Source organism: Ochotona princeps, chromosome 17 (assembly GCF_030435755.1).
Source record: "Ochotona princeps isolate mOchPri1 chromosome 17, mOchPri1.hap1, whole genome shotgun sequence".
In the NCBI taxonomy this organism is placed as follows: Eukaryota; Metazoa; Chordata; class Mammalia; order Lagomorpha; family Ochotonidae; genus Ochotona; species Ochotona princeps.
In genome coordinates, this window is record NC_080848.1 from 53,800,690 (window position 1) to 53,931,302 (window position 130,613).

The 130,613-nt window shown below is 57.1% G+C and overlaps 13 protein-coding genes across 24 annotated transcripts; 5 read left to right on the forward strand and 8 right to left on the reverse strand.

Moving 5' to 3' along the window:
- Nucleotides 1-528: 528 nt before the first annotated feature.
- Nucleotides 529-14,227, reverse strand: NLGN2 (neuroligin 2). 4 transcript variants are annotated; one of them, XR_009246981.1, is made up of 8 exons: nucleotides 10,329-12,763; nucleotides 7,185-7,235; nucleotides 4,901-5,050; nucleotides 4,552-4,737; nucleotides 4,234-4,426; nucleotides 3,354-3,950; nucleotides 1,512-2,694; nucleotides 529-1,367 (listed from the first exon to the last, which is right to left on the reverse strand). XR_009246981.1 is itself a non-coding variant. In XM_058676407.1 (8 exons), exons 2-8 carry the CDS (start codon nucleotides 10,789-10,791, stop codon nucleotides 1,821-1,823), a joined length of 2,514 nt encoding a protein of 837 aa, XP_058532390.1. In that variant the 5' UTR covers nucleotides 10,792-11,038; nucleotides 13,302-14,227; the 3' UTR covers nucleotides 529-1,820. The 4 variants fall into 4 exon arrangements, 3 of the variants coding, with proteins under 3 accessions (XP_058532390.1, XP_004594863.3, XP_058532389.1); XM_058676407.1 differs by adding an exon at nucleotides 13,302-14,227 and having other exon boundaries at nucleotides 529-2,694; nucleotides 10,329-11,038; XM_004594806.3 differs by having other exon boundaries at nucleotides 529-2,694.
- A 561-nt stretch (nucleotides 14,228-14,788) lies between these two features.
- Nucleotides 14,789-15,846, forward strand: TMEM256 (transmembrane protein 256). The gene is made up of 4 exons (XM_004594807.3): nucleotides 14,789-14,938; nucleotides 15,148-15,179; nucleotides 15,433-15,513; nucleotides 15,605-15,846. Exons 1-4 carry the CDS (start codon nucleotides 14,854-14,856, stop codon nucleotides 15,746-15,748), a joined length of 342 nt encoding a protein of 113 aa, XP_004594864.2. The 5' UTR covers nucleotides 14,789-14,853; the 3' UTR covers nucleotides 15,749-15,846.
- Nucleotides 15,847-26,388: 10,542 nt separating this feature from the next.
- PLSCR3 (phospholipid scramblase 3) lies at nucleotides 26,389-30,761 on the forward strand. Of its 2 annotated transcripts, none has more exons than XM_058676412.1 (8): nucleotides 26,389-26,950; nucleotides 27,162-27,322; nucleotides 27,605-27,840; nucleotides 27,932-27,974; nucleotides 28,083-28,306; nucleotides 28,447-28,608; nucleotides 29,933-30,094; nucleotides 30,266-30,761. In XM_058676412.1, the coding sequence occupies exons 2-8, from the start codon at nucleotides 27,316-27,318 to the stop codon at nucleotides 30,320-30,322; spliced, it is 891 nt and encodes a 296-aa protein (XP_058532395.1). In that variant the 5' UTR covers nucleotides 26,389-26,950; nucleotides 27,162-27,315; the 3' UTR covers nucleotides 30,323-30,761. The 2 variants fall into 2 exon arrangements, with proteins under 2 accessions (XP_058532395.1, XP_058532394.1); XM_058676411.1 differs by having other exon boundaries at nucleotides 27,166-27,322.
- A 211-nt stretch (nucleotides 30,762-30,972) lies between these two features.
- Nucleotides 30,973-35,686, reverse strand: TNK1 (tyrosine kinase non receptor 1). The gene is made up of 12 exons (XM_004594809.2): nucleotides 35,446-35,686; nucleotides 35,289-35,359; nucleotides 34,979-35,170; nucleotides 34,713-34,868; nucleotides 34,325-34,608; nucleotides 33,903-34,176; nucleotides 33,346-33,440; nucleotides 32,914-33,078; nucleotides 32,630-32,712; nucleotides 31,949-32,238; nucleotides 31,761-31,856; nucleotides 30,973-31,674 (listed from the first exon to the last, which is right to left on the reverse strand). Exons 1-12 carry the CDS (start codon nucleotides 35,606-35,608, stop codon nucleotides 31,561-31,563), a joined length of 1,983 nt encoding a protein of 660 aa, XP_004594866.2. The 5' UTR covers nucleotides 35,609-35,686; the 3' UTR covers nucleotides 30,973-31,560.
- Nucleotides 35,687-49,433: 13,747 nt separating this feature from the next.
- On the reverse strand, nucleotides 49,434-50,860 carry TMEM95 (transmembrane protein 95). Its single transcript, XM_058676467.1, has 7 exons — nucleotides 50,576-50,860; nucleotides 50,333-50,389; nucleotides 50,110-50,190; nucleotides 49,977-49,997; nucleotides 49,762-49,866; nucleotides 49,587-49,674; nucleotides 49,434-49,467 (listed from the first exon to the last, which is right to left on the reverse strand). Exons 1-7 carry the CDS (start codon nucleotides 50,850-50,852, stop codon nucleotides 49,434-49,436), a joined length of 663 nt encoding a protein of 220 aa, XP_058532450.1. The 5' UTR covers nucleotides 50,853-50,860.
- Nucleotides 50,861-52,058: 1,198 nt separating this feature from the next.
- Nucleotides 52,059-52,947, reverse strand: KCTD11 (potassium channel tetramerization domain containing 11). Its single transcript, XM_004594810.3, has one exon. It carries the CDS (start codon nucleotides 52,782-52,784, stop codon nucleotides 52,083-52,085), a length of 702 nt encoding a protein of 233 aa, XP_004594867.2. The 5' UTR covers nucleotides 52,785-52,947; the 3' UTR covers nucleotides 52,059-52,082.
- Nucleotides 52,948-53,996: 1,049 nt separating this feature from the next.
- ACAP1 (ArfGAP with coiled-coil, ankyrin repeat and PH domains 1) lies at nucleotides 53,997-68,711 on the reverse strand. Its single transcript, XM_004594811.2, has 22 exons — nucleotides 68,216-68,711; nucleotides 67,613-67,670; nucleotides 60,818-60,937; nucleotides 60,600-60,653; nucleotides 60,422-60,480; nucleotides 60,004-60,187; nucleotides 59,859-59,903; nucleotides 59,671-59,766; nucleotides 59,516-59,590; nucleotides 59,325-59,434; nucleotides 58,057-58,108; nucleotides 57,862-57,962; nucleotides 57,223-57,346; nucleotides 56,909-57,120; nucleotides 56,428-56,497; nucleotides 56,230-56,324; nucleotides 55,971-56,140; nucleotides 55,416-55,588; nucleotides 54,982-55,091; nucleotides 54,788-54,898; nucleotides 54,435-54,484; nucleotides 53,997-54,196 (listed from the first exon to the last, which is right to left on the reverse strand). The coding sequence occupies exons 1-22, from the start codon at nucleotides 68,266-68,268 to the stop codon at nucleotides 54,096-54,098; spliced, it is 2,223 nt and encodes a 740-aa protein (XP_004594868.2). The 5' UTR covers nucleotides 68,269-68,711; the 3' UTR covers nucleotides 53,997-54,095.
- A 113-nt stretch (nucleotides 68,712-68,824) lies between these two features.
- Nucleotides 68,825-71,913, reverse strand: LOC105942345 (uncharacterized). Its single transcript, XM_058676413.1, has 9 exons — nucleotides 71,464-71,913; nucleotides 71,172-71,276; nucleotides 70,983-71,051; nucleotides 70,663-70,751; nucleotides 70,359-70,568; nucleotides 69,683-69,838; nucleotides 69,452-69,589; nucleotides 69,072-69,221; nucleotides 68,825-68,947 (listed from the first exon to the last, which is right to left on the reverse strand). Exons 1-9 carry the CDS (start codon nucleotides 71,874-71,876, stop codon nucleotides 68,904-68,906), a joined length of 1,374 nt encoding a protein of 457 aa, XP_058532396.1. The 5' UTR covers nucleotides 71,877-71,913; the 3' UTR covers nucleotides 68,825-68,903.
- A 612-nt stretch (nucleotides 71,914-72,525) lies between these two features.
- On the forward strand, nucleotides 72,526-83,587 carry NEURL4 (neuralized E3 ubiquitin protein ligase 4). 2 transcript variants are annotated; one of them, XM_004594912.2, is made up of 29 exons: nucleotides 72,526-72,972; nucleotides 73,571-73,991; nucleotides 74,193-74,258; nucleotides 74,381-74,679; nucleotides 74,802-74,913; nucleotides 75,003-75,091; nucleotides 75,513-75,585; nucleotides 75,706-75,970; nucleotides 76,187-76,368; nucleotides 76,618-76,703; nucleotides 76,825-76,987; nucleotides 77,184-77,382; nucleotides 77,462-77,538; nucleotides 77,641-77,719; nucleotides 77,992-78,161; nucleotides 78,263-78,394; nucleotides 78,748-78,893; nucleotides 78,972-79,196; nucleotides 79,279-79,377; nucleotides 79,471-79,632; nucleotides 79,818-79,982; nucleotides 80,352-80,510; nucleotides 80,807-80,986; nucleotides 81,072-81,159; nucleotides 81,257-81,364; nucleotides 81,486-81,630; nucleotides 81,791-81,903; nucleotides 81,974-82,139; nucleotides 82,932-83,587. In XM_004594912.2, exons 1-29 carry the CDS (start codon nucleotides 72,688-72,690, stop codon nucleotides 83,134-83,136), a joined length of 4,659 nt encoding a protein of 1,552 aa, XP_004594969.2. In that variant the 5' UTR covers nucleotides 72,526-72,687; the 3' UTR covers nucleotides 83,137-83,587. The 2 variants fall into 2 exon arrangements, with proteins under 2 accessions (XP_004594969.2, XP_058531640.1); XM_058675657.1 differs by having other exon boundaries at nucleotides 72,527-72,972; nucleotides 77,992-78,167.
- A 378-nt stretch (nucleotides 83,588-83,965) lies between these two features.
- On the forward strand, nucleotides 83,966-86,207 carry GPS2 (G protein pathway suppressor 2). Of its 2 annotated transcripts, none has more exons than XM_058675430.1 (10): nucleotides 83,966-84,116; nucleotides 84,350-84,459; nucleotides 84,545-84,657; nucleotides 84,734-84,813; nucleotides 84,892-84,974; nucleotides 85,117-85,270; nucleotides 85,364-85,453; nucleotides 85,538-85,617; nucleotides 85,704-85,799; nucleotides 85,924-86,207. In XM_058675430.1, exons 1-10 carry the CDS (start codon nucleotides 84,023-84,025, stop codon nucleotides 86,188-86,190), a joined length of 1,167 nt encoding a protein of 388 aa, XP_058531413.1. In that variant the 5' UTR covers nucleotides 83,966-84,022; the 3' UTR covers nucleotides 86,191-86,207. The 2 variants fall into 2 exon arrangements, with proteins under 2 accessions (XP_058531413.1, XP_004594870.1); XM_004594813.2 differs by having other exon boundaries at nucleotides 85,920-86,086.
- Nucleotides 86,208-86,297: 90 nt separating this feature from the next.
- On the reverse strand, nucleotides 86,298-90,607 carry EIF5A (eukaryotic translation initiation factor 5A). Of its 4 annotated transcripts, none has more exons than XM_004594812.3 (6): nucleotides 90,403-90,607; nucleotides 88,521-88,706; nucleotides 87,475-87,579; nucleotides 87,203-87,334; nucleotides 87,039-87,111; nucleotides 86,298-86,926 (listed from the first exon to the last, which is right to left on the reverse strand). In XM_004594812.3, exons 2-5 carry the CDS (start codon nucleotides 88,683-88,685, stop codon nucleotides 87,049-87,051), a joined length of 465 nt encoding a protein of 154 aa, XP_004594869.1. In that variant the 5' UTR covers nucleotides 88,686-88,706; nucleotides 90,403-90,607; the 3' UTR covers nucleotides 86,298-86,926; nucleotides 87,039-87,048. The 4 variants fall into 4 exon arrangements, with proteins under 4 accessions (XP_004594869.1, XP_058531417.1, XP_058531416.1 ...); XM_058675434.1 differs by lacking the exon at nucleotides 90,403-90,607 and adding an exon at nucleotides 90,037-90,189; XM_058675433.1 differs by lacking the exon at nucleotides 90,403-90,607 and adding an exon at nucleotides 89,643-89,814.
- Nucleotides 90,608-110,109: 19,502 nt separating this feature from the next.
- YBX2 (Y-box binding protein 2) lies at nucleotides 110,110-115,626 on the forward strand. Of its 3 annotated transcripts, none has more exons than XM_004594814.2 (9): nucleotides 110,110-110,547; nucleotides 111,083-111,146; nucleotides 112,472-112,505; nucleotides 113,383-113,472; nucleotides 113,909-114,193; nucleotides 114,329-114,432; nucleotides 114,632-114,809; nucleotides 115,070-115,152; nucleotides 115,247-115,626. In XM_004594814.2, the coding sequence occupies exons 1-8, from the start codon at nucleotides 110,271-110,273 to the stop codon at nucleotides 115,118-115,120; spliced, it is 1,083 nt and encodes a 360-aa protein (XP_004594871.2). In that variant the 5' UTR covers nucleotides 110,110-110,270; the 3' UTR covers nucleotides 115,121-115,152; nucleotides 115,247-115,626. The 3 variants fall into 3 exon arrangements, with proteins under 3 accessions (XP_004594871.2, XP_058531415.1, XP_058531414.1); XM_058675431.1 differs by having other exon boundaries at nucleotides 110,210-110,547; nucleotides 114,617-114,809; XM_058675432.1 differs by lacking the exon at nucleotides 115,070-115,152 and having other exon boundaries at nucleotides 110,209-110,547; nucleotides 114,617-114,809.
- Nucleotides 115,627-116,303: 677 nt separating this feature from the next.
- On the reverse strand, nucleotides 116,304-121,382 carry SLC2A4 (solute carrier family 2 member 4). Its single transcript, XM_004594815.2, has 11 exons — nucleotides 121,093-121,382; nucleotides 119,702-119,818; nucleotides 119,426-119,598; nucleotides 119,201-119,325; nucleotides 118,967-119,082; nucleotides 118,689-118,851; nucleotides 118,392-118,579; nucleotides 118,120-118,224; nucleotides 117,919-118,020; nucleotides 117,276-117,479; nucleotides 116,304-116,840 (listed from the first exon to the last, which is right to left on the reverse strand). The coding sequence occupies exons 1-11, from the start codon at nucleotides 121,123-121,125 to the stop codon at nucleotides 116,637-116,639; spliced, it is 1,530 nt and encodes a 509-aa protein (XP_004594872.2). The 5' UTR covers nucleotides 121,126-121,382; the 3' UTR covers nucleotides 116,304-116,636.
- Between the last annotated feature and the right edge of the window lie 9,231 nt (nucleotides 121,383-130,613).

The following is a 130,613-nucleotide window of genomic DNA, read 5'->3' on the forward strand; positions in this document are numbered from 1 at the left end:
CATTGGGAGGGCTTGACTGCTTAGAGAACAGCTAGGCCAGGCAAGGGGAAAGGGGAAGAAAAAAACTAGGTTCCCATGGGTGGGGCTGGGAGGGGAAGAGACAGTCAAAGGCAAAGTTCTGGGGGACTCAACAGCAGGGACTCTGGAGTGGGGTGTCAGTGGGACGCAGCACCTGCCCCCGCCTCTGGTTTGGCACAACCATCTCAGGAGCTGGCAGCAGAGTTGTCTCCCTGCTGCAATGTTCCTTTAACCCTTCTGTAACCCCTTCCTTTCTCCAGAGGTGCCACCTCAAGGCCCTCAGGCTGGTAACTCACTGTTTCCTTTCACCTTCCTGCTGGTGTCTGCCCCAGGCCCGGCCCCAACAGCCCCCTCCATCTGTTCTCTGAGCAGCTGACCTCATTCTCTGCCCAGCCAGGCCAGGCCGCCTCTCTGGCTCCTTTCCTTCAGCCCTGGGGGCATCCAAGGGAAGGGGGCAGGTCAAAGAAGGGGGTGGTCTGCTGAGAGGCAGGAGACAGGGTTGGGGGCAGGGCTGCAGCAAGAGGAAGGGAGGTAGAAGGAGGGATGACTCAGGGTGGGGGAAAAGAGACACAGGTGGACGCCCCCTTAGCTGCTATACCCTACCCTCTGCTTCAGTTCAGGGATTTTAGCGGGTCCTTGGCACATCTTGGGGGGGGGGGTCTTATTTCCTTCAGCCCACCTCCACAGTTTGGCACAAGAGGAGCCTTCAGCTCCCAAAGCAGGGCTTTGGTCAAACATGCACAAACACGCACAGCCTTGGGGTGTGGCCCAGGCTACGCACCCCATCACCACCGCCCCAGTTCACATCTGCCCAGAAAGGAGAGCCTGAGGCTTCCCTCAGGGTCTGTCAACTTGTCCCTCCCACTCCCTAAACCCCAATTTGAAGTTTGTTCCACCTGCAGTGTGACGAAGGTACGAGTTGGGGGGGAGGCAGGGCGGTGCTGGGGAGAGCAGGGACCCTCTGCCTGGGAGAACACGCATCTGCATGCAAGAACATGTTTCCACTGTGTCTCAGACCGGCCTGGGGTGGGGGCGGGGGGAACTGAGTTTCTGAGAGGTCCTGTGCTGGGTGGCCTAGGGCTTTCTCTCTCTTCCACCTGTCCCCCCAGCCCGGCAGATGTGTCTGTCCACTGCCCATCGTCAGGGCCTCCCCAGGAGAGAACGGGCTGCTTGACTTGTGCCACGGCGTTGGGGAGGGGGAGGAGAGAATCATGCTTTGCTGGGGGCTGGGGTGGGCTTTAATTTCCTCGATGGTTCCCAGGTACCACCCTGTGTTGGCTGGTGGCTTCCAGGGTCACCGCGTGTGAACACATCACTTCCAAGGGTTTCCAGGGGCTGGGGTGGAAGAGCTGGGTGGGGTGGGAAGAGATGGGAGAAGGCATGTGGGATCGAGATTCTGGGGGTACAAATCCCCGCGGGGGTTCCTTGAGGGGGGCCAACATGTGTCCAGGGCGGCGCAAAAAACCTCACCCTGCACATGGGAAAACGCCCACCTCGTGAGACGCCTCCACGTTTCTAGGCACCCAAGACTGGCGTCCCTTTGGAGGAGGGAGACATGACCCCCCTCTCAGGTGTTCTAAGGCCCAGATCCAGGGAGGAGCTTGGGCCTCTCAGCGTGGGAAAAACACGCATCCGCGAGAGGATGCTGCGTCCACCTCCACGCTGTTCCACGGCGGCTGCGACGCAGGAGGGCTCCTTAGGCGGCGGGGCCGGAGCCAAGTCCTTCTCCCTGCCTTTGGGGGTGGCCTGGGCTGGGCTGGGCTGGGGAGAGCTGGGGAGGGAGGACCTCCCCAAGCCGCCCCCTATACCCGAGTCGTGGAGTGGGGGTGTGGTAGCGTGTTGTTGTGGCTGGTAGCGGTGGGGGGAGGCGGCGGGAAGGGCCCAAAGGGGTGGAGGGAGGGGGGTGGCGGAGGTGGGGGTGGCCCCAGGCCACTTGGCAGCAGGGTCAGGGCCCCGGGGGCCAGGAGAGGCACATCGTCCGGTGCCCGGCGCAGGGCGAGGGTGTAGTCGGGCGGGCAGGCGGGGCGCAGAGCCTCAGCAGGGTCCGCCCCGACACCGCCACCTCGCTTGAGCTGCAGTGACACCAGCTCCTCCTCGGGGGGCAGCTCGCGGCCGGCAGCGGGGAGCAGGGAGCCCCCGCCAGGCACTCCGGATCCGGAGCCCCCAGGCGGGCTAAGCCGCCGGCACCGCAGCTCCTGCCGCCGGTCCCGCTTGTAGTAGAGGGCGGCAAAGGCAAGGATGTTGAGGAACAGGAGCGAGGCGCCCACGGCCACGGTAACACTGAGCTCTGTAGAGTAGTCCCGGGAGTCCCCAGGGAAGCGGTCGTAAGCCCTGGGGCCTGGCTCGGGCTCCGGCTCTGGCGGCAGGGTGGCAGGTGGCGGGGGCCGGCGTGTGCCTGGGGCACCATTGGGTGGCCGGGGCGGCCAGCGTGTGGCATAGGGAGGCAGGCGCGTGGTGGTGGTGAAGAGCTCCGTGTGCAGGTTGTGCAGGTGGGGCACCAGCTCCAACCAGAAGGCCACCTTGTTGGCTCGGTAGTTGTCACGCACACGGGGCTTCAAGCCGATGTGCAGGTACTGCTTCTCCTTGCTATTGAACTTGCTCCACACCACCTCCTCAAAGCGGTTGGGCTTGGTGTGGATGAACTTGGTGTCCTGGGGCACCGGCTGGTTGGGGTCGCTGTGGGCACAGGAGAGCGCAGGGTAAGAAGTGAGAACGCAGGGTGTTGGGCGGGATACGTAGAGGGAGAAACTCAGAGAGAGAGATAGCAGGAAAGCCAGAGACACACTGGAGAAAGAAGGACAGTCTGAAATGAATGTGAAGAAACTGGGGTGGAGGCAGCCAAGAAAGACACAGAGAGCTGAGACAGAGCAAGACAGAGGGACACAGCCTGGGGTGGAGAGAGAGCCCAGAGCGACACCTGCCAGCAGCCAGAGAGAGCGGCAAACGTTCGAACAGGCGCCAGAGCAGAGAGAGGCAGACGCTACCACTGAGTGTCCTTAGACACACATACGTGTCCGCGCGCACACACACAGGAGCAGTGAGATGGGCAGCAGTCAGGTAGGAATGAATAATGGACGTTAAGTCGAAGCCCCCGAGCCAGCCCACCCCCACAATGGAGCTCAGCTCCTCAGTCTGACTGCCAAAACTCCCACACTCAGCTCAGCGCCTGCCATAGGAAAGGCCATTCAGCAGGTGTCTGAGCGAGGAGGGAAGGCGAGAGCAAGCGTCATGAGGAGTGATGGCCCAGTGGAGGAGGAAGTCGGGGGTGGGAAGCAGGAGGGGGAACCAGCTGAGGCTGGACAGAGAGTATGCTGCCTGGCACCTGTGGCCCTCACCCGGTCTTGGCAAAGTTGGTCCAGTAGGTCATGACCACGGCGCTGAGCATGACGTCATTCTTGGAGAAGTTGCAGGGGAAGAGGTCAGTGGCGCCCACCATGGGTACGCCGAAGACGTAGGGGAGCTCGTCCCCATGCGCTGCGTCCGCCCACTCAGGCCGGCCCTCGGCCTGGCAGTGGTGGTAGAAAGTGTAAAAGTAGACAGGCGACTGGTAATCAGCGTGCAGCTTGGCTGTGGCCACGGCTGGGGCCACCCACTGGTGGTCAGTGAAGAGCGCCAGCAGAGTCTTCCGCCGCATCTCGCCATTGTCCCGGTCGGCCCAGTCCGTGTACATGAACTTGATGGTCTCCCGCAGCACATCTTTGCCCTCCGGGTAACCATACAAATTGTCCACAAAGTTGGAGACGGTGAAGTCAAAGGCGCTGGCAGACACGCCGTCCTCGCTCTCTGCTGAGTCCTCCACAAACTTGAGGCCTTCTCCCTGGTTGACGCCGATGAGCATGTCATAGTTGAGGAACTCCCCCTGTTGCATTAGGATCTCAGGGTCGTCGGGGACCACGTCGCCATCCACCACGGGCCCGAAGGCAATATGGTAGCTGGAAAACAACATGTACTCTCACCAAGCTGTTCATTGGCCTCAACAGGCAGGTACCTCCCTCTGCCTGCCAGACCCTGCGCCTCTTTGGGGAGTCTTTTAAAGCATTTTACAACCCCCCACCCTACCATGTCCAGTTGCTCTATCTCAGGTACCTTTGCCGAGGGCAGGCTTCCCAGGGGTCAGCAGCAGGGTCCTCCTGAGGTCCACACCTCTTCCCTGGACCCCCTTGGAACCAGCAAGGAGAGTGACTGCCTGGACCCAGCCCCATCCCAGCCCCATACCGGGCAGGCTGCACATCCTGGTCCACCAGCTCCCGGGAGGACTTCCGGCGCAGACACTCCACGGCCTCAGCGCTGTCCTCACGGTCACAGCCCACCTTGGCTGCCAGCAGCCGCGTGTACTTGAGCGGCTGGTAGTTGACAGACCAGCTGGAAATGGCGGTGCCACTCTGGGCGATGGCCTTCTGGAACAGACCTGGGGGTGGGGCGGGGAGGGGAAACAGGAAGACTTCAGACCGGGCTATGAGCATCAGCCATGGTAGGGGGGAGTGGACAGGGAGAAGGAGGTGCGGGGGGCAGTGGGGGAGCAGCTGCTGATACCTTCCGAATGGTGGGAGAGGATCAGAAGGTTGACGCAGGAGGCCCCTGCTCCAGATCCAAAGATGGTGATACGCTCGGGGTCACCCCCAAAGTGGGCGATGTTTTCACTGAGCCAGCGCAGGGCCTGGATTTGGTCCAGGAGTCCATAGTTGCCTTTTGCAGCCTGGTCCCCGGTGCTGAGAAAACCTGGGGTTGGAGAAGAGAAACAGGCTCCATCTGGAGATGTCACAGAGCAACCCCATTACTCCTTTCTGGGTAGCTTAGCCTTGCCCAGAAAGCCATTCTGCTGGATTATGAGGAACCCCGCCCATCCACACCCCCCACTCCAGGGTAGGTGGTCTGCCCTCACCGAGCACCCCCAGCCGGTAGTTGAGTGTGGCGACAATGACGTTGCCGTAGGCGGCCAGGACTGAGCCGTCGAACATGTTGCCAGTGCCCTCCATGTAGGAGCCGCCATGCAGGAACAACATCACTGGCTTCTTGCCTGAGTCCCGGATATCTGTGCGTCAAGGCAAGGAGGGAACGGGTGGGCCAGGGGATCGGGGACAAGAACACAGTCAGCCCAGTAACAGCACTCCACTGCCTAGCTCCAGGCCTACTAAGGACCAGACGCCTGGAGCTCAGGGAACATATCACTACCTTCCCTGGTGGCAGGGGTGTGGAGGGGGCAAGACCGGATTCCCCTCACCCCTTCCACAGCTAGCTTTGGTGGAGGGCCCCTCCCTGCCCCGCCCTGGGTCTGTCCCCACAGCACAGCTCATGATGCTGAGTAGATCTTTCAAGAAGCCCAATAGAGGTCAAGAGCAGGAGGGGGGCCCTCCTCCAGGGCGTCTGCTGGATCCAAGGACCCCCCCAACACCTTTCTCACACACAACAAATCTCTTTCCTGCTAAAGGAAAAGCAGGCTCCCTAGGGTTAGAGCTAGAGCTAGAGATGCTGGGAGGTCCCTGGCTTGGCCTTGGGCCTGAGAACCACATGGCACCCTGGTCTGTGGGTGAGGGGGTGCCAGGCCTTTAGGGTCCCTGGGGGCTTGGTCTCCTCCCCGCCCTAATTCCTTTCTAGGTCACCTCCCCAGTTACCATGACAACCCCAGCCTAATTACTGTGGCAAGAGAAAGCAGGGTGGGAAAAGCGCCTGCTTAATGAAGTCCAGGTGCAGTTCTCTAGACTGGAACCCCACAAACTAGCCTGAGTGCCAGTCCTATTTGGGACCACCTCCCAACCCCCACCACACCATTGCCATCTCCCGGAGGTGCCTTTACTCATGGTCCCATGTAGCCGCCCCTTGAGATGTTCCTTTGGGACTCAGGGATGCCTGATACCCAGCAAGAGTGGGAGTCAGCAGGGACCTTCCAGGGTCCCCAAGGTGGTCATCCCTTTCCCTGTCTTCATCCCTCATGGGCCAGGGGCTGGGGTCCCTGCAACCCCACAGGCTTTCTTCTGCCTCAGCACCTGCCACGCACCCCTGGGCTTCCACCACTGGCATTGATACCTGTCCCATTCCCTTTAAACTGCTGGAAACTCTTCCTGCTGGAAGGCTGGAGGGTCAACCTGCAGGTCACTAAGACTTGTCTTTCTTGTCTCTTTGACCCTTAGACCTTCTCTGCAGCCTCCACCCTCCTGACTTCCTCTGGTCACAGCCCCCCATCCCTCTGCCCCCAGATAGCAGTGCCTCCTCTGCTCTCCCCTAACGAAGGGGAGGGGCATCCTTCGCTCCCTTTAGAACCTACCCTGGCCTTCCAGAAGTCTCTGGCTAGACTCTCTCTCTCTAAGGTGCTCCCCACCCTCCCCCCCACCCCTTTCCCAGTATTGGGGGGGAGGGGGCTCAGAAAGGGAAGGAGCAGGAACAGGGGCTGGGACAACAAGAATTCAAAACCAACAACAAAAACCAGGATCAAGAAAGAAGAAAGAAAGAAAGAAAAAAATAACAACCAAAAAGCAAGAAGCTCTCTGGGAGGGGGGCCATTTCAACAAGAAAAGAAAAAACAAAAAACAAAAAAGATCCATTTTGGGGGGAAAAAAGAAAAAAAAAGAAAAAAATTCTTTGCATTTTTTTGTTCCAAAATTTTGTGGTGAAACTTCAAGATCTTGGGCCTTGTTTTCAAAAAGTGCCAGATTGTGTAAATGGCTTTAAATGCTGGAATTTTCTGTCTCACAGGTTTTTTTTTTTTTCTTTGGAAACTGTAGAAGGTTTCAGATGTTTCTATTGTGTCAATCGGCCAACTTTCAAATTCTCTTTCAAGTGTTGATTTGCTCCAGATTGAAATTATCTTTCAAATGTTACCATTCACAGGTTTCAAAACAGTCCAAATTTCTCTGACTCTAACCATCTGATCCAATTTTTTGACATGCCAATTTATTTATTTATTTATTTATTTTTGCCACCTGACTTTTGCCGTGTTTAGCTGGTTACCTACTGGGTCCAACATTGTTCAGATTCTGTTTGAAGTTTTCAGAACACTTTTTTTTTCCAATTGTTACAAGTTTTTTTCTTTTTCTTTTCTTTTTCATTTTAGTGGGGGAGAGCAACTGAGGGGCCTTGAGGGCTGCAGGGGGGGACATTTAGTGAGGGGCAGGGCCGTGGAAGTCCTCTCATAAAGCAATCACATGCAGTAGCGGGATTTTTAAATCTACCTGTGTCTGGCGGATTGAGCGTCGCCTCGTCACGTTTTTTTGTGAGCGGACCTAAGACCGGGAACACAAAACAGAGAAAAAAAGGACAATTTTGTGGGGAAAGATGGGGGTGGGTTGGAGGAGGTGGTGGATGGGGAGGGGAGGAAAGAAAGCAGAAAAGGGGAAGGTGGGGGGAGGCAGAAAAAATAAGCCAAAAAAAGCAAAATTTGTTTGCAAGAAAAAGAAACCAAGAAAAGTGAAAAACTTTTTTCTCTACAACCCAAACTGTGTTCCCCTCCCCGGAAAAAGTCATGCCCCAAAGAAAATGCAGGTTTTTGGGGGTGGGGTGGGGTGCCTGGAGTGGGCTGAGGCCTGTCTTAAGACCAATTGGCTTTGCTGGGCAGGACCCGGATTGTCCGTAATTTTGCTAATGGCTGGAAATGAAACGGTGTTAGGGAAGGGCGGGAGGGAGTGGGGTGGGGTGGGGTGGGGGGTAGTCCCAGAAGACCAAGGCCTCACAGGCCGCCTGTCAATAAGGCCCCCCCCAAGGGCCAGCCAAGCACCTGCCTGCTGCCCCACCCAGGCTGCAGAGAGGAGGGGCTGCAGCCCTAGGAGCTCTGCCTCTTTCTGGACCACTGGGGAGGGGAGAGGGCAGGAGGAGGGGTGCCCCACCCCTCAGAGCCCCAGGGAAGACCTTCCACTCCCTGCTGGAAAGCTGCGGGTAGGTCAGCGAGGGCTGCCCACCAGCTGCCTGGCCAGCCTCCTCGGTCCAGCATTTCAGTCCCATTTGTTCTGCCAGGCCTGGCTTCTCTCACCCTGCCTTCCGAGTGTGGCTGAAGCAGGGAAAGGGATGAATCAGGTCTTGCCCTCCACTCCAAACTCTTCTTTCTGCACTTCCCTCCCCAGCCCTGCCTCACCTCAGCCTCCTTTCCTCCCTCCTTGAATGGCCAGCTCTCCACCAGAGCCCCCCAGCCCCGCTTCCGCTCCCCTACCAGAAAGCCCCCACCCCTCTGGCTGGGAGTTCACTCCACAAGGCACGGAGAGGACATTGTGCACCAGGAAGCAGGTGCAGGGAGCCATCCAGTCAGCTTCAGCTTTCCCTTCCACGGGTGGTGACCCCCTAGAAACCCCTGAGCAGGGCCTCTTCTTTTTGAGATGGTAGGAAGGGGGATGGAGTCAGCAGGCATGTGTGTGCATGAGATCATGAAGTGTATGTGTGTGTGTGCACGCGCATACCCGTGTGCCTGAGTCAACTGCTTCCAGAGCTGGTGTGACACCTTGGTGAGATCACCTGAATGTGTCAGGCCCCAGGCAGGCCTGCAAAAAGCGATGGTTAAAAATACAGCAGGTGTGGGCCAGGGTGGAAAGGGGGCAGGGAGGAGGCAAACACGCCATCCATGTGCAGGTGTTGCTGTGGTGGACAGTGCACTGGGCCAGGGTGGCCATGTCCACCAAGGGGAAAGGTGGGAATAAGAGTCCACAGGTGGGCTGTGTCAGGAGGAGAATCAGTCCTCTGTGTGCAGGTCCTGGGCTGAGTGAATGCTAGGAGGAGGTCTCTGGGACACAGGAAGGCACACAGAGGAGTCTAATGCATTGGGGAGGTATTGGGGTACACAGTCTGGGGGCTGACAGTTCTGGGGATTTGGTCAAGATTCAACTAGACGAAGTCTCTGTGCTTTGTGTGTCTACAGGTGGATGGAAGGTGTGGCTGATAGGGTGAGGGACAGGATGGTAGGGTGTGTGGCTGGTATGAGGGATTTAGGGTGGCACATCCTTTTGGGAGGTATGGGGATGGATTGGGACACATGAGTTAGCATGTGATTGATTCTAGAAGATTCTGGCGCAGGGTGTGAAGGGTTGCAGCACCTGATCCAAGAGTAGTGTGCACAGGGTAGGCAGGTGCTATTGCCAACTGAGGTGCAGTGCAGCGCAGCTGATCTCTAGGTGGCAAATAGTGTTTAAGAAGTGCTGCAGGTGCTGGGAACCTGGATGTGAGCAGCCTGCTGGTTATGTGAAAAGAAGCTGTATGTAAAAAAAAAAAAGAAGCTGTATGTACAGGGTATATGATCTGTGTCCAGGGATGTGGGGAGGGGCACAGATCTGTGCACAGTGGGCACCCAGGACAGGAAGTGCAGGGGTCTGCTCTGCAAAGGTACTAGAAATTGTGCCACGAGGAACACACTCACTGGGGGCAGAGGCTGGCTAGGTGCAGTCATGGAGACTCAAGAGTATTTGGGGGGAACTTGTGGAGTGCTGCAGGGGTGACTGGGCTCCAGAAGTGCTGGGGTAGCGGGGATGAGGTGTCAGAAGGGATAGTCTGGTGGGGTGGCCGGTGTCAGCTGTTGCTGATCAGCCCTTGTGGTTGGCTGGAAGGCATTCTGGTGTGTGGAAGGTGGACAGGTGGAAGAACAGTCTAGGGAGTGTGTGCTGGGGGATGGGGCAAGTAGGGACTGCCCTGCAGACACCTGAAGTTCACTGTCAAGATCAGCAGCTGGACAGCACCCTCCTTCCACCCCTCATATTCTGTGGCAGCTGGAGAGGCCCTTGGCAAAGAGCTCCAGGGGTCCTACAGGGGCACACAGAGGGGCTAGACTAGGAAAGACAGTGGCACTGCCCAAGGGCACCGAGCTCAGCAAGAGGTCTGCACTGATGATGTGTCAGAAGCCAGACTTCTGCCCTGCTGGCCTGGGAGACAGGAAGACTCTCCATTGTCCTTGAGATGAGATTGGCCCTAAAGTGACCCAGGCCTGGTGGTGGGAGACCCGGTAAGGTGCACAGTGCACATCTGGGCAGGGCGCAGGGGAGAGACCTCCCTTGCCTCATCCCCCTTAGTGTCCACATTGAGCATGGGCAGCGGGATCCATGGGCCTCTTTGAGCAGTGGGTGAGTAGGCCTGGCTTGGTGCCTGCTACCTTCATCTGGCATGGCTCTCTATGGATGCAAAGCACTTCTGGGGGCAGTTGTCTGCCCGCTGCTCCTGGGATGATGCTGCAGGTACTCTAGCCAGGTAGACTCCACAGGGATACTCAGAGGCTGCGGGGGAGCCCAAGGACCCGGCTCCCGGCCAGCCCTGCTCTGGGTGCCTGCCGGTCTGTCTGTGTGTTTGTGGGTTGTGTCCACGGAGGGGAGGTGGGTGTGCCCAGTCTGGTGCCCGCGCCCCCTTACCGTCCTCGGTGGGTACGTAGAGGTTGAGGTAGAGGCAGTCCTCGCTCTGGTTCTGCACATAGGTAGCAGCTGCCTCCAGGTTGTCGGTGAACCACACGGGCAGCATGATGGCGGGGAGCGCCCCGTGCAGGTTCTGCGGGCAGGCGGGCGGCAGGCTGGTGGCGTTGCGCACGCCGGGCCACGAGGCGGGCGCCTCAGGCGGCTGGAAGCGGCGGGCGCCCAGGGGTGGCGTGGCGTAGGGCACCCCCAAGAACTGCACCACGGGGCCCAGGATCTCGTTGTTAAGCTCACGCCGCACGCCGCGGACGCGCCCGTAGGCCGTGTTCACCACTGGGAAGCGCTCCTCGCCGAGGCTGCCGAGGCCCAGGCCCGGGCCGCCCGGGGCGCTGCCCCCGCCGCCGGGACCCCCTCCCCCCCGTTGAGCCCCCGCCAGCCCCACCAGACACAGCGCCAGGAGCCACATGCTGATCGGGGGACCCCCCTCCCTCCCCGGGACCCCCCCCCTCGGAGAGAGAGAGAAGGGGGGGAGAGGGAGGGAGGCCCCCCTCGCCCCTGAGGGGAGGAGGGGGCGAGGGGGGGAAAGGAGGGAGGAGGGGGGACGGGGAGGGATCTGGGTTAGATGGGGCAGAGAAGGGGTCTGTTCCTCTCCATGGAGGGGGCAAAGGGTGGGGAAGGGGAAGGAGGTGGGAGAAGATGCTGGCAGGCTCGACCTGCGGAGACCGGGTAGTGGGTGGGGCGTGCAAGATACAGACAGACAAACGGACAGACAGAAAAATACAGCGGAGAGGGCGGGGAAGGGGAGGGCCATTGGATGGGGCAGGCAGGGAGGGACGGGGAAAGAAGACAAGTGGTTAGTGTCTTGGACTTAAGACCAAATTGCCCCTTCTTCCACCCGCAGTCCCCGCCCCTCACCCAGCACCTCCCACCTCTCCCTTTCTCCTCTGGGGACCCCAGCCATAGGCTCAACACCCGCCTCCCAGCCAGGCAGAATCTCCTCAGGGCCTCAGGAGCCTCACTTCCCACCTCCCCGGGAGGGGATGAGACAGACAAGGAAGAGAAAATAAAAAATACCAAGTAATTAATTAGCAGGAAGTGGCGGGTTTGTTTATATGTGTTAATTACTTCTGAGCTGTAATTTCATGGCACTGAACCCCCACCCTAGGCCAGGCTTGGAGCCCTTTCTTGGGACTGCACAGGCCCCAACACACACCATTTCCCCCAAGGATCTGTGCTTCTCCCCCAGGGCCCTCTCCCCTCCCTCCCTTCCTCCCTCAGAAGTTGGGGTGCCTTAAGGCAGGGGTTAGAGGAGGGAGGGGATGCTGGAGGGGCAAATCCGGGGACAGATGCGTGATCCTGCAGCCGGTTGCCGGGCGACGGGATGCTGCCCCGCAATGTTACCTCGGCAACCGGCTGCAGCTTTAACCCTGGTTGGGGGGGTTGGTTCTGGAGGAACAGCAGAAGGGACCGGCTTGGTTGTGGGGTCCATTTGTGGCAGGACAGGGAAGGCAGAGGGATGAATCAGAATGACTAGCTTCCCCGGCCTTAGCACAGAGGACAAGTATATATGTTGAAGGGAGGGGGATACTGGGGGCCATCCACAACCCCCCAAAAGACCTGCCTCTCGTTTCCCTTGTTGGCCAATCAGAGCCCAGCCCTAGTGACCAGGCCTCTGGAGAAAGGATGGTGAAGTGGGCTTGAGGAGGTATCTCAGAATCCTATGGACCACCCCCTCGCACAATCCTGAATGGCCTGGGAGGCCTGCCATCCCAGACACTTCTGACAAAAAAAAATTTTTTTTTGTACAGCATTTTGACCCAAGTCCTGAGGTTGGGGGGGGTAACCTCAGCTTTCTTTGTATTCCATCCCACCCGTTCAGTTCACCTCCCCTTCTCCCTGTAAACCACCCCTCCAAACTCCCACACTCCCTGCTCTGCTACTGGGGTGCTCAGGCCGAGGGGCAGGTGCCCCCCCCACCCCCCACCAGCCGCCGAGCTGTTTGCTGACGCGGGGTTTTCGGAGCCAGGCGCCAGCCCGCGGGTGGCTCTCTGCAGGTGTCAATTTATTCCCGAGCCGAGGACACAGGAATCCTTAGCACTCACACCCAGCCATGCCCTCCCTCTGCTGCTCCTCCTCAGCTCCTGCTCCCCCATCACCTGCAGGGGGCTTGGGGTTGGCTCACCACCCCCTGCCCATGCCAGGCTAGGCTTGGCCACCAGGGCCTGGCAACCCCCTCCCCCTGTGGTCAGCCTGTCACCCTCTCCCCTAAGGCACTTTGGGCCCCTGGCCCCCTCCCCCTAGAGCCAGCCTAGTCCCTGCTTCCTGGGCACCGGAGCCTCCGGCATCTGCCTTTTCCGTCTTCTCCCTCGCCTTGGCCTCTTCCAGCTCTTGCCTTCAGTCTCCGTCTTTTTCCATCTCTCTTTCCACCCCTCTCTCCTTGGTGTTCCCCCCACCTCCTCCAAACAGCTCCCCCAAATTTCTGCCTCAAGACCCCCAGGTCTCTCCCTAGCTGTCTCCCCCATTTTCTCTCCTCATCTCTGTCTGCCACATCTTGCTTCCCCCTCTCTTTCCTCCCCATCCCTTTCCCTTGCTCTCTGTGTCTCCCCGTTCCTGCCCAGGCCTGACTCCCCCCACACACACACCAGCCCGGGAGAGTTGAGGGACGGGGGGGCTCAGGCCGCAGGCCCCCCCTTTCCTGCAGTGGGGAAAATGGCTTGGCCAGGAAGAGGAGGAGGAGGGGGAGGGGGAGATGGGAACACACGGGGGTCTGTGGGCCCATTCAAAGGATCATTCATGGACTGGAGAGAGGCAGAGACAAAGAGACCAAGACGCAGAGACACGGCTAGAGCATCCCTAGGCGGAGACGCGCAGACAGAGCAGGCTGGGGGAGACCGGGCGCAGGGAGCAGAGGGGGAGAAAGGAGACCCCAGTGGACCGCCACGCAGCCCCCGCCACCCGGTCCAGCTCAGCTCCTACCTGGCTCAGCCCCGGGGCCGTGGTGCCTCCATCCAGGGCTCGGAGTTAGGGGGCGGCCGGGCTCAGGGAGGGGGGCGGTGGCCTCCAAGCCCCCGCGCGGCCCCGCAGGCCCAGCCCCCGCCCGCAGCGCCTCACCCGGCGGGGGAGGGGGATCGCCCCAGCCCCGGGGGGCGGGGCCGGGATCCAGTCGATCCCTGGGTAAAAAAAGAGAGCTAGGGGATGGGGTCAGGGGAGAGCCCGAGAACAGGGAACCCCGCAGTGGGGCAGAGCAGGGAGGAGGCAACGGGCAGGGATGGGGTTGGGGATCCACTGGCTCAGTGGGCTGGCTGCGAGGGACCAGAAGGCGGTCCAGGCAGAGGATCCTAAGGGATCGGGTGCCGGAGGAGGAGTCTACGGCAATCCCCAGGGGCCCGGGGCCCCGGAGCGCAGGATTCGCGGTGCAGGGGCAGGGATCCAGCCGGAATCTTCGGGGAGGGAGGGGGAGGAGGGATCTAGTCGATCCCGAGGGCGGGTGGGAGGGAAGGGGGGAGGTCCGGGGGAGTCCGAGGAGGACGGGAGCCGAGTCCGGAGCCCCGAGGCGGGGGCCGGGGGGGGTTGGCGCTCAGCACCCGGGAGGCCCAGACTCCTGGCTCCGCGCGCCAGGGCCCGGCCGCCCCGCATCCATCCCAGCCCGAGAGTGATGATCCGCCGGCGGAGCAGCCGCAGCAGCCCCGCGCGTCACGGCGCGGCCGCCTCCCCCGCCCCCTGCCGGGAGAGCGGCGCACACCCCTCGCTCGCAGCCGCCCGCCCGCCCTCCGGAGTGTGGGGGGATTGCGAACGCTGGGAGGGGGCGGGGGTGGACGGACGGACGGATGGACGTGGCTGGCCGGGGCAGGGTGGAGGTGCCCTCCCCCTCCTCCCGCTCTCCCACCCTCCGGGCTGTGTGTGTGTGTGTGTGTGTGTGTGTGTGTGCGCGCGCGCGCGCGCGCGCGCGCAGGGGGGCGGCGGGGGAGGGGGGGTCTGGACCAATGGGGCGGAGCCTCCCAGGAAGGAGGCGGAGCTTTGAGTCTGGAGGGGAGGGGCCATCGTGGGTGGGCGGGGTTTGGGTAACTGCAGGGCTGCCTGTTTTGGGGGAGTGGGTCTGGTTTGAAAGCTGAGCAGGAGGAGCCTGCGGGGCAAAGGGGCGGAACTTCGCGTGGGGACCGGGATCTTTGGAAAGCGGCCGGAGTGACGGGAGAGTGGGGGGCGGGGATGGCTCCAAGAGGCGATCGACTAGGAAAGTGGGCCAATCCGTGACGCAAATCCTCTAGTCCCGCCCTCCCCAAGCCCGCCCCCCTACTGCCCCCGCTCGTCCGCTCCTCATTGGTTCTGGTTTCTCCGCCCCGCCAGAGCGTCTGCTCCACTCAGCAGCGGCTTTACAGCGGCGCCAGGACCTGGGTGAGGGACCCAGACGCCGAAAGGAACACGGTCTGGATTGGACAGGCCGTGGACTCGATTTGCATGGGCGATCGGGATAGGCTGGCTTCGTGGGCGGCCCGGGCGGGGTGCGTCGGGCGCGTGACCACCCGCAGCCATGGCCGGGCTGGGCGCTGCTTTCCGCCGCCTGGGCGCCTTGTCCGGAGCCGGGGCCTTGGGCTTGGCCACCTACGGGGCGCACGGTCAGGGGTCTGGGGAGTGTGTGCAGGTCTGGTGGAGGGTGGCCCCAATCCAGTGAGCAGCAAGTCCCTCAGCCGAGGTCTACAGGCGGGAGACTCTCTGGGCGTCGGGGTTAGGGGCAGTCCTCGTGTCCACCTGGGTCCCCTGCCGGGAGGGAGGGAGGACGGTCGGGGCAAGCACTAGGGCTGGTAACCTTTACCTCTCTCCACAGGCGCCCAGTTCCCAGATACCTACGGCAAAGAGGTGAAGTAGCTGCCCCGGGCTCCCCGACGAAGGCGTAGAGTCTGGGGTTTCTGTGGGAAGTTGGGGGGCGGTGTGGAAGGTGCAGGTCTCTGAATAGGGCTGCGGGTGTTGAGATGTGGGTGCCCGAGGCAGCTGGGACTTGGAGAAGTGTAATTAACCTTTGACCCCCACAATGCCACAAGGTTGGGGTGAGGTTGGGGTACCGACCTCCTGCGTGCCTTAGCAAGCCCTGCTGGGTTTCTTTCCACTCCAGCTCTTCGACAAAGCCAACAAACACCACTTCCTACACAGCCTGGCCTTATTAGGGGTGCCTCATTGCAGAAAGCCCCTTTGGGTAACGTGCCCCCTGCCCTGACCCCACCCGCTCTCCCCAACTTTTCTCTGTCCCCTCACCCCCCTTTTGACAAGCCTGTGTGTCCCTTTAGGCTGGGCTGCTGCTAGCCTCGGGAACCACCTTGTTCTGCACCAGCTTTTACTACCAGGCGCTGAGCGGAGACCCCAGCATCCAGAATGTGGCCCCTGTGGGCGGGAGCCTGCTACTGTTGGGCTGGCTTGCCTTGGCGCTTTAAGATTGCTTTGTATACTTGCTGGCGTGTCCCTGTTACTTTTGGGGCGTGGGGGCCTTGGGGAACAAGAAGAAAATTAAAAGAGAAAGGCAAATGAAGAACACTGCGGTCCTGGTTCCTCTAACCTTTTGGAGGAGGACGGGTAGGGATTCCACTTTTGAGCACCATGGGAGACCTAGCGATGGCTTTGGGTGCTGGGCTTTAATTCTCAAGTTGGAATTGTTACACTGTTCTTAACCTGGCAAGCATCAGAGTGGGGAAAGCTTGGAATCGTGCAGATTTCTACCAAGACCACTTAGCCCGTGGTTCTGATGTTCACTAGAATTCAGAGGGGTGTGGTTGTCAGCCCTGCCTCGCAACCAATTTATTGTATTGAGGGTTAATGCAACAGGGTGCAGGTGGAGTATTGTTTGTTAAATAAAAAAGATTAGGGTTCAAGGCAGGGACAGAATGACACATCTGGGGGATGAGAACATGTTTCACAGCCCTTGAGATGAAGTGTATGAGGCCGCAAACCAAGGAACTTGAGTGGACGCAACATGGGACAGTGTCGGCCAAGTTTCTGAGTTGGGCAGGAAAGGAGGGAGAAAAAGTGACAAGGCAGGTTTCGGGGCACTGCTAGCATGTAGACACCCAGAGATCCAAGCCGCTTCTGGTTCGCGCCCCACACACCCACAGTAGCTGGGAATAGGTCCAATGGGACTAGGGACTTGGGAACTCAATCTTGGTCTTCCATGTAGGCGGTGCGGACCCCTTAACTCTTGAAACCAGCTTTTGCTGCCTCCCAGGGTCTTGAACCCCAATACGGGATAATGAGTGTCCTAATCTGTGACTTAGCTGGTAGGCAAAAAAATCTCACCCAAGGACCCAGTATTTGCTCATGTATCAGACACACATCAGAAGACAGGCATTGGCCATTTCCTTAGGAACTTTCCTGCCACATAGTTTACAAACAACTTCACACACAAATATGTTGGGGTGAGTGGTGCTAGGTGACTGAAGGAGAAGAATAGGGAGATGGTGGGACAGCTGGATGGCTGTCTCTTTAAATGGGAAGCCTGGCTAACTGGACTCATGTGGCTAACCTAAGGGGAGCTAAGCCCGAGGCTGAAAGGACAGCTGACGAATCAGGCCAGCAGGAGCAGCTCCAAGTCCTCAAGGCTGGAGAAAGCAAACGTTAAGAGCAGGCCACGCAGACAGGAGTCTCGCAGTCAGACTCTGCGATGCGGTAAGTCACCACAAGGTTTGAGACATCCATGATTTATAACCCATGTGATGTACTGAGGGATGTTATACATTTTTCAGAAGGTATGCGTTCCAAACTGCAAGCCCTTTCTTTAGATGAAAGATGTTTTCAGATGTTGTGATAAAACAGGTTAAGGGCCTGTCTGCGATACTGCATCAGCACCAGCTCAAGTCCTGAATGCTCTGTTTCCCATCCAGCTCCCTGCCAGTGCACCTGGGAAGGAGCAGAGCGTGGCCCGGCTGCTGGAGCCCCTGCCACCCTTGGGAGAGACTTGAATGGAGTTGCTAGCTTTTGCTATGGCTGTTTGCAGAGTGAACAAGTGTGTGTGTCTCTCCCTCTTTCTCATTCTGCCTTTCAAATAAAGCTAATTTTTTGGTAAAAATTTGGTTTTTTATTATTTACTTAAATTTTTTTTTAAATTAGAAAATCAGATATACAGAGAGGAGGAGACATAGAGAGGAAGATCTTCCATCCAATGATTTCACCCCCTAAATGGCCACAATGGCCGGAGCTGCACAGATTTGAACTCAAGAGCCAGGCGCCTCTTCCGGGTTTCGCACGTGGGTACAGGGTTTCAAGGTTTTGGCCGTCCTCAACTGTTTTCCCAGGCCACAAGCAGGGAGCTGGATGGAAAGTGGGGCGCCAGGACACAAACCGATGGCCATATGAAATCTCACCATGTGCAAGATGAGGACTTTTGCCACCAGGCTACCATGCTGGGCCCAAACTTTTTTTTTTTTTTTAAAGATTTATTTATTTTACTACAAAGTCAGATATACACAGAGGAGGAGAGACAGAGAGGAAGATCCTCCGTCCGACGATTCACTCCCCAAGTGAGCCGCAACGGGCCGGTGCGCGCCGATCCAACGCCGGAAACCTGGAACCTCCTCCGGGTCTCCCACGCGGGTGCAGGGTCCCAAAGCTTTGGGCCGTCCTCGACTGCTTTCCCAGGCCACAAGCAGGGAGCTGGATGGGAAGTGGAGCTGCCGGGGTTAGAACCGGCGCCCATATGGGATCCCGGGGCTCTCAAGGCAAGGACTTTAGCCGCCAGGCCACGCCGCCGGCCCCAAACTTTTTTTTAAGATTTCTTTTTTTAATTGGGAAGTCAGATTTACAGAGAAGGAGAGACAGAGAGAAAGATCTTCCAGCTGCTGATTCACTCCTTAAGTGGCCACAATGACTGGAGCTGAGCTGACTCGAAGTCATGAGCCAATAGCCCCCTCCATGTTCCACACGCAGGTACAGGATCCCAAGGCCACCCCCCACTGGCTTCTCAGCCACAGGCAGGGAACCAGATGTGAAGTGGAGCAGCTGAGACTGAACTGATGCCCACATGGGATCCCACTGGATGCAAGATGAGGATTTAGCCATCAGGCTATTGCACCAGGCCCTAAATAAATCTTTTAAAAAGGAAAGTTTTTAGATACTCTCCTTTATAGTACTTTGCATACCTTGGGCTCAGTGTGATGGCTCAATTGGCTTATCTTCCTCCCCCCCTTTTTGTAAACGATTTATTTATTTTTATTGAAAAGTCAGATATACAGAGAGGAAGATCTTCCGTTCGATGATTCACTCCCCAAGTGATTACAACGGCTTCTGCTGTGCCAATCTGAAGCCAGGAGTCAGGAACCTCCTCCAGGTCTCCCATGTGGGTGCAGGGTCCCAAGGCATTAGGCCGTCCTCTACTGTCTTCCCAGACCACAAGCAAGGAGCTGAATGGGAAGTAAAGCAGCCAGGACGCGAACTGGCGCCCATGTGGGTTTTGGCGCTTGTAGGCAGAGGATTAGGCAGTTGAGCCATCATGCTAGCCCCAGGTGCTCTGTCTTGCACTCCAGTCTCTGACTAGCTTCTGACTTCTGTACCAGCAGCTTTCTAGGCAGCCATGAGGCAAGAGTTTATCGGAGGCCCATGGAAGTTCCTGGTTGGCTTAGAGTTGCAGTGGATCAGCGGGAGGGAGGCCCTGTGCTCAGGGGCCAGCTCTGCCCAGGGCACTCGGATGCTGCTGAGCTGCATGTCCGTGTCCAGGGAGGTAGCACACATTTTGAGGTGCAACAGTAGAGGATCACAATATTTCTTCATTTTATTTGGGGGGAAGATGTTATCTTCATTTCTTTGAAAGGCAGAAGGACAGAGAAAGAAGGAGAGAGAAAAGTCAAGATTTCCCACCTGCTGTTTTTTTTCTTTTTTAAAAAAGATTTATTTATATTTATTGGAAAGGCAGGTATACAGAGAAGAGGAGAGAAAGAGAGAAAGATCTTCCACCCAGCAGTTCACTCCCCAAACAGTCACAACGACTGAAGGTGTGCCAATCCGAAGCCGGGAACCAGGAGCTCCTCCAGGTCTCCCACGTGGGTGCAGGGTCCCAAGGTTTTGGGCCGTCCTCAGCTGCTTTCCCAGGCCACAAGCAGGGAGCTGGATGGGAAGTGGAGCCGCCGGGATTAGAACCAGTGCCCACATGGGATCCCGGCATGTTCAAGGCGAGGACTTTAATCACTACACTATCATGCCATGCCCCCATCTGCTGTTTTTTTCTTCATATGGTTGCAATGGCCAGGCTGAAGCCAGGAGCTAGGAAATCCATCCAGGTCTCCCACATGGGTGGCAAGGGCCCAGTTACCTGGTCATCTTTAGCTGCCTTAACGAGATGTTAGCAGAGAGCTGGGTTAGAAGAGCAGCAACAGGGACGTGAGCTAGATGTATGATGTGGTGCCAGTGTTGCAGGTGGCAGTTTGATACTGTAGGTCACAATGCTGGAACTGATTTCATTTTCATAATGATTTATTTAATTGTTATATGAAAGGCAAAATTACAGAGAGAAGGAGAGAGAGTTTTTTTTCAAGATTTATTTATTTTTATTTGAAAGAGATACATTGCTGCTTCAAATCCCAGCTGGTCTACTTCTGATCCCACTCCCTGCTAATGTGCCTGGGAAAAAAGCGGAAGATAGCCCAAGTGCCTGGGCACTGCGCCTACATGGAAGACCAAAAGAAGCTCCTGGCCTCTGGCTGGCCCAGCTCCAGCCATTGCTACCATTTGAGAAGTGAACCACTGGGTGGAATTTTGAGTGTGTGTGTGTGTGTGTGTGTCCCTCTCTAATTCTGCCTTTCAAATAATAAAAAGAGAAAGAAAAGAAAAAATAAAGGCAGAGGGAGAGAAGGAAAGACCTAGATGAAGATCTTCCATCTTCTGGTTCACTTTTCCAAAGGCCACAACAGCCAGAATTGGGCCAGTCTGACTGGGAACCGTGAGCTTCCAGGCTTCCATGTGAGAGCAAAGGCCCGAGCTGGTAGGCTATCCTCGGCTGCCTTCCCAGGGTGCCTGAGCAGGGAGCTGGACCAGAACTGCAGCAGCTGGGCTACAGCTGACACCTGTGGGGGATGCTGGTGTCACAGGCGAAGGCTTAACCTGATACGCCATAGCACTAGCCCCCGGATTTCATGTTAGACCTGCATGGTTTGATATAGCAAGTCAAGCTATTGCTTGGCCAGCAACCCGTATCGGGATACCAGTTTGAGCCCTACCTGTTCTGTTTCCAATCTAGCACCCTACTTAGGTACCCAGGAAGGCAGCAAATGGTGACTGAAGTGCTTGGGCCCCTACCACCCACTGTAGATACCTAGATGGCCTTCCAGTTCCTTGTTTCAGCCCAGCCCATCCACTGTTGTAGCAATCTGGGGAGTAAACCAGCAGATGCAAGGTCTATTTTTCTTCTGTGTGTCATTCTGCCCTTTTTTTTTTTTAAAGATTTATTCTTTTCATTCTGCTTTTCTTTTAAAAGATTGATTGATTGATTGATTGATTTTAATTGGAAAGACAGATCAGATTTATGAACAGAAGGAGAAACAAAGAAAAATCTTCCATCTGCAGGTTCACACCATCAGCGGCCCCAGTGGTTGGAGCTGAGCTAATCTGAAGCCCGGAGCCTGTTACAGGTCTCCCAGCAGGTATGGGGTCCCAAGGTTTTGGGCTATCCTATACTGCTTTCCCAGGTTATAAGTAGGAAGCTAGATGGGAAATGGAGCAGCCAGGACAGGAACTGGTGCCCTAATGGGATCCAGGAGCTTGGAAGGGGAAGATTTAGCCTTTGAACCGTCACTCTGGGCCCTCTGTTTTTCAAATAAGATAAAAAAGAGGCCCCGGTGTGGTAGCCTAGTGGCTGAAGTCCTCGCTTTGCACACACCAGGATCCCATATAATCCCAGCTGCTGTACTTCCCATCCAGCTCCCTGCTTGTGGCCTGAGAAAGCAGTCGAGGACAGCCCAAAGCCTTGGGACCCTGCACCCACGTGGGAGACTAGAAGGAAGCTCCTGGCTCCTGGCTTGGGATCAGCTCAGCTTCAGCTGTTGTGGGCACTTGGGGAGTGAATCATTGGACTTAAGACCTTCCTCCTCTGTCTCTCCTCCTCTCTGTATATCTGACTTTCCAATAAAAATGAAATAAATCTTTTTTAAAAAGGAAGAAAGGAAAGAGAAAGAAAGGAAGGAAGGAAGGAAGGAAGGAAGTGAACCGGCATGGTGGCCTAGCGGCTAAAGTCCTCACTTTGAGCGCACCAGGATCCCATATGGGTGCCGGTTCTAATGCTGGCTGCCCTGCTTCCCATCCCTCTCCCTACTGGTGACCTGGGAAAGCAGTTGAGGATGGCCCAAAGCCTTGAGACCCTGCCCCCACAAGGGAAACCCGGAACAGGCTCCTGACTTGGGCTCAGCTCAGCTCTGGCCGTTGCAGCCACTGGGAGAGTGAATCAGCAGATGGAAGATCTTTGTCTCTCCCTCTCTCTGTAAATCTGCTTTTCTAATATAAATAAATAAATCTTAAAAAAAAAAAAAAAGGAATGCCTGGAGCCCAGGACTGCTGGGCAAGCAGGGAATGAACAAATAGAGTCGGTACGGAAAGGGTGTGACACTGAGTCAGTGTTAAATCCTCCTCCTTACATCCCACTGCAGCCTGTCCTCTAGCCCGCTGGCTCAGGTGGCCCAGATCAGCCTGTTTGTGGCCCCGCCATGGGCCCTCCCCTCGCGCTTTGCCAGGACACTACCATATCACACCTCAATTTTTGTGAGCACTTCCTTCCGCCCCTGCCTCTCTACAGCCTACCCTTGACAGAGCAGTGTGAAAGAAAAAAAAATCCTTTATGTTTGAACTTTGATTTTATTTTTTCAAAGGCAGAGAGACAGGCAGATCAAGGCCTCCCAACTGCTGGCTCACTTCCCAAATGCCTGTGAGTGGGTCATGCTGACCTGGAGCCAGGACCTCCACCCGGGTCTCCCACGTGAGGGAGGGGCTTCCCAGTGTACACACTATCCGCAGGTTCACAATCAGGAGTGGAGTGGGAACTCCAGCCCAGTCATTCTCACGTGGCATGTGTTTGTCGCAACACTGGCTTAACCACAGTGCCAAACACCTGTCCAAGGGATCCTTCTAGCACAGTGGTTCTCAGCCTTGGCTGCATGCTAAGATCCAGGGTATTCTCAGGAAGCTCCTAGGTCTGCACCTCACCCAAGATACTCAAATCTCACTGACACAAAGGAGGACCGGGCAGACATAGGACTTTTGTTGTTGCTAACATACACTTATTTTTTGGGCCCGGCAGCGTGGCCTAGCGGCTAAAGTCCTCGCCTTGAGTGTGCCGGTTCTAATCCCGGCAGCTCCACTTCCCATCCAGCTCCCTGCTTGTGGCCTGGGAAAGCAGTCAAGGACGGACCAATGCTTTGGGACCCTGCACCCACGTGGGAGACCCAGAAGAGGTTCCAGGTTCCCGGCTTTGGATTGACACAGCACCGGCCGTTGCGGCTCACTTGGGGAGTGAATCATCGGACGGAAGATCTTCCTCTCTGTCTCTCCTCCTCTCTGTATACCTGACTTTGTAATAAAAATAAATAAATCTTAAAAAAAAAGATTTACTTATTTTTTAATTGGAAAAGCAGATATACAGAGAGGAGGAAAGACAATCTTCTGTCCGCTGGTCCACTCCTAAAATGATTGCAATGGCTAGAGATGAGCCAATCTGAAACCAGGAGCCAGGAGCTTCTTCTGCGTCTCCCATGCAGGTGCAGGGTCCCAAGGCTTTGGGCTGTCCTCGACTGCTTTCCCAGGCCACAAGCAGGGTGCTAAATGGGAAATGGAGCAGCCAGGATATGAACTGGTGCCTATGTGGGATCCTGGCTTGTTCAAGATAAGGATTTTTTTTAATTATTTATTATTTAACTTCATTAATTACATTGTATTATGTGACACAGTTACATAGGTACTTGGGTTCTCCCCACCCCTCCCCAAACCCTCCCACCATGGTGGATTCCTCCACCTTGTTGCATAACCACAGCTCAAGTTCAGTTGAGATTCCCCCATTGCAAGCGTATACCAAACATAGAGTCCAAAATCTTATTGTCCAGTCAAGTTCAACGGCTTCTTAGGTATAGCCTCTCTGGTCTGAAGACAGAGCCAGCAGAGTACAAGATAAGGATGTTAACCACTAGGCTATCGCATCAGGCCCAGAAGAGGTGTTTCTTGCAATATCCCAGATAGGCTGGCATTGTGGCATAGACTGCTAAGCCTCCATCTGCACTGCTGACATTTCCAGTAAAGTGCCAGTTCCAATCCCAGCTGTTCCACTTCCAGTTCAGCTCTCTGCTAATGGGCCTGGGAAAGCAGCAAAGGATGGCTCGTGTGCTTGGGCCCTGCCTCCCGTGCGGGAGGCCTGAATGGAATTCCTGCTTCAGCCTGGTCCAACCATGGTTGTCGGGGGCCTTTGGAGAGTGAATCAATGGATAGAAGGTCTTTCTATCTTTCTCTCTGTGTTATTCTACCTTCCAGGTAGATGAAAATAAACTTGTTTTTTTTTTTTTTAAAGATTTATTCATTTTATTACAGCCAGATATACACAGAGGAGGAGAGACAGAGAGGAAGATCTTCCGTCCAATGATTCACTCCCCAAGTGAGCCGCAACGGGCCGGTGCGCGCCAGTCCGATGCCGGGAACCAGGAACGTCTTCTGGGTCTCCCACGCGGGTGCAGTGTCCCAATGCATTGGGCCGTCCCCGACTGCTTTCCCAGGCCACAAGCAGGGAGCTGGATGGGAAGTGGAGCTGCCGGGATTAGAACCGGCACCCAAATGGGATCCCGGGGCTTTCAAGGCGAGGACTTTAGCCGCTAGGCCACGCCACCGGTCCCAATAAACTTGTTTTTAATGTCCCCTCATTATAGCCAAACAGTGGACAATTCTGCCTTAGGACCATGATCCTTGCTCTTGTCCTACCCTGAAAGTCAGTGTGGTTCGACCCCTCACTTTCTTTATTTTTAAAATCTTTAAAGGGCCCAGTACGACAGCATAGTGGTTAAAGTCCTTACCTTGAACGCGCCAGAATCCCCATATGAGCACCAGTTCTAATCCCAGCAGCCCCGCTTCCCATCCAGCTCCCTGCTTGTGGCCTGGGAAAGCAGTCAAAGACGGCCCAAACCTTTGGGACCCTGCACCCAGGTGGGAGACCTGGAAGAGGTTCCTGACTTTGGATTGGCTCAGCTCTAGCCGTTGTGGTCACTTGGGGAGTGAATCATCGGATGGAAGATCTTCCTCTCTGTCTCTCCTCCTCTCTGTCTATCTGAGTTTGTAATAAAATAAATAAATCTTTAAAAAATATTTAAAAAAATTATTTTGGGGCCCAGCACAGTAGTCTAGTGGCTAATGTCCTTGCCTTGAACATTCAGGAGCCCATATGGGTACCAGTTCTAATCCTGGCAGCCCCACTTCCCATCCAGCTCCCTGCTTGTGGCCTGGGAAAGCAGTAGAGGACGGCCCAAAGCCTTGGGGCCCTGCACCCAGGTGGGAGACCTGGAGAAAGCTTCAGTTTCCTGGCTTTGGATCAGCGCAGCTCCAGCCGTGTGGTCACTTGTGGAGTGAATCATTGGGCGGAAGATCTTTCTCTCTGTCCTCCTCTCTGTATAGCTAACTTTTCAATAAAAATAAATCTTTAAAAAATGGAAAAAAAATTATTTTGGCCCTGGCACAGTGACACAGCGAGCTAAGCTGCTTCCTGCACCATCAGCATCCCATGTGAGAGTGCCAGTTTGAATTCTCACTACTTACTTCCCATCCAGCTCCATGCTAATGGCTTGGGCTCTTGCCATCCTCATGGGAGACCCAGATACAGCTCCAGGCTCCTGGCTGCATCCCAGCCCAGTCCCGGCCTTTGCACCACTTGGAGGAATGAGCCAATAGATGGACACTCTCTGCTCCCCCACCCCACTTCTCCATCACGCTTGTTTTTCAAATACATAAATCTTTTATGTATTTATTTGAACTTTCCGTCCTTTGTTTCATCCCTCAGATGCTCTCATGGTCAAAGCCAGACCTGAGAAGAAATCCAGCTTTGCTGTGGGTGGCAGGAGCCCAGCTGGTTTGACCCATGCTGTGGTTTCCCAGGCTGAGCACCTGCAAGAAGCTGGAGTCAGACACAGGCACGGAATACAGGATGTGGCGTACTGGCAGTTTACATTTTTTTTTAAAAACGTATTTATTTTGGGCCCGGCGGCGTGGCCTAGCGGCTAAAGTCCTCGCCTTGAAAGCCCCGGGATCCCATATGGGCGCCGGTTCTAATCCCGGCAGCTCTACTTCCCATCCAGCTCCCTGCTTGTGGCCTGGGAAAGCAGTTGAGGACGGCCCAATGCATTGGGACCCTGCACCCGCGTGGGAGACCTGGAAGAGGTTCCTGGCTCCTGGCTTCGGATTGGCACAGCACGGGCCGTTGTGGTCACTTGGGGAAGATCTTTCTGTCTCTCCTCCTCTCTATATATATCTGACTTAGCAATTGGAATTGGCTGCCTCCCCTAGCTCTCCTATGGGATGCTGACGTCACAAGGCGGAGGATGGGCTTGTTGAGACACGACGCCGCCCCCACCCTGCACACCTGCATTGTTCACTTTTGGAAAGGGAGAGCAGGGATCCTTCATTGTTCCAGACAGGAGCGTGCACTCTCGGGTTGATTCTGTTTATTATCTGCAGTGGCCACATAGGTGGACACTGGAGCATCTGTCATGTGGGCGTCTGGAACCCTTAACTGATTGAGCCATCACTGCTGCCTGCCAGAGTGCGCATTAGCAGGAAGCTGGAATTGGGAGGAGAGGCCAGGAATGGCACTCAGGGGTCGTGCACCCCACACTAAGCACCGCCCCACACTGGCACATCATCTTTCTACAGTATGTACTTAATCCTTGCTGCCTTTGGGGCCAGGGACGTCTGTCTGTGCACCTGTCCGGCTTATCTCTCTAAACTCCAAACTCATCTTTTGCTCTGCTTTCCCAGGCCACTGGGTCCAAAGGACTGCTCTCTAGGGTGAGGGGAAGTCTTTTCTGATAGTTTCCCCACTTCCTGACCTCCCCTCACTCCTCCTGACACCGTGGCCACCTGTCACCAGCGTGGCCGGGGGTGCCTCCGTGGATGACGGCTGCGCCAGGGCGAGAAGGCTGGCCAAGTCGCCTCAGAGAGGTAGACCCGGAGCCAGGCGCCCGCGCTGCAAGCCAATGGCTGAGTGTGAAGGGTGTTCCGCTGCGTCAGCGAGGCCCGAACCGCCCTTGGGAGGAGGAGCCCCCGACTCCAAGGCGGCGTGGCGGTGGGAGCGCACGCGGCCTCGCTTCCCGTCCAGGGGCGCTGAGCACCCCGCGCCCGCCGGCCGTGGAGGGCATCGCGGGTGGCTAGCTAGCTGTGGCTCCGGGCCGTTCGCTCTTCTGCGGCCCCCGCAGTAGGAGCGGAAGGGGCGGGGACGCCGGTGCCGCCGAGGCGCGCCGGGGGGCAAGGTCCGCGGCCCCGGGGCCGGCGAGGCGGCCTCCTGCGCGCAGCCGCGCCGCACCGCGCGGGCCGGGGGCGGGGCCCGGCCGGGTCGAGGGGCGGGGACGGGCTCCGGGCCCGCCTCCGGCAGCTCCCCGGAGCCGCGGAGCTCGCGGCACCCCAACGATTCTGGGGGGCTCCAGGTGAGCGAGGGCACAGCGGGGTCAGGGAGACGTCGGCTGAAGTCGCGCCGTTCTGTCCGTCAGCGGCTCCCTTCCGTGCTGCCGTCCGCCAACAGTCGCCCTCCGCGGAGCATGGGAGAACAAAGGCAGGGGGCGGTTCTGGGGCCCCTGCGGGGATCCAGGGTCCCAGGTGCCCCGCCCCGCCCTCTGACACTTTCGGTTTCTCCCCGAGTCAGAGGCGCCACCCTAGAGACCCTGGGCCGGCGTTGGGCGCAGCTGCCTCCGCGCGTTTGCCTGTCGGTCCCTGTGTCTGTCTCCGAGCTTGCCTCCGCTTCCACACCTAACCCGCCCGGACGCCTTCATCCCGCGAGCCCTCGGGCCTCTTCATGGCAGGTAAGGGGGCGCCAGGCAGGGGTCTCTGTTATCCCCCCGTCTCTCGGATTTGGGTGTCCGGTGTGGAACGCATCCCCCAGGAATGTGCTTCGACTGGCCGCGTGGGCCCCTCCCTTGCTCCTGGGGAGCCGCCGCCCTGCTCCCCTGCCCATCCCTCGGCGCCTTCCCCCACTTTCTCCTCTACTGCGCTTTCCCCGCTTTCCCCGGGAGTGGGGTGGGGAAGGCTGAGAAATAGGGATCAGGGCTGCCGGTGCTTTCCTAATCCACCCCTGCTCCCCACAGGCTACGTGCCCCCCACGGGCTATGCGCCTTCACCCCCACCTCCCTATCCCGTGACCCCTGGGTACCCGGAGCCCGCCCTGCATCCTGGACCGGGGCAGGTGCCGGTGCCTCCCCAGGTGCCTGCCCCAGCGCCCGGATTTGCCCTCTACCCTTCCCCAAGCCCTGTGGCCCTAGGGCCTGCTGCCTCCTATGTGCCATTGCCCGGGGTGCCTGCTGGCCTGGAATTCCTGGTGCAGGTGAGTGGCAAGGAGGGCAGGAAGCTACCAGGGAGGGGACCCAGAGCAGAGGCCTGCCAGCTGATGGGAGTGCCACACTTGCTCTTTTCAGATTGATCAGATCTTGATTCACCAGAAGGCTGAGCGAGCGGAAAGTAAGTGGGAGATGGGATAGGCTGGCCCTTGTGACCATGCATAGCAGGGCTGCTGGGCTCCTGGGTGACATGCCCTGGCAGCAGCATGTCTCACCTACCCGCTGACAGCGTTCTTAGGCTGGGAGACCTGTAACCGGTATGAACTGCGTTCCGGGGCCGGGCAGCCCTTGGGCCAAGCGGCCGAGGAGAGCAACTGCTGTGCCCGCCTGTGCTGCGGCGCCCGGAGGCCGCTGCGCGTGCGCCTGGCCGACCCCGGGGACCGCGAAGTGCTGCGCCTGGTCCGCCCACTGCACTGTGGCTGCTGCGGCTGCTGTCCCTGTGGTCTGCAGGAGGTGGGCTGGGGAAAGTTCCGAAGGAGGTGTGCAGACCTCCATGGGGGCATGGTCTGACTTCTGAGGGAGATGGGAGGTTTAGGGGAGTTTGGGGTGCGGTGCCTCAGTTTGGCGGTGACAGAGCCCACTCTCCACTCCAGATGGAGGTACAGTCTCCACCAGGCACAACCATTGGCCATGTGCAGCAGACCTGGCATCCCTTCCTGCCTAAGTTCTCCATCCAGGACGCCGACCGCCACACAGTCTTGCGGGTAGTAGGACCCTGCTGGAGCTGCGGCTGCGGCACAGACACCAACTTTGAGGTACCAGCTGGGAGGGGACCGGGGACCTTTGCCCACCCAAGGGGGCAGCTTTCACCACCATGGGGTGGGATGGTGGAGTGAGGTTAGATCACGGGATGCCTACCCATGGGATTTTAGGAGCGTGGCAAGGTGCTGGGGGCTGTTCACTACCCTGTGTGTGTGGGGGTGGGGTGGAGGATGGGGAGTGGAAATCTAAGACTCCATTGTGTTCAGCAGGCCCCTGGCTGAGACCTGAAGCAGGCATGGATTTAGCCCTGACTTGTCCTACCAGGTCCTAATGCCCCCTCTAACTGCAAGTCCTGGTGATCCTCCTCCCCACCCCTTGCCATGCTGCCTGTCCCCAGGGTGGGGAATCCACGTGAGGAAGCCTCCAGTTGGGCTTGGGAGAGTGTGTTGGTGTCTAGAAGGCAGGTCAGGCCTCTGGGGGAAGATTGTCTGGGCAGACAAAGCAGAAGGCGCTGGTGGACCTGCCAACGAGCCTGATGAGGTGCTTCACCCAAGGTTACTTTTAAACATGAGTCACGTTCCTAGCCAGAGGGAGGCTTGTGTGATGGGAACCAGCTGGGGAAGCAAGAACTGGGCGTCCTCGCCTGGGAATGGGCCGCCTGTGGGGTTCTCATAGGGCTTGCGGTCTCACACTGTGAAGGATGCCTGCTTGGGCCAGCCCACTTGGGAGTGCAAGGCTAGCTAAGGCAGGGGGTTGCGGGGACGTGTCCGGAGCTGGAGCAGAGTTGGGGTTAAGGAAGCGACAGACACAGAGGGTCATCACTCCCTCTGCAATAGGAAAGAGACCAGGAAGTCCGTGTGAGTCATTCCCTATTGTGTAGCAGGGCCGGCCCCTCCCCGCAGCCAGCAGGCTCCTGTCGTCCTGGATGAGGTCTGCCTTTAGTGCTGGGCAGGGCCCCCCTTACTTTGCAGATGGAAGGAAAAAGTACCCCTGTCCCTCATGCCCATCTGGGCAGACACAGGCTTTGAGGCCTTCTTAGCCAGTACAAAATGCCAGCATTTGGGCAGCCTCCTTCCTCTTCCCAGCCTGGCTATTCTGTGTGGGACACAACTGCACCACCGCGAGGCAGCAAGGGACCAAAGAGCACCAAAGGAGACAGCAGGGAGCCATGTGCTGACACCAGGACCCTTGCTTCCACTTTCCCAGGCGCTAATGTTCATCCATCCTCTCAGTACAGCAGGACCCAGGGTGCCCCATGTCCCGTGGACACTCACAGTGGGATCTGGGTATCCAAGAGTCCACACGTGGCGAGTATGGGCGTGTGTGTGTGTGGGCAGGCAGCTCAGACTGCTTGCATGTTCCCCTCTCGCCCAACAGGTGAAGACCAAGGACGAATCCCGCAGCGTCGGCCGCATCAGCAAGCAGTGGGGGGGGCTGCTCCGAGAAGCCCTCACAGACGAGGATGACTTCGGCCTGCAGTTCCCCCTGGATCTGGATGTGAAGGTGAAGGCCGTGCTGCTGGGAGCCACGTTTCTCATTGTGAGTTGGCTGCCCCTGCCCCTTCTCTGTCCCCGGAAGCTGATTGTACTGGCTGGTGTCTTGCAAGGAGCAGGTTAGGGTTGGAGGTCATGTTGGGGGTGGGGGATCTGGGTAGTGGTGGCTGAGTCGGGCTGCCGGCCCCATCTCCTGCTAACTGCGGCTTCCCCTTAGGACTACATGTTCTATGAAAAGCGAGGAGGCACTGGGCCCTCTGCCGTCACCAGTTAGAGGCTGTGACAGGACCCCCTCGTCCCCAGCAGAACTGAAGATGGTCGCGGGCCTCGCTGGGCCTCACCCTGCTGAGCAGTACTCCCTTTCCTCCACATGCACTGTAGGGGGACACAGAGGCTGGGGTCTTGCGTCCCCACTCTCCTCCCTCCCGCCCCCGCTTCCCTGGCCTTCTGTGCCTGGGGCTCTCCCAAAAGCATATATATGAGGACCCATGCCTGCCCCGCCCACCACTCCCTCCCAGCACCCAGGCTATCTGGCTTCCAACTGTCCTCCTCACTCCAGCCCCCTCCCAGAGCATCTGTTCCAAAGAAGGCTTTTGACACTTGAGGACTCGAGTTTTACAACAAGGGCCAGGCCGGGGAAGGCAGACATGGCGTCCCTCTCCTACGTCAGCTTGGCTAGTTAGCTCAGCCTCGGACCCTGGCCCTTGGAGGAGGAGCTGCCCCTCGTCGCCAGCAGGCGTTAGGACTGGGCCACAGTGCCACTTCCCTTCCCCTCAGGTCCTGCCCAGAGCTGGTGCTTGCTGCAGCTTCCTGTGCCTTACTATTTAACCACCCCCCTTCCTTGCCTTACCCCAGGAAGGAGGCTGCATATTTGTATATTCTATTCATAAAAAAAAAACTTTGTAATTTTTTGAACATTGGAAAATGTGTGTAATGGGGCGGGGGGAGAAGGAAAAAGTGTATAGGAGGAACTTTGAACTGGGGGGCTGGGGCAATGGCTAGCATCCACCCACCCTCAATAATCCATGTTACTGCATCAGAGCAGTTCCGGTCACCCATGTTGGCCCTGGACCAAATCTGAGCACCTGGGTCCCCCGGTCATGCTGGCCACTCCACCATCCGAGGTGGTGGCCCACAGAGTCAGTGAGGTAGCTGGGGGCGGCTGTTCCCCTGGTTCAGCCTGGGCACTTGGACATTTTTCCATAGGGGAGGGCTTTTCCGTGGGTGTGATGGGCAGCAGTTCCTTTTCCTCCAAGCCTTCCTCTCGTCTGGGGATGTGGCAAGCACACAGAGGACTCTCAGCCCAACTCAGGGGCCTTGAGCCTTCAGAGGCCGAGGGCAGAGTAGGGAGGGAACATTCCTGGGTGCCCTTGGACTCCTCCTGCACCTGCAGGTGGAACCTCCCCAAGTTAAGTCTGCTGCCCCTGTCTTAGCTCTGCCTGGTGCCATGTGGTCAAACCCTGAGAGGCCCAGGTTTTCCAATGCTGGCGTCCACACCCAAGGAAGCAGAGCTCAGGAGCGGGCCAGGACATAGCGGCTGGCAGCCGACAGGTCCCAGTGGTAGTGCTCCAGGATGCGGCGGCAGTCAGCTCGGGACCGGCTACTCAGGTTGAACAGCTGGTCAACCTGTGGGAGCACGTGGGAAGGCCTCTGGGTGCAAGGTCACAGAGATGGGAGAGAACTCAGCCAGGGAGCAAGAAATTTGTCATTACCTTGAGGTTCTGGATGGCAGAAGCCACGTCTCCCCCTGTGGCTCTTAGAGCTGCTTGGCACTCCCGGTAGGTGACCCCATGAACGCCCAGCTCCACCTGCAGAGAGAGGGGAAGATGACAAAGCCTTCCTCGGGTCCCTGTCCTGTAGTCCCTTCCAGACACTGGCTCCCGTGTCAGTGAGTGCTCACCTCTGCGATCTTCCTCTGAAATTCATGGTCAGACAAGAAGCTTCCAGATGGGCTAGCAGCTTTACCGGTTCCAGGCCCTGCCAGGCGGTGATTTGGGGGAGGGTCTCTTTTGGGCCGTTCCCTGGGGGGCTGGCTTGGCTGAGAAGAGCTAGAGGTGATCAGTGGGCGTGGAGGCAGGGCTGGAAGTCCCAGGGGCACAGCCCTGACGTGTCGAAGTTCTGGGGGGCTTGAGCCACCCCCTGTGGGGCACGGGCCCAGGGACAGAACTGACTCCAGACTCTTGGAAATGCCTGCAGCATTGAGAAAGAAATGACGTGAGAGGAGACAGGTGCCAGGCCCTGCTGGCTTCCTGCTCCGTCTTCATCTGGGCTTGGGGGCTGGGTGTAGAGTGGGTGGTGCTGTTAGTCCACCCTGTCCCTGTGGCACTCCAAGTGTTAGGTGACACAGTGAGACAGGTGTGCAAACAGGCTTCACAGCCTAGTTAACCAAGGGCCCAAAGAACAGAAACCTGGGCTGCGGTGGGAAGATGCTGGTCAGTAAGGGGAAGACAGGTGCTAACTGAGGTGTACCAGGCAGAACCGGGGGTGGGGAAAAGACCCCTAGCAAAAGGTGAAGGGTGGGAGGACAGAACTGAGGTGTGTTTCCAACCTCAGACACCCACAAGAACCCCGGCACACCCACCTTTCGTCCTGAGCAGGGGTGCGTTCCTTCTCTGGCCCCCGCGGGCTGGAGGCAAATCCCGAGGCTTCGTCTTCTCTCTGTCCCTGCACAGGGCCATGGTGTGGGTCATCCCCACTCCACATGGGAACAGCTCTTCCCAAGGGGCTCCCAGACCCCAGGCTGACTCCCCCAGTGGGACTCCCCTTCAACCCACCATGGTCCCCCACCCAAGCTTCCCTTAAGTTGTTGGTTCTTGTTGATTTCCGCCCAGCCCACCTCTGTTCCCCAGCCCTTTGGTGCCTCACCCTTCCGGAACTCCCCGGCGTCGCTCAGCCCTGGCAGGGGAGCCTCTGTAGACTGGGTGGGGAGCTGCCTGGCCCCCCACATCTGCCAGCGTCACTGCTGAGGCAGGGAAGCTGCCCACCTTGCAGGTGCGACTGTTCTGGCCCTTCCACGTGGCGGAATCGGGGCTGTGGAAAGAGGAGCTGCTGAAGGGGGTGGGGGTGACAGAGTGCCAGCCCACATCCGGCTCTCTGGGGCTGCAGCTGCCGGGGGAAGACAGGCTCCGTGGGCCAGGAGTGGGGCACCAGGGAGCAGGGAGACAGTGGGGAGGGGAGGAGATGGCAAGATCGGGGGTTCTGGGAATTGGGGAGGGGCCAAGCGCAGACCATGAGTCAGGAAGTCTGGGCAGGAGGAAGTCATCCCCTGGGGTTGCTGGGGAACCCGAGGGCTGTTACCTGCCCTCGATGATGGTGATAGGGTCACCAGGCTCCATCCGCAGGGCACCTGGCTCTGCGACATCCCGTATACAGTGTCCCTCAGAAGGCCAGGCCTATGGAGACAGAAGAGGGTGGCCCAAGTCAGAGGTATAACATGGGAACAGTGCTGCCAGCCAAGCCCATACAGGGGTGTGCTCTGTGCTGATCCCAGGCTGTGGCTGTCTCTGTTCCCTGGCTGTCCTGTGCCAAGCTGGACACAGCCCAGGGCCTGGGGAGCAACAGAGGAGGACCCCTCAGAACTGCCTCCCACACGCAGTGGGAGAGTCACAGCCCTGCACCCCCACTGTCTACACCCTCGTCCACATTTCTCAAGCTGCAGGTGCTGCTCCCCCAAGACTTTGCAGCTTCATCAGGGCCCTCCCCCTCCCACTCTGGGCCAAGCCTTGGGTCAGACACCCACAGCGAGCTACCACTCTCCAGCTCTGGGCCCCAACCTGCCTCCCCGGGTGCAGGTGGGGGCTGCACAAGGATAGGTACTGGGCCTTGTGCCTGACTGCGGAGTTGAGGGGTCGCACCTCTTGCAGCAGCTCTTCCAGGTGGGAAAAGCTGGGCCGGTCAGCCGGGTGTAGCGCCCAGCAACGCAGGGCCAGCGCATAGAGCGCCCTGGAGCAGAGGGGAGGCCGGGGCAGCCGAGCTCGGTCCTTCTCCAGCCGCTGCAGGATGAGGTACGGGGGGACTCCGGCCCAGGGCTCCTCGCCGGCGGAGAACATCTCCCACAGCGTCACCCCAAACATCCACACGTCGGAGGCAGAGGAGAAAGCTCCCTCACGCAGGCTCTCTGGGGCACACCTGCGAAAGCAGAAGATGAAAGTGGGCCTCTGGAAGCCCCTCACAGCCCGTCTAAACGCTCCCATGCCCCCAGCCCAAGTCCTTTGGCAGGCCCATCCCAGCCTGCCCAGCGCCCCCTCCAGCTCCGCCCGCCGGGGGCAGTCCTCACCAGGCGTAGGGGATGGGGCGTGGCCCGCCCATGACGTAGCGGCCTCTGGGACCGCGCAGCGGCCGCACCAGCCCGAAGTCGGCCACCTTAATGGTGCGCGGCGAAGCCAGAAGCAGGTTGCGCGTGGCCAGGTCTCGGTGCACTAGCCCGCAGGCCCCCAGGTACGCCATGGCCGCTGCCAGCTGCCGCAGGAAGAGGCAGAGCAGCGCAACGGGCAGCAGGGGTGTCGGGGCCGGAGCCGTCAGGCGCGCGTGCAGGGAGCCCAGCGGCGCCAGCTCCATCACCTGCAGGGACCAAGGCATGAGCTCAGAGCCAAATCCAGGAGGCCTTGCCCGCCCGCCGGCCTTCTCGGCCTTCTCGGCACCGCAGCCCGGGACCCCACGCTCACCATCTGCAGGGGCTGGCCCAGGACCAGACCGTGCAGACGCAGCACGTGTGGATGCTCCAAGTTCATCATGACCGACACCTCGCGTAGGAAGTCCCCCAGCTCCGTGCCCACGGGGCCTTCGGGACCCACTCGGAGGGATTTGATAGCTACGGAGACCTAGAGGCAGGGAGAGGTACCCTCAGGTGAAATGGGGCAGGGACACAGCAGGAGAGGGCTCTCGGGACACAGGGGCTGGCTGGACTGCCCCAGGTGCGCCGGACACTTACACTGTGGCCGCCGGGCAGCGTCCATACCCCCCGGTGCACCACACCGAAGCAGCCCGAGCCCAGCAGCTCCCCTCTGCACACAGCCGACTGAGGGATGAGACACTTCAGTCCCGCCTCCGGCTCAGGCAGGCCAGCCACGCTCTGTGCTGCTACAGTGGTCTCCTTGTGTTCGGGGGTAAGACCCCCGAGGATCTGAAAGGAGGACAGGAAGTCAGAGGTGTGCTCAAGCCTGCCCACCCCTCCCAGGCGGTGAACTGGCTGCAGAAGCCTCTCTGATCCTCCCACCTGCCACCCCACAACTAGCACACACCTTGTAGACCCAGTTCTTAGACTTCAGTCCTGAGCGGTGCCTCTTGAGAGCTTCAGCCAACCTGCGCTGGGCTGAGAGAGGCTGGTGTTAGGGCATGGGGAGGGGCCAGAGCAGGGTGGCCCCTTGAGCAGCTGGCCGGGAGGGCGGGGTCCCTTACCAGGCCGGCCCATGCCAATGCCATCCAAATCCTCCGGCCTCACAAAGTCGAAATGTTCTGGCCGAGTGACATTAAGTTCCTCTAGGATGGGCCGGTAAAACTGGGCCAGCTGGACGTCACGGAGCAGGTGCAGGAGCCATGGGGAACCGGCATCTGGCAGCATGTTGGTGGCAGGAGGAGCCCTGGGGACCAAGGCACCTTCCTCCACATGGGCTTGCCCAGGCCTAGGATGCACACATTCCTAGCAACAGGTGCACAGGGAACCAGCCAGGGTGTCTGCCACTGCCACACACAGCCCTCCAAGGAGGGCATCCTGCAGCCCAAGGCCTCCTTGTCCCCCACTGCCCACACCCCTGAGACCTCAGTCTCCCAGCTGTTCATAGGATACACCACAGGGATGCTGGCACATCATGGCATGTGGCCTCGATGTCTGTCCAGCCAGATACACCACCCAAGCTCTAGCACTACAGCCTTCCTCACATATATCTTAGTTGTCCAGACACACTGGCCATATATTATGCCACATGCATTTAGTAGATATACACACTCACACACACACCTGCTAAAGAACATGCCCGAGACACGCAGGTACACATCTTCTCACACATCCAGCTGACACATGCCAGCATGCGGTCACCTAATGCCCACACACCCGTTCATTTACAAGGGTGTGTGGAGAGGAGTCAGCCTTGTGGCACAGAGTTCAACTGCCGCCTGTGATACCAGCATCACACATGGGGGCGCCAGTGCGAGTCCCCGGTGCTTGGCTTCTCATCCAGCTCCCTGCTAATCTACCGGGAAGGCAGTAAATAATGGTCCAGTGTTTGTGTTCCTGTCACCCCCGTGGGAATCTCGGAAGGAGTTCCAGACTCCTCCTGCCTTCCGGCTGGGCCAACCCTGGTTGTTATAGCCATTTAGGAGTAAGCAAATAGATGAAAGATCTTTCTGTTTCTGTCTTTCCTTGTCACTGCCTTTCAAATAAATAAAACTGATTTTTTTTTAATGAAAAGAATTAAGTTTATGAGAACATTAAATAAAAAAAAAACTGCTTTTGTTTTGGTGCAAAAATGTTAAAAGCCAATCCACAGTTTTTGCATAATAGGACTTTTTGGAAATGCCCTGGCAGACAAGACACTGAGTAGACCTAAACAAAAAACACAGCATACACACACATCAAGATATGGTGTCCACACACACCTGGCTCACACAGATGCAGTCACCCCAGATAGGCCCAGGGTCACTGCCCCTTGGACCACCCCTCTTCTTGCCACAACATTTTTTAAGTGCAGGCCGGTGCTGCCTAAGCACGGGTCCTGCTGGGAAAGCCACCTCGGAGCAACAGAAGCTGGGTGCACCAGCTCCACACTCACCTGCACCCCCCTCAGGCACAGCTGACTCACAGCCTACAGCAGCGCCCAGGGAACTCCTCCAACCTTATTAAACATGGCTCGAGGTGCCCTGGGCCACAGCGGACGGCACAACCACTCTCCCTCACACACACCCAGCAGTCAGCCACCTTGCCCACTTTATAAGTGAAGCGAGGGAGAAAGCAGAAGTGGTGTCCACTGCGGAAGCAAAGAGCCCAGGCTCTGTGATCACCCCGCGAGACAGGTAAGGTGGGAAGGGGACAAATCTCAGAGCAGGGAGAGCAGGAGGAAGCTCGGTCCTGGCTGGAAGGCCCTGCACCCCGCCGATGCACCCCCCTCCCCCCCCCCACCCAAGCAACAGCCTGAGCGGGACGCGCCAGCTGGGTCCCGACCCTCACCTGCCAAAGGCGGAAGCGGCGGCTAAGGAACCTCCCAGGGCTGCCGGGGCTAAAATCCCGAGGAGGGCGGGATCCCAGGCGGAGGAGGGCGGGACCGGCTAGCCCAGGCCCGAGGCTGGCCAGGGCCGCGCCCCCTGTTTCCAGATAGCTGCGGGGGCGGCCCCTCCCTCCTCTGGCCAGGTCACCCCCAGGACCCCTCCCTTGCTGTGTCCCTCAGCCCGCGTGCCTGACCCCCATTTCCCAGCCCTCCCTCTCCTTCTCTGGGGCCTGCCCAGGAGGGCTCCACACAGCCGGGCCCCCACCCGTGGGTGACTGAGCAGCGATGGAGATGTGCTACCCGGGTCCTGGAAGCCTGAGGTTGACCCATTCCCCACCCCATGCGTTCCCAGCACCCTTCCAGCACCTGAAGAAATGCCAGGGAGTGCAGGGGAGGGTGGCTTCGGGAGTGGGGCCAGGCCAGGGCAGAGGGACGCAAAGGTGCACTGAGGCACCCCTAGGCCTGGAGAGAGCTTTACATTAAGCATGAAATCGCTGTGTATCTTGGGGTACCCCATCCCACGGTGCAAACTTTCGAGCCTTGTGCGCAGGTGTGGGGGGACTCACCCTGGGGCCCTGAAGAAACCATGGGCGAGCTGCCTCCTGGCCTAGGAAAGGGTGCCTGGATCCAGCAGCTGCCCCCAGGGCCTCCGAAGGGGGTGTGTGGGACCTCCCTTCTTGTAAACAGGCTCAAGAATGTTGCAGCATCGATAGGAAAATCTTAATACAGTTCTGTTGTATTGTTTTCTTGCCAATTCCCTTGCCCTCCTCCAGCGAGCTGGCTGCGGCTGCTGTGACTGCTGGCTCCACAGCTGGTATCACTGATAATCTGAGTGCCTTGCCCACTCCAGGGTTACAACCAGAGAATAGTGTCTGCGCATGACAGACGCGATGCGGCTTGGACCCAAAGAAGTATGCTCAGAGACCGGCGCTTGCGCACTGAGACCCTGCTTGAATTGCATGCATCTCATAGCCCGTGTCCGGAGTCTGGTCCCTGTTGCACTTCTGATGCCAGCTTCCTGCTGTGAGCACATTGGGAGGCGGGAGGGGATGGCACAAGAACTCGGCTCTCTGCCACCCACACACGAGACCCAGATGGAGTTCCCAGCTCCTAGTTCTGGTCTGACCCAGCTCTGGCTGTTGCAGGCATTTGGTAGGTGAACCAGCATCTCGAGATGACAATAAATAATATTTTAAAAGATTTATTATTTTATTGGAAAGGCAGATATACAGAGAGAAGGAGAGACAGAGAGGAAGATCTCCCATCCGATGATTCACTCCCCAATGGCCAGTGCTGCGCCAATGCGAAGCCAAGAGCCAGGAACTTCTTTCCAGCTCTCCCATGCAGGTGCAGGGTCCCACCAAGGCTTTGGGCTGTCCTTGACTGCTTTCCCAGGCCACAAGCAGGGAGCCCACAAGATGGGAAGTGGGCCCACCAGGATTAGAACCTGCTCCCATGTGGGATCCTGGCGCCTTCAAGGAGAGGACTTCAGTCACTAGGCCATCACGCCAGGCCCTAAGATGACTCTTGATATTTTGTGATTTTGTTAAGATTATCTCTCTATATGGATTCCTTCCTATTTATTCTGCTCTCTCTCTATATATATATATGTATATATCTCCACATATACATACACATATATACATATATGCACTCTATATGTACATACTATATATATACACACACGCACATATATAGATTTATTTTTATTTGAAAGGTGAATTTACAGAGAGAACAACACACACGCACACAGAAAGTGAGAGTTCTTCCATATACTGGTTCACTCCCCAAACAGCTGCCACAGCCAGAGCTGAGCCAATCCGAAGCCAGGAGCCAGCAGCTTCTTCTTGATCTCACAGGTGAGTGCAGGGTCCTGAACACTTGGACCATCTTCTGCTGCTTTTCCAGGCTATAAGCAGACCTGGATCAGAAGTGGAGTATCTGATGACCATATGGGAGGCCAGTGCCAGCAAGCAGAGGATTAGCCTGTTGAGCCATTGCATCAGCTCCTATTGCGTTTTGTTTGTTTGTTTGTTTTGTTTTTTAATGGAAAGGCAGAGCTATGGAGAGAGAGATTGAGAAAGGGAGAGGGGAGGGAGAGAGAGATTGAGAACCTTCTATCTGATGATTCATTTCCCAGATGTCCACACTAGTTAGAACTGAGCTGATCTGAAGCCAGGAACCAGGAGCTTTTTCTTGGTCTTCCATGTGGGCGCAGGGTCCCAGGGAATGGGCCATCCTCTGCTGCTTTCCCAGACACATTAGCAGGGAGCTAAATCAGAAGTGGAGCAGCTAGCTGGGAAACAAACTGGTGCCGCTTTGGGTTGCAGACGCTGCAGATGGAGGCTTAGCCTAGTATGCCATGGATCCTGGCCCCTCAATAAAACTTTTATTTATTTATTTATTTTTATTCGAAAGTCAGATATACATAGAGGAGGAGAGACAGAGGAGGATGATCTTCTGTCCAATGATTCACTCTCCAAGTGACCGCAACGGCCGGTGCTGCACCAATCTGAAGCCAGGAGCCAGGAACCTCCTCCAGGTCTCCCACGCGGGTGCAGGGTTCCAAGGCTTTGGCCCGTCCTTGACTTCTTTCCCAAGCCACAAGCAGAGAGCTGGATGGGAAGCAGGGCCACCAGGACTAGAACCTGCACCCATATGGGATCCCGGGGCGTTCAAGGCGAGGACTATAGCCGCTAGGCCACAGTGCCAGGCCCAAAACTTTTAAAAGTGTTACTGAAGACACAGAGCAAACAGAACTCTCAGGTTGTGGGTCAGAGGTTGAAGTGGTAAAACCATTCCAGAAAATAATGTGTCAGTTTCTTAAAAAGTTAAACATACTTGCTATACAACACAGACATTGTATCCCTTGGTGTTTACCCAAGAAAAAGGAAAAATATAAACCCACACCCCGCCAAGACCTGAGCTCAACTGTTTATTCTAACTTCACTTGCAAGAGCTATAAAGTGGGCAAAGCCCAAATGGTTCTCAACCGGTGAATGGCCAAGTCGCGAGACATCCGTACACTGGAGTGTGAGTCAGCAGGAACAAGGGTGCGAACCCGTGACACACACACATATTATGGAGGAATTGTAAAACCCTCTCACTCAGGAAAAGACAAAAAGAGTGCATACTGCGTGGTTCCATCATATAGACGTCTAGGAAGTACGGGTAGGAGTGACGGAAGCTGAGCGGGGGTGCCCTGGGAAATGAGGGAGGGAAACTGGCTTAGCAAGGAGCTCAGGGAGCTTGGAGGCCACCGTACTCCTCACTGTGCTCACATCGAGTTTTGATGCAGATGCCTGGCAGACAACAAGGCAGTGGTTACACAGAGGACACCCTGTGTACCAGTACTAGGCCTGGAGTCATGCAAAGACCTGACCCCAGGTGCTCATGTTTTGTTGTCCCTTGCAATGTTGCCTGATTTCTTCTTCCCACAGGAGAGCTACTTATCTATCCTTTGCTTGGAACTGTTATGGGCTGCTCTGAACTTGTGAAAACTCAGCTAATCACTTTTGGGCCCAGCGCGATAGTGTAATGCTTAGGCTCCTCGCCTTGAACGCCCCGGGATCCCATATGGATACCAGTTCTAGCCCCAGCTGCCCCGTTTCCCATCCAGCTCCCTGCTTTTGGCCTGGGAAAGCAGTAGAGGATGGCCCAAAGCTGTGGGACCCTATATCCATGTGGGAGACCCAGAAGAGGCTTCTGGCTCCTGGCTTCCGATTGACTCAGCTTCAGCCGTTGCGGCCGCTTGGGGAGTGAACCAGTGGACGGAGCATCTTCCTCTCTGCCTCTCCTTCTCTGTATGTCCGCCTTTCCAATAAAAAAATAAATAAATCTTAAAAAAAAAAAAAAAAAAGAAACTCTCTCTGTTTTGACGCATCATCCTGCGAGATGCTGGCTGCCCTGCCACGATGATAAAAATTCAGCTCTGTGTGACGACTCATGCTCTCGGCTACTTCAGCTCTGAAAAGTACGTCACTGCGTTCCCCATTATATTCACATTGGGTTCACGCTGCGTGATTCCACGTGCGTCTGCATCTATCAAAGGCCTTCAAAGCGCATGCTCTAAGTATGGGGGCTTATGGAAGGTTAATTTCTCTTTTTAAAAAGGGGAGGGTCTTTCAAAAAAGGGAGCAGCTAAGTCCTGGTCTTGAACGCGCCAGGATCCCATACGGGCGCCGGTTCTAATCCCGGCAGCTCCACTTCCCATCCAGCTCCCTGCTTGTGGCCTGGGAAAGCAGCTGAGGACAGCCCAAAGCCTTGGGACCCTGCACCCGCGTGGGAGACCTAGTGGAAGCTCCTGGATTCTGACTTCGGACTGACTCAGCTCCAACCATTGGGATCGCTTGGGGAGTGAATTAGCAAATGGGAAGATCTTCCTCTCTGTCTCTCCTTCTCTCTGTAAATCTGACTTTCCAATAAAAATAAATCTTTAAAAAAATGTATTATTAATTTATTTATAGTTAGAGTTACAGAGAGAGAAATAGGCACACCATCCTGATTGAGGCTTGGGCACAGCCTAAGCCAGGAGCAGCCAGGACACAAACCAGCACCCATATGGGATCCCAGCACATACAAAGCGAAGACCTCAGCCACTAGCCTACCACACCGGACCCTTTTATCAACATCTTAACCACTAGGCTAAATAACCTCCCTCAGTAACAACTTAAAAAAAAATATTTATTTGAATGGTAGAGTGACAGAGACAAACACACAGAGACGGATTGGGACACAAACACATATACACTTACACACAATGAGAGAGAGAGAGAGAAAGAGAGAGAGAGAGAGTACTTCCATCTACCCTCCCACTCCCCAGATGGGTACTACAGCCAGAACAGGACCAGGCTGAAGCCAGAAGCCAGGAACTCCACCTGGGTCTCCTAGGCAGGTGACAGGAACCAAGTACTCAACCTATTATCCACTGGTTTCTAGACAGGAAGCTGTGTCAGATGACCTCTAACACTGGTATCACGTTTGGGCACCAGGTCCTGATTCCTGGCTTCAACAGCTGTGTCAGTCTAAACCCAGGAGCCAGAAGCTTCTTTCAGGTCTCCCATGTGATGCAGGGTCCCAAAGCTTTGGGCCGTCCTCAACTGTTTTTCCAGGCCACAAGCAGGGAGCTGGATGGGAAGTGGAGCCCATATGGGATCCCGGCGCATTCAAGGCAAGGACTTTAGCTGCTAGGCCACGCCGCCGAGCCCTGATCCACTTCTGATCCAGCTCTTTATTACTGCGCCTGGGAAAGCAGCAGCAGATGGCCCAAGTGCTTGAGTCCCCGCCTGTGGGAGACTTAGATGGAGCTGTGGGCTCCCGGCTTCACCCTGACCAACCCTGGATATTGCAGCCATCTGGAGAGTAAACCAGCAGCTGGAAGATTTGTGTGTGTGTGTGACTCTGCCTTTAGTAAATTGAATAAATCTTTGGACGAAAGCAACAGCCCACAGGAGCAGCATTCTCAGCCCAGGGCAGTCAGAGACTGGGGAGAGAGAGGAGGGGCTGAGGACATGGGCACGCTGCCCCTGCTCGCCGTGGGCCGGCCCCAGGAGGCTGGCCTTGCGGCAGAGGCCTCGAGAAAAAGCAGCTTAAAAAAACAAAGATTTATTTTTTATTGGAAAGACAGACATACAGAGAAGAGGAGAGACAGAGAGGAACATCTTCCGTCTGATGATTCACTCCCCAAGTGACAGCAACGGCTGGTGCTGCCCCGATCCAAAGCCAGGAGCCAGGAACCTCCTCCAGGTCTCCCACGCGGGTACAGGGTCCCAAGGCTTTGGGCCGTCCTCGACTGCTTTCCCAGGCCACAAGCAGGGAGCTGGATGGGAAGCTGGGCTTCAGGGATTAGAACCTGCGTCCACTTTGGATCCTGGGCACGTTCAAGGCAAGGACTTTAGCCACTAAGCCACTGTGCGTGGCCTGAGAAAAAGCAGCTTTCCCCAGACTTGAGTCTTCTGAAACTCTAAGTAGGGGTCTTCCTCCCATGGCGATCCATCCCCTGAGGCCTGCAGACACCCCTGGACATGCGTCCTGCTGTTTGGCCTGGCACGACCTGGCGTGACCCTGCCAGCTAAAGGCTGTGTCTCAGCACTTCCCCATGTTTGGCAATCTGGAAGCTCCACAGAGTATATAGTTTTGGGGTTTTGGGAAGTTCCATTAGGCAGGCACAAGATTCCATCCTCAGCTTGTGACACCTGGTCTGTCTTCTCACAGTGGGGAGTGGGCCTGACACATGCAGGTCCCAAGGCTTTGGGCCGTCCTTGACTGCCTTCCCATGCCACAAGCAGGGAGCTGGATGGCAAGTGGAGCAGCCAGTACATGAACTGGTGCCCCAATAGGCTGTTGGCACTTGCAGGTAGAGGATTAGCCAGTTGAGTCACTGTACTGGTTCCTCAAATAAATTGAAAGCCAGAAAGAGAGAAAGAAAGAGAAGGGAAGGAAGGAAGGAAGGAAGGAAGGAAGGAAGAAAGGAAGGAAGGAAAGAAGGGAGGGAGGGAGGGAGGGAGGGAGGGAGGGAGGAAGGAAGGAAGGGAGAGAAAAAGAATTAAGAAAAAGAGAACCCAGCCTAGTCCTGCCAGGCCACTCCCCAGTGCTGGAAAAGGCAGTCAGGCCGCAGCAGCATGGAGAACCGCGGACCGCGCAGGGCTTGCTAGCTGGCTGTGTGCCCCAGGGCTTGAGAAGGTGTGGGAGCTGTCAGGGCCACTTCCTGTTCTGTGTGTTGTCCCAGGTGCTGTGGGAGAAGAGAACAACCTGGCGGGCAACGAGTGGCTTAACAGGCAGTGCCTAGTCCAGCAGGCTGGGGGACTGACCATTGGCCCACCATGGGCTATTAGGACCTGTGCAATGTCAAAATCCTCAAGTTCAAAACCAGCCTGCTCATGCCGGGTGCGGTAGCCCAGTGGCTAAAGTCCTTGCCTTGCACATGCCAAGATTCCATATGAATGCCAGTTCGTGTCCCAGCTACTCCACTTCCTTTCCAGCTCCCCACTTGTGGCCTGGGAAAGCAGTCAAGGACAGCCCAAAACCTTGGGACCCTGCACTTGCCTGGGAGACCCAGAAGAAATTCCTGGCTCCTGGCTTCGGATCGGCTCAGCAACGACTGTTGCAGCCACTGGGAGTGAGCCATCAGACGGAAGATTTTCCTCTGTGTCTCCTCCTCTCTGTATATTTGACTTTCCAATTAAAAACTAAAATAAAATAAATTAAATGGGCCTGCTCTAGATCCACTGGACACCTAGTCCCACCTAAGCTTACCCTGGCCAAACTAAACCCAATGTTTCATGTGGCCCATGGGCTGGGTCTCCCATCCCTGGTCTAAAGGGAAAATGGGTAACGCCTGATGTAGCAGGTGCCACAAGAGCGCGGTGGGATGACTGGGATGAACTTCCCCACCCCCAGGACTCCAAGAGGAATTGTTCAAAGCCAGGGGGAGCAGTGTGGAGGCCTAGGACCAAGCCCGAACAAAGGCAGGGAGACACCAACTATTTGAGTAACTCCCGGTGATTCAGTGCCGCTGTTGGGGCGGGGCTGAGTGGGCAGTGCTGAGAGACGGAATTCCAGGTACACGGGCACCAGGTCCCAGGAAACAGTACAGCAACAGCTAGAGCACACACTGATGACTCTGAAGTGGGTCTGGGGCGTGTGGAGGAGGCAGAGGGTGTGTGTGCTGCAGCTGCCCAGGGCAGTGGGCGGGGGGCCAGGGAGGAAGGTGAGTCAGGACCGGTACACCAGGGAGGCCAGTCAGGTGGACGGTCAAGGCAGTTCTAGGTGTGGACAGCTCTGACCCAGGTTACAGAGAGACAGGGGCAGCACAGGGTAGAAGTTGAGGTCAGCAGAGCTGGGTCCAGGCCCCCAAAGGGAGGAGCTAGGGAAGGCCTCTAAGCAAGAGCAGAGGAGGGCTCACACTACGCAGGGGCATATCAAGCTAGTCCTCCACCTGTGGCGCTGGCACCCTATATGGACACCATTTCCAGTCCCAGCTGCACCACTTCTAAGCCAGTTCCCTGTCAGTGTGCTTGGGAAAGCAGTAGAGGACGGCCCAAACCCTTGGGTCCCTGCACCCATGTGGAAGACCTGGAGGAGGCTCCTGGTTCGTGTCTTCCAGTTGGCTCAGTACCAGTCATTGTGGTCATTTGGGGAGTGAACCAGCGAAGTGAAGCTCTTTTGCTCTCTAACTCAAGTAAATTTTTTTTAATAAATCTTTTTTTAAAAGATTTATTTATTTTTATTGCAAAGTTAGGTATACAGAGAGGGGAGACAGAGAGGAAAATCTTCCATTTGATGATTCACTCCCCAAGTGGCCGCAATGGCTGGAGCTGTGCCAATCCGAAGCCAGGAGTCCAGCACTCCTTCCGGGTCTCCCACACAGGTGCAGGGTCCCAAGGTTTTGGGCTGTCCTTGACTACTTTCCCAGGCCACAAGCAGGGAGCTGGATGGGTAGTGGGGCTGCTGGGATTAGAATCGGTGCCCAGCACTGGGGGATAATTCTGTCAAGTTAAACTGCAGAACCACCTTAAGAGTGCATAATGGGGGCTTGGCGGCGTGGCCTGGTGGCTAAGGTCCTCGCCTTGATCCCAAATGGCCGCTGGTTCTAGTCCCGGCAGCTCCACTTCCTCTCTATCTCTCCTCCTCTCAGTATATCTGACTTTGTAATAAAAATAAAATAAATCTTAAAAAAAAAAAAGAGCATAATGGGGGGGGCAGTGGGAGTGGCCTAGAAGGGAAATAGTGGGCTCCTCCCTCTAGGGTTACCACTCCCACTGGAGGGCACAAGAACCAGGACTGGGGCTGGGGTGGCTAGACAAAAGGGCACCCAACGGCATGTGTGTGGGCTGGATAGTGAAGCAGGTTGGGTTAAACTAGGCTTCAATGCCCATTGATATGAGAACCGAATGGGATGTGGTACAGACTGGACTAGTTTGCTGCACATACCGGCAAACCAGGGTAGGGGGCAGGCCTGGTGGGGGTTATTGTGGGTCACTCCAACTAGGCTGCAGCTCCCACTGGTTTATGTGAGGGCCGAGTGTGTGCTGGGCAGAATCAGGCTGGACTGCAACACCCATTGGTTCCAGTGAAGACAGGGATGGAAACAGAACCAACCCAGCAATTGCAACCACCAGCTGTTTGGGACGATGGACTGTGCCGGGCCCCATACTTGCTAATACACACAAGAACCTGGTCTGGGTTCACCTCAGACAAAGTTTCTTTAGGGATCCCCTCAATCAAACTGCCGGACTCAGAACCCTAACCATGAAAAGACAGAGGACAGAACAAATCAATCAACTACCCCAGTCATATGTTGGCAGTGAAAAACTGGGCAAATGAAGACTCTAAGATGGACTATGTCAACCAGTGGATTCTGCAGCAACTTCATTGTACTTGGAGTGGCAAGATTGGCAGCAATTCATAACTGTTGAACTATCAAAACCACTTGAGCAAGACCCTCGGACATGCCCCACATCGGGGACCTGGGATGGGTGGGAGACTGGGTAGGGCTTCTCCCTTTACCTCCCCCTTTATCCCAGATATAGAAAAATATGTGTGGAAATGATAGTCTTACCCACTTTCCTGTAGCCCTTGAACCTTTTTGCCCTAATTAACTATGTAAAGATTGTCAAAGATATAATAAAAAATATGGGGAAAAAAGAAGAATCGGCGCCCATATGGGATCCCGGTGCATTCAAGGCGAAGACTTTGGCCGCTAGGCCACCGCACCGGGCCCTCAAGTAAATCTTATACAAATATATATTTTTTTGTCTTACTTGAAAGGCAGACAGACAGACCGACGGATTTCTTATCAACCTGCTTACTTCCCAAATGCCTGCTAGGGCTGGGGCAAGGCCAGACTAAGCCAAGATCTGGAAGCTCAGTGGGAGTGTCCCATAGGGGTGGCAAGAACCTAATTAATGCAGCCGTCACCTGCCACCTCCCAGATGTACATTAGCAAGAAGCTGATGGCAGGAGCTGAACCAGGATTTGAACCCCAGCACTAGGATACGGTGAGGTATCCCAACTGGCTTCTAACCTAAATGCCTGCCTCTGCTTCAATAGAACGAATAAGTCTTTAATAATAAAAAAGTTTGAGTATTAGAAAGACAGATATACAGAGGGGAGAGACAGAGAGAGCTTCCATCCACTGGTTTACTTCCCAAATGGCTACAAAGGCCAGAGCTGAGCTGATCTGAAGCCAGGAACCAGGAGCTTCTTCCGGGTCTCCCATGTGGGTACAGGCTCCCAAACACTTGGGTCACCCTCTGCTGCTTTCCCAGGCCATGAAAAGGAGCTAGATTGGAAGTGGTGCAGACAGGACACAAACTGGCACCAGTATGGGATGTCAGCACTTGTAGGTAAAGGATTAGCCACTGAGCCACTGTGCTGGCCTCTAAATTGCTTCTCACACGGCTGCATCAGCCAGGGCTGTGAGTCAGGCCAAAGCCAAGAGCTACAAACGTCACCCTGGTCCCCCAGTGGGAGGTAAGGGCCTAAGTACTTGAGCCATCCTCTGCTGCCTTCCCGGGCTCCTTAGCAGGAGGCTGGATCCGAAGCAGCACAGCCTGAACAAAAATCTGGACTCGTCTCTGCTTCTGTCTTTCCCTCTTCTTTGTAGAACTGTGACTTTCAAATAGAATTTTTTAAAGATTTAATTGTTTTTAAAAGATTTAATTGGAAAGGCAGATTTACAGAGAGACAGAGATACAGATAAAAAGATCTTTTGTCTGCTGGTTCACTCTCCAAGTGGCTGCAATGCCCAGAACTGAGCAGATCTGAAGTCACAAGCCAAGAGCTTCTTTTGGGTCTTCCATGCAGGTGCAGGGTCCCACGGCCTTGGGCCGTCCTCGACTGCTTTCCCAGGCCATAAGCAGTGTATTATTTATTATTTTCTCAATAAAAGGCAGACAGAAATCTTCCTATCTGCTGATTTACTCTTCAAATGACGAGCACATGTTGGGCCAGCCTGAAGTCAGGAGCCAGGGACTCATCCTGGTCTCCCACGTGGGTGCTGGGGACCCAAGCACATCTTCTGCTGCCTCCTAAGGTGCCAGACTCGGTGCTCGAGAACTTGACACATGCCTCGCATGCAGCTTGACGCTGGTACCGCCACACCCACCCCAACAGGCTCTCTCCCCTCCATCTTCAGGCCACGCTGACCACGGCCCCTTGTGCTGTGCCACCACTCAACTCAACTTAGACACCCCTGAAGTGGTGCCCTCGAGGCCTCCAGGGCACAGTTGGCTGGGAACCTTGACCCTGCTTTGAAAACCAGGGGGCCCTAGGTGGCAACTGTCGCCTGTCACTGGTAACAGACCCCACTTGGCATGGGTCACCTCCTATCCCCAGCCAGCACCTCCCAACAGGCAAAGGAGCCAAAGGCCCCAGCTTCTCTACCCCAGGCCCTCAATACCTTGCATGGGGAGACTTCTTTGCAGCGAGGAAATGTCCTAGGTCTCTGACCGTCAAATGTCAGTGGCCCAGCCCTCCCTGCCCCCAGCAAAACAAAGCTCTTTCTCTCCAGACATTGCCGGCTCACTGCTCTTGTTGAGGATGGGGGAGGCGGACCTGGAGGCTCCTCCATCCTCCCTCCGCCCCCATCCTCCCTCCGCCCGCCCCAAGGCGCAGACAGATTCTTGAGAGAGCCAAGGCAAGTGGAGACGACTGAGCAACGAGTTGAGTTGGGTCCAGGCTTCTCAGAGCTGCTGCTCACACAATGCAGACGGCGTGTGCCAGCGGCTCTGCCTGATGTGGTCTGACTCCAGAGGGAGGGAGTTAGTTCTCCAGAAGTCTTGAATTCCGGGATTCCCAATCAGTCATGGGGGGCGGGGGCAGGAAGGACAGAGAAGCTTCTGGGGCAGTCGCCCCCACTTTCCAAGAACAAAGAGGGGGGCGGGGACGAGGGTGGGAAGGTGGTGGGGGTGGAGGAGCGGGGATTCTTTCCTTCTGTAGATAATTTCCTGGCAGGGCTGATTGCTCTGTGGGATTGGTAGAAGGCCCGAGGGGAAGGCCTTTCCAGCTATGAGTGCCTGGGTCCCCAGCGGCCATCTGACACTGGGGTACTGGGTGCATCTCGATTTTAGGGTCTCGAAAACTGGGACTTGGTGGGGGAGGGGGAGCTGGCTGGACCCTCTCCCGGAAATGTGGAAGCTGTGGGTACTTGCCTCTTGGTTGGGGGTAGGATATGTTGTGGGCATCTCACCAGGCACCCTCCGCTTGCAGCTGGCGGGACCTGCGGGCAGGCAGAGGATGGCAGAGAGGTGGTGAGAGGAAGGGGCTGGGAGGGAGGGTGGGCAATGGGAGGTCCTAGGGAGGCCGCCCTCCCTGCCCAATGCTGACATCACAACTTACTCCACCTGCAGGATGACAAAACCAATCAACAAGGCAGCTCCTGAGACGGACAGGAGCAGGATCCTGGCTTCCCAAAGATCATGACTTCCTAGAGGGGTCCCGGGTCTCAGTCAGTGATCCTGGGGGATCTGGGCAGGGTGGGAGCGCTGGGAGGGGTGGAGGGAGGAGTCTGGACCTGGGTAGCAGCGATGGCGGGGCCAGCAGGGCACCTCAGCAGCCTTGCAGGTGGAGCAGTTGTACAGGATTGTGCTGCCCCCTGTAGGCGACAGCTGGAGCGGCACTGGGCCGAAGGCGGGGAAGCCCGGGACGCGCCCCTTCCCGCTGCCTCAGTGCCCGGCCGGCCCCCAGGCTCGGTCCGCAGCCCCGACGGCCCGTTCCCCGGCCACTTACGGCAGACAGGAGCACAGAGGGCTGAAACGAGACCGGCAGGGGTGCGGTGCATGAGCCGCTGGGTCACCATGCCTCGGCCCTTAAGAGCCTGGCCACCCCTCCCCCGCCCCCCCAGCCAGCAGGGGACCTGTACCTTCCCAGATGTATTGGGGGATTTGAGTCTTCTGAAGCCATTGCCAGTAAGGCGGGAGGAGAGAAAGAGACCTTTTGATCTCTGGGGAAGCAGAGAAGAGAGAAATCGCCCTGGGCCCCTCCTCCATGACCCTACCACCCTCCCTCCATCTTCGTCCCTGTTGCCATTTCCCCCTTTGGTGCCCTAAGCCCCTCTGTCCTGCCTGCCTTCCCCTTGGCCTCACCGATGACCCGCAGGACCCTGTGAGTCTTCTCTGTGACCTTGTTCATGGTTACCTCATCTGCAGAGGCCGAGGCCAAGGCCAGCGAGGCCCTCACCACCAGCCCAGGGGCTTCTTCCCCCGCCCGCACTTTCCCAGGGTTGAAGCCCAAGGACATGCGATGGGGGCACAGCCAGGAAGCCACCTGCCACCCTCACCCCCTTGGGAGGTGGAGTGATGGCGGCTGACCCTCAGCTCTGGTCTCACCCAGGGCAAAAGCTGAGAAGTCTGGGGAGGCCCACTCCTTCCACTGGGGCTCCATCTGGCTGATGAGCCGAGCCAGGCGGCCAGACAAGTCTCTGTCCTGGAGGCGGCAGAAGATACAGGCCTTTGTGGCTGTCAGGAGTACCCCAGCCAGTGCCAGTCTCCACATGAGGCCTGCTGGGGATGCGGGGAGATTGGGAGCAGGCATCACCCTGGGCGTACTGAACCCTCTCCTGCTTCCAGCCCTTTGCTTGGGGGCCTCTGGAGTGTTCCAGAACATTTGTGGGTTCTAGAATGTTCCAGAACCGTGTGAGTTCTCATCACTGGGGCACAAGGAAATGGAGTCTGGAAGAAGTGAGAGAGCCAGTATTTTAACCTGCCGTCAACAGTCCTCATAAATGTATGCTTCCAAAAGCAATTTTATTAGTTTTTTTCCTGTCAGTCAAGAGCAGTGATGAATAATGAGTGGCTTCTCCAGTGGAGTTTTGTGTGTGTGTTCCACTCATGCACAGGGACCCCCAAATCCCATATCCAACCCCCTGCCCTAACTCCCTCCTTGCCCTAGCCAGCCCCAGGCCTTCCCAGGCATCTCCGAGCAACACTCCCTGGGTTGCCTTGGTGAGTCCCACACAGGCCTGGGAGGCCAGGGGGGAGTCCAGAGACTTCTCACAGCTCACCAGGAAGCTCTGAGTGACTCAGGCCCCAGCAGGCCCCTCCTGCTGACCTGAGGATGCAAACGCGTCAACACACACACACACAAACACAAACACACGCCCTGTGATTAACCCAGGAAGCTGCTTATAGACACACCTGCACCTGGCAGTGGTGAGGCGGCCCCAGCGGGCCTGGGCTTGTAAGACCACAGGCTGCTATCATGCAGCCTGGAGTTGGCTGTGGGGACCCACACGTCTAGACAGTGCACTGGCTGACATGCACGCTCGCACGCACGCTCACCGGAAGGCAGAGCAGGACCACGTCTTCTTCCCCTCCCCCATCCCAGTCAGCTGGCTCTATCATCATTATGGGATCTTGGAAGCAAGAACTTCAGGGCCCGGGTGGGGGGAGCTCCAACCCCATTGGTAATGGGGATTCTCCTAGCTCCCCTAAGAGCCAGCCTAGAGTGGAGTATGGCCTTTCTACCTCCTTCTGTAGGCTGAATTGGGATACAGCAGAGAACCTGCCTTCCCAGTATTCCAGAATGTTCAGACCCAACCCAACTGAGTTCCTCCAGGAGCTGCCTGGGCACAGAGAGGCTGTCTCCTTTTGCCCATGGGAGAAGCTGGAGGTGCCCAGCCTTCAGGTGAGAAGCCCGAGGAAACATTCCTGCCCCGCCCAGGGTCAGCACCACTGGTCCCTACCCTAGTGCTCCTCCTGAGTGCTCAGCAGGCTCCTACCCACATCCCCGCTCCAAGCAGGTGCAGCAGAACCACCTTACGGCTCCCAAGAGGGGGGGGGGGGCTTTCCTTCCATGGCCGCCCGCCCGTTTCTGTGGAGCTCAGGGCTGCCGTCTTCAGTGCCGGATGAATCGCAGAGAGCGGGAATTGAGCAGGTCTTCAGGGTCAGGGAAGACAGAGTCCAGGCGGAAGCCGTGCTCCAGGGCCACCCGCAACACCTCTTCCAGGAAGCTCGACGTGCCCACCACCTCCCGTGGGTTCCCTGGTCCCCCGGTCCACAGTGGCTTCAGCCCCAGTCTTCCATACTCGGCTTCGGGGAGCTCTGCCGGGCGAGGGGCCCATTCCAGGTGGAAATGTGGGCCTCCCTCCTCTGCCCTGTCCGCCTCAGCTACTCCAAATCGGGCCCGCAGGGCGCCTAGACACTCAGGGTCGGTGCAGAAAAGGTTGGCCCGGAAGGTATCCACCTGCACAGAGCTCAGCTCGTAGTGGTGTGGACCCCTGCGGGCAGAGAAGTGCACCAGGCGGGGGCTGCCATCCACGTCGGCATGCAGCAGGGCGGCTGTGGGGGCCGGGGTCCCCCGAGAAGCCTCCAGCTCCCGCAGGGCATCCAGGAGAGGCCGGATCTGGTAGAAGTCGGCTTCAGCTTTGAGAAGCGCAGTTTCTCCGTAGCCACGGGGTAGGTCCAGGCGGCCCAGGCGCAGGAAATTGAGGATGTGGCGGAAGGCCTTGCCATCCCTATCGATGAAGTACTGGCCCCCCCCTTGGGGGCTGAGGCTGGCCGGCAGGGGAGTGTCCGCCCTGAACATGGCCCCCAGCATGGAGTCTGGGAAGCGGGTGAGGGTCTCCAAAGTGGTGGAGTACAGTGTGCCCCCCACATTCAGGGTCACTGGGCCCCCAAAGGAGGGGGCCGGGGAGGGTACGGGAGGAGGGGAAATTTTGGGGGTACAGGAGATACCAGAAGGAGAAGGGAAGGCAGAACTTTTGGGGAGTGTGTGTAGAATTGGGTGTGTAGAATTGGTCAGAGTCGGCTGGAGACGCAGATGGGGGTACAAGGTGGTGAAGTGTGGGGCTCACCCCTACTCCCTCGGTGGGGGTGGAGGGCTTTCTTCCAGCACAAAAGTTCTGGAAAGCCGGAGAGAAGGGATGAGAAGAGCGCAGTCGGAGGGGGAGGCAGCTTTCCTGGCAGTGACAGGCAATTCCTCCGAGATCTTCCAACAGTGGCTTTGCAGAATCCAATCAGCAGGTGACAGTGGTGAGCTTTGGGCCAACTCTTGGAAGGGCTCAGCTTCCGAGTTCCTGGGCAGATCGATGTCGCGGTAGTTGAGTCCAGGCAGGGCCGGTTGGAGGCCTGGCCTGGCTCCGGGCACGGGTCCCAGGGGATGGAGGCAGAGGAGCTGACCAGAGCAGATGTATGGGTTTGGAGGTAAGCGGGCGCAACGAGGCTCCGTCTGAGCTGGGAGTGTCCCAGGGAGCTTCTGGAAGCAGGCGGGAGGCTCCGCACTCGGTGCCGCTGGCCTCTCTCCGGACTGCAGCCGAGGTCCTCTCCGCCCCCAGGAAGTGGCCTAAGGGCAGCGGCCCAGGGCTCTTTAAGGCCCGGCCCCGCCCCCGGCGCCCCGCCTCCCGCCCCCGTGCCCGTCCCCGCCGGGCTGGAGGCGGGAGCCGCGAGAAGCCGGCGACCGGAGCGACGGGGCGGACGGGCTGGACCGGCCGGAGGCCCGAGCCGGTTGACTCAGGCGCGTCGGCCCGGATGCGGCCCCGCCAGGTGTGCCCGACCTCACGTCTGCGGCCTGGGCGGGCCGGGGCCGTCCATCCCGGCCCTTCGAGCCGACCGGCTCCCGAGGGAATTCCCGCGGGGGCGGGTGCTGAGCCGCCGGATTCCGGGGATGCCTGCTCCCCGCACCCCGTAAAGAAGGCCGGCCGGCCACGTCGTGGCCTGAGCTCCAGGGCCTCACCCCATCGCCGCTCGCAGCGGCCCCAACCCCCTCCCGGGCCCGCGGGTGGCACCCAATAAGCTCACTCCCAAGGCAGCGCCAAGAACCGATGCTTTAATGGGGCAGGGGCGGTGGGGAGCCGCAGCTGGGGGTGGGGAATGGGGCCCTGGAGGCCTTGGGCCGGGGTAGGGCAGGGGATCAGAGCGTGTGCAGGTCGTGACTCCGCCGGCTCAGCTTCTCCGGGTCATCTGACGCCATGAGAGAGAAGTCACGGAAGATGTCGAGATAGGTCTCATCTCCTGGAAGGGTTGGAGAAGGGCTGGGGAGACCACGCGGCTCTGCCTGCGGGCAGCCGGCACTGGGCTGGTCCAAACCTGCTCTTCAGGAGAGGGTAGGGGAAGCTCGTGCTCCCTCGTGCTGGGGAGGGGTTGGGGAACGTGGCCAATACAGATGTGGGTTGGAACCAAGTGTCAGGATCCACCAATGCAGGCAGTCACCAGGCAGGGGCGTGGGGCCTGGCCTGAGTGGATACTTTACCTGCCTGGCCCTGGGCGGCTTCGGCCTCTCTCATCTTTGCCAACCTTAGCCTGAAGGAGAGGGAATTCAGGAATGAAGAGCTTTCCTTCAGCCCCCCCACCCCAACTACCCATCCCTGGAGTTGGCGTTGTGTGGCATTCCTAGCGCATCAGAGATGTCTGCCCAAATGTGGCTCCCTGAATGCCAGCTGCCAGGATGAACTTCCTCAGATCCTGCTGGTCCCTGTTCCTGGTCCACCCCCCCCATGCTAGCATAGAGCATCCTTCCGGCTCTGGTCCCACCTGCGCCGGCCCCGCCCCAGTAAGTAGGCTAAGGTGGGCTAAACACTAGCCCTGCCCCTCAGGCGCTCTTACAGGGTGACGATGTCAGCATTGGCTGTTTCCATGGCGATGGTCAGTGGGTCTTTGCCTTCCAAGTCCCGGGCCCCCAGATCGGCCCCCCGTTTCAGGAACAGGCAGGCGAGCCTGAGGCAATAGACATGCTCAGAGGAGGCACTTGGGCCAGCTTGGCTGGGGAGCCTTCCTCTCCCAGGGGCTGCCATCCCTACCCAGTGTGGCCAAGTATGGTAGCGTGGTGGAGGGGGCCCCGGCCCGCACTGTCTGCTTGGTTCACACTGGCTCCGTTCTGCAGCAGGAACTCGCAGGCCAGAAGCGAATTCTGGATCAAGAAGTGGACAGGACAGGTTAATGGGTGTGTTTGTGTTAGGGGTAGATTCCGACATGTTTCAGGGGGTGGCGTCGACTCAGGGTGAGAGGGTGGGGTGTGGTAAGCAACTACATGTCAGACTTGACTTTAACTCAGCTGTCCAATCCAGAGCACACAGAGGTTAGTAACTTGTCCAGCCTGGACACCAGCTCAGGCTCTGCCTCCAAATCACACACTCTCAACTCCATCGTTGCCGATCTGGCCCCACAGGCAGGAGGGATGGGAGTAGTAGTGAGAGGAGCCGAAGGGTGACTGGGGGGTCTGCATGGCTCTTACAGCAGCTGTGGCCTGGATCAGGGGTGTCGCATTCTCGTGCCCCCCATTGACCCAGTTGACGTCCGCTCCATGGGCAAGGGCATCGGCCATGGTGGGAAGGGATGGAGGGTGGCCGGCGGCTCGGAACAGCAAGGCACCCGGGTGTAGGCTTCCCAGGTCATCAGAGGGGGGCTCTGTAAGGGGGAGTGAGCTCTGAGTCTCGAGAGGACCCTCTTCACAGGTTCTCCCTCTGTGCTGTGATGGGAGAGGCAGGATTGTGGAAGGGCAATGGGTGTGGGCAGGCCAAAGTGCGCGCGTGCCTTGGTGCACGGCCAGCATGACTCAGTGCGTCCTGGCCCAGGCCCCTGGCTGGTTGGGTGTCACAGGTGAGACAACCGGCCACACTCCCATCCCCGGCTTGCTCATGCTGCTCCACGCTGCATCCCATTCTCAGTGCCCCTCCCCACTGTGACCCCTGAAACCGCAGTCTGGTGTCCCCCACCACACACACAGAGGTCCTGGCACCATGTAGAGCGCACAGCAGGTGCTCAATGCTTGCCGGCCAGCCCTATTTACCTGGCTTGGATCTGAAACTCCCTGACTGGGGCCTGATGAGAGGCTTTGGGGGTACAGGAGGATGTCCCCTGGGGGTTCCCCGGCTGACCCTTCGTCCTCGGATCTCAGGAAGCTTGGTCAGGAACTTCTTTTCCACATATTTGGCGTGAATCCAGGCTTCCTTCTCCTGCCTGGAGGGGGAAGAGAGGACGGGGCGGCGTGCTCACTCCCACCCTATGCTCTCCCTCCTCTCCCACTGTGGAGGTGAGCTCCTCCTCACCGGGAGCAGCTGGGCCCTGGCTTCTTCACGGCCATGGCCTCCACACGGGCCTCATAGATCTGGTTGATGACCACGTTTCCCAGCTCACACATGAGCTGCAGGCGGCCGAGACAGAGAGGCAGACGGAGAGGGGCTAGGGGTTCAGTATTCCCAGAGAGGAGGGCCACCCACTTCCACCCTTGCATTAGCCCAGGCTACCTTCACCAGTTCCGGTTCCCAGGAATCCAGAGTCAGAGACCGGACTTTGGAGAAATGAACCCCGAGGCTCCTGGGGGGCAAGAGGGGACAGCGTCAGGCCCTCCTGGCTCAGAGGCAAGGGCTGCCTGGGGGCCACGCAGGGATGCTGTGGCCCTGGCACCTCCACCCAAGTATGCCTAGTCCCCGCCCTCCCCCTACTCTCCTGTGTCTCATATTAAGGCCCTAAACCACCCCCTTCCCTCAGGACACTCTGGCATGGACAACTCTCTCCCTCCTTTCAGCAGACCACCAACCAGGATGGCCAGGGCCTCAGGGTCACACCACCTCCATCTCCTCGGCTCCCCTACCCCCACCCCAGTGCTTCCAACCAAGCGGATCAACTACTCTGAGTGTCTCCTGCCTCTGGCCACACCAGGACACTGAGGCACTGGGCCACCTGGGTCTCCCTCAGGCCCTCCCACGTGGGGCCCAGGGCAGTAACCTGTGGATGCCGGAGCACTGGATGCAGAGGGTGACGCCAAGGTTGATGCTGGCCCACTCAGGGGCTGGTTCCCGGCAGTCGCAGCACTGGGCGTTGCCATCCACGCTCTGCACCTGGGCCGCCACCTGCCCTACTCCTCCAGGCTCCCTTCCTCTGGCTGTCCCGCCAGAGCCCAGGGTGGCAGCAGAGCCCATGGCCAGGTATCCTGAACCCTAGTGGGGGGGGCAGACAAAAAGAAAACTCACACAGGCAGGGTGAAGGGGTGGCCCCAGTTCCCAGGGTGAGCTGGCTCTGCCTCCCCCAAAGGAGGTTACCTGGCCTGGCCCCCTGGGGCTGTCTTCCAAGCGAGCCTGGCTGAAGGCGGAGGCGATGCTGCTCTGCACAGCGCTGACCCACAACTGCAGCAGGCGCTCCGAGTCGGCCTGGAGGAGGCAGGACCTGAGGGGGAGAGGCCAGTGGGGGACGGAGAGAAGGCTGGCGGAGTGAAATGCAGACATCCCCTGCCCCCACTGCACTACAGCAGGACTTCTGAACTTGAGCTTTTCTACGGTGCAGTGGCACACCCATCCAGCCACGCAGGGTTTGGCCTTCAGCATGGTATTCAATCAATTACCTGATCACTTTCAGCTTACTTGGAGGTAGGAGATAGCACCTAGATGTGGGCCAAGCTGTGATGCCCCAGTCCAGCGTACTGAATGTATTTCTGGCTTCAGGCATTTTCACCTGATGCTGGGTTTATCAAGGCAGAGCCTCAGAGCAAACAGAGAAGTACTGTCCTCCTCCATATCCCCTCTTCACCTTCTCTCCCCCAGGGTCTCCTGGGGCAGCCGATGAGGGCTGAAGGATGGAAGCTATGTGTGTGTTGGGGGCGTTGGAAGCACCACTGTGACCAGCTGTGCCTTGCTGGGTGGTAAATATTTCGACATCATGGGACACCATGGGCCAGCACTCACTTGCTAGTGGATACCACTTCAAAGCAAAACCGCCTCTCGGAGTCTGGGCAGAGCTTCACGGTGCAGAGTCGGAGGTCGTCCACCACCACAGTCACTGGGTCCTGGCAGGAGCAGGTGACCAGGGACAGGTGTCCAGCCATGGGCAAGGGCTGGGCCTCCCAGAGTGGCAGTCAGCTGGTACCCGGGTCTACCCACCTTATACTTCTTCTGGTAAACCAGCTGGTTGCTCTGAATGGTGAACCAGCGTCTGTAGGGGACAGAAACAGGTTGTGGACCCAGAAGCCTCAGGGTGAGGCCTGGGACAGGGCGGGGGAAGCAGAGGAAAGGCTGGGCCCTTCTCCCCTTAAGAGATTTGCAGAGGAGAGAGAGATCTGGGCTGACCGTCCCATGAGACATTCCAGAGAAGGGGAGATGGCTGTGCAGAGTGGGGTTCAGCTGCTTTATTTAAGAGGACAATTCTCCAGCAGATGGCAGTAAAATGCCTTTTGTAACTGAAGGAATCTGTTGGTGAGGGAGGACTGCTGTGGTACTGAGAGTTAAGTGATACAGCATCCCATATGGGTTCTGTGTTCCAGCTGCTCGGCTTCCCATTCAGCTCCCTGCTAAGAGCCTGGAAAAAGCAGCTAAAGACGGCCCCAGTGTTTAGGCCCCTGACACATATGTGGGAGACCTGGAAGAAGCTCCAGGCTCTGGCTTCCGTCTGGCCTAGCCCCAGCAATTGCAGCCATGTGGGGAATGAATTAGCAAACGGAAGAACTCCATCTCTGTCTCCCTCTCTCTGTAACTCTGCCTTTCAAATAAAGAAATCTTGAAAACAAAGGCGTCTACTGCTGCCATTTTCTCTCTTACACGGCCAGGGACAACGCAACAACAGCACTAGTTGGCTGCCAGGTGAATTTAGGCATCCACCTCGCTGGGCCGAGGGATGCCCAGGGAGCTGGACGTGTGCTCTGAGGTGGCCTGTGGAGATCCACGGCCTGATCAGAACAGTGGCCGCAGTTTGGAGGGGTTTCACTGCCCCAAGACTCCACAGGAGTTAGCTATGGTCATGGGATGGGAAGGAATCCAGTCAGAATGTGTCAGCGCTCAACCACAAACCCGAGGAGTTCCCCATGCCCCTCAGACTGGACCCCAGGTCCCTACAAAAGCCAACAAGGTTCTACAACGATGCATATCCCCAACAGCTCGGTTTCTTCCTCCTTCCCTCTATCCAGGTTGTGCTGGCACCCTCTTTAGCCTAGAACATTCTCCAATCACCTTCGAGCCTTTGCTCAAAGCCAGCTTCCCAGGACCCACCATTACCCGGCTTTGCCAGCCCCTTGCTTGCTTACTCTCCACACATTACACACAGCCGGCCTTGGCACCAGGTTTCCTGTCTGTCCTGACTGAGGGCCTTTGGTCTGCTCTGCCTCGCTGAGCGTACTGTCGCCTGGGTGCACCAGACCGCAGCGGCCCCTCCTCACCTGCTCCAGGTCTTGAACGCGTTGCTGGCACGTTTGAAGAGATGTCCTTCCATGACCAAGCCACCAAGCCCCTGCTTCAGGCTCGGCTCTGGCTCCTCCCCACCCAGCTCCTGCGGGGACGCAGAGGTGACAGGATGACTGAAGTGGACCATGGACAAGCCAGCGGGGCTCTGGGCCTTGCCCACTCTCACCTTCTGTTTCAACAGCACGTGCCGCTGTTCCATGTCCCTCCGCTCTCGTGCTGAATTCAAGACCAGCTGGTGCAACTGGGCAGAGAGGGGGTGTCTCAGACGCCTGTGTCTGCTCCAGCCTCCCTCCAGCACCTGCCATCCCCCATAGGTCCCACCTGTGCACCCAGTTCTTTGCGATACTGCGCCAGCCGGCTCAGCTCCTCATGGCCCTGCTGGAAATGGGTGGCCTGGGCTTCCACCAAACGCAGCACCTGCAGGACAAGGGGGACAGGGAAAAGGCTTCCCTCCCTCCGTCCACCTTGCCCTCTCTGTCCACCTTGCTATGGCCACTACCACAACTCACAAATTCCATGATGTCAAACTTCCTCTTGTCTTCAATCACATTGATCTGAGGGTCCAAAAAGACCTCAGCTTCAGTCTTGAAATCAAGGCACCCCCCACCCCCTAGCCTCACTGGGCACCCTGGGATGACAGGTTGGGGCAAGCACCTGCAGAGCATAATCCAATGCCCGTCCCTGGTACCCAGCTCGAGCAGTTCTCAGAGCTGCCCCCGCCTCTTCAGCCTCCTGGGCCCGGCGCCTGGGCACCTCCGCGTTGTGGATCAGGGCTGCCTCCAGGCTCTCAGCCCCTCGCCAAAAGTCTCGCCTAGCCTCCCGGAAACCACGAAGACCTCTGAGGGTGGTGGTGGGGAACACCTGGCATCACGAGGTGCCTACCTGTTACCCGCCCCAGCCAGGAATGCCCAGGATGAGCCTGCTCTGTCCGGTGGGACATGCAAGGGGTTCCCTGGAAGAACAGGGCCCTAGGACACTCCCCGACCCCATCCCCATGCCACAACTCTTATTCAGGGAGGTCAGCTGGTGACAGCAAGAGGGCTGAAGGAAAATAAGCCCCCTCCCCTCTCACTCCTTGACCAGGGTCTGGATTTGCTGCTGTAGCGTGTGCTGAGTGGCATCCAAAAGCTCCTGGGGAAAGCAGAATTTTCAGGTGAAGGTAAGGACCACACACATAGCTTGGCCCTGACCTCCGCCTTCTACCTGCCTCGCCCCCGACCTCTGCATAGCTCCTTGCTTCCCCTACTCACTGCATGGCTGTCCAGTTTGTGGCTCAGGCTCACAGTGAATTTGTCCAGGCACTCCTGGGCAAAAGGAGAGATGGAGAAAGCACCAGGTATGGGGTGGCAAATCCCTTCATTCCAGAACCCCTTCCTACAGGGTGGTCAGGCTGGGTGGCGGCTTCTCATCCCTGCTCCTAGCCTCCCCCTCTCCCCTCCTCCACCCTGGGAACAGCCCTTCCACATACCGCCATCATGGGCTCCGGTGGGCCCAGGCGGGCCAAGTCACAAATGCCAGCAATGAAGGCCCGGCCAGAAGCGAGGTATTGACGCCCACTCTCCAGGAGCCCAGTGCCCAGCTTGAGAAGCTGGGAGAGAACAAGGCCAAGCAGCAGGTGTGATGTCAATAACTCCCATGGTCCCCTCTCGCCCAGGGTCCTACCCCTCCTTCCAGACCTTGCCTGCCTCACTTCCAGCAGGGCCCAACGCTCTCCACTCCTCACCCATACCTCATCTGTTCCCATCTCTGCCACTTGGCCACTGCTGCCCACTCCTCCCAGCTTGTCTCTAAGACCACTGTCAGCTCAATCTCATAAGTCCTTCCTGTGTCTCTCCCTGGCCTGGCTGCCTGCCAAGACCCAGAGTGGCACCACCTCCTCTTGTCTGGCTACACATAGCGTCTGGAAATCTCTATGTGACGGATGTTCCATGTCTTCCTCAGCTTTACTGAGTAGGGTCACCCATTTTTTTTTTTTTTCGTGTGTCAAATTAAGGTACGTTAGGTATGCATGAGTTAACATGAGCATGATAAATGTCAAATAAAATAATGTTGGCCAGCAGAAAAAAAAAAAAAGGGTAAAAGGGGCCATCCAGTGTGTGTTCCAACAACATTCCCTGTACTCACTGGACCTCTAAGCCCCAGCGTCGGGGTCAAGGTAGGAGGCCAGGGTGTATTCCTGGAGTCTATCCTGTGTGGCCTCTTCAATGGACAGAGAGATCTGATAAACTGGGGGGCGGGGACGCATGAGGCTAGAAGCAGGTGGCTAAGCCAGGATGCAGCTTCCCGGCCCCTAGACCTCGTGACCGGCAGGGCTATGACACAGTGCCCCTGCAGTCACGTCTCACCAGACACAGCAACCATCCGAGGAGGTCCTGGACTCAGCAGGGAGGGGGCAGGAGCTCAGCAAGCCTGGGCTATGAGAGCTTCCCTGCGCTGCTGTTAAGCCCACAGGTATGTCTGGGGGCTTGTGGAAGCTTCCAGGAACCACAGACTTCTAGCGAAAGACGCGGTCAAGACGCTAAGCGAGAGGCAAGCTTCCGGTCAGTGGTAAGGCATACCCAACACACACTGTGTGGAGCCAGAGCGCTTGTTCCTCACCAACCCAGGCCCTGCTGTATGCAAGCCAGGAAATTTCCTAAGGTAGTGCTCCCATATGGCAGAGCAGTACTCAGCCAGACAAAGGAACTATGGACACATGCAACAACACAGAAAAGCTTCAGAAGCATTGTTCTCAGGTGTAGGGGCAGCCAATCCTTTGTGTGTGTGTGTGTGTGTGTGTGTTAAGGTTTATTTATTTTTATTGGAAAATCAGACAAAGATTTCCGTCCACTGTCTCATACCCCAGGTGGTTGCAATGGTTAGAATTGAGCTGATCCAAAGCCAGGAGCCAGGAGCCAGGAGCTTCTTCCAGGTCTCCCACACAAGTGCAGGTTCCTAAGACTTTGCGCTGCCCTTGACTGCTTTCCCAGGCTACAAGCAGGGAGCTGGATGGGAATGAAGCTGCCAGGACACAAACTGGCGCCCATATGGGATCCCAGCACGTGCAAGTTGAGGACTTTAGCCACTAGCCTACTGCACTGGCCCACGGCCAATTCTTTTAAAAAGATTATTTATTTGAGAGGCAGAGTGACAGAGACAGGGCGGTTGGGAAAACAGAGATGATGTCCATTGGCTGGTTCACACCCCAAATGGCCTCCACAGCTGGGGCTGGGTCAGACTGAAGTCAGAGACCTGGAACTCCATCCGGGTCTCCCCGTGGGTGGCAGGGGCCCACCTGGGGCTCACTTGGCATTACAAGTGGTGGCCTCACCAGCTATGTCACATAACACATTTAGGAGTGCCTGGTTCGAGTCCTGGCTCCTTTCCCTCTGATCGAGCTTCCTGTAAAGGTGCACTCTGGGAGGCAGCAGTGATTCAAGCCCTTGGGTCCCTGCCACCTGTAGAAGGAGTCCTGGCTTCAGCCTTGCCGAGCTGGCTGCTGTGGCCATTTGGGGAAGTGAACCCATAGATGAAAGATCTTTAGCTCTGTTTCTCTTGTCTTTCAAACAGAGTGAAAATAAATAAAAAGATAAATAAATAAATTAATTAATAGCCTTTTTGGAAGGCCACATACAGGGGCCAGTACAGCGCTTTAATAGGCTGGTCTTCTGTCTGTCAATGCCAGCAGTTCACATGGGCCGCCCTTCCAGGCAGCTCCCTGTTAATGACTTAGGAACGCGACAGAGGATGGCCCAAGTCCTTGGAGCCTTACACTCATGTGGGAGACCCCGAAGAAGCTCCTGGCTCTCAGCTTCAGACTGGCGCAGCACTGGCTGCTGCAGCCATTTAGGGAGTGAATCAGCAGATGGAAGATCTATCTCTCCCTCTCTGTGTAATTCTTATTTTCCAAGTAAAATCATATATTTTAAGAAAATATTTTAGAGGTCTCATACAACTTGATTCAATTTCTGCATTCTAGAAATGACAAAGCTATTGAGAAGGAACTGGTGGTCACCGTGGACTGTAGAAGGAGGAGGCATGACTGAGTTCCTCTGTGCTGATAGGAATTTTATATTTGTAGTACTAATGGTCACATATGTGGGAAAACACCATAGAATTCCACACAAAGGGGTCCAGCCTGGTAGCCTAGCAGCTAAAGTCCTCGCCTTGCATGCATTGGAATCCCATATGGGTGCCAGTTTGTATCCCGGCTACTCCACTTCCCATACAACTCCCTGCTTGTAGCCTGGAAGCAGTAGAGGATGGCCCAAAGCCATGGGACCTATAAAGGAGACTCAGGAGAAGCTCCTGGTTCCTGGCTTTGGATTGGCTCAGCTCTAGCCATTGTAGCCACTTGGGAGTAACCCAGCAAATGGAAGATCTTTCTGTCTCTCCTTCTCTGTAAATCTGACTTTCCAATAAAAATAAATCTAAAAGAATCTTGATTGAATTTGAACTGTAATACTGCACCAAGGTGGAGGAATCCACCAGGGGGGAGGGGCGTGGGGAGGGGTGGGGGGATTCCCAGAGCCTATGAAACTGTCACATAATGCATAATAATTAATAAAAAAAAGTAAAAAAAAAAATCTAAAAAAAAAATCCATACAGACATAACCAAACACACAGAGTATGTGTACTTTACTGTGGAGCGTACATACTGTGCAAATACTAATTTCCTGACTTGGGTAAAGCCCTAGAATTATGCAAAGATGTCTCCACTGGAGGAGCTGCGTGAGAGGCACAGAGAATCTTTGTCCTTATTCCTGCCAAGTCTATAAGGTACTCAAATTACAAAAATCATACAGGGCCCAACAACATGATTCATTTGGCTAATCCTCTCCCTGCAAGCTCCAGGATCCCATATGGGTGGCAGTTTATTGCCCTGGCTGCTCCACTTCCCATCTGGCTCCCTGCTTGTGGCCTGGGAAAAGCAATGGAGGATGACCCAAGGCCTTGGAACCCTGCACCTGCATGGGAGACCTGGAAGAGGCTTCTGGCTTCTGGCTTTGGACTGGCCCAGTTCCAGCTGTTGCAGCCATTTGAGAACTGAACCAGCAGCTGTAAGAGCTCTCTGTAAGTTTGCCTTTTTTTTTTAAGATCTATTTATTTTTATTTGAAAATCAGATATACAGAGAGGAGAGATTCACTCCCCAAGCGGCCACAACAGCTGGAGCTGAGCCGATCCGAAGCCAGGAGCCAGGAGCTTCTTCCAGGTCTCCCATATGGATGCAGGGTCCCAAAGCGTTGGGCCATCCTCAACTGCTTTCCCAGGGCACATGACGGGAGCTGGATGGGAAGTGGGACCACTGGGATTAGAACCGGCACTCATATGGGATCCTGGCACGTTCAAGGCAAGACTTTAACCACTACGCTATCGTGCTGGGCCCTGTAAATTTGCCTTTCAAATAAACAAATTAAAAAAAATTCTAAACAACCTAGAAGAGGTCCTTCTGCCACTTACATTCTAGTGGGTAAAAACATACAGAAAAACAAGCTGGGGAGGGGGAAGCTGCTGGGAGTTACCACAGTGGTTAAGCCACTGCCTAGAACACCCCTCCCACATCAGTGCCCGGTTCAAGTCCCAGCTCCTCCACTTCGAACCGAGGTCCCTGCTAACGGGAAACAGCAGATGGTGATTCAAGTAACTAGTTGGGGTCCTCCCACTCATGCATGATCCAGATGGAGCCCCAGGCCCTTGGCTTAAACCTGGCCAAGCTCCAGCTGTTATGGGCATTTGGGATGTGAGCCAGCAGATGGAAGACCTTTTTCTATCACTTTTTCTTTTTCTCGCTGTAAAATCTGCCTTTCAGGGCCCAGCGCAGTAGCCTAGCGGCTAAAGTCTTCACCTTGCATGCACCAGGATCCCATATGGACACCTGTTCATGTCCCAGAGGCCCCGCTTCCCATCCAGCTCCCTGCTTGTGGCCTGGGAGAGCAGTAGAGGATGGCTCAAAGCCTTGGGACCCTGCACCCACGTGGGAGACCCAGCATAAGCTCCTCACTCATGGTTTCTAACTGGCTTGGCTCCAGCTGTTGCAGCCACTTGGGGAATAAATCAGCAGATGGAAGATCTTCCTCTCTCCTACTCTCTGGACACCTGACTTTCTTTTTCTTTTTTTTTTTTTTTTAAGATTTATGTATTTTTTTTTTAAGATTTTATTATTATTGGAAAGCCGGATATACAGAGAGGAGGAGAGACAGAGAGAAAGATCTTCCATCCAATGATTCACTCCCCAAGTGAGCCGCAACGGGCCGGTTCTGTGCCGATCCGAAGCCGGGAACCAGGAACCTCTTCCAGGTCTCCCACGCGGGTGCAGTGTCCCAAAGCTTTGGGCCGTCCTCGACTGCTTTTCCAGGCCACAAGCAGGGAGCTGGATGGGAAGTGGAGCTGCCGGGATTAGAACCGGCACCAATATGGGATCCCGGGGCGTTCAAGGCGAGGACTTTAGCTGCCAGGCCACGCTGCCGGGCCCAAGATTTATGTATTTTTATTGGAAAGTCAGATATACAGAGAGGAGGAGAGACAGAGAGGAAGATCTTCCATCCAATGACTCACTCCCCAAGTGAGCACAGCGACCGGTTCTGTGCCGATCCGAAGCCAGGAACCAGGAACCTCTTCTGGGTCTCCCACGCGGGTGCAGGGTCCCAAAGCTTTGGGCCGTCCTCGACTGCTTTCCCAGACCACAAGCAGGGAGCAGGATGGGAAGTGGAGCTGCTGGGATTAGAACCAGTGTCCATATGGGATCCCGGCGCGTTCAAGGCGAGGACTTTAGCCGCCAGGCCACGCCGCCAGGCCCTGGATACCTGACTTTCCAATAAAAATAAATAAATCTTTAAAAAATAAATTAATCTGCCTTTCAAATAAAAAAATCTTTTAACAAATATATTTATTTGAAAGGTAGAGAGACAAGAGACCAAGAGTAAAAGAGAAAGAGGTCTTCCATCTACTGGTTCACTCCCCAATGATTTGCAAAGCTGAAGCTTCTTCCTGGGTTTCTCGTATGTGTGTAGGGCCCAAGGCTTTGGGTCATTCTCTCCTGCATTCCTAGGATATAAGCAGACAGGTAGATGAGAGTGGAGCTGCCAGGACACAAACCAGTGTGCATATGAGATGCCAGCCCTGAAGGCAGAGGATGAGCCTGTTACACCATCAAATATACATATATATATATGGTGTATTTTTATTGGAAAGGCGGATTTACAGAGGAGAAACAGCAAGATCTTCCATCTGTCAGTTCACTCTCCAAGTAGCCACAATGGCTGGAGCTGAGCCAATTTGAAGCCAGGAGCTTCTTCCATGTCTCCCGTGCAGGTGCAGGGTCTTAAAGCTTTGGGCTATCCTGTGCTGCTCTCAGGCCACAAGCAGGGAGCTGGTGGGGAGTGCAGCAGCCAAGACATGAGCTGGCACCCGTATGGGATGCTGGCACTTACAAGGCAGAGGATTAGCCAATGCAGCCATTGTGCTGAGCCCCTTCAAATACATTCTTTAAAGATTTATTTTACTTGAAAAGCAGGTTCATAGAGAGCAGAGACAAAGAGAAAGATATTCCATCTACTGGTTCACTATCTAAATAGCTGCAATGGCCAGAGCTGAGCTGACCGAAGCCAAGAACCAGGAGTTTTTTTAGGGTCTCCCACATGGGCGCAGGGTCCCAAGCCTTTGGGCTATCCTCTATTGCTTTTCCAGGCCATAAGCAAGGAGCTGGATGGGAAGTAGAGCAGCAGGGACACGAACCAGCACCCATACAGGCTGCTGGCACTACAGGGCGGAGGTCACCTATTGAGCCACGGCACTGGCCCCAAATAAAGAGCAGCTGGGAGGCAGGGAGAATGACAGATGCAGCACGGTGGGCAAGCACAGCTCACAGTCACACATCCTACATTGCGTGGAGAAGAGAGGCAGTGGTGGGTACTCAACAGAGAGAAGACAAACAGTGCTGGAAATGCTAGTTGGCTGACTTGACCAGGGTGCAGTGTTTACATGTGCTGACATGGTGCACTGTGTTTAAGAATTATTAAACAATAGCAGAGTGGGGTGGTGAGCGAGGGCCTTCCTGTCCTAGTGCCCAGGCTCTATGCAGGGGCTCTGCCAATATGGCAAGCAGCTTCAGGAGCTGAGCGTGGCCCCAGGGAGCCTTGCTTTCTTAGGGTCCTGGGCACCTCTCTGCTTCTTATCCACCCAACACGTTCGGCATTTAATACCCTAGAGCTGCTGCTCAGCTCCCCAGCTTCCCCCGCCCTCTCCTACTTGGCTCCCCCCGCCCCTTCAGGCCAGGTCAGTCACCTTTTCCAGGCGGGTCTCCAGCTCGGACACCTCGGCTTCCACCAGCTCAATGGAGGCTCTGGGAGAGGAGACATGGGGTCACGGACACAAAGCTAAGATCTGGAGCAGGGCCGACTGTTTGTCACATCATGATTACTGTGTGGGGTGGTGGGTACAGACTGAGAAAACTGCTAGGGCTGGGAGCCCCTCACCCTGCCCCTCTAGTCTGCCAAGTTAGGAGCAACTGTAGGGAGTAAGGCGTGCGGGTGCACAGCAGGAAGGGTAGAAGGAAGGTGGATGTGGCCAGGACAGGAAGTTGCTAACCGCCCCAGAGCAGGTGCTGGGGGAGGGGCAGGGGTCCTGGTGGGAGGGAGGAGGGGATGCCAGCCTGGAGGGGAGCTGAAGAGAGAGGCTGGAGAAGCTAGAGGGGGCTGACCAGGGGCAGAGAACATCGGAGAGCCGTAGCTTCAATCCACTTGGGCCCATGGCTCTCTTGTGCCTCAGAGGCCTGCACCATGTTGGGAGACCTGACCCAAAGAAAGTCATGTATGTCGCGAGGTATAGGGGGTGGGTGGGTGTTGGACTTGCCCTTTCTTGGGCCCCTTCAGACCTCCAGCCACTTACCGGAAGCGAGGTGAATCCTTGAGACACTCCTCGAAGTCCAGCTTGACCGTCATCTTGGTTCAGCTGCACTGGGAGCCCAGGAGACGGGCAGGTAGGGATGCCGGCCGAAGCCCTAGCCACCCCAGGAGGGGCAGTGAAGGCAGAAGAGGAGAGGGTCCTCTGCTGATGGGGCCTAGAGGTGCCTAAGGGAAAGGGGTGTCCTAGGAGGAGCTCTCTCCCCACACTTGCAGGCAGAGCTATTAGGGTGGGGCCTAGGAGGGGGGAGGGAACCCTAGATCAGAGAAGCCGCGGCCCCGCCCCAAGAGACTATGAGCTGTCACTTTCCTCCTGGCACCCTGGCCTCTTTCTGCTTCGGCGAGCCTGGGGCCTCATTTTGGTTCCGCAGAGCCTCTGTGACTGAGAAGCTGTGTGACCCTGGGCAGGCGCTGGGATCCCGCAGCTTGCTCATCAGGGAGATGGGAAGGATGCTGGAGAATGTATGGTTTACTCAGTCACAGACACTCCAGGCTGTTGCGTAAGCTGATACCCTGGGCTGCCCCCAGCCACCTTCCGTTCCCTGAGAGGGGCTGCACAGGCTTGGCCTGGCACCCCCAGTCACAGCACTCCAACTCCTGCTCTGCTCTTTATTATCTACCCTGGGCTGGGGTGGGATGAGGGGGCGCACCCCACCCCCAGACGCTTTCCGCCGTCAGATCTCTTCCTTCTGGGTCCAAGGAACCTGTACGGTTTCATCTGGAAAGAGAAGAGGCAGGGTTGGGAGCTTACCTGCAGCAGGCAGACTCTCTAGGACCCAGCCGCTCTGCCTCTCTGTTTCCTTGGCCAGTACAGGCACCCCTTTGCCTCTGCCTGGGCTTACATTTATGCCTTCTGTGGCTGGAGGGGTCCAGGTGGCTTCCACGTTCCTTCTTGGAGCTCCCCGGGCTTTGAGGGCTCAGCTCCTGGGCCCCAGGCCACTGCACCCAGTCTAGTACCTGTGACCTTCTCTCTTGGGATGATGTGGTGATTCCTGGAGTGGGGTGGGTACAGGAGCACACAGAAGTTGAGGTGAAGGTTGGAGTCTGCAAAGGAGGCCCAGCAGGAGAGGGTCCCCACCCCTTCCGGGCCTCTGTGAATACTGTGGGTCTTAGCCTCTGGGATGCTTAGGGATGCTCTTATTACCTGTTATTGTAGGATTGGGGATGGGGGACTGGGCGACAGGAGTGTGTCACCTGGGAGATGGTGGCCTGCTGTCCTCACCTGGCTGTGAAGATATCACCATCATGGTCAGGGAATCCTCGGTGGGCTGGCGCTCACTTAAGGAACTGCTTGTGGAATCCAGCAGGCGGACCTCAGTGCTTAGGGGGCTCTCCCTCCGCCAGGTCATGCCTGTTGAGCCTGGAAGCATTACCAGATGTGGGGTAGGGTCTCCAGTGGGGGTGCTGGCTCCTATCCCTCCCACACCCAACATGGATCCATCCCGGTGCTCACTGTCCTGCCGCTCGTCTTCCATGTCAAGCTCTGGATGGAAGTCAGATCTCAAGTATCTTCTTTGGGTGAAATACTCCTTGCGTCTTGGACCCATCCCCTGCTCCACAGTCACAGGACCCGAAGCTGGGACCGACCGATTTCCACAGGTAGAGTAGCCTGAGCAATTACCAAAGCAGCCTGAGCCTTGTGGTCAACAGGTACTCTCTGTCTCCCAGCAGCAACCCTGTCCCCTGGAGTGTCCCTGTCCCCTAGGTGGCACCCCTGTCCTCTGGGTGTCCCTGCGCCCCAGGAGCACCCCTGTCCCCGGTGCGTCCCTGTCCCCCCAGGGGCATCCCTGCCCTCCCAATGTCCACTGCAGAGGGCAGAAATCCTCGCCCCACTTACTCCTCTGATCCCTCCCTTCAGTAGGCCCTCTATCTCCACCCACCCAACCCCAGCCTTCTTGGTCTTCCAGTTCCCCAGCAGTTCACCATTTCTGGGGGGGCATCCTGAGCGAGGACCCTACTCCTCTGTCCCCTTGGAGCCAGCCACCTGCCAGCATTTCCTCACCAGCAGGCAGCAAGGTTTTGGGCCGATTGCCCCCAGAGCAGACAGACTATAGTAGAAAAGTGAGGTGCAGGCCATGGGCCCTGTGCCCTTGAGTCCCTGGAGATCGTCCTTTGTGGCTCCTGCTCACCTTTGACCCCAATGCTGGCTTGCTCTGCTGCCCCTCTTCTCTGCAAAGGTAGGGGCTCTGGGCTCAGCGTCACCTGATGTCCACTGCTGCTGACATTGGCACTGGGCCCCTGGCCGGCCATGTTGTCCTCCAAGGGCAGGTTTTTCTGAGGCTTTAAAGCCTTGCCTTCACTGTAGTGCATCTTGCGTTGCTGGGCAAAGTCCTTGGAGTCTGTGGGTCCGTGTGGGTGCATGGCTGTCCCAGCAGGCTCCAACAGCAGACTCCCTGTGCCTTCCCTCCCACCCAGTCCCAGTCCTTGTCTTACATGGCTTGGAGACATCAGCAGCAGGCCCTGGGCTCCTGTTATCACCATACTGGAGGACCTTGGGGAGCAAATTGTCCATTGTTGCAAACCTGAAGAGGAAGGAGAGTAGCTGGGGGCACCAAAAGCAGAGAATAATTTCGGTGTGTGTGTTGAGGGGATGGTGCTGGCTGATTGTCCACCACTATCACCACCTCATCGGTGCTGGCCAGGCCCAACAAGAATAGCAGCACCTTCCCAAATCTGGGGGATCAACAAGTACAAATTTCCCCCAAACAGAGCCAAGTTCTGAGTTCAGCAGTGATCTTGGGCAGGACTCTCACCTCTGCTCCAGCATATCAGCGGTCACCTTGGGGGAGGACCCCGCAGCCAGGTTCTCATCGCTGTCTTCCCTGCAGCAGAGGGGGAAGCAGCACTGAGAGGGAGGCACCAGGCGGTCGCCAGCTGGAGGCTCCCCACACCCCAACCCCACCAGAGAGAGTGACCTGAGGGGACCGGGCTGCGCTCAGCACCTGCGATAGGGAGTGCTGGGCTCATCCACCTTCATGAAGCCATAGTCCTTGTCAGCAGGGTGGTAGGTGGCCCGGATGTTCATTTCATCCCAGTGCTGGGCCTTTCTGAGGGGATGGGCACAGAAAAAGAAGAAGAGACTTTCTAGAAGTGGCCTTCCTTCAGAGCGTTCTCACACCGCAGGGCAGATGGGGTCAGACCCAGCCATAGGCAGCACTAACACAGCCGGGATGTGTGCGGCACCTCATCTCCTACTCATGGTGGGTGGGCAGGGGAGGGCGGGCTATTTCTTACTTCTCTGAACTGGGAGATCTCATCAAGTAGGGGCTGACTTTTAGGATGCCCCGGTGTTGGTCCACATTCAAGTCTTCAGAGTGCAAGCAAGTCGATCCCGATAACGAACTGCATTCTGAACTGTGCACCGCGGGGTTCCCGGGCCCCGGGCAGGATGCACTAGTTCCAGGTTGGGGGACGGGATACCCCGCCACACAGAAGGCACACTTGCGGCCAGGCACCTTCCCAGGGTGCTGACCGGCCCCAGCACTGAGGCCCCCTCCCCCCGTCAAGGGCCGCCTTGACTCGGGACTGTACACGACAAAGGTCCCGGGGGGCTGAGGGTGCTGAGAGCCAGCCTCGACTGTTCTGGCCCTGACGGTCCTGCCCGGAGACTCCCCGCCGAAGCGGACGGCAGCCCCGAGCTTCTCCATGGCCCCACCAGGGGGCCACTGCCTGACGCCCCGCCCCGCCCCGCGCGTCTCCCGGCCCTAGGCCCCGCCCAGTGGGCGGGGAGTGCGCGGGCCCCGCCCCCGTGCCCCACGGCCGCGGTGGGGGCGGGGTCAGGGCCATGTTGCGGGCAGCCTCAGGCGGGGTACCCGCCGCTCACCATTTCCCTTTTTGTCCAACCCAAAGGCTTTCTTTGTCTCTGTCCCTTGTTCCCGCCCTTCTCCATCACCGCCCTCATCCGAATCAGCCAATCAAAGGCTTGCAAGCCTGGCCGGGGGAGGAGCTAGGAGTCTGGATTGTGACGTCACAGTCCGCCACCAGCGCCAGGACCGGAGGGGCTCCCAGCGCCTCGCCGGAAATAACGCTACGGTCAACGTCCCTCCCCTGCCGTAAAGCAGGATGTCCGAGGTGTGGCCTCCCTCAGGGGGCGGGGCCGGCAGTGCTGTTGTCGCAAAGCCCCTGGGTCGTAAAGAGGCCTATGGCCCCTCACTGTCGTAAAAGCGCCCTCCCCGAGTCCTCCCTCCGTTCCGAGCAGCTCAGTCATCACGCCTTGCCGTAAAGCAGCCCCTCTCTCCACCCCCGCCCCGCGCCGACCCCGTTGTCCTTTCTGTTCCCCCCACCCCATGCCCGCCGTGCTGTCGCCAGTTCCCTTAGCCCGAGGTGCTTCACTGCCCGGCTGTGCCGTAAAGCATTCCTGGCCCCAGCCCCGGGCCGTATTCCCTCAGGGTGTCTGTCTCCCGCGGTTGCCACGGTGCCGCCAAGCGCGGCTGTCGCGCGGCCCCGGTGTCAGCGGCGATGGCGGCGGGGTCGGGTGGGAGCGGGGGCTCCGGGGGCGGCCCCGGGCCGGGGCCGGGCGGGGGTGGGGGCCCCGGCGGGAGCGGCCCGGGGCCGGGGTCCGGCGGGGCGGGTCTGGGCAGCGGCGGAGAGCTGCACCCGCGCACGGGGCGCCTGGTGAGCCTGTCGGCCTGTGGGCGAATAGCGCGGCGACAGCAGCCGGGCCAGGAGTTTAACCACGGGCTGGTGTTGAGCCGAGAACCCCTGCGCGATGGCCGCGTCTTCACCGTCCGCATCGACCGCAAGGTGCGGGGCTGGGCGGGGGGCGTGTGGAGCGGGTGGAAGGGCGGGACTGGGCAGCCCTGCGTTGCTGGGTCCCGAGAGGGAAACCAGAGACTTGCCCGGGGTGGTGGGCAGGAGCGTCCCGGATGAAAGGCGCCGGGGGCTGGGTGCCCTGCTGAAGAGAAGCAGAGGAGCGGCGTGGGGTGGGGAGAGGCTTTCCTGCAGGTGGAGGATGCAGATTTGGGCTGGGGAGGGAGCGAAGGGCCGAGGGGTAGCCAGCAAGGCGTCACGGGAGGGGTGTGTGTGAGGCCAGGCCTTTGGGTTTGGGAGGAGAGTGGTTCGGGGCGGAGCTGGAACTTTGACAGGTCAGAGGGAAGCCAGTGAAAAGGAGCAGTGACAGGTGTGGGAGGACAGGGCTCCTGGGGAAGCTGGAGGAGGCAGGATGCTGGGTGGGGCGTGGGGAAAGGGACGACGGTGCTGCAGTTCATCCCGGGGCAGAGTCCAGGAAATCGGTGGTGGGCTTGAGTGTCTGGGTTAGCTTCAGTGTCAGTGGCTCATGGGGATGTGGGGACTCGGTGATGGCTGGCCCTGAGCCTCTCTCCACCACCCCTGTCATGTACAGGTCAACTCCTGGAGCGGCTCCATTGAGATTGGGGTGACAGCGCTGGACCCCAGTGTCCTGGACTTTCCAAGCAGCGCCACGGGACTAAAGGGGGGCTCATGGGTGGTGTCGGGCTGCTCGGTGCTGAGGGACGGACGCTCAGTGCTGGAGGAGTACGGCCAGGACCTGGACCAGCTTGGCGAGGGGGACCGCGTGGGCGTGGAGCGCACATCCGCTGGGGAACTGCGGCTCTGGGTGAATGGCCGGGACTGTGGCGTGGCCGCCACGGGCCTGCCTGCCCGGGTCTGGGCTGTCGTGGACCTCTATGGCAAGTGCACCCAGATCACTGTGCTGCCCCCGGAGCCAGGCTTCTGTCCCCCAGTGCCCCCGCCCACCCCTCCACTCGAGCCATCGGCTGAACAGGGGACTTCCGGGGAAGAAGGTGAGGACCTAGCCAGGGCTAAAGCAGAAGGATGGGGCTGTGGAGACAGGGTGGAAGGGAGGTCCCCAGCAGTGACAGGACAAGTGGGGTGTGGGCAGGGCCAGTCCCAGTCCCTAAGTCTGTTGACAGGGCTAGCAGGTGCTGTGGGCCCTGGAGCAGGAATTGAATGCTCATTCCCCTCCCATCCTACCTGGTCCCCAGCCTTCATGGTATCTCCAGCACAGGCCCGGCCGGAGACGTTTCCTAACAGCCTTGACTCGCACAATGGTGAGGGAGTTGGGGGGAGTCCTGGGAAGGGGAGCGGGCAGCAAGGTGGAGCATGGAGGGGCCCCTGAAGAGGTCCAGGGCCAGGAGGGCAGCAGCCCTGAGGGTGCGTCCTGCTGCCGCAGATTTGGCCAGCATGGAGCTGTCGGAGGTGGTGAGTAACACCATCCTGTCTGCCTACGATGGGGGGCTCCTGAACGTGAGCCTGAGCTCCCCGCCGGCCGGGGATGGGCCGGCAGCCAGCGCTGCTGCCACCTCACCTGTGCTCACCTCCAACGACGCCCTGCTCTTCCACGAGAAATGTGGCACCCTCATCAAACTCAGCAACAACAACAAGACGGCAGAGCGGCGGCGGCCCCTGGATGAGTTCAACAATGGTGTCGTCATGACCAACCGTCCACTGCGGGACAATGAAATGTTTGAGGTGTGTGCCTGTAGGGTGCCTAGCTTTCTTGGAAGTACTGATCGGGGTGCTGGGAAGCCTGGAAGGGGGCCCTCCTGTGTTTATGTTCCCTGATCTCCCTTTTACCCGTCTCATGGCCCCAGATCCGCATCGACAAGCTTGTGGACAAGTGGTCAGGATCCATCGAGATCGGGGTGACCACGCACAATCCCAACAGTCTGGAGTACCCAGCCACCATGACCAACCTCCAGTCAGGTAGCAGCCCTGGGCAGGGTTGCAGGCGCAGGCCTGGGCTTCCCTGAGGGTAGCCTGTGTTGTAACCAGGGTGGCACTACCTTCCCCAGGCACCATCATGATGAGCGGCTGTGGGATCCTGACCAATGGCAAGGGCACACGGCGCGAGTACTGTGAGTTCAGCCTGGATGAGCTGCAGGTGAGAGCGCAGAACCTCCAGCACTCTCCAAGGCACACAGGCATTCCACATCCCTGGCCAGCCACCTGGCAAGGGGCTCCTCGGGCCCAGAGCCATTGCCTTTCTGTTCTGCCAGAGGACGTCCTAGCAACCTCTAATATGAGCCATCCCGAATGCTTTCTGGATGCAGACTTGTAGGAGTTGGCCCCTGTATGTGGTTTCACTCCATGTCCGACTCGAATGGAATGTTCAGGACTTGCAGGAGTGTTCATGGCCACATGTGGCGGACAGGGCGCCAGAACCTGTCCTCCAGGGGGATCTGACACCAGCACAGACGTCTTTGGCAGCTGCCGTCCTGTGCAGTGGGTGGTGCCAAGCCCAGCCCCGCTCTGGGCCCTGATGGGTTCAGTTCCAGACTCAGCTGCTGTTCTGCTCCAAGCAGGAGGGTGACCACATCGGCCTCACAAGAAAGTCCAACTCTGCCCTGCACTTCTTCATCAATGGCATTGACCAGGGTGAGGGGCTGCTCCCATGGGCACTGTGGCCAGGGCTTTCCATGAGAGAGGGAGCCTGGGGTCGGGGACCCCACGACTGATTCTCCCTGCCGTCCCAACCCTCATTCTTCACCACCACAGGTGTGGCCACCCCCCTAACACCCCCAGTGGTGTACGGGGTGGTGGACTTGTACGGGATGGCAGTGAAGGTGACCATCGTCCACAATAACAACCACAGCGACCGTCTGCGCCGCAACAATGCCATCCTGCGGGCACTGTCCCCTGAGGGCGCCCTCCGGCGAGCTGCCCCTGCAACCCAGGCGGAACCCGAGCGCCTGCTCTTCCACCCCAACTGCGGACAGAAGGCCGCCATCACCCACGAGGGACGCACGGCCCTGAGACCCCAGTATGGCCCACGGGGTGGGGAGAAACCTGCAGAAGGGGCTGTGATGGGCTGGGTGGGCCGGGAGCCGGGTGGGGGCAGGAGCAGGGGTGGGTGAGAAGCAGGAGGCAGAGGGAGTCAGCTCTGGGGAGTCTTGGATGGAAAAGGGGATCGGGAGCTTTCAGCTGGTCAGCCAGGGCTTGGGTGTTGGGATCCGACTGTCCATGTGCTCCCGCTCAGTGCCACTGATGACTTTAACCACGGCGTGGTGCTGAGCAGCCGAGCCCTGCGGGACGGGGAGGTGTTCCAGGTACGCATTGACAAGATGGTGGACAAGTGGGCTGGCTCCATCGAGATCGGCGTCACCACACACAACCCTGCCTACCTCCAGTTACCCTCCACCATGACCAACCTGCGCTCTGGTGAGCTGCCCCAAGAGGGCAGGGCTAGGATGGGGTCTCCCAGCTCTCATTGTCTCCCAGATGTCTGGGCAGTGCCGGATGGGCAGGACTGAGCTGTTGCTGCTGCCCGGGGAAGACAGCTGCTGTTGGGAGAAAGGCAGAGGGGGCTTTGAGCGTGGAGCGTTCACAGAGGGGCTGCCAGGCAAGGGAAAGGGGGTCTTCCTTTCCTCTCATATCCTCTGCCACGCCTTGTCCCCACCCCCACCCCAGGGACCTGGATGATGACTGGCAACGGCGTGATGCACAATGGGACAACTATCCTGGACGAGTACGGGCACAACCTGGACCGCCTCAAGGTGGGGAAGTGAAGGTCCCGGCCAGGCACGGCAGTGAGGGAGGTGGCCGGGGGTGCTGATGCAGGACCAAGCCAGGCAGGAGCTCTGCCTGACTCCTCACTCCAGCCCCCCTTTTTCCAAGGCAGGGGACACGGTGGGCGTGGTGCGGCGTGAGGACGGGACCCTCCACTTCTTTGTCAACGGGATGACGCAAGGCCCCGCTGCCTGGAACGTGCCTCCTGGGGTCTATGCCGTCGTTGATCTCTATGGCCAGGCGGCCCAAGCCACCATCGTGGATGACGTGGGTGAGGGCCGGGGCAGGGGGCCCAGGCGGCCCAAGCCACCATCGTGGATGACGTGGGTGAGGGCCGGGGCCGGGGGCCCAGGCGGCCCAAGCCACCATCATGGATGACGTGGATGAGGGCCGGGGCAAGGGGCCCAGGCGACCCAGGCGGCCTCAGAGACGCCTGGCGGTCTGATGGGTGGCATCTGCTCTTGCAGAGGTGCCTCCAGTATCTGAGCCCCTCCCGGAGGGGAACAACCAGGTGTCTCCAGGCTCCCCATCCTCCGGGGCTGGGGGCTCTGACCTGCGCTTTCACCAGCTGCACGGCAGTAATGCGGTCATCACCAACGGGGGCCGCACTGCGCTCCGCCACAACTGCCGCAGCGAGTTCAATGATGCCATCGTCATTTCCAACCGGTCAGTCCCCAAACTCTGCTTCCCCATAGCCCAGCTTCCACCTCCCCGGGGCCTCTCTGACGGCCACGCTCCCTGGCAGGGCCCTGCGGGATGGAGAGCTCTTTGAGATTGTGATTCAGAAGATGGTGGACCGCTGGTCAGGCTCCATCGAGGCTGGTGAGGGATGCGTGTGTGTGTATGTGTGCACACGCATGCATGTATGTGTGTGCTGGGGGTTGTTGAGGGGCCTGAACGTCACAGTTCTGATCTGCTCCCCAGGAGTGACTGCTATCCGACCAGAAGACCTGGAGTTCCCCAACACCATGACTGACATCGACTATGACACGTGGATGCTGAGGTTGGACTTCCTGCTGCTGAGTGGGTGGGACTCTGGCTGGTGGTGGTCTCGGCAGGGGCAGGGCCAGGGGAGTTTAGTAATATGAGCCCTGCTGGGGCTCAGCCCTTCCTCCTGCTAGGATGGATTCTGCTTTTCCCTGGGGGGCACCCTAGGATGGGGCTTGAGGCCCAGGCCCAGTTCCCTCGGTCAGGTTCTGACAAGCAGAGACTGAGCAGGGGGCCCAGTGTGGGTGTGAAGGTAGGAGGCTGACCATGCCCCTGCTGCCCCCACAGCGGCACTGCCATCATGCAGGACGGTAACACGATGCGCAACAATTACGGCTGCGACCTGGACGCACTGGGCACAGGCGCGCGCATTGGCATGATGCGCACGGCCAAGGGCGACCTGCACTACTTCATCAACGGCCAGGACCAGGGTGCCGCCTGCTCAGGCTTGCCTCCGGGTAAAGGTGACTACTCTGTGACTTTGGGCCTGTGCCCTCAGGCTGCTCACCCCAACCCTTGGGGTCTGAACTCTCCCTTTTCTGCTTCCTTCGCCGTGTAGAGGTGTATGCCGTTGTGGACCTGTACGGCCAGTGTGTCCAAGTGTCCATCACCAACGCCACCGGCCCTGTGGACAACAGCCTGACGACCAGCAACACAGCCACCGAGAAGTCATTCCCCCTGCACTCCCCAGGTGCAACAGCGGGCAGGGAGGCAGGGCAGCTCGGCTTTCCTGTACTGAATTTGGAGGTTACTGTTGAAATGGTGGCCGCAGGCTACCCCGGGGAGGGCCAGCGCCTGCTGGGAAGCTGTCAAGATGCAGGGAATTTATGCTTGCTACACACAGAGCCTGGTGGCATCCCTGCCACCAAAGAGCCCTGACCCAGAACCTGGGCATGCCCAATGTGGACATGAGTGGTGGAGAGGTGTCAGGGTTCCAAGAAGAAAGGCAGCAGGGACCCTCGTGTCCCCTTCCTGCGTCATCGAAAGACTTTGTTCCATGCCTTGCGTGAAACCTGCCCCCTCTCTGGGGCTGTTTCTCTACAGTGGCCGGTGTGGCTCACCGATTCCATAGTACCTGCGGCAAAAATGTCACCCTGGAAGAGGATGGGACGAGGGCAGTGCGTGCGGCTGGCTATGCCCACGGCCTCGTCTTCAGCACCAAGGAGCTCAGGACTGAGGAAGTCTTTGAGGTGGGCTGTGCAGGTGGGCTGGAGAGAGGATTAGGGTGCAGCCTGGCAGGGCCAGCTGATGGCTTTCCCCTCTTACAGGTCAAAGTGGAAGAGCTGGACGAGAAGTGGGCAGGGTCCCTCCGACTGGGGCTGACCACACTCGCCCCGGGGGAAATGGGGTCTGGAGCAGGTGGTGGCCCAGGACTGCCTCCTTCCTTGCCAGAGCTCCGGACAAAAACCACCTGGATGGTATCCAGCTGCGAAGTGAGGCGTGACGGGCAACTGCAGAGGATGAACTATGGACGGAACCTGGAGAGGCTGGGGGTGAGGCAGCCACCAGCCCCGGGAAGTGTGAGGGCTCAGGCATGGTGGGCTGAGCACCAACCCTGTGTGCTGTTGCTCCTAGGTGGGCAGCCGGGTGGGCATTCGCCGGGGGGCTGACGACACAATGCACATCCTGGTGGATGGAGAAGATCTGGGACCCGCAGCCACTGGTATTGCCAAGGTAGACCAGAGGACATTGTGAGTCCTGGGAGTGGGTTCTCGAGTTGGGAACTGCCCGTTGACTTCTGCCTTTCTGGGTCCTGTGTGCCCCCAGAACGTGTGGGCTGTGTTGGACCTTTACGGGCCAGTACGCTGCGTCTCCATCGTCAGTTCCACCCGGCTGGAGGAGCCAGAAAGCACCCAGACTCCTTCCCCTAGCTTGGACACTGGCAGTGAGGGCGAGGAGGAGGATGAGGGCGAGGAGCGAGGCTCTGGAGTAAGAGGCTGTGAGGGGGCCTGCTGGGTGTGCGGCTGGGCTGCGGGCAGGCCGACAGGTGCCTGGCCTTTGGGGGCTCCTCTGGCGGCCCGGCAGAGGCCAGTGCCAGAGCACTGAGTGGACCCCACGTTGGGTTGGGCATGACCTTAGCAGCCCATGCAGTCTAGCCTCTTCCTTCACACTAGGGCCAGGATCAAGTGGATGTTGTGCCCACAGCACTCGAGTTCCTGGAGAACCATGGCAAGAACATCCTCCTATCCAATGGGAATCGGACAGCCACACGTGTGGCCAGCTACAATCAGGGCATCGTCGTCATCAGCCAGCCCCTCGTTCCCCAGCTTCTGGTCCAGGTGGGTCTGGCTCCTTTTGGCCTCGGGTAGCCTGGTACCCAGCCTGCTCCCCAGGGAAGAGCAGAAGTGGCAGGCAAGGCCTTTGGACAGGGTGCCAGGGCTTTCCACATCCACAGTGGGGGCTGTACGTCCACCTGGGAACCAGGGGCTCTGCTGATGGGCCATTCTGCCTCGTTCCTGCAAGGTGGCCAGGGTGAGCAGGCAACAAGCCGTGCAGAGGCAGCAGCAGGACCCCATGTGAAGGGCCAAGCCAACTACCCAGTGCACGGCTTCGGGTGCCTGTAGCAGCCAGGGCTGCTCCTTGGGCCTTGCCTGGATGGAAGGCCATTGGCCCAGGAAACAGGGGTGTAAGCCAGTCCCTTTTCCTAGGTGCGGATAGACTTCCTGAACAGGCAGTGGACATCTTCTCTTGTCCTGGGTGTCATCACCTGCCCCCCTGAGCGACTCAACTTCCCTGCGTCTGCCTGCGCCTTCAAACGGGCCGCCTGGCTGCTGCGCGGTCGTGGCGTCTTCCACAATGGGCTCAAGGTGATGAGGGGCTGGAGAGAGGAGAGCAGGCCAGGTGGCTGAGCAGGAAGGGCAGGTCTTGGAGGCAGCACTGTGGGGCCAAAGGAACTGGGCAAGGGGTGTGTTTCCAGGTCTCTTCCTGTGTCTTGCTGTGGAGAACAGGATATTGGAGAAAGAGAAGGTGGGAGCAGCACTCCAGCAGCTGGGAGGGCTGGAAGCAGGGCCCAGGGACTGCAGCCCAGGTCGCACAGGGTTGGCCAGCTGGATGCTGGTAGCTGGAGTCTGATCTCTGGAAGACAGTATGTCTCTCCTCCCAGATCTGTGAGAAGTTTGGGCCCAACCTGGACACATGTCCTGAAGGCACCATCCTGGGCCTGCGGCTGGACAGCTCTGGAGGGCTGCACCTACATGTCAATGGGGTGGACCACGGTGTGGCGGTGCCAGATGTGCCCCAGCCTTGTCATGCGCTGGTGGACCTTTACGGGCAGTGTGAGCAGGCAAGTGCCTGGGAGTCTGGACCATCGTTGGCAAGGGGTTTGCCAGGCTGACAGAACCTCGGTTGACTGCCCTTACTCCCTACAGGTGACAATCGTCAGCCCAGAGCCAGGGGTTGCCAGTGGGAAAAGTGCTGGCACCCAAGGGGACATGGAGAAAGCCGACATGGTCGATGGTGCGCAAACTGGAAAGGGCCAGGACCCTCTGCTCCTCACCCCACCCCTCCCGCAGCCCCAGCTCCTATGACCTCTGCCCCCTCTCTGTTCCCTCAGGGATCAAGGAGAGTGTGTGCTGGGGTCCCCCACCCACTGCGAACCCCCTAAAGAGCTGCGAGTACCACGCCCTTTGTTCCCGCTTCCAAGAGCTGCTGCTGCTTCCCGGTGAGTCCCTGCCCGCGGGACTTGGTGCATGCCCAGAGCCTGGCCAGGGCAATGGCCGGAGCCTGGAGAACGGCTGGAGGGCGGATGCCCCAGCACCCAGCCTGCCACTCCCTCCCCACAGAGGACTATTTCATGCCTCCACCCAAGCGTAGCCTGTGCTACTGTGAGTCCTGCCGGAAGCTTCGAGGAGACGAGGCCCACAGGCGCAGAGGGGAGCCCCCAAGGGAGTATGCCCTGCCCTTGGGCTGGTGCAGGTTCAACCTCAGGTACACAGGGGGCCAGTGCCATGTAGTTTCCCTTTGGGACTGCCCGCACTCCCAGAGTCGCAAGAGGGTACATGGAGTAAGTTCTAGAACTTCCCGTCCTGTGGATGACCTTGTACAGCCTTGACCTTTGTCCTGTCTGCTGGATCTGTCCACCCCACAGGGTGAATCCCCGCCTGGAGGCCGGAACACTAACCAAGAAGTGGCACATGGCGTACCATGGGAGCAGTGTGGCAGCTGTGCGGAGGGTGCTGGACCGTGGGGAGCTGGGAGCAGGTACCGTAGGGTGGGCAAAGACAGGGAGTCCTACACATGTGGGTCCACCCTGACCCAGGTCTCCACGTAGGCGCCGCCTCCATCCTGAGCTGCCGGCCCTTGAAGGGGGAGCCCGGAGGAGGGTTTGAAGAGCCTGGTGAGAACTGCGCGCCACCCCGGGAGGAGCAGCCGCCCCCAGTGTTGCTGTCCCCATCCCTTCAGTATGCTGGGGCCGAGACCCTGGCCTCCAAAGTGCAGTGAGTATGCAGAGTGAGGACAGACAGGTTCAGGGGACCCAGATGGAACATGTTCCAGGGCCTCCAGAATCGCCCATCTTGCCTGCCCCTTTTCCCGTCTGAACGTTGCTCAGTCTCCACCCAGTCGTTTCTTCATTCATGGATGAGACAGGTACCACGTAGCATCCTTGGTGAACCCTGAAGGAGCTTGAGTTTTGTGGACCCTGTCTTCTCTCTAGAATGTTTCTACCCACGGACTCTCCAGTGGCTTGGAAGGAGATGTGTAAATACCATGGAAGCAAACAGAAGAGGCAGTGGGTTGGAGTGGGCACATTGGCAAGGATGGTCAGCAGCTGGGCACCTGGTCTAGTAGTTCCCACTCCGCGTGTCCCACATCAGAGCCTGCGTTCCATGTGGTTCCTTTCAGGCTCTGGCTTCTGACTCCAGCTTCCTGCTAACCCAGTGACTGGATTCCTTCCCCTCCCCATATGGTACAGGTCTCACACCTGCTGGGACTCCCCTCGGCTCCCAGCCTCAGGCCTGACCCAGCCGCAGCTGTTGTAGGCATTTGGGGCAGGAACCAGCCAGTGGGAATCCTGTCTGCCTTGGCTGGCGTGCGCAGCCTGGCACATAGGGTGGTAAGGGGAGAGAGAGGTGAGCACAGGCTTGGCCGTGGATGGGACGGATTTGGCCCGGCTGCCTGGGGAGGAAGCCCCATTCAGGTAGAGAGGCTGTGGGAGTCCTGTGAACAGCAAAGCCAACGTTCCTCTACCAGGGCCACCCTCACTCCCCTTTATGCTCCTTGCCCCACAGATTCCGGGACCCCAAATCTCAAAGGACACACCAGGCTCAGGTGGCCTTCCAGGTGTGTGTGCGCCCTGGCTCCTACACCCCAGGCCCCGCGTCTGCAGCTCTCCGGGACCCGCCGGACCCCCACTTGGGCACAGCCGAGCTGGAGTGGGTCACTAAGGAGAAGGGGGCCATCCTCCTCTACGCCCTGCTGGTACGGGTGGAGTGAGGGGCCACGCGCAGCCGCCACAAGCACAGACGGGGCTCGGCCCACCGGCGGACTCAGCGGCCACAGCCTCCACCTCATTCCAGCGACTCCCGGCATGCACGGTGCTCAGTGTTGGCAGGTGCGCAGGAGCCGCAGTGTAGACGGGTTCAGAGCGGCGGTGGAGTCCAGCTCGGGGCCCGGGTCCGGGAGCTCCTGTTCATGCACTGATCCGGGGAACACGTCTCCCTGTTCACTCCCCTCTCCCGTATCACTTAATTTATTTCCGTTTTTGTTTCTAGTTACTGTGAATCCCGGGGGTCTCCCCACCTCCTTCTCCCCCGTGTCCACACGATGCTGCTTTTCCGGGGGCCAGCGGGTGGGCGTGGGCCGGGCGGGCGCGAGGCCGACGGGGCCCGGTGTACAGTTGTTACCGACTGATTTCTAAAGAGCCAACAATAAACGCCCTCTCCTAGCCCCGCCTCGGCCTCTGTGTCCCCCGCCGCCGAGGTTTGGGCGTCGCGGGCACCCGTCCCAGAGCACTTCCGCCTTCCCCTCGCCCGGAAGAATTCGGCGCGGCCGCCGGATGTGACGCGGGGCGCGGGCGAAGGCGCACCCGGAGCCGCGGAGGAAGCGCCGCGAAGGCGGGTCGGGAGGGGCCGGCGCCCGGGGCTGCGGGGCCGGGGCGGGAGCGGCGCCCGGGGCGGAGGGGCGGAGGGGCCGGGGCCCGGGGCCCCTGGTGCCGCCGAGCGGGCGGGCGGGCGGGCGGCTGCGGCCCGGCCTCTGGGGGCGCGGGGCTCCCGCCGCACGTGACCGGGCGACGGTCCGGCTGAGCGCCCGGCATCCCCGCAGGCCCCCGTCCCGAGGCCGGCAGTGTCTGTACCGCGGGCCGAGCCTTTCCACCGGCACCATGCCGGCGCTCTTGGAGCGCCCCAAGCTCTCGAACGCCATGGCCAGGGCGCTGCACCGGCACATCATGATGGAGCGGGAGCGCAAGCGCCAGGGTGAGCCGGGCCGGGGGCTGGCTGGCGCCCGAGGCCGGGCTGGGGTGCGGTGCCGTGTTCGGGGTTCCGAGGCCCGGTCCTGGCTTCCGGGAAGCACCTTGGAGAGCACCTGCCTCTGCCAGGCCGTTGGGGCGAGGGGCCGGGGTTCCCAGTTCACCTTCCCCCGCTAGCGCTTGACATATCCCCACCACCCCGGGTGCCCCCTCTGCGCCCTTTCTTCCTGACTTCTCCAGAGGAAGAGGAGGTGGACAAGATGATGGAACAGAAGATGAAGGAGGAGCAGGAGAGAAGGAAGAAGAAGGAGATGGAAGAGAGGATGTCCCTGGAGGAGACCAAGGAACAGGTAGGCAGTCTCCACGCGCTCCGCCACGCCTCCCCCCTCGGCCTTGCCTGCCCGCGCCCTCATCTTCCTCGCCTGCTCTTCCCAGATCCTGAAGCTGCAGGAGAAGCTGCTGGCCCTGCAGGAGGAGAAGCACCAGCTCTTCCTCCAGCTCAAGAAAGTCTTACATGAGGAGGAGAAGCGGAGGCGGAAGGAGCAGAGGTGGGATGGGGGACCAGGTGGAGATGTGACCAGGCGGGGGTGCGCTTGTTCCTGACCTTGACCTTTTCCCTGTCAGTGACCTGACCACTCTGACCTCGGCCGCGTACCAGCAGAGCCTGACGGTGCACACAGGAGCACACCTTCTCAGCATGCAGGGTGAGGGCTAAGGGAGCACCTGCCGCAGCCCCTCCTGCCCCCAGGCTGCAGCCTCCTAAAGCCAGTCTTCCCTTCTAGGGAGTCCTGGAGGACACAGCCGCCCGGGCACGCTGATGGCAGCTGACAGAGCCAAACAGATGTTTGGACCGCAAGTGCTGACTGTGAGTGGAGCATGGTTGGCTGTCTGGGCTGTTTTCCTGCTACACAGCCCTGGCTCCGGCGGACGTTGAGCGGGCACCATGGGGTCCCCAAGCCCAAGTGTCTGCCTTCAAGGGGTTTACCAGTTCTCGCTCTCTTCTGCAGACCCGGCACTATGTGGGCTCAGCAGCTGCGTTTGCAGGAACCGCAGAGCACGGGCAGTTCCAGGGCAGTCCTGGTGGTGCCTATGGGACTGCTCAGCCCCCACCCCATTACGGACCCACCCAGCCAGCCTACAGTCCTGGTCAGCAGCTCCGAAGTGAGTTCTGGGATGAGGGCAGGTGTCCTGCAAGCCAAGAGGGGCTGTTGGGTGGGGGTTAGTTCTAATGGCTGTGACCCCTGCCTTTCCCAGCACCATCAGCGTTCCCTGCAGTGCAGTACCTGTCTCAGCCACAGCCACAGCCCTATGCGGTACACGGCCACTTCCAGCCCACCCAGTCAGGTGACCACAGCAGCCCTCTGAGGTGTGTCACTCCAGCCTCCCTTCCCACTCGCTTCACTCCGGTCTCCCATCTCCCCCTCATAGGGTTCCTACAGCCTGCCAGTGCCCTGTCCTTGCAGAAGCAGATGGAACATGCCAACCAGCCAACCAGCTTCTCTGACTCGGTGAGTATACAGCCCTGGGAGACCAAGACCATGCCAAGAGGAACCCCCCACCCCCCGCTAACTTCAGGCCTGATTCTGTTCCCCAGTCCTCCCTGCGCCCAATGCACCCCCAGGCTCTGCACCCAGCTCCTGGACTCCTTGCCTCCCCCCAGCTCCCAGTGCAGATGCAACCAGCAGGCAAGGTAAGGACAGCCACAAGGCCCAATGGCTATCCCGTAACCCTCCTGTCTTCCTCTGGTGGCCCACTGGTGTGCAAAGGAGGCCATGCACCCTAATGAAGCCCTCCTTGTCACTACCACCAGTCAGGCTTTGCAGCTACCAGCCAACCTGGCCCTCGGCTGCCCTTCATCCAGCACAGCCAGAACCCACGATTCTACCACAAGTGACCACCAGATAACATCTTCAACCCCACTCGGTGTGAGGGTCCCCCTTGTGTGTCCTAGGCCAATAAAATCCACCTGCCACTGGGCCTCTCTGCTGCTACTGTCTGTTGCCTCCCACCCAGTGTGGAGTATGTCAAGGTTACTTGTTGGGGGAGGGGTGGTTAGCAGGTCCACAGCAAAGTCCAAGTGAAGATGGCTTATGATGAACCCAGTGGCAGAGCTCAGTTTATTTCTGCTGTCCTGTTCACCCTCTAGTCAGCCAGCCATTCAAGTCAAGTAATCAGCTGAGTTGGGTGCTTCATATTAAACTTGTAGTTTTATTCAGGTTTGATTTTTAACAAATGTGTCGGGGAAGAGCCCGCAGGGAAAGGGTGAAGCCCATGGGGGCAGGGCCTCCCAGATGCCCGACAAGGGGGCAGGTCCCCTCCCCTTCCTTCCCCCGTTTTAAGGGCTTGGGGAGAGACCCAGGCAAGGGAGGGGACTGGCCCCCAGTCTGGTGGGGAGGTACTTGGGGTGGGTGCTATGAGGAGCAGACCAGACTAGGGCTGAGAAGGGGAAGGGCACTGGGACCATTTGCCAGAATCCACAGCTTTCCGATTCCAGATTGAATTAAAAAAAAAAAAAAAAAAAAAAAAAACAACTAGACCACGAGCAGCACCTACCTCCTCTCCCCCACCAGGGCTGTAGTGTGAGGGGAGAGGAGGCAGGCAGCTTCACCAAGGCCACTGCTCACTAGCTCTTGGCCAAGGGAGCTAGGTGAAGGGCAGGGGCTCCCCGACAGATTGAAGGGGTAGGGGAAACCAAAATAAAACATCAAATAAATTGTGTAGGAGTCCAGCCAAGGACCAGGCCAGAGTGGGGCCAGGCTGGGGGAGGGGCCTCTGCAGGCTGAGGATCACATCGCTGCTGCCACCGCTGCCACCACCCTGAGGAGAAAGAACTGTGTGAGATGGGAGAGCCTCACCAGGGGAGAGGGTGGAAAGCAATCCCCCCCCCCCCTCCGCAAGTCAGCAACCCTGAGGAGGCCTGCTCGCTCACCTGGAGCCAGTTATTTTGCCATGGCCTTGATTGCTACAGCTGCCTCCTCTGTCATGGCTGACAGCACTGTGATCTGGGGGGGGACAGAGGCTGGTCAGAAGTCTGCTCACGGAAGCTGCCTGAGCAGCGTGCGGAGCACATGTGGCAGAGCAGGGGCACCGTACCAGGATCTCTTCTCCACAGTCGTACTTCTGCTCAATCTCCTTCCCAAGGTCTCCCTCAGGCAGACGGAGGTCCTCTCGCACCTCCCCGCTGTCCTGGAGCAGCGATAGGTACCCGTCCTGGATGCCAATCAGCTGAGGGCAGACAGGCAAAGAAGGTAGGTGGAAATTACTGGGTCTGACGGACCCACTGAACACCCAGTGCCTCCCTACCCACTCAGTCTGCATCTCACCCCCCAACCCTCCCCCCCATCCCTGCCAGAGCACGTGCATACCTGGAAGTCATTCCTTTTGATGTTGGGCACATCCATGTTATGAGTTGACGGGCAGATATCTTCGTATTTCTTCCCAGTAAAGATGTCGATACCAACCAGGTGGACCTGTGTGTGCGCATCAGAGGAAAAGCTCAACTTGTCCCTAGCTTCTGAGACTGCGTTGTTAGGGCAAAGGTTGGGGGGGGGGGGGTGAGATTCAGCCCATCAACTCAGGAAACAGCCTAGACTCTAAAACCCACCTAAGGCTAAAGACGACCCCTCCCAAAGTGGGGCACACAGCCCCATGGCTGATCAGAAGTCAGTCACCTTGAGTTCTGAGTTACTAAAAAGCATGAAACAAGATCCTGAGTGTAAAGAAGTGCAAATAACCCAATTGCAAGCCTAAAAAAGGAGCTTCTGAACCCTTACTAAAGGAGATGGAAACAAAGAAAGTGAAGCAAAAATAAACTAAGAAATAAAGAAACTGGAGGAGCACAGCAGACCATCTAGATATTAGGGGATAACCCAGGATGATCAAGGCACCAAGTCAAAAATGGAAAAACGGCACAAGGCAATAAGGACGAGAGAGTCCCCAAGGATGCAGCCGCTGAACTTACGAGAAAGAAGGGTCAGTCGGAAGGGGAAGCATTAGCAAGGGGACTCAGCACACAGCCAGGACCAGGGAAGCCAGAGTGGGCCAGGCCAGCAGAGTTCCAAAAGGGACAAAGGAACAGGGACCAGGCAGCAAAGCCCCTTCTTCTCAGCAGCTCTGCCTTCTGCCTAAAGCTGGGCAGGAACAGGGCAGGTGGTGACAGCACCACCTATAAAAGCTTAGAGATGAGAAAGTAAAAGCCAGGAGTATGGAAGGGGCTGCCAACAGCATGAAGGAATGTGAGAGACTGGCGGGAGCTTAGGGACAAAAGCAACGAAGAGGTGGCCAACAGAGCTGCCAAGCACTGAACAAACAGGAAGAAGGTCGAGGGCAAGGACATACTGCAGCTGGCTGCCCAGAGCCCCCTGGCACAGGGAGGAGGGATGGGGGAAGGCAGAAGAGGCAAAAGTCTAACCTTGGCATGGCCATGCTTGCCAGTCTTGGAAGTAGACATCTCGACGATCTTACATGGCCGGCCTTTGAGCACCACAAAACCATTCTTACGTAATGCTGAGCACTGCATCGGGAAGGTGGCTGAGGCCCCTGCATCTCCTGTCTCGAAGTCCAAATCATCTGCCATTTTAAGAGGCTTCGATTCCAACTAGAGCCAGGAAGAGAAGGAGGACATCGGTAAGGATGTGTTTACCACCACTCTGGACACTTTGCTATGTTCCTCTCCTATGCTTTCACGACTCACCTAAATAAAACCAAAGTTCTTGTGCTAACTGCCAGCGGCTGTGCCCACAAGAGGGAATAGTGACCCATCCCTGCAGAGGAGAGCTGAAGTAGCGGTAGAACAAAGCAAGGCTCCTGGCGGCCAGGACACCCCATCAACAGGAAGGGCCACTTCCTGGGCCCCGGAGGCCTCAGGTGTCACTTGCTGCTGGAACGACCAGCCCTCCCTCCCACCCGCGGCCAAGGCTATAATTAGGTGAGCAGCCAGGAGCCGGCTGAGGGCGGGGCTAACGGGGGGCGGAGATCCAAGACCGAGGCCCCACCCGGCTCTGGTGCACCCCCACCCCAGTCCCTACACGCGCCCGTCACTAGCGCAGGAAGCCACAGGCCTCTGGGGGGGATTCCCGTCTGCGTGCACTCGCAGATGCCGTCAGCGGGGACAGAGGAAACTTGTCCCCTGCCCCACACTCGGATCTCGGGCCCCGAAGGGGAGCCTGGGGCCCTCCCACTTCTCCCAGGATGCCTCGGCCCGTCGTCTTTTCAGGCCAGGACAGTGCCGTCAGTACCAAGTGGGGGGAGTGAGGGTGGCGAGAGGCAATAAAATGAAAGTAAAAAAGCGGGGAGCAGTGAGGAGCGGAGATCACACTAGACCGGGCCACTTAAGGGCGCTGAAACCCAGGATCTCCCACGCCAGAGCCAGCGGGGACCACAGCCACAAGGTGCAGGCGCACACGCCGCGAGCAACACCCGGCCCGGCCGTGCAGGCACCAGCGGCACAGGCCGGCCCGAGCTGGGATCCCGTCCAACTGCCCTCGCCCTGCCCCGCTCCTCCGGCCTCCCAGCTCCACAGAGCGCCGCTTACACCTGGCCGGCCGCCTAGCTGCCGGGAGGGCTGGGGCAGGAGGCTCACGGGGCTGCGGGCCGCTAACATATGCCCGCAGTGCGCCCGCAGCGCCGGCCGCGGCCCGGGCTCCGCCAGCTCCTCGGAACTCCAGGCCCACTCCCTCCCCACCATGTGGCCGCCCGGGGCTTCCGGTGGCCGGGACCGGGGGGAGGGGGTCCCCGCGCTGCCATGAGGCCCCGGCCCACGTTGGGCCTCGCGGCCCCCGACCCCGAGGGCAGCCTGCCGAGGGGGCACTTCCGGCGCCGCGGCCGCCCCTGCTCAAAGGCTGCGCCGGCCGGAGCCACGCCGCTCCCCTCCCCCCGCGGCCGCCGGGCCCCTCCGCACGCCCGCACCGGATAGCCCCCTCCCCCACCTCACGTGGCCGCGCGGCGCCCGGTCCTCAACGGCCCAGGTCCGCCCGTCGCGGCGGGCCGATCCGGCTGGACCCCCGGCCCTCGCCCCGGCGCGGCCGCCTGCGGCCTCTCCCGCGTGGCGGCCTCGCGGCTCGCCGTCCCCCGCCCTGCGTCGCTCCAACGTCACCGGGCCGGCCCCAACCGTCAGCCCGCGCGCCAACCGGGGCGCGTGCCCGCGCCTCCCCGCACCTCGCGCCGCTCCCCGGCGGAACCCGGGCGGCGGAGCGCCGCTCCCCTCGGCCCCCTCCCCGACCCCCGCGCGGTTCCATCATCTCCTCCCGAGCGCCGCCCAGGGTTCCGCGCAGGCGCGCCCTGCCCGCCCTCACCTCGCGCGAACGCACTGACTCAACCCGGTCCGCTCGCCGCGAGCCCAACCGCTGCCTCCGAGCCCGCTGCTGCCGCCGCCGCCTCTACCGCCGCCGCCGCTGCTGCACACGGGTCTTAGTACGCAGGCGCCGACTCCCCACTGACCAACCAAGCAGCCCTGTGACAGCCGCGCAAGCGTGCTATCCAGCTCCTCCGCCCTCCACCCCCGCACTGCGCAAGCGCACAGACCCTCCCCGATCTCCACCCTCTCTCCCACCTACCCATCCCGTGACGCGCAGACGTGACCCCGCCCCTCGCAAGGCCTGGGCTCTTCCTACCGGTCGGAAACGCGCAGGCGCACCGGTTTTTCATGCTCGCCCACCTCCTCTTCCCTCCCCTTGACAGGCCACTCGCCCCCTACCGGACGGCCCCTGCGCCTGCGCAGAACGGCGCTCTGCGCTCCACACCCTCCGAAGGAAACGCCTCGGTCTCAGGACGCATGCGTCCTGCGACTCCTAGACGCCCCTTCCACCTCAGACGTCGCCTGGACGCCTGGCGTTGAAAAGACCACGCCACCACCGCGCCGCGGGGCTGGCGCAGGGCGCATGCGTCCTCGGGAACGCCCCGCCGCGGCTTTCACTGGGCTGGAGCGACTCCCACGTTTCCGAAAACTGGCCCTGCGGGGTGGCCCCCTTGTCTAGAAATGTCTCCCCGCAGCTGCAGACATGCGCGAGAGGTCCCTTTCGGCTGGGCTCTCCCGCCTCGGCGGCCCTTCCCGCAGCTCGAGCCTCTGCCCTGCCATAGAGTTGGCGCACGCGGAGACAGAGCGGCCTTGTGCCCGCCACCATCTTGTACAAGTGCCGGGCCGCAGTGATCTCCGTGGCTGCCTTAGCGGCCGCTCTGTTCTTGAATCCCAGCTGAAAAAGACGTCCAATGCTGTGTTTTCCGCCACTGAGCACTGCAGTTGCTTAAAACACTGTTGACAAGCTCCTTAGGAAACTGTGGTCTCTACAAACTCTCGGGGCCAAGGCTTCTGAGACTTTGCTGTCTTGTCCCTCCAGTCTCTAAGTTCCCAGTACCACTTCACGACCACGTTATTGAGTTCCGGTAAATGAGGCAGATAAAACCACGGTTTAGAACCCCAAACCGTGGGTCTAGTTCTTGTGTATCTTTTGAAAAGTTGCTTCACTTGCTTTGCCTTAATTTCATTCCCATAGTTCTTTCCAGGACCAAGAAAGCATCCTGACACAACTGTAACGTAAAGGCTCATGTCACTGCTTGGTGTAGTGTATCATGCTGTCACCTCCTGCTCCTCCCATTCCATTTTCTGAGCCTCTTCTTTCCTTTGTTGTCAACAACAACGAAACTTTAAAAACATACCAAGGGGCCCAGCACAATAGCTGAAATCCTAGTTCTGCAAGCGCCAGGATCCCACATCAGCACCAGTTCCAGTGTGATGTTCCACTTCCCATCCAGCTCCCTGCTTGTCGCCTGGGAAAGCAGTGGAGGACCTCGGCCCAAAGCCTTGGGACCCTGCACCCGCATGGGAGACCAAGAAGAAGCTCCTGGTTCCTGGCTTGGGATCAGCTCAGCTCTACCCCACGTAGCCATTTGGGGAATTAACCAGCAGATGGAAGATCTTCCCCTTCTCTGGCCCGGCACCGTGGCCCAACAGCTAAAGTCCTTGCCTTAAATGCGCTAGGATCCCATATGGGCACCGTTTCTAATCCTGGCTGCCCCACTTCACATCCAGCACCCTGCTTGTAGCCTGGGAAAGCAGTCAAAGCCTTGGGACCCTGCACCTGCGTGGGAGACCTGGAGGAAGTTCCTGGCTCCTGGCTCTGGATCGGCGCAGCACCGGCCGTTGTGGCTGCTTGGGGAGTGAATCGGTGGACGGAAGATCTTCTCTCTGTCTCTCCTGCTCTGTATATCTGACTTTGCTCTCTCTGTGAATCTGTCTTTGAAATATAAATAAGTTTTTATAAAAGGAATTTCTTAAAATCGACATGATGGTTGCCCAACTCTTTAGAAATTATGCCCTGTGGAATTGTAAACTTAGTGACTATGCCATGTACATTCTCTTCATGTTTCGTTCATCGTCTTTGAGAGTACACACCGTGCCTGAAGAGCCTGAAGAGGCCCTGAGCACCTGCACCGACTGAGCCAGGGCTGAAGCAGCAGCTCTGTGACAGCAGAGCAAGTTCGAGAGGCCACACTGGCCAAGAGCTTCGCTCCTGCCTGCAACTGCAGATCATCCTGGTGGAAGACCAGGGGGCAAAACATCACCTAGTACCAGAGTGATGAGATGGGCAACACACAGCGAGGGTCTCTCTGTTTCTAGGCTTACCCATTTCTTACTTGAAAGAGAAAGAGAGACGTATCTTCCATCTACTGGTTTGCTCCCCAAATGAGCACAATGGTCAGAGCTGAGTCAGTCCAAAGTTGGGATCCAGGAGCTTCTTCTGGGTCTCCTACATGGGCACAGAGGCTCGAGTCCTTGGGTCATCCTAGCAATTCTTCCTCCGCTGTCTTCCTGGGCCATTAGCAGAGAACTGGATAGGAAGTGGAACAGCAGGGATTTGAACAGGTCCTCATACAAGATGCCAACACCACAAGCAGAGGATTAGCTTGCTATGCTACTGTGCAGGCCTCAGGAGGAATCTTCCTGGCATTGCATATACTAGGTCCCAATACTTGAGAAAAGTCTCAACTGTAAACCCCAATATTGTGTTTTTCCAGCTCAACTCAGATCTCTGGAGAAGCCTGACTTTTTTTTTTTCTTTCCATTTGTATTTTTGTCATTAGAGTTGAAAGGCAGAGAGACTTCCCATCTGCTGGTTCATTGCCCAGATGCCCACAACAGCCAGAGTTGGGCCAAGCGGGAGCCAAGAGCCTGGAACAGACTTTGAATCTCCCACAAATATAAATAAATAAATAAATAAATATTTAAAAAAAGAAAAAAGAAAACAAACTAAAAAAAAAAAAAAAAAAAGAATCTCACCCATGGGTGGCATGGACCCAGATGTTCGGAGCGCTCACTCCTGCCTCCCAGGCACACATTAACAGGAAGCTAGGACTGGAAGCAGAGCTGTGATGCAATCCAGCTGATATGGAGTGCGGCCAATATGGGTTCTTGTTTGTGAAAAGGCAGATTTACAGAGAGGAGATACACAGAGAACGATCTTCTATCTACTAGTTTACCCTCCCCAAGCAGCTGCAATGACCAGAACTGAGCCGATCCGAAGCTAGGAGCCAGGAGCTTCCAGGTCTCCTACACAGGTACAGGGTCCCAAGGCTTTGGGCCGTCCTCGACTGCTTTCCCAGGCCACAAGCAGGGAGCTGGATGGGAAGTGGAGCAGCTGGGATACAAGCTGGGCCCTAGTGGTGCTAAAGAGAGGATTAGAAACTTGAGCCATCATGTTGGGCCCACAGTAGTATTTTAAGTGCTATGCCATATGCACATTCCAGGGAGGCCTTTGTTGACCTGGCAGATTGAGTCAGTTTCTCAGTTATTTGCTCTCATAGCAAACACTGTACTATTTTTCCCAACTGTTGATATTAATTTCTTTGAGCAACTATTTTATTAATGCCTGGTCTTCACCATTAGAATGAATCCATCTGTTTTGCTCACTATCATGTCCCTAGAACCGTGCCTAGCAAATACATGGTACACTATGAATGTCAATGTAGGGTTGAGTGCATATGCAACTGCTCTAGATTAACCAGACTCACAACAGACAAAGATATGACAAACAGCTGGTAATGTCAAATCATTTGTAAGTGGATGGAAACCACCAAGGGCAATGGTTGGCTGGCCTATTTTCCCTTCTTTCTGTCAGATAATATGAAGAGAAAGAGGAGTCCACAGATATATCCTCACCTTACAAGCTCCAGCATCCCATATGGGTGCTGCTTCATGTCCTGGCTGCTCCACTTCCCATCCAGCTCCCTGCTTGTGGCCTGGGAAAGCAGTCCAGGACGGCCCAAAGCCTTGGGACCCTGCACCCGCGTGCAAGACCCAGAAGAAGCTTCTGGCTCCTGGCTCCTGGCTCAGCTCCAGCCATTGCAGCCGCTTGGGGAGTGAAACATCGGAGGGAAGATCTTCCTCTCTGTCTCTCCTCTTCTCCGTATGTCTGACTTTGCAATAGAAATAAACAAATCTTTAGGTTTTCCTTTCTTCCTCTTGCCACTATGGTCTTTTCACTGTTGAAACTCCCTCCTATCACTTGGACAGGAGCTACTTTCCTCCTTTCTTCAAATAAATCTTGCTTTGGAAAAGAAAATCTAAAAAAAAAAACCAGATTTATTTTGGAAAGGCACTTTAACAGAGAAAAGGTAGACAGAGAGAAGGACATCTTCCATCTGCTGGCTCACTCCCCAAACGGCCACAACAGCTAAAGCTGAGCCAGGAGCCAGGAGCCAGGAGCCAGGAGCCAGGAGCCTGCATTCAGGGACCCAAACACTTGAGCCGTCCTCTACTGCTTTCCCAGGCCATTAGCAGGGAGCTGGATGGCAAGTGGAGCAGTCAGGACATGAACTGGTGCCCATGTGGGATGCTAGCCTTGAAGGTGGAGGATTAGCCTGTCAGGTCACAAAGTCGGCCCCTTGGCCTATTTTTCCAACAGGTATTTTAAGCATTCTTCTTGTTCAGGTGGAAGTTTCTCACTCAGGAACGGATTCACACACAACTTAACCCGATCCTCACTTGTCCTATTGATGTTCACGGTCCATCTGCCTTCCTGTGGTGACTTGCACTTGATGAGTATAGAATACAGACACTCTTGAACACAGTCCAGCAACCCTTCAGGAGCTTCTCACCAGCTTTCCAGGAGGTGCATGTGTGGGCAAGTTTAATGGATTTCACTCACAACTTCCTCCTGTCTCCCGACAGGGCACCATTCACAGGACAGCCAGATTCACCAGAGAAAGTGTTTTCCCGGTTCAGTCTACTTTTACTTTGGTGGCTTTTTTTGTTTAAGATTTGCTTTCTTAAAAAAAGATTTACTTATTGGGCCCAGAGGCGTGGCCTGGTGGCTAATGTCCTCACCTTGAAAGCCCCAGGATCCCATATGGGTGCCGGTTCTAATCCCGGCTGCTCCACTTCCCATCCAGCTCCCTGCTTGTGGCCTGGGAAAGCAGTTGAGGACGGCCCAATGCACTGGGACACTGCACCCGCGTGGGAGACCCGGAAGAGGTTCCTGGTTCCCGGCTTCGGACTGGCGCGCACCGGCCTATTGCGGCTCACTTAGGGAGTGAATCATTGGATGGAAGATCTTCCTCTCTGTCCGATTATTCACTCCTCAAGTGACTGCAACAGCCGGTGCTGCACCGATCCGGAGCCAGGAGCCAGGAGCTTCTTCCGGGTCTTACACGCGGGTGCAGGGTCCTGAGGACTTAGGCCATCCTCTACTGTTTTCCCAGTCTACAAGCAGGGAGCTGAATAAAAGCAGAGCACCCAGGACATGAACTGGTACTCACATGGGGTGCCATGCGTGGTGGTAGAGGATTAACCACTTGAGCTGTTGGACCAGCCCCAAATCATTTTTTTAAAGAGTATTATTAGACTATTAAAAGTATCCTGTCCAAAATTCTTTTTTTTTTTTTTTTTTTTAAAGATTTTTATTTTATTTTTATTACAAAGTCAGACACACTGAGAGGAGGAGAGACAGAGAGGAAGTGGAGCTGCCAGGATTAGAACCAGCGGCCACATGGGATCAAGGCGAGGACCTTAGCCACTAGGCCACACCACCAAGCCCCCAAAATTCTTATGTTATAAAAATTTCCAGGTCGTGTCACATAATACAATGTAATTAATGAATTAAAAATAATAAATAATAATAATAAAAAATAAACTAAAAAAAAATTTCCAGGTCTCCCACATGGATGCAGGGTCCCAAGGCTTTGGGCTGTCCTAGACTGCTTTCCCAGGCCACAAGCAGGGAGCTGGATGGGAAGCAGGGCTGCCGGGATTAGAACCGGTGCTCATAAGGGATCCCGGCACATGCAAGATGAGGACTTTAGCTGCTAGGCTACTGCGCCATGCCCCTGGCTTCAGTTTAGCATAGCTCTGGCTATTGCAGGCATTTGAGGAAGTGAGCTAGCAAATGGAAGATTTCTCCTTTCTCTGTCTCTCCCTCTCTTTCAAATAAAAATAAATAAATGCAAATTAAAAATACATCTGAGACTAGAGTGAATGTATATTGTCTGCTGCATGGAAAGGTTAGATAAGGAGCTGGTGCCACAACACAGTAGGCTAAGCATTCACCAGAGGCTCTGGCATCCATATGGATGCTTGTTTGAGTACCAGCTGCTCCACTTCTCACCCATTCCCCCATTATGTGCCTGGGAAAGCATCAGAGGATGGCCCAAGTGCTTGGACCCCTGCAGCCACATTGAAGACCCAGAAGAAGCTCCTGGCTTCAGATTGCTCTGGCTCTGGCCATGGCAGCCATTTGGGGAGTGAAACAGTAGACCTCTGTCTCTGTTTCCTTCACTCTCTGTAACCATGTCTTTCAAATAAAAATCTGAAGAGAAAGAAGAGAGAAGGAGGCTCATTAAATTAGCTGCTGAATCTGTCAGCTTGCGTAAGAGATGAGGCTGGAGATAAAACTGACCAGACAACTGCAACCACCAGTTGGTGTGTAATCTGATGTGGGTGACAGACTGAACCAGACCCCGCCCTGACTGGCACACACAGCAATCAGTTCTGGGGTCACTTCTCGTGAGGTTTCTTTGGGAACTCTCTAAACTGGACTGCTGGACACAAAACTCCAACCATAGGGAAAAATCACAGGATCTGTGGTCTGACTATGGAGTGCATGTGTCAGAACTGGGCGGCCTCGGTCGCTGAAACCTGTGCAGTGGACAGCATGCCCAGGTGCACATGGGGGACATGACAGATCGTTGAGGCCTGAGGAGGACATAGAGTACTGTGGGTGGCAGAACAAGGACAGCTCTTCTGGTCAAGCTTTGACAGTGAGTGTCTGGGCAAGTGGACACTCAGGTGGACTGTGTCAGCCAATGGACCGTGGAAGAATTTCCTCAACCTTGGAGCAACAAGCAACAGCATCCCAGCACCATCAAAACCATTTAAGGGCCCGGCGGCGTGGCCTAGCGACTAAAGTCCTCGCCTTGAAAGCCCCGGGATCCCATATGGGCGCCGGTTCTAATCCCGGCAGCTCCACTTTCCATCCAGCTCCCTGCTTGTGGCCTGGGAAAGCAGTTGAGGACGGCCCAATGCATTGGGACACTGCACCCGCGTGGGAGACCTGGAGGAGGTTCCGGGTTCCCGGCTTCAGATTGGCGCGCTTCCGCCCGTTGCGGCTCACTTGGGGAGTGAATCATCGGATGGAAGATCTTCCTCTCTGTCTCTCCTCCTCTCTGTATATCTGGCTGTAATAAAATAAATAAATCTTTAAAAAAAAAAAATCATTTAAACAGTACCTTCAGAACATGTTCCACACTGGGACCCTCAGATGACGCCGAGTGGCTGTTCCACATCCTCAGGTACTGATATGGTTAGGTTGCTGGGATTGGCCATCTCCCCTTCTTTTTTCTGTACCCCAAGATACAGGAAGAAAAAAAATCGGAAGCAATTTCCTCACTCACTTTCCCCATGCCTCAGCCCCCACCCCATCAGTGATTCACATGGGAGTACATCCTTCTCAACTATGTAAACTTCATAAAAAATAAAATACATTTACAATTTGAAAAAAGGCTGGTTGATAAAAGAATCTTCCAAATACTGTCTTCCAAATACCTCTTCTACAGAGGAGGGTGGGCTCCTCTGTGCTGCTAGTATTCCAGTTGGACTTTATTCTTATGGTGCCAGTTCATGTTCTGGCTGCTCCACTTCCCATCCAACTCCTTGCTTATGGCCTAAGAATGCAATGGCGGATAACCCAAGTCCTTGGTACCCTGTACCTGCATGGGAGACCTGGAGGAAGCTTCTGGTTCCTGGCTTTTGGCTTTGGATTGGCTCAGTTCTAGCCATTGTGGTCATTTGGGGAGTGAACTGGCAGATGGAACATCTTTTTCTGTGGAAAATCTGCCTTTCCTGCCTTTTACAGGCCACAAGCAGGGAGCTAGATGGAAAGTGGAACAGCCAGGACACGAACCGGCACCCACATGGGATCCTTGTACATGCAGGGCAAGTATTTAGCCACTGAGCTATCGCGCCAGGCCCATTGCAGACATCTTGGTTGAATTTTCTCACTTGCTCATCCATTTAAGGGCTACTGAATGAGTCTATTAAGCTTCAGCTGCACAACATCAGTGTGGGAAGTTTAGCAAGTTCCATATCTGCCCTACAGGGGAGAAAGGAGAATAGTCAAACATGAAACAAATATGTAATTTTGTTGTTTGTGCTCGGCCTGGTACCAGGAGCCCATTGCTAGGGAGTGACAGGCTCTGGCTGCTAGGAGAGGAGGAGGGGCACCCTGAGGTGACACCTGGGGAGTCTTTTGTGATTTTGACCTTGGGTGGAGGTGGTGAAACAATGAGTTCAGCTGAGAAAACCTTTCCAGAAAGTTCCTCCTGCACTCCCAGAGGCCATGTTGAACCTGGAAAGGCTGACAGAAGCTGCTCACCCAGGTTGGTAGGGCCCAGGGCCGGGAGCAGGAGAGAGCGAGCTGGTCCCATGGGAAGCGAGCGCTGCGCTCCAATTGTCACAGGCCTGTGGTGGGTTCGAGCCATTACTCACTGGCTCATTCATTCAAGTTCAGGTCTTAACTGGGGTTTGCACCCTGCCAAACCCTACAGCCCCGCAGGGGAGATTAAGAGGCAACTAGGCAACTACAGAGGAGTGGCTGTTAGTACCCAGGGCACCACACCCAGCCCAGAAAGCCTGGCAGATTTCCCAACCAAGGAGACACAGAACTGAAAGGACCAGCCCTCCACAGGGCGAGGGAGGGCCTGGGGACGATGTAGGAATAGGCATAAAGAAGCATGAGCTGAGAGTATCAACCCCTATTGGCTGATCCAGAACCAGAGAGAGAGGAAGGTTTAACAGAGGTGAGGACCGGCATTGTGGCCTAACAAGTAAAGCCACTGCCTGCAGCACTGACAAGCCAAATGGGTGTAGGTTTGAGTCCCTGCTGTTCCACTTCCAAACCAGCTCCCGGATAAAGACCCTGGGGAAGCAACAGAGAATAGCCTAGAAGCTTGTGCCCCTGAACCCGTGTGGAAGACCCAGAAGAAGCTGCAGGCTGGTCTAGCTCGGCCTCAGTTGTTGTGCCCATTTGGGAAGGGAACCAATCTGTGGAAACTGATGTCTCTCCCCTTCTTGCTGTAACTCTGGCTTTCAAATAAATAAAGCTTTTTAGAAAATTATGAGAAATGACATTTGCATTAAGTAAAGAGACAAAGGCCAGGCCAAACCAGGATTTGCCCCACTTGGCCTCGGTCCCAGGAGAACCCCGGGGGTCACACACTGGGCCTTTCACCTACTTGCTCACCCAGTCCCATTCCTGCCATACCTTCTGTCTGGTTCACTTTTAAGAACTGGGGTCCTTGGGCCCGGTGTTGTGGCCTAGTGGCTAAAGTCCTTGCCTTGAATGCGCCGGGATCCCATACGGGCACCGGTTCTAATCCCGGCAGCTCCACTTCCCATCCAGCTCCCTGCTTGTGGCCTGGGAAAGCAGCTGAGGAAGGCCCATTGCCTTGGGACCCTGCACCCTTGTGGGAGGAAGTTCCTGACTCCTGGCTCCGGATCAGTGCAGCTCTGGCCATTGTGCTCACTTGGGGAGTGAGTCATTGGACGGAAGATCTTCCTCTCTGTCTCTCCTCCTCTCTGTATATCTGACTTTGCAATGAAAATAAAATAAATCTTAAAAAAAAAAAAAGAAAGAAACCACCCTAGAGGAGAGTCCCACCACAGTGCTGGGAGGGCTCTGTAAGTGAGCTCCAAGTCCCAGTGCATACGTGTCTGGTGTCACTTTGTGCTGACTGGCTTGGGAGGGAAGCCCGTGCCCCACCCTTCCAAATTCACCTCCCCACCTCCGCAGGGGGGCCCGCCTAGGGTGGCGCTGCTGCCCTCACACGCCTGCCCCGTGGAGGGAAGTGGGGATGGATGGCGCAGAACTGGCAGAACTTGTGGGTCAGTTGTCCCGGCAGCACTTCTTCAGGCTCCCCTGGTTCCCAGGCAGAGCTGAGCATCTCAGAGTGCATAAAGAGGCCCCACAGACAACACTGCCTAGAACCTGGCGGTGGCCTTATCTGCTTTGCCACAATGCCAGCCCCACCGCCCTTTTAAAGATTTATTTTAATTCATTGGAAAGGCAGATATACAAAGAGGAGAAGAGACAGAGAGGAAGATCGTCCATCTATTGATTCACTCCCCAAGTGGCTGAAAACCAAAGCTGAGCCGATCCCAAGTCAGGAGCCAGGAGCATCTTTTGATCTCTCTCACATGGGTGCAGGGTCCCAAGGCTATGGGCCGTCCTCCACTGCTTTCCCAGGCCACAGGCAGGGAGCTGATGGGAAACAGGGCATCCGGATTAGAATCGGTGCCCTTATGGGATCCCGGTGTGTACAAGGTGAGGACTTTAGCTGCTAGGCTACTGAACCAGGCCCCCTCCAGGCCCCTTTTAATTAATTTATCACATAGCAGGTTACTGATGCTGTGAAAACATAAAAAACATAATTCAAGGGGCTAATGGGATGCTGTTTTTAATTAGTCATTTTTAAAAAGATTTATTTTATTTTTTATTGGAAAGACAGATATACAGAGAGAAAGATCTTTCATCCGCTGCCTCACTCCCCCGGTGGCTGCAATGGCCAGAGCTGAACCGATCTGAAGCCAGAAGCCAAGAGCTTCTTCTGGGTCTTCATGCAACTACAGGGTCCCAAGGCGTTGAGCTGTCCTGTACTGCTTTCCCAACGCACAAGCAAGAAGGTAGCAGGGAAATGGAGCAGCCAGGATAGGAACTGGTACCCATATGGGATCCTGGCGCATACAAGGAGAGGATTTAGCCACTAGGCTACCATGCCAGACCCAAGATTCAATTTTTTTACTTGAAAATCAGAGTTACACAGAGAGAGACAGATCTCCCATCCATTCATTAACTCCCCCAAATGTCCATGCAGCTGTGGCTGGACCAGGCAGAAGCCAGACGCCTGGAATTTCATCTGTCTTCCACACAGATACAGAGGCCCAAGCACTTGGACTCAATTTTGCTGTTTTCCCAGACCATTAGCAGGGATGTGGATCAGAAGAGGAGTAGCTGGGACATGAATCAGCTCTGCAGGCTGAGGCTTAGTCTTGTATGCCACCACACTGGTCTGGAAAAAATAATGTTTCAGGGAGAAAGGCAGGAAGCAGATGAGCTAGGCAACAACTTACGTACAAAGACTCATGCCCCACAACCCACGAACCACACAAACAAAACCAAAACGACATGCAAGAGCATGATTCCCTGTGGAAGGAGAGAGGGCAAATGCAACAAGGAATCCTCAAAGAGAAAGAGTAACCAATGCCTTAAGCACCTGTAAGCGTGCAGCAATGAATGAAACGCTCCTCCATCCTGATTTTAACTTTCCCGTGACTTCCTGGAAAGAGGCCCTGGCAATATTCCAGGCCCTCATCTGAGCTCCGCAGGCCCAAGATCCTGCTCACTGGCTTCCACTGCTACCCAGACATCCAGGCCCTGGGCACGCCCTCGCAGTGGGGCCTCCTGACCCAGCTGCACCTGGCTATTTAGGGTTCATTAAAATAAAAATTCAGTTTCAGGTCAAGAGCCTGGAAGGCGGGGGCAGGGGAGGAGAGGAAGGTTGAGTAACATGTAATAAAATCATAGCCAGCCAGGAGGAACAAGGTGTCCTGTCCATGGCAAAGAGCATGGCTACACAACGTATGGGCTGGAAGGGAGGCTGATGCTGCAGTGCCGCAGGTAGAAGCCTCTGCCAGCATCCCACGGACACACAGTTCAAGTCCCAGCTGCTCCACTTCTGATGCAGCTCCTTGCTTATGAGCTGGGAAGGCAGCAGAGAGTGGACCAAGACTTTGGACCCATGCACTCACATGGGAGACCCAGAAGAAACTCCTGGCTCCCAGAAGGCCTAGCTCTGCTCATTGCAGTCATCTGGGAAGTAAACCAGCAGATGGAAGACTTCTGTCTCTCCTCTTTCTGTAAGTATGTCTTTCCAATAAAAACAATAAACAAATCTTAGGCAGAAAGAAACAAAGAAAGTCACCCAGCCTAGCATGGTAGCCTGATGGTTAAAGTCCTTGCCTTGCATGTGTGAGGATCTCATATGGGCAGCAGTTCAAGTCCGAGCTATTCCCCTTCCCATCAAGCTCCCTGCCTGTAGTTTGGGAAAGCAGTCAAGGACAGGCCAAAGCCTTGGGACCCTGCACCCTCATGGGAGGCCCGTAAGAAGCTCCTAGCTCCTGGCTTCAGATTAGCTCAGCACCAGCTACCTTTCACACAGACAGACAGAAAGAAAGAAAGAGAGAGAGAGAGAAAGAAAGAAAGAGAGAAAGAGAGAGAGAAAGGTAGTGAAGCCCAGTTAAACCCAGGCCTGTGACACAGAATGCGGGTGCTCCAAGCAGCATTGCGCCTGCAATGTCAAATACTTGGCCCCCACCGTTTTGAAGATTTTTTTGAAGATTTATTTATTTTTATTAGAAAGGCAGATATACAGAGAGGAGGAGAGACAGAGGAGGAAGATCTTCTGTCCAATGACTCACTCCCCAAGTGACCGCAACAGCCGGTACTGCACCGATCCGAAGCCGGGAACCAGGAACCTCTTCCAGGTCTCCCACACGGGTACAGGGTCCCAAGGCATTGGGCCGTCCTCGACTGCTTTCCCAGGCCACAAGCAGGGAGCTGGATGGGAAGTGGAGCTGCCGGGATTAGAACTGGCACCCATATGGGATCTCAGCGCGTTCAAGGCAAGGACTTTAGCCGCTAGGCTACGCCGCCGGGTCCTTGAAGATTTTTTAAAAATATTTATTTATTTTTATTGCAAGGTCAGATATACAAAGAGAAGAAACAGAGAGGAAGATCTTCCATCTGATGGTTCACTCCCCAAGTAGCTGCAACAGCAGGAGCTGCGCCGATCCGAAGCCAGGAGCCTCTTACAGGTCTCCCACATGGGTACAGCCACAGAGTTCCAAGGCTTTTGACCATCCTCAACTGCCTTCCCAGGCCACAAGCAGGGAGCTGGATGGGAAGCAGGGCCTCCAGAATTAGAACCAGCACCCATATGGGATCCTGGCACATTCAAGGCGAGAACTTTAGCCGCTAGGCCACTGCGCCGGGCCCTAGATTTATTTATTTATATTTTAAAGTCAGAGTTACACAGTAAGAGGGAGAGACAAATAGAGAAAAGTCTTCAATCTGCTGGTTCGCTTCCAAAATGGTCACAATGGCCAATGTTAGGTCAACTGACACCAGGAAACACCTCCCACTGCTTTCCCAGTTACATCAGCAGGCAACGGGATTGGCAGTGGAGCTGCCGGGACCTGAATTAGTGCCCAAGAGGATGTCGACGGTGTACCAGGCAGAGTTTTAACTTCTATAACCGGCCTTCCTCCCTCTATATGACTCTGATGTTCAAATAAAATAAATCGTTTCCTTAAGAAGGACTTTTTTCTTTAGTTTTCATTGGAAAGGCAGATTTATAGAGCGAAGCAAAGACAGAGAGAGATGTTTCACCCACTGGTTCACTCCTCTAAATGGGAGAACTGGATGGGAAGTAGAGCAGTCAAGACACAAATGCTGCCCATATGGGATCCTGGTGCTTGTAAGGGGAGGAGTCACCAATTGAGCTCGTTGGAGATCTTTTTTAAAAGATTTATTTATTTTTATTGGAAAGGCAGATTTAGAGAAAGAAGGAAAGACAGAGAGAAAGATTTTCCATCTGCTGGTTCACTCCCCAAGTGGCTGCAATGGCTGGAGCTGAGCCATTCCCAAGCCAGGAGCTTCCTCCGGGTGTCCCACATGGAAGGCTTGGGCTGCCCTCTACTGCTTTCCCAGACTATAAGCAGTAAGCTAGAAAGGAAGTGGAGCAGCTGGGCTATGAACCAGCACCCATATGGGATCCTGGCACATGCAAGGCGGGGACTTTTGTCACTAGGCTACCACACTGGCCCTAGTTGAGGATGTATTTCATTGAATTCATCTATTCAACCTAATATGCACTGGTAAGGAATAGGCATTGCAGCACAGAGGGTTAAGCCACTGCTTGGGAGGCTCACATCAAATCCCGTCTCTGCTTCCAATCCAGCTTCCTCCCAGTGAACCTGGGAGGCTATGGATGATGGCTCAGATGCTTGGGTTCCTCCCACCCACATGGGAGACCCAGCAGCTCCTGGCTCCTGGCTTTGGCATTTGGGGAGAGAATATGCAGATGGAAAAATGAGTGTGTTGTGTATGTGTGTGTGCGCGTGTCCATGTCACAGGGCTGTTGTGAGGATTCAAAGGCTTAGCATACCTCAAGGGCTTAGCATGGCGAGTGGCACATATCAGAGAGCTCACTAAAGGTTAACTCTCACCATTACTATTGGGAAGAAAAAAAAAAGGCAAAAGGCAAGACAAGGAGGTTTGGAGAAGGCAGGGCAGCAGTCAAAAGTGTTATTAAATACAGCAAATGGGGCCAGGAGGTCGCAGGTGGAGAGAGGTCAAGGATTTGGCCGAGTGCCCAGGCTGCCAGGAGCAGAGGTGAGAGCTGCAGGGGAGGGGGGAGGCGGGAGGGGGGAGGGCAGAGGAGGAGGCTGCAGGTGCTGAAGCCCTGGGACAACTGAGAAGTGAAAGCAGTTGTTACAAGCTGCAACAAGCCAGCTGGAGGAGATGGTGGTTGGGAATACCAGGGTGCTGAAGAAATTCATGGAAATGAAATTTAGAAAGTTAAGTTTAGGGCCCGGAGTGGTTTTGGACTGGCACCGGCCGTTGGGCTCACTTGGGGAGTGCATCACCGGACGAAAGATCTTCCTCTCTGTCTCTCCTCTCTGTATATCTGACTTTGCATTAAAAAACAAAACAAAACAAAATAAATAATAAAATAAAATAAAATAAAAGCTTATTTTGATGTGAAAAGTTTTTGAGGGATCCTGGCATTGTGGCATAACATGTTGAGCAACTGCCTACCATCAGCATCCCATTTTGGAACACAGGTTTCAGTCCTGGCTGCTCTGCTCCCCGTCAAAATCCCTGCTCATACTCCTGGCAGAGTCACAGAGGATGGTGGCCCAGGTTCCCTGAATACTTAGGTATTCCGCACAGCTGCACCCATGTGGGAGACCCGGAAGAAGCTCCTGACTTCCTGTCTTCGACCGTTGGGATCCTCTGGGAGTTCACCAGCAAACGAAAGATCTCTCTCTGTCTCTCTGTAATGCTTTTAGAACAAACACATACATATTTTTCTTTTTTTTTTTTAAGGTGAGCAAACACACACATCTTAAAAAAAAAAGGGCAGGAGAGCATTGTGCAATGCACTCTCGCCAGAGGCTAGAAGCAACATCATCTTTAAAATCGTTCAAATATTATTTCAAGTTCATAGCACAAAGCGACCCCCCATGCAGGGCTGGCCCTGGACAAGCCGAGAGGCTGCACTACAACAAGGAGTGGCCACCAAGGACGTCTGCAGATAAGCAGTGATGACATCACTTCATGGGAAGCAGGGTGGGAGGCAGGAAGCAGAACTTCAGCTTGGGCTTGCGAAGCTTCAGAATCCTGGGGAAGGGTCGGCAGAGTGGTCTAGCTAGCAAGCTAATCCTCTGCCTGCAGCAATGGCATCCCATTAGGGTGCAGGTTTGTGTGCTGGCTGCTCCACTTCCGATCCAGCCCCTTGCTAATGTTTCTGGCAGAACAGCAGAGGATGGCCCAAGGGGCTGGGCCCCTGCACCTGTGTGGGAGACCTGGAAGAAGCTCCTGGCTCTCAGCTTTGAATCAGACTGGCCCAGCTCCAGCTGTTGCAGCCATCTGGGGTGGGAATCAGTGGATGAGGAGCTCTCTCCCTTCCCTTTCCTTCCAGCCCTCTCTTTTTGCTCTCATTCTCTGTAACTTTTCCAAGTAAAAAAATTTTTTTAAGTCTATAAAAAAGAAAAACTGGGAGGCAGTTGGTTAGAGTAGACTCAGAGAGGGGTTGGAAAAAGATAGGAAGGATGCAGGGCCAGAGACACACACTTGCGTCATCATGGAGTGTCCACTGGGGGAGGCATTTGGTCCAGCAATGAAGACACTCCTTGGGGCCCGGCACGATAGCCTAGCATCTAAAGTCTCACCTTCAATGTGCCAGGATCCCATACAGACACCGATTCTAATCCCGGCAACTCTGCTTCCCATCCAGCTCCTGCTTGTAGCCTGAGAAAGCAATCGAGGCTGGCCGAAAGCCTCGGGACCCTGTACCCCCATGGGAGACCTCGAAGAGGCTCCTGGCTCTTGGCTCCTGGCTTCAGATTGGCTGAGCTCTGGCCATTGTGGCTGCTTGGGGAGTGAACCATTGGACGAAAGATCTTCCTTTCTGTCTCTCTTCCTCTCTCTGTATATCTTACTTTCCAATAAAAATAAATAAATCATGAAACTGTGTCACATAATACAATGTAATTAATGAATTAAAAATAATAAATAAAAAAATGAATAAATCTTTTTTTAAAAAAAAGACATTCCTGGGCCCGGTGCGATAGCGTAGTGGTTAAAGTCCTCGCCTTGCACATGCCAGGATCCCATATGGTTGCCAGTTCTAATCCCGGCGGCCCTGCTTCCCAGCCAGCTCCCTGCTTGTGGCCTGGGGAAGCAGTTGAGGACGGCCCAAAGCCTTGGGACCCTACACCCGAGTGGGAAATCCGGAAGAACTCCTGGTTCCTGGCTTCAGATTGGCTGTGTTCCAGCCAATGAATCATCAGACGGATGATCTTCTGTCTCTCCTCTCTGTATATCTTTGTAATAAAAATAAATAAATCTTAAAAAAAAAAAAAAGACATTCCTTGGTATGTCACATCCCACAGGGAAGCACCTAGGCTAGTCCTGGCTCTGCTCCTAATCTCAGCTTCCTGCTAGTGTTCACCCTGGGAAGCAGCAGGTGCTGGATCAACACTTTGGGTCCTTGGCACCCAAGTGGGAGACCTGGATTGAGTTCAGGCTCCTGGATTCTGTTGGGGCCAGCTCAGGCATTTTGCTACTGACACAGCAGGCAGGAAATCATTCTCTCCCACTGACTTTCAGATAACCAAAAATTAAAACTAGAGAAAAAGTGCCTACAGTGACCCACAGTGTGCAGTTGGCAGGAGAACAAGACCTGGCAAGCGTTGGTGCAGGTGGAAGAGAAAATGCCACCAGAGAAGTGTCTGAGTGGCTGGACAATGGGTCATGGCGGCTGCAGCTGGCACATACATCACTGAGGCCCTCGCCAGAGAGCCCAAAGCCGCAGGTCCCCAACAAGACGGCGCAGTGGCCATTGCTGCAAGAGGCTCAGTGGAAGCTCAGCCAGGACAGCAACCAAAAAGGTTGGTGGGGTGTGGAAGGAAACCACGGGAAGAAAGATGACAGCAAAGGCTTCCAGGGAACTCTGGGCTAAAGTAATGCGGAGGTGAGTGCACCATGGCACAGTAGGCTGTTGGTGTCTCCAGGGACAAGATCCCATATGGATGTAGGTTTCTGCCCCAGCTGCTCCACTTCCCATCCAGCTCCCTGCTTGTGGCCTGGGAAAGCAGTCGAGGACAGCCCAAAGCTTTGGGACCATGCACCCACATGGGAGACCCAGAAGAAGCTCCTGGCTGCTGCTTCAGATAGGCTTGGCTCCAGCTGTTGAGACCATTTGGGAAAAGATAAAAAAATAAAAATTAAAATTAAAAAAAATAAAAATAAAATAAAAAAAGAGACCATTTGGGGAGTAAAGCACAGATGGAAGATCATTTCTTTCTCTGTCTCCCCTCTCTCTGTAACTCAGCCTTCAAATGGAAGTAATTAAGTCTTAAAAAACAAAAATAAAGCGCAACAGAGAGGCAGGCACTGGCCCACGTCTCACGGAGGAGCACCTGGCTTTGGGTCCCCACTTCACCTCCTGTTCCAGGTCCTACTGATGCAGACTCAAGGAGGCAGCTCAAATGCTGAGTCCCTTTGATCCAAGTGGGACACTTTGAGCACCTAGGTCCCTGCTGTGGCCCAGCTCAGGTCTGGCTACTGCAGGCCTTTGAGGGAGAGAACCAGCAAATTGGTCTCTCTCTCCCTATCCCCTGAATAAAGAAAAACTAATGAATGGGCAGGTGTTGTGGCACATCAGGTTAAACCGCAACTTGCAATACTTTCATGTCATACTAGCATGGTTGTTCGAAGCAGCGCTATTGTGCTTCTAATCTAGTTCCCTGCTAATGTGCCCGGCAAGTACAAACGGTGGTTCAAGTGCCTGGGTCCCTGGCACTCACGCAGAAGGCTGGATGCAAAGTGGATACCGGCGACGGGGGGCAGCAGTTAAATGCGCTGCATCCCACTACCAAAGGCCCATCCCGGAGTTCTCAATCTTAGTACAAAGGCCTCCCTCCCCTCCTGTGAGCTCTGGTCATTTCTAAGCGGTAGCTAACAGATCCCCACTCTGCCAGGGTCCCACTGCAAGGTCACTTGCCTGCCTGCCCCCACCAACCTTGGCCTCCGATTTTTGCACGTGTGTGTGCGCGCGCGTGCAAGGTTTCTGTACCTCACAGTTGAGTCTTGCTGCTCGGTTTTCCGGCAGCAGCCCTCTCCAGGACTGCAGGGCAAGCGGGCCCCGCGGCCTCCAGAGGGCGCACCGCGACCGGGAGAGGCGACGGCCTCGGGCCGGGGCAAGCACACCAGCCGCCGGAGAAGCGCAGGTGGGGCCGGGTGTCTGCGGCGCGCGGGAGCCGGGGTGATGCTCGCCGTGCACTGTCCTGACGGAAAATGCACGCAGTGCGGCGCTGCCTTCGTCCTCCCGTCGCTGCCCCAGGGACTTCCGCAGCCCCCTCATTCAGCCCGCTGGCTGGGCTGTCCCAAGAGCAGCCCCTCCTCTCTGTGTTCATATCTGTGCAACAGAACCGTTCACGTTCCCATCACGAAACGTGGAAAGGAAGCTGCGTGTGCAAGGACAGGTCTTGGGTTGACGGCAAGAGCCTCCCTCCCAGCTCCCCCGCCACTGGCACCGCACACAAGAGGTCCTGAAGGTGGCCCAGGGTGGGAGACGGCCGACCTAGGGTGACAGGCTGAGGTGTTGGATGGATGCACACAGCACTTATCCGAAGTCAGGAGCCGCGCACGCCCGCGAGGACGGTGTCCAAAGCACGCACAGCAGCAGCAGCGCGGGAAGCTGCGCCGCGCCAATCTTCCCACGGCTGCGGGGCTGCGGGGCTGCGGCTGCTGCAGGTGCATCCTCCACAGGGAACGCGTCCACGAGGGCGGAAGGGAGCGGCGCGGCCCACCGACAGAACCCCAGGCGCTGCCGACTGACCACCTGCCCCCGGGTCGTCAGGGGCAACCTCGGAGCGCGCAGCGGCCAGGTGGCGGTTGGGGCGCCGCCAGCCCGTTTGATTTCCCGCGGCCGGTGGAAAAGGGGCGGTGGGGGGGAGGGGAAAAGGAGCCTTCGGCCAATGGCATGGGCCAGGTGCCGTCACGTGACACCCCCGGGGCGGGGCCCAGGTGTACTTACAGGGCGGCCGGCCTCGGCCTCGGCCGCGGTGCGAAGTCCGGGAGGCGGGACCGGTGTGCCGGCCAGGGGGCTGCCGGGCTCGGATTGGCCGGCGGCTGGGAGGCGGGGCCTGCGCGCGCCGCGGCGGCGGGCTGCGATTGGCTTCTGCTGCGGGCCCTGTGCCGGGCGCGCGGGCGAGGCTCGGGGCGCGAGGACCGAGCGGGGCCGGCGGGCTCGCGAGCCAGGGGGAGGGGCCGGGGCGGCGGTGGCGGCGGCGGCGGTGGCGGCGGGGGCCGGTACTGGACCCGGCGGGATGAGCGAGGCGGAGGCGGCAGCGGTGGCGACAGCGACCCCCGCGGCGACAGTGCCCGCGACGGCGGCAGGGGTGGTAGCGGTGGTGGTCCCGGTGCCCGCGGGGGAGCCGCAGAAAGCAGGCGGCGGGGCGGGCGGCGGCGGGAGCGGAGCCGCCTCGGGCCCGGCCGCTGGGACCCCCACGGCACCAGGCTCCCGCACCCCAGGCAACCCGGCGACGGCAGCCTCGGGGACCCCCGCGCCCCCGGCCCGGAGTCAGGCGGACAAGCCGGTGCTGGGTGAGGGGGGCTGGGGCGCGCGCCAGGGCGGCTGGAAGGAGTCGGCGGGCAGTGGGTGGGGGGCCAGGGCAGCTGCAGGGAGAGGACGAGGGGCCGGTGGGGAGCTGGTGGACTCAAGTGGATTGCCCTGGTGGGAAATCCTGCCCCGCCTTCCAGGCGGGAGGGTGGGGAGTCGGGCCTCAGGGTTCCTCTCAGCCTGGTACCTGGAAAGCCTTAGGGTGGGTGGGGCTGGAAGCACGGGGGTGTGGCCTGAGGACGGCCTTTGGAGAAGCAGGTGAGTACCCAGCCGCACGTGTGGAGGACTTGGATTTGTGGCACGTGCCCAGAGCAGGCCTTGGTGTGTGAACCCACCACCCAGGGACTCCCATGGGACTCCATTTGGTGAAAGTGACATTCAGAACCCCCCCCCCACGAAACTACACGAGTGAGCCGGAGAGGCAGGAATGAGGAAAGGCCAGCTTTTGGAGTGTCTGGAAACTGAATCCCGCTCCCTCTTCCCCTCCCCACTTGTCCCCACGACATCTCTGCCTGGCAGCAATTCAGGTCCTGGGCACCGTCAAATGGTTCAACGTCCGGAATGGTTATGGATTCATCAACAGGTATCCCAGGAGGAGCCCAGGGCAGGGGTGGCGTGGGTGTCTTCCCAGGTATCCTGTGGGACACAACGCTGCTCCCTACCGAGGCCTGCAGTGGCCAGGCCCAGCTGACGCTGATTTGAGTCCTCAACTGCAGCACATATGTGGTTAGTGCTCTAGGGCCAGACCAGGCTGCCTCCAGAAGCAGCAGAAAGATTAATGCTACAGGGACTTGGCAAATCTGGCTTTGGCTCTCAGCCTTTCTGAAACCGCCTCCTTTAGTGTCTGTGTGCCATGCTTTGGGGCTCTGTGTGAGCCCCCCAGGGTACAGGTCCAGGACTCCCCAGTGACGCCCCTTTCAGTTCCCTAACATCCTGCGTGGCCCTTTGGACTCCCCCAGCTGCCTGGGCCAAAGCTGCTGGAGAGGGGGAATGTAGGGAAGCCAAGAGCCATTCCAGTCAGAGGCCTCACTGTGCTTGCTTTGGTAGCCCTGCTCATCTGAGGTCTGGGAGAAGCTGCAGCGGGGGACACTGAGCCGAGTCAGGTCTTCCCCCAGTGGGTCTGGCCCCAGCCCAGGCAGCTGGCCCGGCCCTGTCCTCCTGGGAATCCTGTGTTCCCTCTTAGCAGGCTAACCTTTGTGCAAGTCGGATCAGCACATTTGCTCTATGAGAAGGTCCCTTCCCCACTCCTGCCCTGGGTTGGGGGGCCGTCCCTCCAGGAAAAGCCCTTCTCTACCCACTGGACCATGGTGGTTCTGGAATGGGGCATGGCAATGAAGAAGCAAGGGCAGTGCCAGGAAATGGGTGCCTTCTCTCTTTCGCCCCTGGCTCCCCTGCATGCCAAGGAGCCTCATTCTGGCACTCACCTTCAGGCCAAGGGGAGGAATGAGATTGTGTGGCTGTTAGAGCAAGCTCCTGCTACTTTGCCACCTTCTTGGACTAGTTCTGCACCTCTGGTTCAGTCCCCCACTATCTCCCTCCTTGCCTGTAGCAGGAAGGAAGCAGAGTGGAATTTTCCAATCCTCCCCTCCCCGGGAGTGCTGGGGGAGATGGGCAGTGTTGGCCAGGGGTAGTTACACCCAGCAGTGGCAGGCTCTAAGGTGCCCCTGGATTGCAGGTAGAACACTGGGCAGGCCCAGGGCTGTCCCGGCTCCTTCAAGGTGCCCTTGGCCACCTGTCCAGCCCTGTGCTCAGGCAGAACTCCTCACTGGTCTCTTGAAGGACTTCTCTGCCGCCTGCTCTGGGGGCCCAGTGGCACGCTGGGAAGAGCGGCCCACTGATCTTGGCAGCGGGCAGAGGGGAGCCCCGGTGACCAAAGCCAGCCCCTTAATGGCCCACCCTGTTCTGCAGGAATGACACCAAGGAGGATGTCTTTGTTCACCAGGTAAGAGCTAGCTCACCCTTCTGAGGGGAGGAGCCCGCTCACCTGCTCCGGCTCTCAGTTCTCTGCAGCACATGCTAGTTAGCAAGTTCTGCCAGCTCCGCCCTCGGCCTCAGGTGCAGAGGTGTAAGGGCTGCCATTAGCCCCACATGGTGTGGGTTACTGACCAGGGCTGGCAGACAGGTGCGTGCTGGCCTGTGGGCTTGGCATGCTCACTACCTACTGGGGACCTGGTTCCACTACAGGAAGGCCACAGGCCAGCCATCCCCGGGTGCAGTGGTTCTCAAAGTGTGGTCCCTGCACCGGCAGCGGCGCCAGGGGCAGCAGCAAGCAGCAGTGGCAGCAGCATCACCTGACATGCAAAGCCTGCGGCCCCAGCCCAGGCCCCGGGAGTGAGCCCGCCTCGGGCTGGGGCCCGGCCACCTTGTCTGCAGGAGCTCTGCAGGTGACTCTGATGCAGGCTACAGTTTGAGAACCACTGCTTCGGGGAAAGAGTGCTCAGTGGGATTGAGGTAAGGAAGCATGCTGCCCTCCCACACTGCGACTTCAGTCCCTGCTTCCTGTGTCTCACCCCCTCACCCCCAACACCCTTTTGAAGTCCCTGAGGGATTAAGGGGGTGGGGCATGTTTCACCGGGTCCACAGTAATTCCACAGTGGATCCCTGAAGCCCCTAGTTTAAAACTGTACCTTACTCACTAGGCTTTGACAACCTCACCTTGCTCTGCCCTCCGGCCCTCACCCCTTTCCCCCAAGTAAAATGGGGCAACAGGGCAACACAGCCGAAGGGGGTGGACTGCCAGGGAGAGAGCACCCCTGCCTCCTAGTCTTGCTGCACTCACTTGTCTCTCCTGGCCTCCCCTCCACCCCAACACACACCAGACAGCTATCAAGAGAAACAACCCCAGGAAGTTTCTGCGCAGCGTTGGAGACGGGGAGACGGTGGAGTTTGATGTCGTGGAAGGAGAGAAGGTTTGGGGGCCCAAGATGTGGGCAGGTTGGGGAGGGGAATGGGATAGTGTGGCCTGGTGATCAGCCCAGGCTGTGATTCCCGTGGGTCCGGCTCCGCCTCTGGCTTCTGGCAGTGGGAATGAGACTGTGTTCCTGTGACCCGGATGTCATCCATGTTTATGGGGAAAAGAGGCTGCTGTGGAGGTGTCCTTGGCCCCGGTCAGCAGTGTGCAGCATGTGTCTCCACCAGAGGGGGACCCTCGGAGGGAGCCGCTGACTTCCGGCCTTCCTTCCCCACCCATCCCCGCCCCTGTCCTCAGATCCACAGGAGTGGACAGGGACACACATTCTGGAGAGGAGCCAGAGAGAGTGATCCCACTCTCAGGGGAGCCTGAGAGGGTGCTTACGTCTACTGTGGGCACAGGCCCTGACTCTCCCCTCTCCCCTGCCTTCCCAGGGTGCTGAAGCTGCTAATGTAACTGGGCCTGGGGGTGTGCCAGTGAAGGGCAGCCGCTATGCCCCCAATCGACGCCGGTTCCGTCGATTCATCCCCCGGCCTCGCCCAGCTGCCCCACCACCCATGGTGGCAGAGGCGCCCACCAGTGGGGCAGAACCTGGCAGTGAAGGGGAGCGGGCTGAAGACTCAGGGCAGCGGCCCCGGCGCCGGCGCCCGCCGCCCTTTTTCTACCGCCGGCGGTTTGTGCGAGGCCCACGGCCCCCCAACCAGCAGCAGTCCATAGAGGTGAGAGGAGAACGAAGGAGTGCAGCTAAGCAAACACTGGAAAAGGAGTGGGAGTTGTCGAGGCGGGCAGGCCTGGGAGGGCGGTGGAGAACCTGGCTTCCAGAGCCCACAGCCCACCCTTGGCTCTGCTCCCAGGCTACTGACGGGGTGGAGCCCAAAGACACAGCCCCACTGGAGGGAGACCAACAGCAGGGAGATGAGCGGGTCCCCCCACCAAGATTCCGGCCCAGGTATCGCAGGTGAGGCTTGCTTTCTGGGGCTCAGTGTCTTCTCTGCCAGTTAGTGCTGGGCCCAGTGAGGCTTATGGCCAAGGCAGTTCCTGGGGAGAAGCAGGTGCCTGAGCAGCTGGTGGTGGGACGAGCAAGTCCTGAGAGAGAGGACAAGGGGAGGCAAGGTGTCCTCGCTGGGCTGTGGGCTGCTCAGGGCTTTTCTCCCTAGGCCTTTCCGCCCAAGGCCACCCCAGCAGCCAACCACAGAAGGTGGAGATGGTGAGACCAAGCCCAGCCAAGGCCCCACTGACGGCTCCCGGCCCGAGCCCCAGCGCCCACGAAACCGCCCCTACTTCCAGCGGCGCCGGCAACAGCCCCCCGGCCCTCGGCAGCCCACAGTGCCAGAGGTGAGACCTGGGTGAGGGGCACAAGAGGGCTGGGCCCAAGTTCTGTCCTTCCTCTTTCTTGATACCTCCCCTCCCCCACTTTCTCTCCCTTCTGCGTGCCCTTTGGAGGAGCATGCTGGGCACCCCCTACCCACGGGTTTCCCTGGATCCACCACCAGCTTGTGGGTGGGAATTAAGTGATCCACGGATAGGTTAGCAGCAGGAAGTTGGGGGCTCTAAGGAACAAGACAGTCTGAATGGGCCGCTGCTGTTCTCTCTAGACCTCAGCCCCCATCAACAGTGGGGACACCCCCCCTACCATGCTGGAGTGATTCCAACTCAAAGGACACCCAGCCACCATCTGGTGAGTGGCTGCCCCTCTCAGGGAAGGTGGCCAAGGCGGGAGGCCTGGGGTGAGATGATAAGTTACTGTCATTCATGCTTGCTTTCTTTCTCAGGTATCTGCCAGTTTTTCCAACTGACTTGTACTCTCCCCAGCACCCCTCCCTCTTCCCCAGACTTCATGACATGGAAACACCGGCTTTCCCCCCTTTTCCTGGAGACTCAGGGGAGCCAAGCCCCAGCCTCGTGCGTCCAGCCCCTGCCCCCAGCTCCCCTGTGAGGGCGGGCAGAAGGGCTCCATCCCCATCTTGAGAGGAGCCCACCCCCACCCCTCAGTCGGGCTGAGAAGGATCCAGCCAGCTCTTCCCTCTCTCTCCGGGTTGCTTTTCTTTCCCACCCCAGTTTATTTTTGCTGCCCTCCACCCCACCCCCACCTCAGAAGCCATTTTATGAACTGTCATGTGCCACCTGAGCCTCCAGTAAAACAAAAACAGGCTTTGCTGCTGCCGTGGCCTTCATGTGCAAGGTGGGAGGAGGTGGGTGGCGAGTGTCCCACGGGTGATGACGAGTGAAGGCAAGGGCGGGAATGCCTTTAGAACCCACATCTCTGCATCCTGAGAAGACCCAAGGGAGGTGCAGGAAGGGAGAGTCCCCGCCTCACTTGTCCTCAGTGCATCCTTCACAACACGACGCGCACCTTCAAACCGTGGCTTTATAGATGCAGCTCTATGTACACAGTACAGCGGACCCTGGCTGCCGCTCGCTACCCCCTTCAAACATGTACAAACCCATGTGCTGGCCCCTCCCAGCACAGTGCTTGCAGACAGCCGTCTCAGGCCCCTTTCCCTAGTTGGTCAGAAGCCTGTGGCACAGCGCCCTCTCAGGAGGGGAGCAGGGGAACATGCCAGAGCCCCCACTTGGCAGCCTTGGCCTCAAGCCTAGGGTTGGAGGCGGGAGGCCGCTGGTGCTTCCTCAGGCCACTTATGGGCATGAGCTTGCGTCTTCCCCCCATCCCCCCTCAAGGGCTGAGCCCACAGAAAGAGGCTGAAAGTCTGGGAGGTGTCAGGACAGAACTGCTTTCACCCCAAGTTCACACGGCCAGAAGCCAGGGCCAGGTCATGGGCTGGAGCCCCCCGGCTGGTGGGAGCCTGAGTCTGGTCCAGCCTGTCCTTAGCCTCAGTGTCCTCTCCCTCCAAGCCCTGCTCCGGCAGGAGGCAAGGGGGTTCTAGATCAAAGTCTGGAAGGGCAGGGGCCAGGGAGGAAGGCGGGAGAGCGGGCCAGGTGGATGGGCGCAGTGTCACCACCACACATAAACAACCCAAGTCACACGAGGGGAATGCGGGGGTGTCGAGCCCCCTTCCCTCCAGCTTCCCAGATCCACCGAGCTACAGGGAAGTCCTGTCCACCTCGGCAGTGATGGGAAGAGGGGGGTTTAAAGTGCTGCAGAGGAAAGGAGGGGCTGGGGTGGGGGAAGTGGGCTGTCCCCACCCCCACGCCGGCCGCTCTTCAGTCGTTCTCATCTGGCCCCAAGTATTCCAGTTCCGTGCTGGGCTTCACCTCCTGCTCCAAAAGGGAGGGCGTCCGGCGGAAGGCAGCAGAGATCTGGTCAAATGTCCGGCCCCGGGTCTCGGGCACTCTGAGGAAGGTGAAGATGAAGAAGCCGAGCAGGAGGACGGCGAAGAGGAGGAATACGTAGGGGCCCATGGCATCCTAGGACAGGTGTAGAAAAAGCAGTAATGGAGTGTAGGGGACAGGGTGGGCAGACCCGGGCTCAGGCAGCCCAGCGACTAAAGACTGAGGCAGCTCCATCAAAGAATCTGAAATGAAGATTTGTGTAGTGGGAAGATAAAGGATTCTCAAAACTCCAATTGTGCTTTAGTGTTCACCCGTCTCATCGTCCTGGGTCACTGCAGTCAGCAGACCCCCAGGCACTGGCAACAGTCACAGGAAGTTTGCAGTATACCTGGGTTGGAGGCATGCCCCACCCCTTCAAAGTCTAACAGACACCTGTGCTGCTCTCCCCAGCCCCGCCTCCTGCCATCTGGAGAAGCAGGTGTGTTTGATCCACAGACACCTAGCCTGGGGGTGGGGCCAGAAGAGTGGCTAGCCAACACCACGGGAGGCTGAGATGGGACGGGTACCTACCGCCACATACTGGAACCCCATGCCGATGAGGAAGTTACACGTCCAGTTGGAAAAGCTAGCCACGGTCACGGCTGCTGGGCGGGGCCCCTGGCTGAAGAGTTCGGCCACGATGAACCAGGGAATGGGGCCTGGGCCAATCTCAAAGAATGCCACGAAGCCGAAGATGGCCACGATGGACACGTAGCTCATGGCTGGAACCCGCTCCTGGAGGCCGGGCCAGGAGGGAGGAGCGGGTACAGGTCAGGCTTCCACCACAAGGAAAAGTGAAATCTCCAGCTCTACCTCAGGGGCAGCTTAGCGGGGCTCCTAGTGCCTGATGGTCAGGCTTCCCAAGGGACTCCAGGTGGAGGGAATCGAAGGTCTCCTGAGTGTCCCATCGTGTTTGAATCCCCTGGCTCTAAGACGGGGTGCTCAGAATCAGTGTTCCTGAGGCTTCAACATGTCTTCCCTACCAGCCGCCCAGACCAGCATCTCCCAGGCCTCGCACAAGGCACACGCCAGATACAAGCACTCCGCAATAAAGGCGGAAACCTCAAGGAGTAGTGCTGGATTGGCTGGAGGACTACCAAGCCTTGGGGATGATTCCTAGGGGGTGGGATGCCAGCCCCCAACCCTACTGCCCTGCCCAGTCGCCAGGCCTCACCAGGAGAAGTAGAGCCACTGTCATCAAAATGGTACAGCCACACATGCCTGCCAGGCCCAGGAGGTGGAGTGTCCTGCGCCCAGCACGTTCCACCAAGAATACCTGCAGGGAGAGCCAGCCAGGGATAGGCAGGGGGCCTTGGGATCCAGGAAGCAGGAGGGCTTGAGCAAATGGAGACAATCTGGGAACAGGGCCAGTTACCGAGACCAAGGTGAAGACCGTGTTGACCACTCCAGCTCCTATGGTGGCATAGGCCGGCTGCCCTACCCCTGCTGTCTCAAAGATGCTGGTCGAATAATAGAAAATCTAGAGGTGAGGGAGAAAAACAGGTGATGGCGGGGGTGGCCCTTCCTCCTTGCTGGCCACACCAGGCTGGTCCAGCCCTGAGTGTAAACAGAGGTGGGGGATGGTCCCCGCTCCCCTTCCCTGCACTGTGTCTCCACCCCACCCAGAGGGGGCTGCCCTGTACATACGGCATTGATGCCCGAGAGCTGCTGGCTCAGCTGCAGCACTACGGCTATGATCAGTGGCTGCCGGTGGCTACGGCTGCCCAATAGCTGCAGCAGGGACAGGGGCCTCTCGCGCTCCAGCTTGCGTTTCTCCTCCTTCAGCTCTGCCAGGGCTCCTGACACATCTGCCCAGCCTGTGAGGCGCTTCAGACCTGGAGATGCAGAGGGGTGGGCCTGAGGGGGCCTGAGAGTAGACAGGGACTCACTCACAAGGTGGGGCAGAGGCATGGGCCCAGACAGGACAGCAGGGCCACAGCTCACTCTTTCGGGCAGGCCCTTCCAGGTTCCGGATGATGTAGAGATAGCGGGGGCTCTCGGGGCAGAAGGGCAGCAGGATGAGCTGCAGGAGTGCAGGCAGCACTGTGATGCCCAGAAGCAGGGGCCACAGCGTGGCGGTGCCCAGCATGGCCTCCAAGCCCAGCACCTGTGGGAGAGGGCACAGGTCACCCAGCCCTGCTGTCTCACCCTGGAAGCACCCTCCTTCAATGAATGGATTCTCCTAGGCCCCCAACCACCTGCCCTGGTCAGAGCCGGGTCACCTGGGCGATCAGAATGCCAATGACGATGGCCAGTTGGTTGAGCGTGCCCAGGGCACCTCGCAGGTGGGTAGGGGCGATCTCTCCCACATACATGGGCACAAGTCCTGATGTTAGCCCTGCATGGGAGTGGAACGGGGAGAATAGGCTGGAAAGCAGCTGCTCACTCCTAGCCAGGAGCCCAGGCTTGGCTGATGGGAGGCGGGTGCTTGGCTGGGCTGTGGTGCCTGTGGATACCTGAATAGGCGCCGATGAGGAACCGGCCAAGAATGAGCATCTCATAGGAAGCCGCGGCCTTGGCTAAGCCCATCAGGGAGCCCCCCAGCATGGCCAGGATGTTGTTGACCAGCATTGCCCTCTTCCTGGTGGGGCGAGCAAGAAGGGGGGCAGCCAGTGAGCGCCTGCCTGACTACCTGCACTCCCCGTGGACCCCCCCGCCCCACATCCCCCCTTTCCCTGTACCTTCCCAGCCACTGGGAGATGGTGCCGATGAGGAAGGAGGAAATCATGCCGCCCACGGAGAAGATGGCCACAGAGAGAGCCCAGAGTGTGGTGAGGGTGCCCTGCGGGATGGAACTGGGGCCCCCGGGCCCCTGCCTCCCCAGCCAGGTCTCATTGTAGCTCTGTTCAATCACCTAGGAGCACAGCACAAAGAGATTCTGCCCACCACCCACCACGGTCTCAGAGTGCTCCCTGTCCAGACACACTCTCACCTTCAGCCACCTGTGAGTTCCTCACCTTCTGTGGGGCGTTGATCACCCCAATGTTGTAGCCAAACTGCAGGGAGCCAAGCACAGCTGAGAACACTGCAAGGACCAGGGTCGCACTCACTCGCTGCTGAGGGGGCTCTCCATCCTGGACAGGAGCAAGCAGAGGGCACTGTCATAGGAGGGTGGAGGCAGGGCATCCTGCTTGCTCTCCTTCCTCCAGGCCCGCCACAGCCTGATGATGCTGGGTCCCATCCAACATGTTGGGTGAGGGCCATATTAGGACTCATACAGAGACCTCCATGCAAGCAGGCAAGCCGGGGAGAGGGGCAGTGCATACGCAAAACTCAATGTCCGAGTCCCTGGAGGCAGAGAAGTACTTGAGGGCCTAGGGCTCCAGGATTCCCCTGTGACCTTGGGACAGACTTGCCTGGAGCGCCCAGGTTTGTGTGACCTTGGACAAGTCACTTCCCCATCAGGGACCTAGGCTTCCTCTTCCGTGACGTGGGGGTGATGTCAGCTGCCTGGCCCACCTGGTCGGTGAAAGTGTGGGGAAAATCCAAGACAAGCTGTAGCCCTCCCCTCAGAGTGCTGGTTCTATAGACATGCTGTGTGCATGGTTATCACTGGCCACTGTCCCCTCTGCTCACCCTCTGAGGGGCTTCTCAAGGCCAGCTCCAGGAGGCCCCCAACAAACCCAAGAAGGACAATTCCAAAGATAACACCCAGGGCATTGTCCTGGAGGTGACCTTCCCCACCTGCCTCTGCCGGGGGGCCTCCCCTCCTCCTTGAAGCTCTGACCACTAAGGGCGGTGGGCCATGCCTGGGTTTTGCCCTGAGAGCCCTTGCCCAGGGGAAGAGGGCGGGATGATGGTGTGAGGGGCGGTGGCGGCTGGTGGCTGGCGGCACAGACTGTCTCCAAGTGCAGAAACCTGAGCTTGGGGGAGGGGAGGGTGACACTCCCCTGTCCCTCCACCAACCACATGGCAAGGGAAAGTTCAACGTGCTGGCCAAAAACCAGCAGTGGGGGTGGAGGCAGACGGGGCTCCTCCAGCCCTCAAAGCTCTGTCCAGGGGCCGGAACGCACAGACAATTGCCTGGGTAGCAAGATCCACCTGGCCCTGCATTTCCTAGTGGGTTCCCAGGTTAGAGGGGCCCCATGCTGGGGAAGTGGGTGAACTCTGAATTCCCAGGATCCAGCTGTGGCCAGAGACCCCGAATCATCCTCAGGATCTACTCTGCCTCTTAGAGGGATTGTGACAGTCATGGGGTGTGCAGAGCGGGTATAAATAGCCAGCCCCGCTCTCCCCGAGCGTGCACCTGCATAGGGACCGCCCACTAGTTGACGCCAATAGCGGACCCCAGCCCGGGAAAAGCGAGACCTGTGCCCCCATCCCTTCCCCCCCACATGATGCATCCTACTTCGGAGCCGATCTGTTGGAAGCCCGAAGGCATCTCGTCTTAGGGAAGCCGGAGGTCAGGGGTGGGCTGCAGGGATCCAGGAGGCGACGGCACCCTGTGGCTCCCGCCTGATGGTACGCGGGGGTCCCCGGGCCGACGTGCGGAGAAGCGAGCCTGCTGCGACCCACTGGCAGGCAGAAGTCAAAGAGCCAGAGGGTTGTGGGGCTCCCAGAGATCTGGCCGAGCCGGGCTGGGGGGGAAAAGACGCGAGGAGCCCCCACCACCTCTTCGGGTCCCCCGCCCAGGGCCACGCCCTTCACGGCACCCATTGGCCAGCGGCCCGCACACCCCAGGAGGCCACGCCCCGCCGCGTGCGGGACGGACGCGCCCCCCAGGTTCCCGCCAGTCGCTGGCTGGGAAGATTGGAAACGGGGTGAAGGGGAGGGGAGAGTGGAGGAGGGGTGTTGTTGGAACAAAAGATATCGCCCACCCGTCTCAAAGGGAATTTATCTACGAGTCTAGCTGGGTGGGCAAGGGACTCTAGACGTAAGGGGGGCAGGACAGGTGCACCTGCCTGGGGACCACCCAGAGACAGCAGGCTGAGCGCTCTAGTCCAAGCTAGAGGTTGGTTAAGACCAACGCCTCCAAGTAACCCGGGACGGCTATTTTTAGCACCCACGTCGTCGGGCGGCGCCAAATGTCAGGTCCCGGGTGTCCCAGCCTGTCCCAGGCGGGGGAGGGCAGAGAGAGGGAGCCTTAAAGTGTCCGCTTCCCACGCGAGAGTGGCCCTGGGGACAAGGAGATCCCAGCTCTGAGCGGGCGCAGCAGCGGGACTCAGCATTTTCCGTCCGTCCCCGGCCCAGGCACTGCCTCCCTTTTGTGCCTTATCCCCCCTGCACACGTTCTCCGCGGGAATTCCTGCGGGCAGCCAGTGGGGCCAGCGGTTACGCTCCACCCCACGCCACCACCATCCCAATGCGCGCCACGCTGCTGGCCCCGAAGAGCCTCAGCCACCACACACGTGCTGGCCGCGTGGGGCACACGCTCTGCGGGTTCGGATGCCCGGCTGACCTCGGCCCCGAGGGCGCGACCTGGCTTGGCGAGCCAGGGGAGAGCTGCGGGACCGCTGGACGCGCGCGGCGCGGAGGACGCGGCTGCGAAGTGCGGGGTTGCAGTGCCACCTGGAGGCAGACGGGAGAGGCGCAGCGGACAGCCCCAGGGCTGTGTCCCCGCTGTCCCCTGGCATGCTGCCCTCCCCCAGGCTTCAGTTACACTGGGCGCTCCGGATCCAGGTGGCCTGGAAGAGGCAGTTCACATGATGATCATAGTCTTCAACCTGCCCTTCTTCCTGACATTCATGTGACAGTGAATGAGCCACCAGTCACCCCAAGGGTTCAAGTCACACTTCAGTCTCTCTAAGTAACATGTTCCCTTCCTCCAGATAATGAATATAAGGATTTTTTAAAGACATATTTGTTCATATTTTTTATTTTTAAAGATTTATTTATTTTTATTACAAAGTCAGATATACAGAGAGGAGGAGAGACAGAGACGAAGATCTTCCGTCCGATGATTCACGCCGCAAGTGAGCCGCAACGGCCGGCGCTGTGCTGATCCGAAGCCAGGAGCCCGGAACTTTCCTCCAGGTCTCCCACGTGGGTGCAGGGTCCCAATGCATTGGGCCATCCTCGACTGCTTTCCCAGGCCACAAGCAGGGAGCTGGATGGGAAGTGGAGCTGCCAGAATTAGAACTGGCACCTGTATGGGATCCTGGCGCGTTCAAGGCAAAGACTTTAGCTGCTAGGCCACGCCGGGCCCAAAAGACATATTTATTTATTTGAAAATCAGAGAGCTACACAGAGAGGGAGGGAGAGACTAGAGAGAGAGGGATCTTTCATCTGTGGGTGCACTCCCCAGATGGCTGCAATAGCGAGGGTTAGGCCAGGCCAAAGCCGGCAGCCAGGAGCTTCTTGTGGGTCTCCCGCATGGGTGCAGGAGCCAAAGCACTTGAGTCATCTTCTGTAGCTTTTCCTAGGCTGTTAGCAAGGAGCTGGATCAGAAAATGGAACAGTCAGGGCTCGAACCAGTACCCATATGGGATGCTGCTGACACAGAAGAACGATTAGTCTATAAAACCACCTTTTTCTTTTTAAATTTATTTATTTATGTTAGAAAGTCAGATTTACAGAGAGAAGGAGACACAGAGGCCAGAGCTGAGCCAATCGAAAGCCAGGAGCCAGGAGCTTTTTCTGGGTCTCCCACTTGGGTGCAGGTTTCCCATGCAGGTCTCCCAAGGCTTTGAGCCGTCCTCCACTGCTTTCCCAGACCACAAGCAGGGAGCTGATGGGAAGCGGAGCAGCCAGGACATGAACTGGTGCTCATAAGGGATCCCAGTGCATGCAAGGCAATGATTTAGCCACTAGGCTACCGTGCCAGGCCCCTCAGCTACTTCTTGTACCCAGAATACCGTGCCTTGTTTCATGCTTTCTTGGTGCCTTTGTTGCCCTAATTGCCTTTCCCCACAGTTGGATGTACCAGTGGAGTCTTACCTAATTCTAATAAGTAAGTAAGTAAATAAATAAATAAAACTTCCTCTTCTCTGTGAAGCCTTCCTTGTCTTGCCTCCAGAAAGCCATGTATCTTCCACATACAATCCACAAAAAAGAAGTCCCCCTCCTGCCATCTCTCTGTTTTAGCCTTCGGGACCCGCAACTGTGGCCTGGGGGCAGTGAGGCTCTAGGCAAAGGCTGACTGAAATGAAGGTCTGCTGGGAGCTGGAGATTGTCAGGGAGAGAGAGGCATGGTCAGGAAGCACCAAGGAGGGGGGATGCTGGAAGACCCCCAGGGGAGGAGGCAAAGGCAGAAAAGGGCGGTGGGGGAGGGCACACGCTGCAGTGGGCGCAGGGCTGGCACCCACAGCCGCTCCCTGCTTTCTCGTGCTGTGGGGGGACAAGGTGCCTCCTGCCATTGTCAGCCTGCCTGAGTACTTCTACAGGGGCCCTTCCAGATGCTTCCACCCCAGGGAGAGCAAGTCAGGGTGGGGGAGGTGTCAGGAAATGCAGGGAGAGTGAGGGGAAGTGAGAGCAGAGGGAGGGAGAGAAAGACACTGAGTCGTAGACACAGGACTGAGCAGGACGCATGGAGACACAGGATGTCTGTGTGTTTGTGTGTGCGTGTTTACACTCTGTGTGGATCTGGGTACCCATATGCCTCTTTGTGTGTGTGTAGTCTGTGTCCATGTGTATGTGCACACATGCATCTGTGTCTGTGTGTTTCTGTTTCTCTGTGCTTCCCTGTAAGGTTGTGTGTCTGCTCTGTGTATTTCTATCCTGACCTCAGGGAGCGATTGTGACTCTTGCCTCGTTTGATCTCAGGACCAATGGTGGCCTTGTATCTTGGGGCGCTGATTACCACAGCTCTTTGTTCCCTAAACTCCTGCACCTCTGGGAGAGCCAGAATCCCAAGCTCCAGGAACCCACCTCCTGCCTGTGTCCCTGCCCAGCTGATGTTCATGTTTTGGGTCTTAAATTCAGAAGTATGAACCAGGACCCAGTGCCATGGCTCAGTGGCTGAATCCTCACCTTGCAACCGCCAGGATCCCGTATAATCGCTGGCTATTTCATTTCCTATCCAGCTCCCTGCTTGTGGCCTGGGAAAGCAGTTGTGGATGGCCCAATGCCTTGCGACCCTGCACCAGTGTGGAAGCCCTAGAAAAAGCTCCTGGTTCCTGCCTTCAGATCTGCTCATCTCTGTCCGTTGCAGCCACTTGGAGAGTGAACCAGCAGTTCTTTCTGTTTGTCTCTACTCTCTGTAAGTCTGCCTTTCCAATGAAAATAAGTAAGTCCTTTAAAAAAAGTTTGAACCAGTAATTTTTTTAACATGTTATCTTCATTGATTTATATCTCACTTAAAAAATTATATTTGAGGGCTCGGTGTGGTAGCCTAGTGGCTAAACCATCGCCTTGCAAGCATTGACATCCCAGTTCTAATCCTGAAGACCCCACTTCCCATCCAGCTCCCTGCTTGTGTCCTGGGAAAGCACTTGACGATGATGACCCAAAGCCTTGCGACCCTGCACCCGTATGGGAGACCTGGAAGAAGTTCCTGGCTTCAGATTGGCTCAGCTCTGCAATGGCCACTTGAGAAGTGGATCAGCAGCAGATGGAAGATCTTCCTGTTTCTCCTGTTCTATGTATATTTGACTTTCCAATAAAGATAAGTAAACCTTTTTAAAAATTATATTTGAAAGGCAGATTACAGAGAGAGACACAGAGAGATATCCTTTATTGGTTCACTCCCTAAATGGCCAGAGCTGAGCTGATTCAGAGCCAGGAGCCAGGAACTTGTTCTGGGTCTTCCACGTGGGTGCGGGGGCCCAAGGCTTTGGGTCGTTCTCTGCAGCTTTCCCAGGCGCATCAACAGGTAGCTGGATGGGAAGTAGAGCTGCCGAGACATGAACCAACACATATGTGCTATGCCATGGTGCCAGCCTCCAGATTTGTATCTTACTTTTTAAATTTTATCCATGCCTGTTTCTCATTTTTATTTCTTCTAAAGTGTGGTGATTGTTCAAACCCTACGTTTATGGGCGACCTGAATAGAGTTACCAGCAGGTGGCTTCAGCGTGGCCCAGCCATGGCCATCACAGGTATCTGGGGAGTGAGCCAGTGGATGAAAGCTGTCAGTCCCTGTCTCTGCATGAAAAAAAAAAAAATTTTTTTAAATTGAAGAGCAACAGTGGTTGATGCTCACTTTAAAATGTGTGATTTTTGCAAAATATGAGTCATTTTGTGGGCACTGATTCCCTTCTGCTCTCACTTAAGCACAATTTTTAAAAAAAAAGATTTATTTATTTGCAAGGCAAAGTCATACAGAGAGAGAGAGGGAAAGACAGAGATATATTCCACGGGCTGGTTCACTCCCCAAATGGCTGAGGAAGCAAAGCTGGGCCAGGCCAAGCTCAGGGGCCGGCAGCTCCGTCTGGGTCTCCCACACGCAAGGACTCTTGTCCTTCGGTCACTATCTGCTCCCTTCCCTGGCACATCTCAGGAAGCTGAACCCAAAGCTCTCCGACTTGCCGTGCAGGGGTCCCAAGTGAAAGTTCAACATGCTCCACCACAACGCCCCTTCTCAGCACCCTTGTTCTAGGGGTCGTCCAAGCGGCCACTGCACGACCCTCCTGCCTACACGGCTTCCGATCCCGGGGCGCCAGTTCCCACCTGCAGCAGGTAGCCCTTCGAGGGTCCCGGTGGCCCCTGGGGGACCGTTGGGAAGGGATGGCTGTGTCGATATTTACAGCCCTTGCAGTTGCAGAATCGCTGAGTCACAGGGCGTGCTTAGGCCGCATGTAACTCGGGACTGTCAGTCTGCACTTCAGCTTGACTGTCTCCGCCTAGCTGCCCGCCCGGCCGCCGCCCGATCCTCAGCAGCGCCCCCTACTCTAACTCAGCCCTTGAGCAAGTTATCTAAGCGCTTTGAGCCTTTTTGACTTGTCTGTAAACTGAGAACCATGGTAATAATAGTACCTGCCTCTTGGGGTTTGCAATGAAGGTGAATGAATACTGTGATATTCATGCAATACTCAGAATAGATCGGATTGCATCAGCATCGTCGTTTCGTTTTTAAATAGCTCAATCCGGGGCTAACAGCATATATTTAAGGTGTACAGTTTGATACTCTTTTAAAAGATATTAGTTTATTTTGGGCCCTGCGCCATGACTCAACGGCTTAAATCCTCGTCTTGCATGGGCCGGGAACCCATAAGGGCACCGGTTCGTATCCCAGCTGCTCCACTTCCCATCCAGCTCCCTGTTTGTGGCCTGGGAAAGCAGTTGAGGACGGCCCAAAGCCTTGGGACCCTGTACCCATGTGAGAGACCTGTAGGAAGCTCTTGGCTCCTGGCTTTGAATTACATCAAATTAGCTCTGGCCAATGCGGCGGCCATTTGGGGGGTGAACCAGTGTGTAGAAGATCTTTCTATCTCTGTGAGTTTGATCTGCCTTTCCAATAAAAGATAGATAGATAGATAGATATGACTAAAACATATTTCTTCACAAGCGTCTGGTTTATCTCTGAAATGGGAAACAGTAACCTGGAGGCCACTGAGACAGCTTGCCACTTTGGGAGAGAGGGAACTGGTGGACAGAATCCACAGGGGTTTGCCATGGTTGGGTGGGTCACAGCTGTCAGGACTCAGGGAGGAGCTGGGAGCTCAGGCTGGGCAACAGCATGTTCCGGACTGCCACTGATGGCAGAAGAAACGGGAAGCAGCTGGACAGGAAGTGGGTACCAGGAAAATGTGCCCAAAGGCACCGCTTCTGCTTTTGCAACATTGTATTAGAAGGGCCAGACCACCACTAAAGGAAAGACTCAGGGAAGGAGACCCAGTCAGAGCCGGAAGCCCATAGATGTGAAGGTGGAGGTTTTCCAGCAGGAAGGACCCTCCTCCTACATCCTGGATGTGCGGCCAACATGCACTCTAAAAGCCCTGGCAACTGGCTACCCAGGGAGTCTGCCTCCCCTCTCTCCCTGTACTTGGCACAGATAAAGCTTTCCTGTCAAGGGAGGAAAACAGGTTTATGGAAAAACGTTATGCAAAGAAAACATTGAAACCCTGTGTGTTTTCATAAAATGGCTTTTCCATGCTCTTTTTAAAAAGGATTTTATTCTGTATTTTTATTGGAAAGTCAGACAAACAGAGAGGAGGAGAGACAGAGAGGAAGATCTTCCTTCCATTGATTCACTTCTTGCTACCTCCAGGAGCCCATACGGGTGCTGGTTTGTATCCCAACTGCTCCTTTCCCCATCCAGCTCCTTGCTTGTGGCTTGAGAAAACAGTCAAGGACGGCCCAAAGCCTTGGGATCCTGCAGCGGCATAGAAGACCTGAAAGAAACTCTAGGATCCTGGCTTCAGAATGGCTTAGCTCTCACCTTTGCGGCCACTTGGGGCGTGAACCAGCAAACAGAAGATCTTTTGCTTTGTCTCTCCTTCTCTGTAAATCTGACTTTCCAAGTTAAAAAAGCAGAAGAAGTTTATGGGGCCGATGTTGTGGCATATCAGGCTAAGCCTCTGCTGGTAGCACCAGCATCCCGTCTGGGCACCCATTTGAATGCCGGAGGTTCCACTTCTGATCCAGCTCCCTGGTAACATGCCCAGGCAAACAGTGGCTGAGGACCCAAGCGCTTGGGGACGTCCCTACAGCCTGGCTTTGAACTGGCCCGGCTCTAACTGTTGCGGCCTTTTGGGGAACAAACCAGCCCGGTCTCTCTGAGTGTCTCTCTTTCTTTCTGTAACTCCATTTTTCAAAATAAAATAAAAAATATTTTAGAGCCCAGCGCAGTGGCCTAGCAGCTAAAGTCCTTGCCTTGAACGCGCCAGGGTCCCATATGGGTGCTGGTTCTAATCCCGGCAGCTCCACTTCCCATCTAGCTCCCTGCTTGTGGCCTGGGAAAGCGGTCGAGGACGGCCCAAAGCTTTGGGACCCTGCACCCATGTGGGAGACCTGGAGGAAAGTTCTTGGCTCCTGGCTTGGGATCGGCGCAGCACCAGCCTTTGTGGTCACTTGGGGAGTGAATCATCGGACGGGGGATCTTTCTGTCTCTCCTCCTCTCTGTATATCTGACTTTGCAATAAAAATAAAAATAAATCTTAAAAAAAGTTAAAAAATGTTCTTTAAACATGATTTATTTATTTGAGAGACAGAGAGAAGCAGAAGCAGAGCTGCCATCTGGCTGGTTGGTTCTCACTTGCCTGTTTGCGTGGACCTGGGCTGGGCTGATGAGTCCCGAGCTGTCCGGGCTCTCACTGGGGTAATAGGACCCCAACTGCTGCAGCCATCACCACTGCATTAGCAGCTGCAGCCAGGTACTTGGAGTGCAGAATTCAGTGTCCTGCCTGATGGCTCTCTCTCTTTTTTCTTTTTTAAGATTTATTCATTTTTATTACAAAGTCAGATATACAGAGAGGAGGAGAGACAGAGACGAAGATCTTCCGTCCGATGATTCACTCCCCAAGTGACCACAGCGGCCGGTGGTGCGCCGATCCGAAGCCAGGAACCTGGAACCTGCTCTAGGTCTCCCACACGGGTGCAGGGTTCCAAAGCTTTGGGCCGTCCTCGACCGCTTTCCCAGGCCACAAGCAGGGAGCTGGATGGGAAGTGGAGCTGCCGGGATTAGAACCAGCGCCCATATGGGATCCTGGCGCGTTCAAGGCAAGGACTTTAGCTGCTAGGCCGCTGCGCCGGGCCCTGATGGCTCTTTTTTTTTTTTTTTTTTTAAAAAAAAGGACTGACTATTTTGAAAGACAGAGTGACACAGAGAAAGAGAGAGTCTCTGCTTTCTTCTGGCTCACACTCCTAATCATTGCAACAGTCAGGGTCGGGGGCCAGGAGGTAGGAACCTGGCACTCCCACCCGAGTATCAGGGAGCTATCTACTGGAGCTGTCACCCACTCCTTCCTAGGCACACTGGCAATGACCAGGAAATGGAGCCCCTAGGACTGGAACCCTATCTGATACAGGATGTGGACATCCCAAATGCCAGCCTGATCCATTGAGTCACAATCCTGGCCCCTTGACTGGCATCTGAACTATTAGGCTCAACATTCAGCCCGTTAATTAACAGTCCTCCAGGACTTTGTCAAACAAGGGTGTAACAGTAGCTAACCTAATGTCTCTCCATTAAGCAAATTTCTAATTTCTAATCTTTGTTTGCTAAGAGGTCTTATCATAAGCAGGTATTGAACCTTATCAAATGCTGTGTAAAATGAGTGATTATGGGGCCCGCATGGTGGCTGCATAGGCTAAGGGCCAGTATCCCATTTGGGTGCCGGTTCCAGTCCCAGCTGTTCCACTTCCCATCCAGCTCCCTGCTAACGTGCCTGGGAAAGCAGCAGAGGATGGACTGAGTCATTGGTCACCTATTCCCATGTGGGAGACCTGGAAGAAGCTCCTGGCTCCTGGCTTTGGATCAGCTTAGCTCTGGCTGTAGTGGCCGTTTAGAGAGTGAATCAGCAGTTGGAGGATGTCTCTCTCTTTCTTCTCTCTAACTCTGACTTTCAAGTTAAATAAATATTTAACAGAATGAGTGATTGAGGTGGTCATATCATTTTTTTCTTTAGTCTGTTCGTGTGGTGAATTACACTGATGGATTTTGTTATCCTGAAACACTTGCCTTGCTGGCATAAACTGCTCTTGTTTGTGATGTAGTACTCCTTAAATATACTTTGACATTTGGCTAAGTAATATTTTAAGAATTTTTGCATCTCTATTCATAGATGAAGTAGGCTTACAAGACTTTTCTGGTATTATCCTGAACTGATTTCAGAGACAAGATTCTTCTAGCCTCATCAAGTGAACTGGTTTGGGCCGCTTGCAGTGGGTTAAGCCACTACTTAATACACCAGTGTCCCAAACCGGAGTGTTGGTTCAAGTCCTAGCAGCTCTGCTCCTGATCTAAGCACTGTGGTGATGATCCAAGTGTTTGGACCTCTGTTACTCATTCAGGAGATTTGCATGGAGCTCCTGGCTTTCCTCTGCCCCCGT

Bases quoted from the DNA above. Each gene is read 5' to 3' on its own strand.
- YBX2 (XM_058675431.1), top strand. From the start codon at position 110,271: ATGAGCGAGGCGGAGGCGGCAGCGGTGGCGACAGCGACCCCCGCGGCG. The intron at 112,506-113,382 runs GTAAGAGCTAGC...AACACACACCAG, and splicing joins AGGATGTCTTTGTTCACCAG to ACAGCTATCAAGAGAAACAA. The intron at 114,433-114,616 runs GTGAGGCTTGCT...TGGGCTGCTCAG, and splicing joins TTCCGGCCCAGGTATCGCAG to GGCTTTTCTCCCTAGGCCTT.
- TNK1 (XM_004594809.2), bottom strand. From the start codon at position 35,608: ATGCTGCCAGATGCCGGTTCCCCATGGCTCCTGCACCTGCTCCGTGAC. The intron at 34,177-34,324 runs GTGAGGACTGCC...CTGCTTTCGCAG, and splicing joins CGCCCCATCCCCTACGCCTG to GTGTGCCCCAGAGAGCCTGC. The intron at 31,857-31,948 runs GTGAGCACTCAC...CTCTCTCTGCAG, and splicing joins TTCAGAGGAAGATCGCAGAG to GTGGAGCTGGGCGTTCATGG.
- NLGN2 (XM_004594806.3), bottom strand. From the start codon at position 11,136: ATGGCCCTCCCCTTCCCCGCCCTCTCCGCTGTATTTTTCTGTCTGTCC. The intron at 4,738-4,900 runs GTGAGGGCAGAC...CTCCAACCCCAG, and splicing joins CTACCGGCTGGGGGTGCTCG to GTTTTCTCAGCACCGGGGAC. The intron at 4,427-4,551 runs GTATCAGCAGCT...CCCCACCCCCAG, and splicing joins CCTCTCCCACCATTCGGAAG to GTCTGTTCCAGAAGGCCATC.
- NEURL4 (XM_058675657.1), top strand. From the start codon at position 72,688: ATGGCGGCGGGGTCGGGTGGGAGCGGGGGCTCCGGGGGCGGCCCCGGG. The intron at 78,395-78,747 runs GTGCAACAGCGG...GTTTCTCTACAG, and splicing joins ATTCCCCCTGCACTCCCCAG to TGGCCGGTGTGGCTCACCGA. The intron at 81,631-81,790 runs GTACACAGGGGG...TCCACCCCACAG, and splicing joins TGGTGCAGGTTCAACCTCAG to GGTGAATCCCCGCCTGGAGG.
- ACAP1 (XM_004594811.2), bottom strand. From the start codon at position 68,268: ATGACGGTCAAGCTGGACTTCGAGGAGTGTCTCAAGGATTCACCTCGC. The intron at 60,188-60,421 runs GTGAGAGGGGAG...CACCACCCTCAG, and splicing joins ATCCAGACCCTGGTCAAGGA to AGGTCTTCGTGGTTTCCGGG. The intron at 57,121-57,222 runs GTAACCTCCTTT...CCCCCCCACTAG, and splicing joins GCCCCAGGGGGCCAGGCCAG to GGTTCAGGATACCTGGCCAT.
- SLC2A4 (XM_004594815.2), bottom strand. From the start codon at position 121,125: ATGCCTTCGGGCTTCCAACAGATCGGCTCCGAA. The intron at 118,852-118,966 runs GTGACCCGGCTC...CCTCTCCCACAG, and splicing joins TTGGCATTCTGATCGCCCAG to GTGCTGGGCTTGGAGGCCAT. The intron at 116,841-117,275 runs GTAGGTACCCGT...CACCTGTCCTAG, and splicing joins TGGGGTTCCAGTATGTGGCG to GATGCCATGGGCCCCTACGT.
- TMEM256 (XM_004594807.3), top strand. From the start codon at position 14,854: ATGGCCGGGCTGGGCGCTGCTTTCCGCCGCCTGGGCGCCTTGTCCGGA. The intron at 14,939-15,147 runs GTCAGGGGTCTG...CTCTCTCCACAG, and splicing joins GGCCACCTACGGGGCGCACG to GCGCCCAGTTCCCAGATACC. The intron at 15,180-15,432 runs GTGAAGTAGCTG...TTTCCACTCCAG, and splicing joins CAGATACCTACGGCAAAGAG to CTCTTCGACAAAGCCAACAA.
- LOC105942345 (XM_058676413.1), bottom strand. From the start codon at position 71,876: ATGGAGAAGCTCGGGGCTGCCGTCCGCTTCGGCGGGGAGTCTCCGGGC. The intron at 70,752-70,982 runs GTGAGAGTCCTG...CTTCCTCTTCAG, and splicing joins GCTGATATGCTGGAGCAGAG to GTTTGCAACAATGGACAATT. The intron at 70,569-70,662 runs GTAAGACAAGGA...ACGGACCCACAG, and splicing joins TGCTGATGTCTCCAAGCCAT to ACTCCAAGGACTTTGCCCAG.
- GPS2 (XM_058675430.1), top strand. From the start codon at position 84,023: ATGCCGGCGCTCTTGGAGCGCCCCAAGCTCTCGAACGCCATGGCCAGG. The intron at 84,117-84,349 runs GTGAGCCGGGCC...TGACTTCTCCAG, and splicing joins GCGGGAGCGCAAGCGCCAGG to AGGAAGAGGAGGTGGACAAG. The intron at 84,975-85,116 runs GTGAGTGGAGCA...TCTCTTCTGCAG, and splicing joins TTGGACCGCAAGTGCTGACT to ACCCGGCACTATGTGGGCTC.
- EIF5A (XM_058675433.1), bottom strand. From the start codon at position 89,795: ATGGTGGGGAGGGAGTGGGCCTGGAGTTCCGAGGAGCTGGCGGAGCCC. The intron at 87,580-88,520 runs GTTAGACTTTTG...GCGCACACACAG, and splicing joins GCAAGCATGGCCATGCCAAG to GTCCACCTGGTTGGTATCGA. The intron at 87,112-87,202 runs GTACGGTGCCCC...GTCCCCCCCCAG, and splicing joins ACTGTGGAGAAGAGATCCTG to ATCACAGTGCTGTCAGCCAT.
- TMEM95 (XM_058676467.1), bottom strand. From the start codon at position 50,852: ATGTTCTGGAACACTCCAGAGGCCCCCAAGCAAAGGGCTGGAAGCAGG. The intron at 50,390-50,575 runs GTGAGACCAGAG...CGGCCTCTGCAG, and splicing joins CTTCTCAGCTTTTGCCCTGG to ATGAGGTAACCATGAACAAG. The intron at 50,191-50,332 runs GTGAGGCCAAGG...CTGCTTCCCCAG, and splicing joins CAGGGTCCTGCGGGTCATCG to AGATCAAAAGGTCTCTTTCT.
- KCTD11 (XM_004594810.3), bottom strand. From the start codon at position 52,784: ATGCTGGGGGCCATGTTCAGGGCGGACACTCCCCTGCCGGCCAGCCTC.
- PLSCR3 (XM_058676412.1), top strand. The intron at 27,841-27,931 runs GTGAGTGGCAAG...TGCTCTTTTCAG, and splicing joins GCCTGGAATTCCTGGTGCAG to ATTGATCAGATCTTGATTCA. The intron at 28,609-29,932 runs GTACCAGCTGGG...CTCGCCCAACAG, and splicing joins GCACAGACACCAACTTTGAG to GTGAAGACCAAGGACGAATC.